This window comes from Mustelus asterias, chromosome 25 (assembly GCF_964213995.1).
Source record: "Mustelus asterias chromosome 25, sMusAst1.hap1.1, whole genome shotgun sequence".
In the NCBI taxonomy this organism is placed as follows: Eukaryota; Metazoa; Chordata; class Chondrichthyes; order Carcharhiniformes; family Triakidae; genus Mustelus; species Mustelus asterias.
In genome coordinates, this window is record NC_135825.1 from 21,603,242 (window position 1) to 21,747,420 (window position 144,179).

Below are 144,179 nucleotides of genomic sequence, written 5' to 3' on the forward strand. Positions count from 1 at the left end.
AATCAATTTAAATAATATATTCAGCCTTGCGCAGGATATCCGGTGCCGGTAAGATTGCGAGAGGTGAGGAATCGGGTGTGAATCTGATTTCTCAGCTCTCTCGTGATCTTACTGGCTTGTCCCACCCATCAACCGACAGGGCACATTGAAAGATTGCTCCCAAAGTGTGATTCTCGCCAGTAGAGGGTGTGGCCATCGGCTATTCACGCAGGGAAGCTGACTACTGACTGCAAGGGGGCATTATTGTACATGTGCCTGATCTCCCAATGCACTATGTACAATATTGAGAAATTGTCACTCTCCCACACCCTTGGACATTGCCTTCCCCACCTCCCTGCTTGCCCACCCCTGATCATGCCCCCTCTATGCCCCCCAGGCTAATTGCCACCCCTGCTCAGTCCCCTTGGTCGATCACCAACCTCGTTCAACCCCCAGCCGATTGCTGCCCTGTTCATTCCACCCCGCACCCCGGTCGATCTCCGCCTTGGCAATCCACAACTCGCAGAGTGCATAGCTCCCCACACACTGCCACTCCTTCAAGCTCCATCTCTCCCATTAGGCCCTGTTCCCTCCCCTTTACCCCCACCCCTTGGCACTGCCCACTGCCTGATGGGCAGTGGCAGGGTGCCATGCTGGCACTGTCAAGCTGGCGCTACCCAAGGGTCACTCCCTGCCCCCAACCAACCACTTCAATGACCTCCAGTCCCACCGATGAGATCACCACGTCTACCCCCTTTGCTGGAGGACCATATGTGATCCTCACCGGTGAGGACCTCCACCGGCAAGGCCGTTAAGACAGGTGAACCCAGACGATTACGTCCCGGGCTCACTGATAACTTTTAAATCAGATATGAATATTATAATCGGCCTGATGCCCTTCCCGGGTGCAAGGTTGATTATGCCGGCATTTCAATGCCGACATCATTGTGACACCTGGTGCAAGCCCAGTTTTTCACCTCTCTCGCATTCTTACCAGCTTGCCTCGCTGACTGATCAGTGTGATGAGCCGGTAAGATCACCCCCAGAGTGTTGGTTTGACTTCTCATGCAAAGACAACTTCACTGACAATGCAGCACTCTCTCAGTATTATCATAATGTTTCAGCCTAGATTTTTGCACTCAAGTCCATGAAACAGGACTTGAACATGCAACTTTCTGACTCAGGGGCAAGAGTGGTATCAAAACTACAGCTGACAAAAATACTAGTGCATCTGCCAGTGTTTTATTATTTTCCATGTGTGTTAATTTTCCTCTTTCCCCTCCTATAGGAAACAAATATGGATTGCTCATCATCCTACTTGTCATTGTGTTGCTGACCGTGTGCCATTGTGATTAAGACAGTGCAGCTGAACTGAGAAAATTCCTTTCTCTGGTGATTGTGATATAGTTTACAACTGTACAACACGCCCTCATATAAGCACAACGTGAACATACTGAATTTCCTATCTGCACTTTTTAAAATTCAAGTGCAAATCTTAAATGCTCAGTATTGTCGCACTACTCAAATGTGGAGTGATATTGGCAATTTTACAATCCTGAATGGAGAATTGTAGATGATCAAAGAACTTACAATCGCTGCAATTTCCTTGCCTATTCCTTTCAGTACCCTTGGGTGGCAACCACTAAGTGCTGGAGATTTGTCTAAGTTTATTAAGATTTGTTTTCCCAAGCTTGTTTTTCATGAACACTGGAGATGAAATGCAAGATCTGCTCCATAATGAAGGAAAATTGAAGCCACTGCAAATTTACCTAATTCTACAGTCTGAAAGGCAGTGGGGTCCTGCACTAATACTATAAGAAATCCACATAAAATACACACAAAAGTTTGAATTGTTTTAAAAATTTACCACAAAAATATATGGATTCAATTTCAAACCGTTTTTGTTAAATGTTCAAATTTTATGTAAAAGCTTCCAAAAACCAAGTGGTAGAAAACAATCCAAAACATGCCTAAAAGATTCTCTGTAAATTTTAAGTATAACTTGCTTTGTATTCAACACCAACTAACAATGTTACTCATATCTTTGTTAGCCCTTGTTAAAATGATGCTTCAGTAACTGTTTCAGTATATCAATAAAGACAATTAATCAAATTGGAAAATTATGATTTAGTTCTTAATTAGCATTTTCTTTATACCTTTAGCAGGTCAGTGCTATTCCCTGAAATTTTAATCATCTAATTTCCAACAACATGCTCATTTTTATAATTATTGTATTAGAAATACCTCCAATTGGGAGCTGATTATTTTGGTGTGGGAATAATATTGTTGGAGGATTTGAAGAACTGGTCATCATTTTCCTGTATTGGCTGTAAGAAATCAATTGAATATTGTTGGATGTCAGTTAAGGCAGCCACAGAATCCTTCCTCACTTTGCAGATCTTGATGTTGAGATGTTGCAAAAGGAAGCCAATCTGATGAGGAAGAGACACTTTGGAAAAGACAGAGACAGATTCCCAAGAGTGCTGCTCACTGTGTTCTCTCAGTAGATGGAAGTGAGTGGTGGTACAATCTTTCCATGCACGTATCCATATGGTGCTGGATAAGATTCAACAATGTCTGCCACTTCTTCCAAGAATGCACAAAATGAAAGCGATTTATTGCTTGCCTTCCCCCATGACATTGTGCACAAATGATTAAATAGCATGTTGTATCTACAGGCTTCATCTGGAAGGTTCCTTACTTCTTAAAGTCAATGCAAAAAGTATGGCACGAGGGAGAGATAAGCTAGAGGTGCCAGCCTCCCGAAGACAAGGGACAGAATTCACCCATCCCATCTGTGATGGGTTTGCTGGCAGGCGGGCATGGAGAATCTAGAGGGAGCCAAAAAGTCAGAAACTGTGATGACTTCAGCCAGGCTAATGAGGTTGGCTTGCTTGAGTATGAACTTCCTGATGAATCCTAAGGGAAGGAGGAGGACCTCCTCATGAACCTGCTCCTGGGTCTAGCAAGGTGTTCCATTGACAGGACCAGGCAGCGGGTGATCGAGTGGGTCATCCAACCTGACTGTCTGCCCCTCTACCGCGGCTATATTCACGGCTAGATGTCCCCGGAGAGGGAGCATGTGGTGTCCAAGGGCACAGTTGATGTTTACCATACCCGCTGGGCACCGCAGGGACTGGGGTGTATTATTGACCCCTTTAATCACATTTTAATTTGATGTTTTAAGTTTCCTTTCCGCTTTGTTTTTTTTTTGTTTCAGGCAGTTCCTCTCTTTTTAGGGAGCTGCCCTTTTTGAGTTGTCCTTAAGCTTCGTTGATTTTGTTTGTTTGGTTGAATGCAAAAAGATGTTCCTGATGAGTCCTAATTGATGGTCCAATCAGGGAGCATCATGCTCCCTATTTAAAGCAGGTGTGTCAGTCTCTCAGCCTGCCATAGCAGGAAGCTACCAAAAGTGCTAGCTCTGTGTATATATTATAGTTGTAAATAAAGTAGTTTGGTCACAGGACTTTCGCCTCCGTGGAGTTATTTCAGAAACCCACTTATTTGAGGAGTTGATAATGATGCTGAACATTGTGCAATCGTCAGTGAACATCACTACTTCCAACCGTATGAAGCAGCTGATTGTTGGGTCCACGATATTACATTGAGGAACTCCGGCAGTGCTGTTCCAGGACTTCTACCTGACGAAGGCAGCTGCTGGACGAGCACAGTCCCCTGTCCCTGAGCACTTGTACACCCTTTTTCTGGGGGCTGGTAGCTTACCATAACCATCTTCCTTTGTGCCAGGTATGACTCCAACTAATGGAAAGTTTCCCCCCTAATTCCTATTGACTCCTGTTTGCTACGATTCCTTGATGACACACTTGGTCAAATGCTGCCTTGATGTCAAGGGCGGTAACTTTCTCTGTAAGATCTTTGGATTCAGGTGCCACAGATATCTAAGGGAGGCAGCTGATTTTTCATAAGTAACTTTAAGATAGTTTATTAAGAAGCAGCAGTTTAGATATGAGGCATTAATTAATTGGACAAAACGTGACAGATGAGAGTGGTTTACTGATCCCAGGGGACAAATGGATTAACGCCACAGAGTTTGTTGATCACAATAGCTTGCTTTAGTAGCATTCTGCTTTCTAGTCAAAGTGTTTTGGAACTCTTCCCTCAGTCCTCCTCCTCCTCATTTTCTTCTTCCACCTGATAGATGAGCCCCCTGTCGCTGAGCACTTGTTTATCCTCTTTCTGAGGCTGGAAGCTTACTCAGTGTCAATCATCTATTCAAGTCCTTCTGACCAATGAAGACAGGACAAGTACCCAGATTATCAGGGTAATTACCACCTCCCCTGTTCATCACCCTGCTGCAGGTCAGCCTTTTTGGTTTACATCATGTTGAGTGTCATTTCTTGGTACTTTCTAAACATTTGCATAGATAAAGGAGAACACAAGATGCCATCCTACTGTTTAGAAATTGCCTTTCTGGGGAGAGAATCAATGCTGTTTATCTAATCTCGTGAAAATTCTTTACCATGCAGAAAATATCAGTTTTTTAAAGATCCCTATTTCTTACTTCATCTCACACCTTGAGTTCAGCTCTTTGCCCATATTCACATCAAGGCTATAATGAGGTCGGGAGCTCAGTGTCCCTGGCAGAAACCAAACTGAGCGTCAGTGAGCAGGTTATTGTTGAGTAAGTGCTGCTTGATGGCACCGTTAATGGGCTCTCCCTCCACTTTACTGATGATCAAGATTAGATCGATGGGGTGGTAATTGGCTGGGTTAGCTTTGTCTGTTGTAATAACTCAGGAGTCAGCTTTAAAGGAACAGTATTTTATTTCACAAAGCAGCAAGCCTGTGGTGAACATATACAAGTCCCATCTGGGAAGATAGAATAATGGACCCACTCAGGGGCGTACATTATAAAGGGCTTGGGATACGAGTTCCACCTGTTAAGGTAATTACCTATCACCACGGGAACTCGTATTCTACAAGTCCCACTTAGAGGTCAATCATGGATTCCCCAGGCAGGTACTGAGAGTTGCCCGAGTCCGAGGGTGCCTCCTTGCTCTTAAAGTGTTCAGACTGTTTTTGTCTTTTGGTCCTGGTTTCTTTCCATTTTGTACTCCGCCTGGCCAGATAGAGTATACCATGCCAGCGAGCGTCTCTTTCTGGATGACTGCCGAAGTATCACTGCAGGCAGTTCTTTCTCAACAATGACCTCTTGTTGAGATTCCACTGCCTCCGTTTCCATTTTGGAGGCGGAGTCCTCATAGGCTGTCTTTGAGCCTCCCTTTGGTTGAGTTCCTTTGTTGTCTATCAGTGTCCCTGATGCCCCAGGTGGCATGCTCATTGTGTTAGGTGCTTCTGTCGACAACTCCCGACAGCGTAGGTGGTCTCCATGTTTCCTTGGGAACAAAAGCAGAAAATGCTGGAGAAATTCAATAGGTCTAACAAGGGTCATCCTGACTCGAAACATTGACTCTATTCTCTCTCTCCACAGATGCTGTCAGACCTGCTGAGTTTCTCCAGCATTTTCTGTTTTTGTTTCAGATTCCAGCATCTGCAGTATTTTGCCTTTATCTTAATGTTTCTTTAGGATCTTGATCCCAACTTTTACCATATAAGCCACTGGCCCTGTCCTTGAATGAATCGTTCCTGGTGTCCATGGGGTTCTGTCTCCAAATTTCACACTTGGACAGTGTCTCCTGGTTAAAAAAAACTCTTATCAGCCTTTTGACCACCGTGCTCCCTTTTCTGGGCTCCTTGCTTTTCTTCAATTCTTCCACTTAGGTTCTGGAAGGTGAGGCTTAGCCTGGTCTGCAGGCATCTGCCCATGGGTAGTTTTTGGACTGCTCACTTCGCAAATCCATTTGATGAGGGATGATATGGAACTGTGCAGACATGTCTTACTTGATTTGCTTTCATGAATGTCCTAAATTCTTCACTGGTAAACAGGGTCCCATTGTCTGTCGCAAAGACTTCTGGTATCCCATGAGTACTGATAGACTGCCTAAGTTTTTGTGTAGTATTATATGACGTGGTGGATGCCATCTGGTGTACGTCAATCCACTTAGAATGGGCGTCAATTAGTATCAGAAACATTGAGCCCATCAATGGTGCTGCGAAATCCGCATGCACCTGTACCCATGGTTTTCCTGGCCATTCCCATGGGCATTCAAGAACAGCTTCTTCCCTACTGTCAACAGACTTTTGAATCAACCTACTTTACATTAAGTTGACCTTTCTCTACATCCTAGCTATGACTGTAACACTACATTCTGCCCCCTCTCCTTTCCTTCTCTCTATATATTCTATGAACGGTATGCTTTGTCTCTATAGCGTGCAAAGAACAATACTTCTCACTGTATACCAATACATGTGACAATAATAAATCAAATCAAAATCAAAAATCAGGGAAGCTACTGGTGGGGGTGGGGTCCTCTGATTATCTTGGCACATTCCACATGTTTTTACCATCTTCTCTATTTCCCCAATTATGCCAGGCCACCAGGCACAGCTTCTCACTAACATCTTCATTTTTGAGATCCCTGGATGGCTGTTATGAAGTTCTTGGAGGATAGACCTTTGGGTGGAAAGTGAGATAACTGCACGGGCTCCCCATGGGATAATGCTATCTTCAATACTTAATTCTGGGTACTTTGTCACATATGGCTTTAAGTCTTGTGTCGGATATTCTTGCATGCCACCACTCAATATGACGTGGCTTAATTTTGCCAATGTGGGATCGTTCGACGTCCAAGTCTTAATTTGTTTGGCTGAGATTGGTCAAGTATCCATAAAATTTTATGCCATTACAACTTTGTCCATTTTTAGTGGTGAGGGTAAGCTTGTGGGCAATGGTAGGTGCCTCAGGCATCAGTATCAGTGATCTTGTGTCCCTGATTTATGTTCCAAGGTGTACTCGTAGGTGCTTAACAATAGTGCCCACCGCTGTATTCGAGCTGAAGCTATGGGGGGAATTGTTTTGTGTGGAAAGAAAAAACCCAATAGAGGCTTGTGGTCTGTTATGATGTTAAAGTGTTGACCAGAAATGTATTGATGAAATTTCTTCGCTGTGAAGACCATTGCCTAACTCTCCTTTTTGATCTGTGCATATTTTCTTTCCACATTGGCTGATGTCCGTGAGATATACGCAATCAGACACTCCATCCTGGTGCTCCATCAATGTGACAGTACTGCACGTATTCCATAGAGGGAGGCATCACATGTTACAACCAATGGCCTTTGTGGGTTGAAGTGGGTCAATATGTTGTCTGGCTGTAATTGATGTTTGACTGTCACAAAAGTGTCCTTTTGTGGTTCTTGCCATGGTCAGTTCTGTTTTTTTTTAGCAGCATATGCAGGGGTGCCAGTAAGGTCGCTATATTTGGAATGAACTTCCTATAATAGTTTATGAGGCCGAGAAATGATTTTAATTCGGTCGCGATGCTTGGTGTTGGAGCCTCTTTTATGGGTCTTATCTTTTCCTCGACTGCGTATAGGCCATCTTTGTCAACCCTCTATCTAGATGTCTGCATGGGTGGCACAGTGGTTAGCCTCACCTTTCGATTCCCGATTTGGGTCACTGTTTGTGTGGAGTTTGCACATTCTCCCTGTGTCAGCATGGGTCACCCCTGGGCGCTCCGGTTTCCTCCCACATTCTGAAAGACGTGCTGGTTAGCTACATTGACCTGAGCAGGCGCCGGAGTGTGTCGACTCGGGGACTTTCACAATAACTTCATTGCAGTGTAAGCCTACTTGTGACTAAGTTTGAAACACAGTTTTCCCTTTTCAGTCTGACCCCAGCTTCTAAAAACCGTTGCAAGATTTTCTCTAAGTTTTTGTGGTGTTCCTTGACAGTGGCTCCTGTAATTAAAACGTCGTCTAGGTAAACCACCACTCTGGGTGTTTCCTGTAGTATACTTTCCATTACTCTTTGGAAAATGGCACAAGCTGATGTTACCCCAAAAGGTTGATGAGTGTATTAGTACAACCCCTTGTGCGTGTTTACTGTCGTGTATTTTCTTGATGATGCTTCCAATTCCATTTGGAGGTAAGTGTGGCTCATATCCAACTTTGTGAAGATCTGGCCTTTGGACAATTTTGCGTAGAGGTCCTCTATTCGTGGCATTGGATATTTGTCCAAATGAGACGGATGGATTCACTGTGATTTTACAGTCATCACAGAGATGGATTGTGTTGTCTGGTTTTAGTACTGGAACTATCGGTGCGGCCCCCTCGGAGAATTGCACAGGTTGAATAATGCCCAGTTCTTCTAATTGTTTCAGCTCGGTCTCTGCTTTTGCCCGCAGAGCGTATAGAGTTGGTCTCGCCTTAAAAAAATCTTGGTTGGATGTCCGGGTCTACAGAAATCTTTGCTTTAGCCCCTTTTATCTTTCCGAGGCCTGTCTGGAAAACTTCTGTGTACTTTCGTATTATTTCATATAAGTTAACAGTGCCCATCTTGAAAATTTGCCGCCAATCCAAGCGGATTTTTTGCAACCAGTCCCTTCCCAAAAGACTGGGTCCTGGTTCTTGCACCACCATCACGAGGAGCTGGACTGTTTGTTGCCCATATACCACTGGGGTCACAGTGGTCCTGATTATGCGTAATGGTTCTCCTGTATAAGTTGCCAATCTTGCTTTAGTGTCTCTCAACTTAAGTGATAAGATGCCCAAATGTAATCTTCTAAATTCTTGCTCCCCTACAATGGATATCGCTGCACCCGTGTCAACCTCCATGTTCAATGGGTGTCCGTTCACTTGGAGCTGGATCTGTACTGGAGCCACCTTTGGTGTGGTGATACAATTTAATTGTACTAGTTCCTCTTCAGTCTAACTTATCTGATACGTTCTGTTTTGGGGTGGCTTTGCCCTTCGATCTGGACGTTGCACGCTCTTTTTATTTTGGTAACCTTGCTCGGGGCAGGTCCCCTAGTTGTGTCCATAATGTTGTTGTGCTGGCCATTCTTTAAACTGTGGGGCTCTCTCTCATCTGGTGCCAGGATTTTCTGGCTTCCTTGTCTGTTTGTTTTTCCTCGCCCAAGACTGGGGGTCATGAGTGCATTCAGCTGGGGACCTGTGTGTGTGGTAGGAGGTTCATTCGAGTCTGAGAACATTGTCATCTATGGGTCCTTGCAGCTCTTGGACTCCCTTCTCTGCATTTTTGCAAGATAAAGCTAGTTCTATGGTTTTTTTTAGGTTTAGGTTTGGCTCTATCAAAAGTCTTCTTTGAGTTGATAGATCATTTATGCCACATACTTAACTATCTCTCAACATTTCAGGTAATGCTGGCCATACTCACAATTTTCCACCAATTTTCTCAATCATGTCAGGAATTTCGTCTCTGGTTCCCCTGCAAATCTAACATTTGTATTGAACCTGTACTGTTGCAAGATCACGGAAGGTTTAGGATCGTAATGATTTGCCACTATTTCCACTAATTCATCAAAGGTCTTGGGATCTGGTGTTACCAAATACATAAGACATTTTATAATTCTGAAAGTTGTAGCCCTACACGCGGTCATTAGAATGACCTTTTGTCGGTTATCACCTTCTATTCCGTTTGCCTGAAAGAAGCATTTTATTCTCTCAGCATATTGTGGTCAACGCTTGTGTCATATGGCTCCAACTTCCCGAAAAATTGCATTTTAAATCTTCACGCTGCAGGCTTACCAGAATCCACTGAGCAGGGTTACTGAAACATTCCTTTTGCCTCGTCACCAGTGTAATAACTCGAGTCAGCTGTAAAGGAATGTGTTTTATTTCACAAAGCAAAAGTAAAACCACAATCCTGTGGTGAAAATATACAAGTCCCATCTGGGACAATAGAATAATGGACCCACTCAGGGGCCTGCTTTATAAAGGGCTCAGGATACGAGTTCTACGTGTTAAGATAATTACCTATCACCACGGGAACTCGTATTCTACGAGTCCCACTGGGAGGTCAATCAGGGATTCCCCATGTAAGTCCTGGACGTTATCACATCTGTCTTTTTATTGACAGGAGATATCTGGGAGATTTTCCCCATTGCTGGGTAGATGTTAGTGTTGTATGTTGGCTAGAGGTGTGGTTAGTTTTGGAGCACAGGTCTTGACTATTACTGCTGGAATATTGTCAGGGCCCAAAGCTTTTGCAGTATCCAGTATCTTGAATCACATGGAGTGAATCGAATTGGCTGAAGTCTGGCATCTGTGATGCTGTGGACCTCTGGAGGAGGATGAGATGAACTTTTCACTTAACACTTCTGGCTGAAGATTGTTGCAAATGCTTCAGCCTTATCTTTTGCACTGATGTTCTGGGCTTCCCCATCATTGAGGATGGGGATATTTGTGGAGGGTCCTCTTTGAGTTAGTTGTTTGTTTTCCACCACCATTCATGACTGGATGTGGCAGGACTGCGGATCCAGTGGTTATGGGATTGCTTAGCTCTGTCTATTGCAGAGCTCCCAAACCATGTTCCACAAAACCTCAGGGTTCCATGGGACACCTGCAGGGGTTCCACTGTCACTCCGACTGGGAGCCGAGAGGAGCTGGAGGGTTGGGCCTGAGAGGAGCTGGGCTGAGAGAGCCCAAGAAAAGCTGGGGCCAGGTACAGGGCCGGGGGTGGGGGGAAGGGAACTCAAGAAGAGGAGGGTGAGTGGGTGTGAGTGAGAAGTAGGGTGAGGGTGTTTGAGGGTGAGAGTCAGTGATGGCAAGGGTGGGTGGGGGTAAAAGTGGGTGAAGGTGAAAATGGCTATGGGTGAAGGTATGTGTGTGAGTCGGTGCTCTCAATAAAAATGACAAAATAATGTAAGACTCGGAAGTATTGAGTAACAGAATTTTTTCTTCATAATAAATGTGTACATATAAGGCATTGAAACATCTTTTAAGTTGGGCAATGGTAATCATTTTTTATTGTGTAATTTTTCAATATAATAATGTTTCTCAGAGATGCCTTCAGTCTTCTTGGGAGGTCAAAATGGTTCCACGGCTGGAAAAGTTTGCAAAACTCTCATTTATCACATGCAGCTTATGCAAGTAGTCCTGTCTTGTAGCTTCACCTGGATGTCACCTCATTTTAAGGTATGCCTGGTGTTTCCCCTAACATGCCCTCATGCAGTCTTCATTAAACCAGGGTTGACCCCTGGCTTGGTGGTAATGGCAGAGTGGGGGATATGGCGGGTCATGAGATTACAGATTATGGTTGAATACAATTAATTCTGCTGCTGCTGATGGTCCATGCACCTAATGGACGCCTGGTTTTCAGTTGCTAGATCTGTTCAAAATCCCACTTTGCACAGTGGTAGTGCCACACAACACGATGGAATGCATTCTCACCCTGAAGGCAGGACTTCATCTCCACAAAGACTGTACAGTGGCCAATTAGTGAGGATTTTCCTCTTATTGGTTTCCTCACCACTTGTGGCAGACACAGTCTCGTAGCTATGTAGTTTAGTATTCAGTCATCTCAGTCAGTAGTGGTGCTACTGAGCCACTCTTGGAGAATGGATATCGAAATCCCCCCACTAAGAATACATTCTGTGCCATTGCCAACTGGAGTACTTACTTGACTGGTGTTCAATATGGAGGAGTACTAATTCATCAGCTGAAGGTGGTGGGGCGTGGGCACGAGCATTCGGGTGGCAATCAGCAGAAGATTTGCTTGCCATGTATGACCTGATACCATGAGAATTTATGGGGTCCAGAGTCAATATTGAGGCCTTCGAGAGCATCTCCCCCTGCCTGTACACAACTGTGCACCACCTCTAATATGCATGTCCGGTCAGTGGTACAAGGCATATTCAGGGAAGGTGATGGTGGTGTCTGAGACATTCTCTATAATATATGATTCCGTGAGCATGACTATTACTATTGCTTGACTAGTCTGGGACTTTTTTTCCAATTTTGGACAAACCCTCAGATGTTAGGAATGAGAACTTTGCAAACTGGTCAGGGCTGGGTGTGCAGTCAGGTCGTCCATCTAGTTTCATTCCTGTTAAAGGTGTACATTTGTGTATTGAGAAACATTGTGGAGCCTCTGCAGAGTAGTGCAGAATTTAAGGGAGTAGTGTCCACAGCATCAATGGGGTCAAAATGACAGATTGTTACTTTTACTTTTGGTATATTACAATGGGCATAGCTTTGTAATTGGGCAATCCTTTTGGGCTTCTTTGATCCTGTCATTGCTGTGTACGCTGTTCTTGAAGGTACTCCACCTGGTCCCCAGTTTTCCCAATGCACCACCTCTGCATCCCCCATACTCCAGTCTTACTAGTGCCCACCCCCCCCACCCCCCTTCGCTGTCTGGTCTTGCTAACATCCCCTGTTGAGTTGTCCCATGTTTCTTTCCCCTCAGTTGATCAACCTGGGAGAGGTCTGTCCAATAAATGTAGCACAAGAAAACCCAAAACAAAATAAGAAAGATTTCTCTGCCTTTCAAATGAAGGGAAAGCCAGGCATCGTCAATCAACGTCAACTTGTGTTGGCTTCTTGCAACTTTCAAATAAATTTTAACATTTCAAACACGATGTGAAATAATTCTGATAATGTGAATTTTACAGGATGCGAGGAACTATTGCTCACCACCTCTCTCCTATTAAAAAAGTCAATTGCAAATTCATAGAATCCTGACAGTGCAGAAGAGGCCCTTTGGCCCATCAAGTCTGCACCGACTCTGTGGCAGAGTATCTTACCCAGGCCCTGTCCCTCACCCTATCACTGTAACCTTACACATTTCCCATGGCTAATCCATCCAACCTACACGTCTTTGGACACCAAGGGGCAATTTAGCAAGGCCAATCCACGAACCTGCACATCTTTGAATTGTGGGAGGAAACCGGAACACCCAGAGGAAACCCCCACAGACACAGGGAGAACGTGCAAACTCCACACAGACAGTGACCCAAGGCTGGAATTGAACCCGGGTCCCTGGAGCTGTGAGGCAGCAGTTCTAACCACTGTGCCACCGTGCCGCCCCTCACTTAAATAAGGCCCCCCACAGTAATAGCATTTTGTGAAGAGCCTAAATAAGCAGAGAATGGGACTTCTGCCCCTGAATGAGAAGCAGTCCTGCCCTCAAGAACTGTCAGCCAATCTTCTGACAGCACAGTTCCAGTAACACCAGTGCTTTATAGTAGATGCTGCTGGGGCTACAAGCAGTCCAATGAAGATCCAGTGAACCCACACTCAGATAAGTCTGAGATTTATAGCGGGGCAGGATCGGGCACCCTAGGTGGGATGATGGCAAGTAACATAGAAACATAGAAAATAGAAGCAGGAGTAGGCCATTTGGCCCTTCGAGCCTGCTCCACCATTTATTATGATGATAGCTGATCATCAAATTCAATACCCTGTTCCATTCACATTCAAGGTCAAACAGTAACTGCTCAAATTCAGTTCAACTGGATGAGATGACATTGCAACTTGAGAGAAGTCATGTGACATATCTCCTCAATGTTGGACAGGTGGTATCTCCCCATGACTAGAATCTTGAGGTGTCTAATTGGAGTCAGGATTCCTTTGCTCTTGGAGTTTCAGGTTGGTAAACAGGTTCTCTTTTTAAAACCATTGCGTTAGGACTGTCCTCCCAGAATATTCCCACTGCTCCATTGGGAAGTCACACCAGTGCGAATCACTACTGGTTCCCTGAACTGTGGTTCATGGATCGCAAGAGCAAGCGATGAGGGAAGTACACTTAGCACTCACCTCCAGGGTACAAAAGGGCAAGTCAGCCACTGCCATGGGACGGGGTAGGGTGCTTCAGCCATTAGCACCATAAATGGGAGCTGAAGACCTGCTAAGATTTTCTCGTGTTCAAAGTCAGCTGGAAAAGACTCAGCATCCTCTTTGGCCATTGTTACTTTGAACCTGCTACAAGGCATCAGGTGACTGGTTGAACCATTTTGTCCACTCAGAGATTGTCTATTTTGAAAAAGCACTGGGTGGAATTTTCCTAAAAAAACAACTAAAGACGCGATCTTACGACCTCGTCCCATCTGACTTTCAGAGAGGCAAGCTGGTAAGATCGAGCAGGAGGTGAAAATCAGGTTCGTGCCTGGTTTTTCACCTCCCCCGATCATACCGGCATTGTTTAGCCTGTGAAATCGGCTTTGCATCCAGAAAAGGAGCAAAGCTGATTTAAATATTAATGAATGATTTGAATGTCATTAACAAGCCCAGGGTGCTATTGTCCATGCTCACTTACCTTAACCACCTCGCCGGCCGAAGTTCTCCCTGGCGAGAATCATGTATGGTCCCCACCAACGGTGACCCCCAACCTGAGGACCTCCACCCCAACCTGAGCACCCCCCCAAATCCCTGCACCCTTGAACACACCCCCCCCCCCCCCCCCGCCCCCCCACCCCACCACGTATCATGGCAGTGACTGACTTGCCCTTTTGTACCCTGGAGGTTTAGTGCTAAGTGGTACTTACCTCCTCGCTTGCCCTTGACCCCTGAACCACACTTCAAGGGACCAGTAGTGATTTGCACTCGTGTGACTTCCCACTGGAGAGGTGGGGAACATTCTGGGGGGGGGGAGCCGGTCGCGTGCCGAACTTGGCGATGAGATTGAAATCCGGTCAATCTCATGCTAATCAGCCTCGCGCTCTTTCTGGGTGCGATCTGGTTTGTGCCAGCATGAAGATACAGGGACAATCGCAAACAGTTTGGCACTGGGCACAAAACCAATTTTTAGGCCTGCACGTTATTTTCTGGGATCAACGCGATCTGCACCAGACACGCCAAGATCAGAAAATTCTCCCTACTTGATGTACATCTTTCACGTGTCAACCACAACATTGAAGAAAATGTTAACTTTCAAAGTGAAAAATAGTTTTGACATTCCATCACAGGATGTGTTATAGATGTTGGATTTCCTCCCATTAAGTCTCTGAAACACCCACAGGAACTTGTTTAACTGAACATATTACCCAATTGCCAATGAATCTAGTTTCAGCTAGCACTGAGCCAAAAGCATTACTCAAGTTTTCCAAAAATAATGCATTTGTAACACATACGTAAGCAAGCGTTACGTAAGGCAAATGAACAAATGTAAAGCAATACATGCCATTTGCTGCAATGGGTTAAACAGAACAGTGGATGGTACACACACTGAATCCAAACATAACACAGACTCATAACAAAGATTGTCTTTCACATATTTCTTTCATTCCACATCCTTATATCAGATCTGCTTTACAAAGCATTGCTGTGTAGCAGGAAGCTGTTTAGCTCATTGTATCCGAATTCCACAAACAAAGTGGTATGTGGGTAGTGTGAACTTATATTCCCACAACTCTCAAAACCACCCAGTCACATTGTTTATATTATTTTTAAAATAGTTTACTGTAAACATTGACTTATAAGTCGATTTTTGGAGCCGCGGAAAATCGCTACAAAAACAGGGCCCACTTATACACCAAGTATCAAACTGACCGGCTGGCTTAGGTCTGTCTGGTTGCCAGTTTGTCCTTCACGACACAGAGTCTGCTCTGTGTGTGCATGTCTTAAGCTCCCGCACATCTTTGCAATACAGCTCATACTGCCTGCTTGATCCCATGCACCAATTATATGGTACTGCTAAGTAAAATATCCATTTGTAGGGTGAAAAAGTGAGAATGGATACAAATATGAGTATGGCATGCCATAGCTGAAAAGTGGGGTTTGACTTACACACCAACTTAATGTGAAAACATGATATTTTTGTGACTGAAGATGGGTAAATTATTGATACCTTGTTATAAGTTTTCTAGTAATTTTTCACAGGGAATATAATGACATTTCTGAAACTAAACAAGAGTGGTATGTAGGTGAATGTGTGGAACTGTATTTTCTGCAGGACTGGGGGTGGCAACAGTAAATTGGTGAGTAGGAGCAACACTGATAGAGGAACAACCAATAGAGGAGTCGGAGAAACCTAGAGATCTTAAAGGGAACAACTGGTTTCACTGAGGAGCCGATGGGGAACTCGAGATGAAAACCAAGGGTACTCATTAAAGGAAGCATGGGGCAATAGAGGAGAAAGGACATTGTGGCACAGTGCTGCCTCACAGCGCCAGGGACCCAGGTTCAATTCCCGGCTTGGGTCAATGTCTGTGCAGAATCTACACATTCTCCCCATGTCTGCATGGTTTCCTCCGGGTGCTCCGGTTTCCTCCCATAGTCCGAAAGAAGTGCTGGTTAGGTGCATTGGCCATGCTAAATTCTCCCTCAGTGTACCCGAACAGGCGCTGGAGTGTGGCGACTAGGGGATTTTCACAGTAAGTTCATTGCAGTGTTAATATAAACCTACTTGTGACTAATAAATAAACTTTAACTTTAGAATTGAGGGTGATTGGACCATGGGATTCATCACCACCTGCAGCTATTCAGGAAGAAACTAAAACTTAATTTAGAAAGGGAAGGGGATAAATATTTGAAAAGGAGTAATAAGAACATAAGAACGAGGAGCAGGAGTAGGCCATCTGGCCCCTCGAGCCTGCTCCGCCATTCAATAAGATCATGGCTCATCTTTTCGTGGATTCAGCTCCACTTACCCATCCGCTCACCATAACCCTTAATTCCTTTACTGTTCAAAAATTTATCTATCGTTGCCTTAAAAACATTCAATGAGGTAGCCTCAACTGCTTCACTGGGCAGGAAATTCCACAGATTCACAACCCTTTGGACCCGATTTTACCGAAAACGGGCGCGAAATCGTGGTAAAGTTGGGCGTTGGGCCTAAAACGCGGTCCAGACCCGACCCAAGGCCAATCGCGGCTTTACCAACGGCCGATCTGGGTGCCGATCCGGTGCGCGCCCAAATCGGCCAGCGGGCCGATTTAAATGCATTTGCATGCATTTAAATTGGCATAATGAAGCCCGCGCCCAACTTACCCAAGGATTCCCACTTTACGAGGCTCCAATCCGATCGGCGCCCGCGCATTTACCGTGTTGCTGAATTCAAGTCCGATAGGGCTTCAACTCAGCAACTGAACCGCCGAATCGCCCCCAACCACCCTTCGCGGACTGCCCCCACGAACCACCCGGCAGCCCACCCCACCCCGCCCCCGATCGGACCACCTGGGGGGGGGGATGTGACATCTCTTCCCTGAGGAGGGGTTCTGGGGGGGGGATGTGACATCTCTTCCCTGAGGGGGGGGGGGTGGGGGGGATGTGACGTCTCTTCCCTGAGTGGGGGGGTAGGGGGGGATGTGATGTCTCTTCCTTGAGTGGGGGGATAGGGGGGGGATGTGATGTCTCTTCCCTGAGTGGGGGGGGTAGGGGGGGGATGTGATGTTTCTTCCCTGAGGGGGGTGTGGGGGGGGATGTGACATCTCTTCCCTGAGGGGGGTAGGGGGGGATATGACCCCTGTGGGGGGGGGGGGGGGGGTGCGGAGACGTCACATCCCCCCCACTCCCCTCCCCCCCTCAGGGAAGAGATGTCACATCCCCCCCCCCCCAGGGAAGAGACGTCACATCCCCCCCTACCACCCCCCCTCAGGGAAGAGATGTCACATCCCCCCCTTCCCCCCCCCCCTCAGGGAAGAGACGTCACATCCCCCCTTATCCTCCCCCCCCCCTCAGGGAAGAGACGTCACATCCCCCCCACCCCACCACCCCCCCATCTCAGGGAAGAGATGTCAGATCCCCCCCCCTATCCCCCCCCGCCCCTCAGGGAAGAGACGTCATATCCCCCCCCCCATGCAATAAAGGACAAAATTCCATTTGCCTTCTTAATTACCTGCTGCACCTGCAAACCAACTCCTTGAGATTCCAGCACAAGGACACCCAGGGGTCCCTCTGCATAGCATAGTTGTGGGAGATTTACCACCAGAGTCAGAATGGAGGTTCAACAATACAGTTTTATTTCGGACACGAAGCTTCGGGGAGAAAGCACTGGTACTCCGCAGTACTTGGCAGCTACCTTCTCAATCATACAATAGCAGTTGATCATTTTTATACCTTTTAGACAATGGGTAGTCCGGACATTAGCTGTTTCACATATCGTTATAGTTGAGTAGACAGATCATGGTGATCAATAGTTAACACATCGTTACAATCAGACAGGTACAGACATGGGCAGTTAACATCGCATTGTTCATAGAATGGATACATTTCCTCTCTCAATAACTGGTTTCGGTCTATTCATTCAGTGACTGGTTTTTGTTGCATTTATGTATTTATGTTCCCATCTATGGCTGATCTTATTATCAGATCTTATTGTCCTGGGTCTGTCCTTATCTTTAAAGTGCCTCAGGCTCTGACTAGCTTCCTGCAGTATTTTGGTTCCTGCATGTTTTAACTTTAAGTAGCTGTCTGTGCTGCATGTTTTAACTTTAAGTAGCTGTCTGTGCTAAAAGCCAGTACCTACTTAATGTCTCTTCCCAAGTAGCCATTTTGTATGCCAAACAACCATTTTGTGTGTCAGGTAACCATTTTTATAATTTTCCCCACTTCAGCAGCATGCTGCAATTTTTTACCATTTAAATAATAGTCCATTTTGCTGTTATTCCTACCAAAATGGATGATCTCACATTTACCAACATTCTACTCTATCTGCCAGACCCTCGCCTACTCATTTAGACTATGTATATATCTTTGCAGACTTTCAGCGTCCTCTGCACACTTTGCTCTGCCACTCATCTTCATGTCATCTGCGAATTTTGACACACTACACTTGGTCCCCAACTCCAAATCATCTATGTAAATCGTAAACAATTGCGGTCCCAACACTGATCCCTGAGGCACACCACTAGTCACTGATCGCCCCAACCAGAAAAACAACCATTTACCCCCACTCTTTGCTTTCTGTTAGTTAACCAATCCTCTATCCTTGCTTATCCATTACCCGTAATACTGTGCACCTTTATCTTATGTAGCAGTCTTTGGTGCGGCACCTTGTCAAATGCCTTCTGGAAATCCAGATACACCACATCCACAAGTTCTCCATTGTCCACTACACATGTAATGTTCTCAAAGAATTCCATCAAATTAGTCAAACATGACCTTCCCTTCATGAACCCAGGCTGTATCTTACCAATGGGACAATTTATATCCAGATGTCTCATTATTTCTTCCTTGATGATAGATTCAAGCATTGTCCCTGCTCAGAAATTAAGCTAACTGGCCTATAGTTACCAGCCTTTTGTCTACCTCCTTTTTTAAACAGTGGCGTCACATTTGCTGTTTTCCAATCTGCGGGAACCACCCCAGAGTCCAGCGAATTTTGGTAAATTACCACTCATGCATTTGCTATTTCTCCCACCATCTCTTTTAGTACCCTGGGATGTATTCCATCAGGACCAGGAGACTTGTCTACCTTTAGCCCCATTAACTTGCCCAACACTACCTCTTTCATGATAATGATAGTTTCTAGGTTCTCACCTGCCATAGCCTTCCTGTCATCAATTTTTGGCATGTTATTTGTGTCTTCCACTGTGAAGACCGACACAAAATACCTGTTCAAGCCTCAGCCATTTTCTCATTTCCAGTTATTACATCCCCCTTCTCATCCTCTATACATTACAAAAGGATTTGGTGGGAATGGGATTTAGAAGAAAATGTTAGCACCAGGGGTGAAACAGCCTCCTTCTCGGCTGTAATTTCTTTAGTTATGCTGCTCCACCATTCATTTTGATCATGGCTGATCATCAAATTCAATACCCTGATGTCGCCTTGACCCTTTTAGCCCCAAGAGCTATATCTAGCTCTTTCTTGAAATCACACATTTTGGCCTCAGCTGCTTTATGTGGTAGTGAATTCCACAGATTCACCAGTCTTTTGGGTAAAGAAATTTCTATTCACCTCAGTCCTAAAAGGTTTATCCCTTATCCTCAAACTATGACCCCTAGTTCTGGACTCCCCCACCATCGGGAACATTCTTTCTGAATCTACCCTGTCAAATCCCGTTAGAATTTTATAAGTTTCTATGAGATCCCTTGTCACTCTTCTAAACTCCAATGAATATAATCCTAACCTTAGTCTCTCCTCATATAACAGACCAGCCATCCCAGGAATCAGCCTGGTAAACCTTCACTGCACTACCTCTATAGCAAAGACATTCTTCCTCAGATAAAGACACCAAAACTGCACACAATGCTCCAGGTGTGGCCTCGCCAACGTCCCATACAATTGCAGTAAAAAGGTAGAGGTGACAGAGGGACTTCACTGGAGCATTCTGGGAGAAGCTGGCCCAGCAACATCTACTAAGAAGTAGGAAGCGGAAGATCTGGTATCAAATCAAATATTCAGGACAAAAGAGACCATTTGAGAAAAGAAAAGCAATAAGCAGATATATACTTCCCTCGTTAAGTGTCTAATAAAGCATGCAGCTTCAAAAGAGCTTCAAGTAACACTGGTCGAATATCAGGCCACACATACACCCCACAGGAAATCAAAAGTGCAGCCCTGCTAAAGATACCCAGCATAACGGAAGAGAAGAAAAATATTGCATTTTGACTAATGATGATAGAATGTGAAACAAATGTGAAAATTAATTCAAATTGTGAACACAACATAGGAAAACTTGTAAATCATATTATTTCATCAAGTGTCTTCAATACGACATAATACAAAGAAACATAATGTCACGGAAGGGGTTACAACCACAGTTGATGGGACGCACTCGTACCCACGACAGAAACAAATCATCAGCGGGTGTAAAAGCACCCCAGCCCATCAATAAGGAGGAATATTCATACCGAGGAAACTTTGGCATGGCTACAAGGAAATAGCTACAGATGAGGTTGAAATATATCTGGGTTACCAATGTTTAACATACTGTGCAGACCTCAGTGAGGCAGTCCAACTACAAAGTAAACTTGCTGGATTTGCCAAGCCCAGTGACTGTATTTATTTTATCCTTCCTGGTTGTCTGCCCGAGTCTATCTGTTGAGTATTCTTTTGAGGGTCTTAAGCATCAGAAGCTGATGGCTCCTGCATCCCGCTAAAGCAAATATAAAAGTAACTGAAGCCAAACAGCGTTTTCCCCGTAATACAATCTTATGAGGCATTGAAATGCTGGGAAATACCTTAACCCACAATGCAATGGATAAGAACAACTTACAATTAATGTGATGCTGCAAATCTGTGAAGATTTCTATTTACTAAATCTCCCTCCGGTACGACTGGGGTGGCTGGGTGGCACAGTGGTTAGACTGCTGTCTCACAGCGCCAGGGACCTGGGTTCAATTCCCAGCTTGGGTCACTGTGCGGAGTTTGCACATTCCCCCTGTGTTTGCGTGGGTTTTCTCCCGCCATCTGAAAAATGTGCTGGTTAGGTGCATTGGCCATGCTAAATTCTCCCTCAGTGTACCTGAACAGGCGCTGGAGTGTGGTGACTAGGGGATTTTCACAGCAACTTCATTACAGTGTTAATGTAAGCCTATTTGTGACACTAATAAATAAATACTGAATAAGAGAATGCAATGAATCACAGGCTTTGCGATTTTTGTGTTGTGTGATTAAGCAAGTTTTTCTAATCTTGTTATAATACTGCAACTGGACAGTGTGCCACTGTCCACCACTCATGTCTTCTCGGATGAAGGGGGTTATCATCGTTGTTGCCTGTTTTGAAACAAAAATGATCAATTTAGTGAGTTGGTTCCGGTCATGTGAAAAGGGGTGGACCATTCAGTCTCTCAAGCCTGTTGCGCCATTCACTGAGATCATAGCTGATCTCACTTATTGTATCAGACATCTTTTGAATTTCTGCTTTGATATCTTTTTCTGTAAAAGTTCCCCATTTTTTTTCCCACTCAAATCACTTCTGTTTTTTATGAAGGTGTTTGGTTCCCGAGGGGGTGATTTTGAGCCCACGCTCTCTGTCCAGAGGAATAGTGGCACACGCTCAAAATTCGGAGAGACTCGGAAACCATGATTTGCACCGGCGAGTTTTTGAGTTCCGATTTTCCAGCCCCCCCACCCCCTCTCCGGCAGTGTTGCGTGAAACACACTGCAGGACCCCAGGAAGCTTATTTTAATACATTAACATGGGTATTCAGCAGTGTGATGTCATGCCGGCTCCATCGACAACAGGTTTGAGGTCTCCCCAGGAGATGTAAAGATGAGGATAGCCCCTGGAATGGAGGGACATGGCCAAACAGTGGCCTAGCAATGCCCGCTGGCAAGACCCCTTGGCACAGGTTGGCACTGCCAGGTTCCGACCATCCCCCATGCCAACCCGGCAGTTCCAACCTGTGGCAGAGGAAGGGCTCCAGTCGGTGCTTCATGGGAGGGCAGGGGATTCATTTGGGTTCGGTTATGGGCCGAGAGCAGATGGAGGAGCTTGGGATGCCAGTGATGGCTGTTGTGGTGGAGGGGGGGGGGGGGGGGGAGGGGGGGAAGCAAGTGGTTGATGACTGGAATATCTCCAATTCGACCATTGGTCACGGACAGCAGAGTGTGACTGCAAATGAGGCAGGTAGAAGGATCCGAATTTCAGAAATGGAGGAGATTCAGTTCGTGACCTTGTCCAACAGGTATGAGGTACTTGCTCCCTATGTGGATGAGGAAAAGAACTGTAGGGAGGGTGAGCTAACTGACCACTGCACCGTGGTAAGGAGGCCATTCAAGAAGGGGGGAGCAGAAAGAAAAGTGGTAGGGGTAGGAGATTTCATAATTAGGGGGACAGATAGCAGGATAAAGAGTTCCGCATGGTATGTTGCCTACCCGGTGCCAGAGTAAAGGACATCTCTAACCGGCTTGAAAGAATATTGGAGTGGAAGAATCCAGCTGTTGTAGTCTATGTTGGGACAAACGACATAGGCAGGAATAGGCAGGAGGATCTGTTTAAGGAATATCAGGAACTAGGAACCAAATTAAAGAACAGGTCCTCAACGGTTAAAATCTCTGGATTATTACTCGAGCCACACGCGAATTGGCAAAGAGAGAGGAAGACTGGGGAGGTAAATACGTAGCTAAAAGAAAGGTGTGGCAAAGAGGGGTTCCATTTCGTGGGGCACTGGCATCAGTATTAGAACAGGAGAGAACTGCACCGATGGGACAGGCTCCACCTGAACCGATCTGGGACCAGGACCCCAGCGGAAAGGTTAAATAGGAAAGTCACAAGGACTTTAAACTAGTTAATGGGGGGCAGGGTAAAGTAGAAGTTAGGAAAGTTTCCAGAACTAGTCATAGAGTAGAGAGTATGGAAATTAACGGGAATAAAACTTCAGGCACAGCAGAAAAAGGGACAACTATGGGAAGAGGGGCAGTCAACACAGCACTGAGGGTGCTGTACCTAAATGCAGGCAGTAGACTGTTGTACCTGTTAATTCTCAGATACTTTCAACCAGTTTACTTACTCCAAGGTTTTACCCCGGTGCCCTTATTTGCAAGGTGGACAAAGGACAAACACAAGTAAAAATTCAACAAGTTTTTTAAATAACACTATTAACCCTTAAATTACCCACATAAAACAAGAGGATACCCCAGCAGATTCAAGTATACTACCCGTAAAGATGGCTTGGTTAAACTGCAGGCCCGATTCTCTGAGTCCCTCTGGTCTGTTGTCACGAAGGTGAGTCTCGATGGCCGCTTCTTCCTTCCTTCCTTGTCTGGTCAGTCTTCCAAATGGTCACGGCTGTCTCCCCTGTCGAGTCTTCCCTCCTGTGTGCCTCTGAGTGTGTCCCTTTATCCCCAGCCTGCTTGCCTTTCCAGAAACTTCTCTGGCTTCTGGCCAATGAGGTCCCAGGAGGGGGTTCCAATACCCAGTGGGTTTCTTGATGTCTGCCTGACAGGACACCAGGGTCCGCCCCCCAGGTGTCCATCTCCATGTTGTTAAACTTGTTATCAGGTAAGGTTTCTACAGGATCTCTTGGTGACAGAAAGTCTGGCCCGATCTGGGCTTCTAACAATAGACCGATGCATTTCAATGAGGTGCCATGATCTCCTGCTAAGTCTCAAGTAGAGTGTAATGACCTTTGATGGGTGGTTGATGGGTCAGGCCCAGACACATTTGTGTATTGTACAATTGGCCTGCCTGCGGTTTGACTGTGTTTGATTTCAATGTGCCTAATTCTTTAATTTAGGATATCCAATTTTATCAGCTTTAAAACTAGGCCCTGTTTATATCACCACATTCCCTCCTCTTGATCCAATGAGCGTCAGCGAACCGGATCACACAATTCTCACCAAACCATCTGAACAAGCAAGTACCCCGAATCTGGAGTTGACAGTATCATCCCTAACCCACAATAGTACTAACAAATTTAAATGAAATAAAATAATTTTAAAAAAACAATAAGCAATCGGGTATGTACAAAACAAAGCAATAAACAGTACAAAATGAAGTAAAATAATTAAAAAAAACAAGAAACAATACGTCAATTGGGTGTATCCAAAACAAAGCAATAGTAACACTGAGCGTAGTAGGTCAACTGGGCATCAACATAGTCATGCAGGCAACAAAGGTGATGAGCATATGTACTGCTAATTCTTTCAAGCAAAAGTCTTGTGATCTCTGCCTGGCGATCAAATTCACTTTGTGTAATTCTCATTTCCTGTTCTGCTGCTGAATGGGCCTCTGAGACCTTTGCCTTCTTCAGTCTTGTTTTTGCTGCATCTAAATCAAGTCTTTTATTCTGCAAGAGTTTACGTTCTTTAGATATTGTTCTGTAGTCCCCTTCCAGAAAGTTTCTAAGGGGTGCCAAAAGGTTGACGTCTGACGAGTGTACTTCCATCGGGCGTGGGGTGAACCACGTATATCCGGGGTATCGTAGGCTGATCTTCTGGTCTTTGGTTGGTGTGGTGTCTGTGGTTTGGTCTGCGACAAGGAGTCCCAGATAACAGGGAAGTATGTAGTTCATTCTGGGGAAGATCAAGGTAGCACCTGTTAATTCTTATTAATATCTGATTCTCTTTTCCTTTTCTTTACTAGAATGTCGTATGACTCCTCTTTTTTATAAAATAAAACCAAAGAAATAAGTAAAGGAATAATAAAGGCCCAATCGTGTCATACGAAGGGTAGTGGGGTAAGGAGTTTGCAGAGCGTGAAAATAAAATGTTGGGTATATGGCACGTGTCCTTGTTGTTGAAGGACTATGGCACGGTATAACAATAGATTCTTCATCTCACAACCAAACTGTGGTGTGTCGGAAGAATATGACGCAGTATAATGTGGGCAGATAAGAAACCCTTTTCAATTGGGTGATGCGTGGAGTGGACGGATAAAGCTATTTACAATTTGGACTGTGATGTCCTGAATCTTTCTTAGTGGAGAGAACCTATATGGGCGGGCTTTGGCTGCCAGGTACCCACTGCATTATCACCTCTGGTAGTGAGCGCCGGGTCAAACGGTTCTGGGAGTCCCGGTACCAGGGGCGCCATAGGGGGTAAGGTTTGTGGGTTCCCCATCCTTTCCGTCGGGGTCCCCTGGGCCGGGGTTTTATTCCTGAAGCCCTGTAAATTGGGGCGGGGTCCGAGGTTGCATGTGCTGTTCCTGGGGATACTGGGTGGGGGTTGATAACCTGGGGTACAGGTTGTGGACCGTGGTTTAGGTCAGGTGCTGTGGGGTGAGGGTTGGGACTTCCTTGTGACTCAAAGACTCCTTCCAGGGTGACATGGTATTGGTGAAAATTTTGCTGGGAGCAGAATGCCTTCATTTGGTTCACATGATACCACCCGGCTTTCTTGTGGTCTACCATGACCTTGTATACCGAGGGGCTGGCCTTGTCTACCACTGGATAGGGGCCGGCATATTTGGGGACAAGAACGTTCCTGGCTGGAAGACTCTGAGCATTATCTGTTGCCCAACCTCATATTCGATGGGTTTTACCTTGCCATCAAAATAGGCCTTACTTTGCTGCTTCCGTTTGCCTATCTTAACGGCTGCAGCCTGTTGTGCAGCCTGTATGTTTTCCAGGATGGCTCTCACGGCATTTTCGTGGGTGGGGGCCGTGACTTCGGGCACGGACAGATCCAGCCCGAGTAAAGGTTCAATTCCTCGCATAGGTCGCCCAGTCATGAGGACATGGGGAGTGAATCTGGTGGAACTAGATACGGAATTGCGCACTATCATTAACATGAAGGGAAGGACTTTGTTCCAGGAGTGATTGTTCTGCTGAACGGTCTTACGGATCATAGCTTTGAGGGTACGGTTCATCCTCTCTACTACACCGCTAGATTGGGGGTGGTAAGCAATGTGGAATTGTTGCTTTATCCCGAACAATTCCATTACGCGTTGCATTACCTGGGCAGTGAAGTGAGTGCCCTGGTCCGAGTCGATGCTGCGGGGAAGGCCCCACCTAGTGAATATATGCTGCACTAGGATGTCAGCTGTGACCTTGGCTGTGTTAGTGCGGGTTGGAAAAGCTTCCACCCATTTACTAAAAGTGTCTACGATGACCAGGATGTATTTGTAACCTCCCACTCCGGGCGGTAGGGGACCAATATAGTCAATCTGGAGATTTGTCCAGGGACCTTCCACAGGGCGAGTATGCCTCAGTTCCCCTTTGTGGGCATATTTATCAGGATTGTTCTGTGCACAGATGATACAATTATCAACGTAATGCCGCACATCCTGTTCTAGGTTTGGCCACCAACACAATCCTTTGATTCGCTCACTTGTAGTTCCTGCCCCTTGATGGCCCTGGACATCGTGGTTTTGGAAAATGATTTGGTTACGGTCCCTGGTTGGGACCACATATAGGCCGTCCTTAAGGACAAGCCCATCCTGTACCGATATTGCGGCCCGCCATTTTTCAAAGGAGGCGGGGTTTGCCCCTTCCTGAATTTGTTTCAGGTCCTGGTCACTGCTCTGGGCTTGTTTTAGGTCTTCAACCTTGGTCTGGCAACAGTCACAGCTTCAATTCGCTCTGTAACTATTGGTTGCCAAAATTTCCCCTCTCTCGCACCCTGTTTGGCTAATTCATCCGCCCTTATGTTCCCAAGTGGGGAGGTGCGGTGGCGGGCCTTTACTTTAATTATGCCATACTCCCGGTCTTGGGCAGTCTGGAAAATAAATCTTAACAGTGGGGCTGATGGTAGAGGTTTCCCATCTGCAGATATGAATCCCCTTGCTTCCCATAGGGGCATGAAGTCTGTTAAACTGTTGCAGACATACATACTATCGGAGTGTATGTCCGCGGGTGTGGGGAACAGGTCAGGGTGGCTGACTACGTATGCTATCGCTGCCAGTTCTGCAGCTTGTGCACTCATGTGTGCTGGAAGTTTTAAGGGTATCTCCCTCAGGGGCTCGCCTTCTTGGTCTTCCACGTATATCCCACATCCTGTCTTCCTGTTTCCCTCTTCCACCATGGATGACCCATCTACAAAAATTTTTAAACTGTCCTGAGCCTGGGTTTGGCTGATTCCCCTGGCTCCTCCCCCCTTTTGTTTTGGCAAAAATGGCCCCTTGGGGTCTTTTACTGCCGGAACCTGGCATTCATGGGGCTCCCCACCGTAGGTTAGGTTGTCTGCCAGAAATGTGGGGACCCGGGTGTGTTTGACCGCAATGTCTCGACCCTGTAACATGAGTGTCCACCGTGCAATACAGTTTTGACTAACCGTCCCATCTTTAATTCGGCCATTCAGCAGTAGTTGTATGGGGGTGTGTTCTGTAAGTATAGTGAGGGGGTTCAAGCTGACTATGTAGTTAAAGCGGTGCACTGCCCAGAAAACTGATAATAAGTGGGTTTCACACACCGAAAAACTTCGTTCCACCGGAGTTAGTATGCGGGAAGCGTAAGCAATTGGGCCGAGTCGTCCGTGTCGTTCTTGGAGGAGCACGGCAGCTAATGTGCTGTCAGTGGCCGCTACTTCAAGGGCAAAAGGGAGTTCCGGGTTGGGTACCTGTAAGGCAGGGGCTTGTGCAAGGGATTGTTTGAGGTCTGAGACTGCTTGTGTGTGTCGCGCAGTCCAGACCCACGGGGTGTTTTTCCGTAAAAGTTCGGACAGGGGAGCAGCTTTAGTGGCGAAGCCGTCTATGTGGTTGCGGCAGTACCTCACTAAGCCCAGAAAGGAGCGCAGGGAGCTCACGTCCTTTGGTAAGGGGAGGCGTGTTACAGATTCGATTCGCTTCCTTTCTATCTCATGCTTTCCCTCAGTCACTACTGTACCCAAGTAAGAGACCTGTCGTCTCATGATCTGGGCTTTTTTGGGATTTACCTTTAACCCTAATGTAGTGAGGAGGTTCAGCAGTTCATCCAATAACTTTAGATGTTCCCATCTTGTTTCAGTCTGTAAGAGGAGATCATCTACGTATTGTACCAAACATTCTGGTCTGGAGAATGCCTCCAAGCCTTTTGCTAAGCGCTGGTGAAATATGGAGGGGGAGTTATGAAAACCTTGTGGTAAACACGTCCAGGTGTACTGTTGTCCCTGGAACGTGAAGGCAAATTTGTATTGACAGTGGTGATCTAAGGGAATTGACCAGAAGCCATTACTGATGTCCAACACTGTGAAAAGTTTTGCGTGTGGGGCTTGTTTCATCATGGCTTCTGGGCTAGTCGCCACTGTGGGAGCTGTGATGGGGGTGGTCTGATTTAGGGCTCGATAATCGATTGTGAGCCTCCAGGAACCGTCCGGTTTCCTTACCGGCCATATGGGGGAGTTGTTAGTGGAAGCAACAGGGCGCAGGACTCCTTGTTTTAATAAACTGCTAATCACCTTGGCCACTTCCCTTTCGGCTTGCTTAGGGAAGCCGTACTGTCTTTGGGTTTAGGGTCGGGACCTTCTATGATTACCTCCCCTGTTATTCGGCCGCAGTCATGCTTGTGACTGGTGAATGCCTGTGTGTGTTTGGCTAATATACCCTGTGCTTCAGGGTCTTCCGTCATTTCCGTGGGCCTGATCCACAATTCTCCAAAGGTAGATATTCGGTCTACGTATCTGCCGGTGGCTACCTCGACTGGGGATTGGCAGGTGGTTGGCATTTGCCAAATGCAACAGTTAGCAGGGTCAAACGACAGGTTGCATTTCCTCATCAGATCGGAGCCTAAAATGTGCTCTGCCTCTGGGTGGAGTTTAACCAAGATAGCTGGGTGATGACATATTATATTACCCAGTCGAAATTCTAATGGGTCTGTTTCCAAGCCTTCCTGTGAATGTCCCGTAAAGCCACTTAACATTATTGTTTTCCTAGTAGGCCAAGTGCAGTGGAGGTCACGGGATGTGTTAAGAGTGGTACGGGATCCCCCTGTGTCCCATAGGAACTCGATGGGGTGGCCTCCTACTTTGCCTTTTACAAGGGGTCTCCCTACACTATCCCATTCAGTGTTGCAGACCCAAGTTGGGGAGGTGTGACACAGTCATGCTTCCAGTCCGCCGTCTAATTGGGGGTAGAGGCTGAAAGGGGTGTCGGAGGTATCCACCGGGGTTGTGATGCATTGTCTGGCAGGTCCTTCTAATGACATAGGTCGGGGTTCTCCTCTGTGAAATCGTTGGGGCGGTCGTGGGGTCTGGCTGGGCGGGGCTCTACATTCCCTGGCGAAATGGCCGATCTGGCCACAGTTGTAACACTGCACTTGTGGGGGTGGATATCTGGACGTGGCTTTGTCTTGTTCCCTGTACCTGGGGTTGGGGATATATCGGGGTTCTGGGCGGGGCTGCGGTTTTCTGTACCGATGATTGGCAGGGGTATATGGGGGTGAGTTTCCCAGTCCCCTGTTTCCACCTCCCCCTTCGTTACGCCAAACCGGGGCCAGGTCTGTGTGGATCGGGTTCATCTTTCCGTGTTTTGTGGGCTTGGGGGTGTCTGTTTGTCTGACTTCCCGTTCCCACACACGAGTCATTTTGCGGATGGCCCAGGCTTCTGTGTGTGTATTATCATCAGGGTCAAAATTCTCACAGGCTTTCCGACTCCCCTCGGTGGCGTGTGCTATCAGGGTCCGGATCCATGTGGGCCGGTGGTGTGCATTTAATTGGACTCGATTTAATTGGCCAAAAACCGCAACAAATTGGTTCCATAGTCGGCCAGCATAGGCTGTCGGGTGCTCCCCTCTCTTTTGTTGGCAGTTGTTTAAGCCTTGTACCGGGTCATCCCTATTGTAGCCTATGGCAGCCAGAACGGCCGCCTTCATTTCTGGTAGGGTTCCCCCGGCCACGTTCTGGGGATCGGGTAGGGCGGAACGGATGGCAGGACTTAAACATAACAGAATGAGTTTAACCTCTTCTGCCTCATCTAGACCGTTTAAAACACGATATTGGGTAACCTGGTCAAAGAGAGCATGTGGATCCCCGGAGGGTTCAAATATTCCAATCACTTTAGCGATGTCAGTAAGCTGTGTCATGGTGTATGGAGTTACATAAGTCACATTGTGGTTCTGTCCGTCCTGTCGTTGGGTGGTGACCGGATTCATCGGTACAGGAACCGGATTAGTGACTGGGCTTTTTGGGATGGTACAAGGACTAGGAGCTGAGACTGAGTTTCCCCAGATGGGAGCCGGATTAGGTGGTGCCGTTGGTTCCACTCCCGGGAAGGGAGGTGGGGGTCCCCTGTCGGCAGTGACGCTAGCTGTTGCATAATGGCAGGCATCCTCTTCTAAATCCCCCCACTCTACCCCTGGGTCACTATCCCCTGTTTCAGTCGTGTATGCACACATTACACCCCTTTTTATGGCTAGTTGTGCTTTTAAATCTTCAATCTCGCGCAGGCATTTGGAGTGGTCTGTTGCGCGGGCTGTATTTACTTTTCCTGCTTGGTGCAAAACTTTTACTGCAGCCTGTAGGTCGCTGCATTTACGTTTAACTTCCTCTACCTGTTGCAGCGCAGCCTCTCTCTCACGGACAGCACGCTGTGCCTTTAGGTAGGCTTTATCACATTGAGCCTGGAATTGGCTCATGTGTATCATATTGATTTGATTCCTTTCCTCTCGTGTGTTTACCTCCGCTTCCAATTGTTGTATGCGCGCGGTCTTCCATCGGGCGCACTTAAATGTGAGGATGGTTAGGTACACTATCATAAGTAGGATTCCTATTACGGCCAGTTGTGACAGAATGCGGACCCATGGGTGGATTTGGACATTTGAACCCCAATCCCAGAGGTCCTCCCATGCAGCATGACTGGCCATGATTATTTCCTTTTAGGATTCGTCACTTGAGTATAGGTAAGGTACTAAATTCCCTCCCGTAGATTTTACCCAAATTCCCTAGACTGTTCTAGTTCTGACTACACAGTTTGTCCACCTTGTGTTACAGACACCGGGTTTATGGCCCAATTTACTGGTTGAATCTGTATTAGTCCTTCACTCACTTAAGACTGGCCGTCACGTGGGGCATCTGCCCTCTTAATTCAGGCTCAGACGGAGTGTTGGAGAATACCGGGTTGAAGGTTCGACTTCGGAGCAACGTATTACTTCTTATCGACGTCCCATCTGGGTCGCCACTGTTGTACCTGTTAATTCTCAGATACTTTCAACCAGTTTACTTACTCCAAGGTTTTACCCCGGTGCCCTTATTTGAAAGGTGGACAAAGGACAAACACAAGTAAAAGTTCAACAAGTTTATTAAATAACACTATTAACCCTTAAATTACCCACATAAAACAAGAGGATACCCCAGCAGATTCAAGTATACTACCCGTAAAGATGGCTTGGTTAAACTGCAGGCCCGATTCTCTGAGTCCCTCTGGTCTGTTGTCACGAAGGTGAGTCTCGATGGCCGCTTCTTCCTTCCTTCCTTGTCTGGTCAGTCTTCCAAATGGTCACGGCTGTCTCCCCTGTCGAGTCTTCCCTCCTGTGTGCCTCTGAGTGTGTCCCTTTATCCCCAGCCTGCTTGCCTTTCCAGAAACTTCTCTGGCTTCTGGCCAATGAGGTCCCAGGAGGGGGTTCCAATACCCAGTGGGTTTCTTGATGTCTGCCTGACAGGACACCAGGGTCCGCCCCCCAGGTGTCCATCTCCATGTTGTTAAACTTGTTATCAGGTAAGGTTTCTACAGGATCTCTTGGTGACAGAAAGTCTGGCCCGATCTGGGCTTCTAACAATAGACCGATGCATTTCAATGAGGTGCCATGATCTCCTGCTAAGTCTCAAGTAGAGTGTAACGACCTTTGATGGGTGGTTGATGGGTCAGGCCCAGACACATTTGTGTATTGTACAATTGGCCTGCCTGAGGTGTGACTGTGTTTGATTTCAATGTGCCTAATTCTTTAATTTAGGATATCCAATTTTATCAGCTTTAAAACTAGGCCCTGTTTATATCACCACAAGACGGAACAAGGTAAATGAGCTGGAAGCACACATTGTAACTGGAGGGTACGATGTTGTGGGCATCACAGAGACGTGGCTACAAGGGGATCAGAGGTGGGATCCGAATATCCAAGGATTAGTGTCCTATCGAAAATACAGGCAGATGGGTAGAGCAGGCGGGATTGCCTTGTTGGTAAGAAACAAAATTAAATAATTAGCAAGAAGTGATATAGGGTCGGATGGCATAGAATTTGTGTGAGTAAAGTTGAGGAATCGCAAAGGGAAAAAGACCCTGGTGGGAATTATGTACAGGGCCCCTAGCAGTCGTCAGGATGTCGGACAGAAAATAAATCAGGAGATAGAAAAGGCAGGTAAGAAAGGCAATATTACAGTAATTATGGGAAACTTCAATATGCAGGTGGACTGGGAAAATCAAGTTGGTAGCGGATCCCAAGATAAAGAATTTGTGGAAATTCTACAGGATATTTTTTAGGAGCAGCTTGTGCTAGAGCCCACTAGGGAACAGGCACTTCTGGATCTGATGATGTGTAATGATGATGTGGAGATGCCGACGTTGGACTGGGGTAAACACAGTAAGAAGTTTAACAACACCAGGTTAAAGTCCAGGTTGGACTTTAACCTGGTGTTGTTAAACTTCTTGATGTGTAATGAGGCAGACTTGATCAGGAAACATAAGGTGAAGGGATCCTTAGAAGGGGCAGTAACCACAATATGATAGAATTCACCTTGCAGTTTGAGAGGGAGACGTTGGAATCAGATATAACAGTGCTACAATTGAATAAAGGAAACTACAGGGCCATGAGGGAGGAGCTGGCCAGATTTGATTGGAAAGGGAGCCTAGCAGGAAAGACTGTGGAACAACAGTGGCAGGAGTTTTTTGGGGATAATTCAGAAGGCACAACATAAATTCATTCCAAGGAAGAGGGGACATGTTAAGGGGAGGACGAGGCAACCATGGCTGACAAGGGAAGTCAGAGATAGCATAAAAGCAAAGGAAAGAGCATACCGTGAGGCGAGGGATAATGGGGAGCGAGAGGATTGGGGAGGCTTTAAAAGCAAGCAGAGGACAACTAAAAAAAACAATAAAGGCGGGGAAGATGAAATATGAGTGTAAGCGAGCTAGTAATATAAAAGAAGGTTGCAAGAGGTTTTTTTTAGATATATAAAATGTACGAGAGAGGCAAGAATGGACATTGGACCTCTGGAAAATGAGGCTGGAGAAGTAGTAATGGGGAACAAAGAAATGGCAGAGGAACTGAATAGGTACTTTGTATCAGTCTTCATGGTGGAAGACACCAATAACACGCCAGAACTTCAAGAGAGTCAGGGGGCAGACATAAATGTAGTGGCCATCACTGAGGAGAAGGTGCTAGGGAAGCTGAAAGATCTGAAGGTGGATAAATCGTCCGGACCGGATGGACTACACCCCAGAGTTCTGAAGGAGATAGCTGTGGAGATTGTGGAGGCATTGGTGGTGATCTTTCAGGAATCACTGGAGTCAGGGAAGGTCCCAGAGGACTGGAAAAAGGCTAATGTAACACCCCTGTTTACGAAGGGAGGGAGGCAGAAGATGGGAAATTATAGACCAGTTAGCCTGACCTCGGTTGTGGGTAAGATCTTGGAATCCATTGTTAAGGATGAAATTGTGCAATACTTGGAAATTTATGGTAAAATAGAGCTGAGTCAGCACGGCTTTGTCAAAGGGAGGTCATGTCTGACAAATCTGTTAGAATTCTTTGAGGAGGTAACGAATAAGTTAGACAAAGGAGAGCCAGTGGACATGATTTATTTGGATTTCCAGAAAGCCTTTGACAAGGTGCCTTACAGGAGGCTGCTAAATAAGCTAAGAGCCAATGTATTAGAGGAAAGGTACTGGCATGGGTAGAAAATTGGCTGACAGACAGAATGTGGAGATGCCGACGTTGGACTGGGGTAAACACAGAAAGAAGTTTAACAACACCAGGTTAAAGTCCAACAGGTTTATTTGGTAGCAAAAGCCACACAAGCTTTCGGAGCTCCAAGCCCCTTCTTCAGGTGAGTGGGAATTTTGTTCACGTTGTTTGTATCTTAAAGACTTGATTAGCTGTAAGTATTCGCATTTCAACCATTATTCATGTAAGTTGAGTCTGTGTCTTTATATGCCCTGTTTGTGAACAAAATTCCCACCCACCTGAAGAAGGGGCTTGGATCTCCGAAAGCTTGTGTGGCTTTTGCTACCAAATAAACCTGTTGGACTTTAACCTGGTGACAGACAGAAGGCAGAGAGTGGGGATAAGGGGGTCCTTTTCAGGCTGGCAATTGGTGACTAGTGGTGTTCCACAGGGGTCAGTGTTGCGACCACAACTTTTAATGATCTGGAGGATGGAACGGAGGGCATGGTTGCTAAATTTATGGATGATACAAAGATATGTAGAGGGATAGGTGGTGTTGAGCAAGTGGGGAGACTGCAGAATGATGAATAGGAGAGTGGGCAAAGAAGTGGCAGATGGAATACAATATGGGAAAGTGTGAGGTTATATACTTTGGTAGAATGAATAGAGGTGCAGACTATTTTCTAAATGGGGAAAGGCTTTGGAAATCTGAAGCACAGAGGGACTTGGGAGTCCTGGTTCAGGACTCCATTAAGATTAACATGCAGGGTCAGTTGGCAGTTAGGAAGGCAAATTCAACGTTAGCATTCATTTCTACAGGGCTGGAATTCAAGAGCAGGGATGTACTGCTGAGGCTGTATAAGGCTCTGGTCAGACCCCATTTGAAATATTGTGAGCAGTTTTGGGCCCCAAACCTGAAGAAGGGTGTGCTGGCCTTGGAGGGGATCCAGAGGAGGTTCACAAGAATGATCCCAGGAATTAAGAGTTTGTCATATGAGGAGCGGTTGAGGAGTCTGGGTTTATACTCGATGGAGTTTAGAAGGATGTGCGGGGATCTAATTGAAACTTACAGAATACTGAGAGGCCGAGAAAGAGTGGACGTGGAGAGGATGTTTCCACTCGTGGGAGAGTCTAGAACTCGAGAGCACAACCTCAGAGTGAAGGGACACTCCTTTAAAACTGAGATGAGGAGGAATTTCTATGGAATCTATGGAACTCATTGCCACAGAGGGCTGTTGAGGCCACGTCATTGAATGTCTTTAAGACAGAGATAGATAAGTTCTTGATCAATAGGGGATCAAGGGTTACAAGGAGAAGGCAGGAGAATAGGGATGAGAATCATATCAGCCATGATTGAATGGCAGAGCAGACTCGATGGGCCGAATGGCCTAATTCTGCTCCTATATCTTTTGGTCTTATGGTCAAAAACATACCTATTCCTATACTCAAATCCTCTCACTATGAAGGCCAACATGCCAGTTGTCTTCTTTACTGCCTGCTGTACCTACGTGTTTACTTTCAGCAACTGATGTACGAGGACACCAAGGTCTCACTGAGTATCCGCCTCTCTCAGTTTACACCCATTCAAATAATAATCTATCTTCCTATTTTTGCTACCGAAGTGGATAACCTTACATTTATCCGCATTATACTGTATCTGCCATGCATATATACACTCACTCAGCCTGTCCAAATTACACTGAAGCATCTCTGCATCCTCCTCCCACCCAACTTTGTATCATTTGCAAATTTAGAGATAATACATTTAGTTCCCTCTTCCAAATCATTAATATATAATATAATATATATAGTTCTTTGAATACTCTTCTTTATTGAGGCCAAACATAGCAAATGGTACAGCTTTGGTTCAAACATGGACAATAGAGCTGAATTCCAGAGGTGAGGAAAGACTGATTCCCTTGACATCAAGGCAGCATTTGACCAAGTGTGGTATGAAGGAGCCCTAGCAAAACTGGAGTCAATGGGAATGGGGGGAAAACCCTCCATTGGTTGGAGTCATACCTGGCACAAAGGAAGATGGTTGTGGTAATTGGAGGTCAATTCTAACAGTTCCAGGACATAACTGCAAGAGTTCCTCAGGATAGTGTCCCATGTCCAGCTGCTTCATCAATGACCTTCCTTCCAGCATAAGGTCAGAAGTGGGAATATTCACCGATGATTGCACAATATTAAACACCATTTGCAACTCCTCAGATTTTGAAGCAGTCTATATCCAAGTGCAGTCAAGAATGGAGAATATCCCGGCTTAAGCTGACAAGTGGCAAGGACATTCACGCCACATAAGTGCCCAGGTAATGGCCATCTCCAACAAGAGAAAATCTAACCATCACCTATTGACATTTATGGTATTACCATTGCAGAATACTCCACTATCAGTATCCTAGACAGAACCTACCAGTGGACAGAAACTGAAGTGGACTAGCCATGTAAATATTTTTGCTACACAAACAAGTCAGAGACTAGGCATCCTGTGTGGACTAATTCAGCTCCTATCTCCCCAAAGCCAATCCACTATCTACAAGGGACAAATCAGGAGTGTGATGGAATGCTCTCGACTTGCCTGGATGAGTACAGCTCCAAAAGCACAGAAAAAGCTCAGCACCATTCATGACAAAGTAGCCCGCTTGATTGCTACCCCTTCCAGAAACATTGATTCCCTCCACCACCACCAAACTGTAGCAGCAGTGTGTACCATCTACAAGATGCACAGCAGGAATTCACCAAGGATCCTTAAGCAGTGACTTCAAACTCATGACCACTACCATCTAGAAGGATAGGGCAGCAGGTGCCTGGGAAGACCACCACCTGGACGTTGCCCCCAAGTCACTCACCATCATGATTTGGAAATATCAGTTTTTACCATTGAGCTAGTCCCAATTGCTTACATTTGGCCCATATCCCTCTATACCCACCTTACCCATGTAACTGTCGCTGGGTTGAAATCCTGGAACTTTCCCCCAAACAGTACTGTCTGAGCACCTACGTCTTGGGAACTGCAGTGGTTCAAGAAGGCAGCTCACCACCACCTTCTGAAGGGCAACTAGGGGTGGACAATAAATCCTGGCCGACAATTGAATTTTAAAAAGTTGTGATATGGAGATGCCGGCGTTGGACTGGGGTGGGCACAGTAAAAAGTCTCACAACATCAGGTTAAAGTCCAACAAGTTTATTTGGTATCACAAGCTTTCGGAGCGCTGTTCCTTCATCAGGCGAGTGGAGTTTAAAAAGTTGGACTGAGCATTATATAGTGTTACAATTGAAATGGGAGGCTTGTGACAGAACTGTAAAGTTTATATTTGAACAAGATAGTAACTAGATTTATATATTTAGAGATTGGGCAGGATTTGACCCCTCGCTCGTCCCAAAACCATAAAATCCCACCCAAGACCTTTCCATTGTCCACCCCTTGCCCGCTCCTTTTCCCGTGGCGGGTGGGGCAGTAAATCTCCGGCCATTGTCTCTTGATTTATAAAGTTGCTATGACTGGAATTACTAATTCCACCAGAATTGGCAACTCTTACTCATAGGTCTGACACATTCCAGTGCTTTGTATTCGTTTGTCAATTCCCAAGTGGGTGGAGAGTCAATGATAAATTTAAAAAAAGACATATTTGTAAAATAGGGTTCATCATGTTATAGTCTCGTATTTAGGGCATCGCCTGAAGCCCACCCGGGGCTGCCTGAAATTTGAACGTAACTTGTCCACTTGCACACAGCAGAAAGTTCAGCAAACTTTGGACGAATGCCAGGAAGAAAGATGGCTTCAGCCAAATCGTCACAGTGACGTTAGAGACTTGCTGCAGCCTGTTCCGGAAGTTGGGCGTGAGTTTCCTTCCGGTTTGAGGGGGAAGGTTAGGGTGGGGGAGACGGTTATTTGTGAGCACAGGAGGCAGCGGGAGAAGTAGCGCAGTGTTATCGTGCCGCGGGAGGGAACCTGCTCCATTTTTCTTCACATTCCCGGCCCCGGCGGAGGGGAAAGTTTTCCCGAAGATGAGAGATCGAGAGAATTGGGGAATGTCGGAGAGCCTGATCCTCGCTCTAATGGCCATCTGGGTGGCCCGGGTCACGGGTAAGCGGCGCCCCCGCCCTTCATTGCTGCTTCTCAGCCCTTTGCTTCCACACCGCTCGCCGGGGAGAACAACCCAGAGCCACGTTAGGCCCCGGAGGCCGGGAGGGAGGAGGAGGAGGAGGGGGTGGGGAGCAGAGGCAGGCAGAGAGGAAGAGGAGGTTGTGTGGATGGTTATTCCCAAGGCACAGGATCTTGGCGTTCAATTCAAAGTTTATTTATTAGTGTCACGAGGAGGCTTAGACTAATTAAGTTACTGTAAAATTCCCAGTTGGGGTACATTGAGGGTAGGTTTAACATGGCCAATGCACCCAACCAATACGTCTTTCGGATTGTGGGAGGAAACCCAGGCAGACATGGGGCGAACGTGCAAACTCCACACAGACAGTGACCCAAGCCGGGCATTGAACATCTTCATGCATCTCTGGCGCATGAAGATAGCAGTGCTAACCACCGTGTTACTCTGGTGTGGTGAGGGAAGGGAACCTGTGAGCTGGGTGGAGTACATTACACATTGTGCGAACAACAAGCAAGTGGTTGTAGTGTGGGGCTTTGAGAGTGGGATGGTGAAATGCTGTCCATTAGAGAGCTGAATGCCTCGCAAGGATGTCGACTTTAAAATTCAGTGTGTTGTTTGAGTGAGAGCCAGTGTACGCTAGTGAGCAGGGATGATGGGTAAATGGGATGCAGTTCAAATTGGAGTGTGGGCAGCAGAGTTTTGAATGACCCCAAATTTGCAGGGGGTGAAATGTGGGAGGCCAGCCAAATGTATATTGGAATAAGAATGATTAGAAATAACACAGGTGTGAATGGTGGTTTAAGTAACTAATGAGATGAGTGCATCATGGTTTTGTTATGAAAGTAGAAATAAGTGGAGAAGTGTGTATAATGTGGTTGGAAGCTCATCTCAGGATCAGATATGACAACAAGGTTGCAAACAGTCTGGTTCAGCTCGCCATGAGCAGCATTGGAATATGACATTTTGAATGAGTACCGGCGACAAAGGTTTCTGGTTCCTCGATACTAGAAATTTCTGCTCTTGTATTGGGCAATGAAGGGGTTCCACAGAGGTGGCGGCAGGGTAAAAATTGCATGTTGCAAGTGTACATATGGAAACTGATGCCATGTTTTAGATGTTGCTGACTAACGGCAGCTAAGAATCCATCCTTGAGGGAACCAGAGGCAACAGTACAAAGTTGATGTGAGAAAGCATTGCAAATGATTCTCTGGGTGTGACTGAATAAGAATAAAACCAGGCAAATGTAACAATGGGGGTAGTGGAAGCCATGGGAAGAAAACAATGTGAATGTGGGATGAAGAGTATATATGGAGAGGGAGATTTGGGAAGGAAAGAAGGCAATACAATTGATAAGAATCATGGAGCTTATGAAATCATTCAATGCAGTGAGAGATATTTGAGAAATTGAGTGATATTTGGGTGTACTGTACAGAACAAAGATTTCAAATGATGTGAAAAGGGTGAAGTAAGATGAGTTTTCTAAAGGAGATCCATGATGGGGCTGATGTACATTGTGCTCAAATTGTACTGTGTCCCTAGTCGATGTGCGCCATTGCTATGCACTCTCTGGATATTGTAGGGTTTGGTGTTCAAGGCAGTGGAGAAACAAAAATGGAGAAAACCTCTGAGCTCTTTATTGGCGAATTATTTAGCTAAGAATGGCTGTGAATCATAGTTGGTTTCAGAAGACTTGTACTTCAGAACCATGCCCTGCTGTTCCAGCAATAACCTGCTCGCCACTCCTCAGCCAGGGCTACTTGGCTCCAGACTTCATTAAAGCTTTGTTCCAAAGACAAAAGAACTAAATTGCAGAATTAGTGAGTGACTGATGTCAATTTTGTCAAAGGTAATGATCAAGGAAAATTGCTACCAAGATGGTGGCATAGTGGACAGAGAAGAAGATTATCTCGGATTGCACCGGAATCTTGATCAATTGGGCCAATGGGCTGACGAATGGCAGATGGAGTTTAATTTGGATAAATGCAAGGTGATGCATTTTGGAAGATTGAACCAGGGCAGGACTTACTCAGTTAATGGTAGGGTGTTGGGGAGAGTTATAGAACAAAGAGATCAGGGGGCTACAAGTTCATAGCTCCTTGAAAGTGGAGTCACAGGTGGACAGTGGTGAAGAAGGCATTTGGCATGCTTGGTTCCATTTTGGTCAGAACATTGAATACAGGAGTTGGGACATCTTGTTGAAGTTGTACAAGACATTGGTAAGGCCACACTTGGAATACTGTGTGCAGTTCTGGTCACCCTATTATAGAAAGGATATTATTAAACTAGAAAGAGTACAAAAAAGAATTGCTAGGATGCTACTGGGACTTGATGGTTTGAATTATAAGAGGCTGGATAGACTGGGACTTTGTTTTCTGGAGCATAGGAGGCTCTGGGGTGATTTTATAGAGTTATTTTATATAATATGGGGCATTGATCAGCAAAATAGTCAAATATCTTTTCCAAAAGGAAAGGGAGTCTAAAACTATAGGGCAGAGGTTTAAGGCGAGAGATACAAAAGGGTCCAGAGGGCAATTGTTTCTCTCTCAAGATGGTGAGTGTCTGCAACAAGCTGCCAGAGGCGGGTACAATTTTGTCTTTTTAAAAAGCGTTTAGACAGCTGTAGAGGGATATGGGCCAAACATAGGCAATTGGGACTAGCTTAGTGGGTTTTTTTTAAAAAAAGGGGCGGCATGGACAAGTTGGGCTGAAGGGCCTATTTCTATGCTGTAAATCTCTGACTCTATGACTTGCAAGTTCCCTTCTAAACCACGTACCACCTTAACTTGGAATTCTTTTACTGCTGTCAGGCCAAATCTGAAACTCCTTTGCTCTAGGCATACCTACGCCAGAAGGATTACAGTGGTTCAGAAAGACAGCTTATGCCAGTTTCAGAATTTGGGATAGGTGATAAATTCTGGCGTTGATGACAATTCTTTATTCTCATGAATTTAAAAAAAGGATCATTTTATTATGAACGATGTTTTGTATGCTACCATTTTTTATGGTGGGGGTGTTCATTGGGTTGAAGTGAGAGTCACTAGTTGGTTAACAGGTTGTCATTTTGGGTGTTATACTAGTTGCTAAAGAGAAGGTTCTGTGTGTGATTTGATAAACATTTTATTTTTACTGCTCTTTTCCTTGCCATTTGACTGTGAAAAGGCCATTTCAACAGCCGTTTTTGTGTGAACAGTTTTAATCCATTTTGCTGTCATTTGTCTAATGTTGCTAAGTCACTTTGCCAGTATTTGAGAGGTGACTTTAGATTTTTGATTTGATTTTGATGAATGCTATGTTTCTTCTCATCGTGTGTGTAGTGGTATTAATCTCCCTTGTATATAGGACAACATTCATTTCAAAACACAATTGCTTTTTCTCATTTTGTTTCAATGTAAGGCATTTTAACTTTCAATAATTTCAGATTTGTAGATGTATTTCAGGATGTTTTGACTGATTTCGGAGCAAGTTTTGACTTTTTTATAAAGGCAAGTGCATTTGTATAGCTTTGCCCACAGTGAGTTTGCAATGTTCTGTTTATTTTCTAAATTTATGCCAATACTCTTCCCTGCTGTTGGGCTCTGAGGTTTAAGGGTTATAAACTGACTGTGATGGGTTTACTGCTATCTGACATCTGTTACTTACAATGTGCAAGCACTATATGTACACCTCAATATTCACATGAAATTTGAAGGCCTATTAATGGGCATATTATTTTCTCATTTTGGATTATGAAGATTTGCTGTACCAGAATTGCTGAGCACTTTCTTTAGAACATAGAACAGTACAGCACAGAACAGGCCCTTCGGCCCACGATGTTGTACCGAGCTTTATCTGAAATCAAGATCAAGCTATCCCACTCCCTATCATCCTGGTGTGCTCCATGTGCCTATCCAATAACCGCTTAAATGTTCCAAAAGTGTCTGACTCCACTATCACTGCAGGCAGTCCATTCCACACCCCAACCACTCTCTGCGTAAAGAACCTACCTCTGATATCCTTCCTGTATCTCCCACCATGAACCCTATAGTTATGCCCCCTTGTAATAGCTCCAGCCACCCGAGGAAATAGTCTTTGAACGTTCACTCTATCTATCCCCTTCATCATTTTATAAACCTCTATTAAGTCTCCCCTCAGCCTCCTCCGCTCCAGAGAGAACAGCCCTAGCTCCCTCAACCTTTCCTCATAAGACCTACCCTCCAAACCAGGCAGCATCCTGGTAAATCTCCTCTGCACTCTTTCCAGTGTTTCCACATCCTTCTTATAGTGAGGTGACCAGAACTGCACACACTATTCCAAATGTGGTCTCACCAAGGTCCTGTACAGTTGCAGCATAACCCCACGGCTCTTAAACTTTCTTGTATCCGCAGTATTTTTGCCTCTTTGGTAATAAATCTGACTTGTTTCTTGGTTGCCAAGCATGTCTAGGAAAGTTGGAACATGCTCGACTTCTACTTTGATCTGTGGGTGTATGTGCAAATGATGTTTCATCTTTACGACGCCTGCTTTTGTTGATTTTCATAATCACCTCAAGATGTCAGTTTAGTATTGTAGAACATTTTAAGATTTTGCATATTTGCTTTCTTAACCTGGTTGTTTGATTAACTGAATCCTGCTGCCTAGTTTGAGCCTGGGTAATCTGAACCCGTACCCTTCTGTTGAAGGTTATTTTTACTTAACCAAGGTTCAGATGCAGTACACTGCAGTTTAAATAGCTATAACCATGCAGATTAGCCAACTATGCTCCTGTTGAGTTAGGGCGACCCAGCCCATCAAGGCATTTTCAAGCAGGCATGACACAAGTATATTACACCATTTTTCTCATATCCTGGACAAACTTAATTCCTCATCCAATACTGTCAAAAAGGATTGATTGAACATGCAGATTGCCAATTTACATAAACTAAGGCATTATGCAGGTGAACACAATTGCCCCACAAAATCAGGATATAAAAACTACTACTTACAATTTAGTTTTCTCTTTAGATAATATCCAACTCCGTGCTAGGCATTAGACTTGCTCATGAGACTTGACTATGGACCAGAAGAAACCCTTTTGTCACCTGCCTACGAAGCACGAATCATGAAGGAGAACTGTTAGAATGCAAGTCTTAAGCTGTGAGTTTGATAAGTATAACTTGGAATTATTTTTTGTAATTGAAAGAGTAAAATCTTCTTGGTCCTTTCTGCACTTTGGAAGGACCATATTGTTATGATGTGACAGGTGGTAATTGCCATGTCAACCAAGTCCCAAAGGAAAACTTGGTGAGTTACAATTAGACTGTCAAGTCAAAAAATCCAATAACATTTTTGGAGATTTTAAATAGTAAATTAAAACATTCATTAACAAAAGAGAACTTATTTAAACACACGAGATTACATTTACACAGTTAAACTCTTCTTACAAACATGTCCCCAGAAGATTTTCACTTTGTTAAACTCAAACATCCCTTTAGGCAACAGTCCCTATAAAGTAGTAAATTATAAAACTCCCAGTAAATTTACCACAATATACCCACTGTTGCTACAGGGAAGATACATCACAGGACTTCTCACTTTGTCCAGTGGAGGATTCCAAGAGCTTCAGAATTAACAGCTGGCTTTCTGCAACAAACATACTGTACTTTGGGGTGGCTGCAGGCTGCTTCACTTTGCTTCTTTCACAGTTCTGTCCCAGCACAGCTCTTTTTCAGAATCTTGCATGGCTTCCAACCTTGTTTTAAATATATTTTCTCTCTTTCACCTTTACTTAATTATCCTTGCCTTTTGTTGTGGACCCTGTGTATGGTTTGCTTCGTTTATGCAAAGACTTCATTTTAAGATATTTCTGTCTATGCAGTTGACTTTAAAAGCTTAGCATTTAAATGTAACTTGGCCACGTTTTGAACTTGGCAGGCATGCTGGGGTTAGCTTGAGAAATTGACTGCACTCCTTGAAATTACAATGCTAGCAGAAGCGGGCCTTTTTCATAAGCCAAAACAAAGTTTTCATGGCCACACCTGCAAATTGTTTATGAAAGTTAGAGACAGCCTGTACCAAGCAATTTCATAACTACAGATAATGGAAAAGTTGTAATTCTGTATACAGCCATATGTGTTCAGTGAGGTTTGGGTCAAGTCTAGCTTTTGCTAGTACCTCTCTCCCCCAGTTTTTTCACACTCTGTAATGTGTTAATTTTAAATTCTGATCAATAAAAGAAATTCAACATACCAGTGCTGTCTTCGTCTATTCTGAGGCATGAATGGACCCTTCACCTTCTTTGAAATTTACCTTCCCAGGATGTAAAAACCTTTCACATTCTCCTTATGGCCACTATTTTCAGGTCAAATAAAATATAACTTCACCTTATTTTATTATCTTTGTTCAGCTGTAAATTACTACTTACCTCCCTTTGGAATTCAACAGCTAAATATCCAATTTTTTTCCTATCTCCAATTGCAAATTTCTGTGTTTACTTGTAGAACATCTAACTTTGGTTATCTCTACCTGAAATGCCTGCTTTTCACACCTAGTTCTTTTGATGCTTTAAACCTTGCAGCCCAACTGCCTTCAGGTTAATTAAATTAGCCACGTACACAACCATCCACAACCCTGCTTCACAGGATACCACAGTGATATAGAACATTACAGCGCAGTACAGGCCCTTCGGCCCTCTGGTTCCACTGGTCGGCGCAACAATCTAAAGCCCCTCTAATCTACACTATTCCAATATCATCCATATGTTTATCCAATAAACATTTGAATGCTCTTAATGTTGACTAGTCCACTACTGCTGCAGGCAGGGCATTCCATGCCCTTACTACTCTCTGAGTAAAGAACCTACCTCTAACATCTGTCCTATATCTCTCACCCCTCAGTGGTGATATCAAAATATTTTCACTGTCCAGTGAGCTGAATAGCCACGAGGCCCTCAAATTCCAATGCAAATAAACAATTGCATTTTGAAGAACAAAGAAAAGTACAGCCCTCCAAGCTTGTGCGGATATGAAACTACTTTGCCATTCACATTCATTTTCTGCAGCCCTAGGTTCTTTTGCAAAGTAAGTGCTGCTTAGAGCAACTTATTTCTGCATGTCCTTATTCAAATGCCATCTTTACAAGCTAGCATCCAAAAATGTAACAAACTGAAATCTTGTATTTGAAGATTTGGGGCATAAGATACATGTGCAGCAAGTCTTGAGATCGTGTTTCTAATGTAACTTAATTTATTTTCTGTCTGAAATTCCGCAGCATTCACAAATGGAAGATTGTTTCAAGGGAACCATTTGTTAAATCCGGCTCTTTGAAAACTGGACATATTTAGAATGTGCCATGCACAAGTAAAATTTTTTTTTAAAATTGGGCATTGGCTAGACTTGGTGCAGTGCCTGACTAGTTATCTACTTTGCTATTTGTGCACTGGTCTATTCTGGCACTCTAACCCATGATCCCACCAAATCAACACCAGATGTTTCCTTTCTATCCCTGACTGTTGGTATTGATTCAGTGTCATTTTTAAAAAATGTTTACTTTTTCAGTCCTGTGTATTTATTATTTCACTATCCAATAGTACATTTTTGTGTTGTGATTGTGAACTTTGAGCCCATTAGGTGCAAGTTTGACATCTACATGAAATATATTTCTAAATTGAATGTCAAAACACATCAGGTTGGACTTGGGCAGGAAGTTACGAATTAGGAACAAGAGTAGGCCAGTCAACCCTTTGAGCCTGCTCCGACATTCAAGTAGATCGTGTTTGATCTGATTGTAACCTCAATCCCACATTCCTAACCTTTCACCCACTTGTTAATTAAGAATCTATCTGCTTCTACTGTATTTTGAGGAAACGAGTTCCAAAGACACTTGACTTAGAAGAAAAATATTCTTCTAATCTCTGCCTTAAATCAGTGTCCCCTTCATTTCAAACAGTGACCTCTTGTTCTAGGTTCTCCCACAAGAGGAAACTTCCTCTCTGCATTCACCCTGTCAAGACACCCAGGATCTTGTGTTTCAATCAAGTTGTCTCACTCTTCAAAACTCCAGTGGATACAAGTCAAACTGTCCAATCTTTCCTCATGACTTGATATTAATCGAGTAAACCTTCTCCAAACTGCTTCTAACAAATTTGTCTTTCCTTAAATAAGGAGACCCAATATTGTATAAGATACTTCTGATGTGGCCTTGCCAATGCCCTGTACTATTGAAGCATAATATTTCTCTTAATCAATTCCCCTCTCAATAAATGATCTATTATCTTTCCTAATTACTTTTTGTACCTGTTTACCAGCCTTTTGTGATTATCACAATCTCTCTCCATTTAGAAAGATCAGTTTATTTTTCCTGTCAAAATGGACAATTTTCATGGTTACCCATGTTATAATTCATTTGCCAGATCTTTGTCACTCACTTAGTTCCTTTGCAGCCTCCTTTCATCTGTTCCCAATTCACTGTCTTTGTGTTGTCACCAAATTGTGCAATCGCACCTTCAGTCCCATCCAAGTCATTTATATAAATAGTAAAAGGTTGAGGCCCAGCCTTGATCCCTGCGGTACACTGCTCGCTGCAGTGTAAAACACATTCCTGTTAACTGTTTTTCTGTTAGCTAGCCAATCATCTATCCATGCCAGTATGTTTGTCTCTACACCATGAGCTTTATTTTCTGCAATATCCGTTGATGTAGCACCTTATTAAATGTCTTCTGGAACCCAATGAATAGTACATCATCTTCCCCAGTATTCAGCACATGACTCCTTTCAAGAACTCCAATAAATTGGTTAAGCATTGACCCCCCCAAGATGCACTTTCAATAGGACCAATGCTCATGACTCTTGATTCAATATCCATAGAAACTCTATACATAGTTTCTTTATATTATTGGCTAGCTTTCTCTCCTACTTTAACTTTTCCCACATTAATCCTTGTCATTCTTCGCTGTTTTATTCATTCCAATTTTTGTGTAATTGTATGTTAACTTTCAGTTAATCATGGAGGGTTCTTGGAGTGTTTTCTGTTGACCTATTCTTAACAACATTTGCCAGCTCACTTCAGCAACCTCTACATTCATGTCCTCATATTGTCCTTATTTAAGTTTAAAGTACTAGTCTTGAGTGCACTTTTTGCTCTCTCAAACTGAATGTAAAATTCAATCATAGTGATTGCTGCTGCCTTTACTAAGGATTAATTGATGAACTCAACCTTGCGGCACCACGCCAGGTCTATACCATGCTCCCTGGTTGGCTCCAGAACATGCTGTTCTAAGAAACTATCCCAAAAGCATTCTATGAATTTATCTACACTGCCTTTGCCCATTTGATTTTTCTAGTCCATACTTGGATTAAAATCCCCCAAGATTGTCTGACAATCTCCTTTATACTCAGTTCTACCATACAATTCGGGGCCTGTATACCACTCCCATAAGTGACTTTTGCCTTTATCCTTCTTGACTCAAACCACTTCTATATCCTGGGTTCCTGAACATGGGTCGTCTATTTCCAATATGTCAATACCATCATTAACAGCCACCCCTCCACATTTCCCTCACATCCTGTCCTTCCTAAGTTTCTCATACCCTTGATATTTGGGTCCCTTTCAATTTTCAGATCCCAATCTCTCTCATCCTGTAGATGTATTTCTGAAACAGCTATCATACTTATTAATTTCTATTTGTGCTTTCAGTTAATCTTTTGTTTTGAATGCCATGTACATTTGATACACAGCCTTTAAATTTGTCCTTTTATTTTTTATAGTGTCTAGTCTCATCTGCTGATTTACTTAGATTTGTACTCTCTGTCTCTTACTCTCTCTTCCTGTCAGTGTCTGTTTATCCTTTTCCATATTGATACCTTTCACTCATGCCTTGCTGTTTAGCCGGACCGGTATCAGGTTCGTGGAGGTGGTCTGAGAGAAAGAATTCACACTACACCAGTATTGCTAGAATAAAATGTGTCTCTTTATTCCCCACAATACATGGACAAGTTCTACAAGTATCATTCAATGGGCTAAGCCTTATATAGTTTAACTATCCTGACACGTGGACTGGAGAGCCGTCAGTCCAGGTAGAGTGGCTTACCTCCCTCTGGGCGTCCGTACGTAACCCACGGCAGACTCTGCTGTAGTAGGGACTTTCCCGCATATTTATAGAGAAAAGCCTCTCTTTGTTCTGGACATCTGAATATGAGTATTCGGCCCAGTACGTGATGTTTAGAGCAGTCTTGTGCAATACAAGTTCTATTGTTCGCAGCTCAAGAAAACAAGTTTAATGGTTAATCATTCACGCTATGTCTTGGGCACGGATCTAATTTAATTATGTTTTGACATGGTTATCCTTCCATGTGGACAGGCTGTCTCCATTGTCCGTAGCAGTTGTCAGCATACGAGATTTTGCTGACAGGGTTGAAATCGGGACATTAACTCTTTATTCTCCTAACATTCCACCTGTTGGACCGATTTCAATCACCATTTACCTCAACGCAGTGTGATACAGGGTGCTTTCCAAACCCTGTTTCACACGCCTGACATATACACAGGTAAGTACATTACAACAAGTTAAAACAGCAACAATCACAAATATCAATATCAGAGGAGGCAAAACATATCGCCGGGCCGTTTGTGATATCCCGGTTAGCAAGTCCCACCAATGATGGGCTGATTCATTCTCTATCATTCGCGCAGCATGTACTACCTGTTCTCCGGCTATAAAGGTAGAGACCATGACACGGGACACGTTAGACTTATGAGAGTCAATTATATGTTTTAGCTCCATCGACTGATTCAATGCGCATTTGAACCTGTCGAGAGAGACTCGCCATGGCATATGGAGAACTTTCCACTGAGCCGTACTCAAGCGAGATTCAGTGCTATAATTAGTCAATTTGTAAGTCTTGTTCGCCCAATGCCAAATGTACACCCCCTTCAAACACCCAGAGAACGGTATCTGCGGCAATAATGGGTGGCGGTGTATGGTGGCCACACATACAGCGTGGGGCCCAATCTGCCACGAGATATCTCGTGGTTTCTCTACTCGCCAATCACATAATGCCGTGTCATCAGTTAAACATAGATCGCGATATCTTGTCATAGTTAAACATGCCAATCCTCTGTCAGTGTCTTCACATGTTGACAAATCATAAGTCCAATTGTTTTTAGGACTAAACCAGTTACCATTAGTTCTCAGAAAGTAAAACCCATGCAGGGTAATTACAGGCAGTACATGGTATTTACATACAGATATTACATCTGCCACATTCATCAAGGTGTAATGTCCAGTACATGCTGTTTTGTTACAAACAGTTTTATCTGAGCGGGCTTGCACCCACAAAGTGTCCGATATGTTCCAGAGTTCTCGCAGTTCATGAGAGTTACCCGTAGTAACTATTCGGATAAACCTCTCTTGTTGCACTCGCATGTGCACTCCTTGGATGTTGCAGATAGTCATATTAAGTGCCGCCGTGATGTTATGCATAAGTTCCTGTGTCGCATTCCACATTCGCTTCTCCCAGTCCAGAGTTCGTAGCAGAATCCGTGCTGTTTCCACTTGCGTTTTCACAACCGTGGGCATCCATATTCCGACAGTATGGAGCCCGTGTGATGTCGAATATCCAGTGTCCGATAACATAGTTCTGGTAACTTCATTGTCAGCCGCATTAGAGATACCTAGTACTGTACCAGTCCCACCCAACAGCGTATCATACCATGCTCGCCGCCTGCGGGCGCCAGAGCAGGTAGGTAGCGAGGGCAGAATGACAGTCCAGTGTACCTCAGTGTGCGTGAGCTGATTCGCCATCTTTCGACAAGTATGTAGGACTGGGGCGAATTGTGTTTGTTCTATTATAGGCTTGTTTGGTAGGAACATTATTGCATATAGGAATGTATTGCGGCCTTTTATTTCTGTACTGTTCTGGAACCATACCAATCGAGGCCTCTCACCTGTCACAGCAATATTCCAGGTGGTGCCATTTTCCTTACTGGACATACAGGTTCTATTCCTTCTTGTTTGTATCTGGCAAAGTGGAGCTCCTGCCGTTATGGTAACCGTACAATTCATAGCAGTTGTGGGGAGAGCTTTGTTGTTGTCCAAGCATTTTTCACAACGATATAGCTTACACACACTCGTTATATTCGCGATTCCGCACATTCGATTCGCGCCACAAGTGAACTCCCCTTGAGTTTTATTATGGGTGGAGTTCTTCCATGCGAGGTGAAAACCGCCAAGCTTTTCGGTCAATTGATGACCAGGGGTCCCCTCAACCCATATCCACGAGATCAAGAGTATTCCTGCTATCAGTATCAACGTCAATCGTTCCATGCTGTTTTATTCCTGTAAAAGAGATCAATCTTCAAGACATAGTTAATCTTCTCGTAGATAACATTTCTTAGCAGGGACATTAACCCATTTGGGCTCACCAGGGTACATTACCGTTACGGTTCCATCACTGCCTTGAGCAATGATTTCAGCAGCTCTGGGTGGGCCAGTTTCCTGTTTCACCCAGACTTTAGCTCCAGGTTTATCTGTTGAGCCAAAACCACCAGTTCCTCTTTCAGTCACCACCTGTGGGATACCAACTTCAACGGCCGGTGCCATCTCACAGGGTTTAATCACCAGTTGGGCGATTTTATCATTTGCAGTCACAGTATAGGGATCAGGTTTAATATTACACAGAACCACCCCAATTTCTCCTTGATAATCTGAATCAATGACTCCTGCCATAACAGTTATCCCCTTCAGGGACAATCCAGAACGGGGAAGGATGTGCCCATAAGTTCCCTTAGGGCACTGCAATCCCAATCCGGTTTTAATAACAGTAGGTGTATCTTGTGGCAGGGTCACTGTTTCTAAGGTTCTTAGATCTAAACCGGCCGAGCCAGGCGTGGCTCGCCGCGGTAATTCTGCTTTATCATCCAATTTCCACATTTTGATTGATTCTCCTTGTGGGGTTTCACATACATGGACCATTCGGTTCAAAGGCGTGACTCCCCCACCTAGCGGTCGATTATTAATTTGCTTCAATACTTGATTTAATTTCACCTTCCAATTAGACAAATCATCAGAAGTACTAGCCTTTCGCAATGAGGTTTTCAGTATTCCATTCATTCTTTCAATTAATCCTGCTGCTTGGGGATAGTACGGAATATGGTATATCCACTCCACATGATTGTCAGTGGCCCATTGTCGGACCAGGTTTCCCGTAAAGTGGGAACCATTGTCACTATCACTCCAAATGTTTCCATCCCACGTATCGGGATTCCAGCCGCTCCCGTCCCCCAATCTAGCTACAAATGCTTTAATTTTCACCATTTCCAATTCTCTAGGTTTTTTACGCTTCTTCCTCCGATTTATTCTGGATACATAACCCACTGCCTGGCCAGCCAGGGTTTGAAGGGCTTCTAATTCTGTTTCTAACTTTATTATTTTTTGCTTTAACAACGAATTATTACATTCCTGTTCTCCCAATTGCTGTTTCAGTTTAAGAGCATTCTGCTCGGCTTCCTGTCGTTGTTTAAACTGATTCTTCCACGCTGTTGCACATACCCACAGTCTCCGCTGAATTCCCTCCACGGGGGTCTTCAGAGGGACGGGTATTTTTAACAGAGTAGATAATACTTCTCCGGGAGATCCATCTCGGGTCTCCTCTCCCCAGTTTTCAGCGCGACCCCCTCCGTCTCGGAGGCACGCTGCAACCGGTCTCCACGATCCTTCCCATCCCGGAATGATCGCTTCCTCTCCCTTTTCCTCCTCCTGTAACTTCTTAGTTTTGCGAAACATCTTTCTCCAAGAACCCCCCACCGCCAATTATCACCGTATCCTGCTGATTACGCCAAAATGTTTAGCCGGACCGGTATCAGGTTCGTGGAGGTGGTCTGAGAGAAAGAATTCACACTACACCAGTATTGCTAGAATAAAATGTGTCTCTTTATTCCCCACAATACATGGACAAGTTCTACAAGTATCATTCAATGGGCTAAGCCTTATATAGTTTAACTACCCTGACACGTGGACTGGAGAGCCGTCAGTCCAGGTAGAGTGGCTTACCTCCCTCCGGGCGTCCGTACGTAACCCACGGCAGACTCTGCTGTAGTAGGGACTTTCCCGCATATTTATAGAGAAAAGCCTCTCTTTGTTCTGGACATCTGAATATGAGTATTCGGCCCAGTACGTGATGTTTAGAGCAGTCTTGTGCAATACAAGTTCTATTGTTCGCAGCTCAAGAAAACAAGTTTAATGGTTAATCATTCACGCTATGTCTTGGGCACGGATCTAATTTAATTATGTTTTGACATGGTTATCCTTCCATGTGGACAGGCTGTCTCCATTGTCCGTAGCAGTTGTCAGCATACGAGATTTTGCTGACAGGGTTGAAATCGGGACATTAACTCTTTATTCTCCTAACACTTGCTTTGACTCTTTGGTTTACCACATCTTACCAAATTTGATCCCTTGTTCCCACTATTTAGTTTAAAACCCTCTCTGCTTCCCTAGTTATGCAACTCACTAAAACATTAGTGCAGTGTGGTTCAGATGAAGGCTGTACCAACAGTACAGATTCCACTTTCCCCAATACTGGTGTTCGTGAACCAGAACCCACTCCAACACCAGTCTTTGAGCCAAGCATTCATTTCTCTAATCTTGCATGTGGTTCAGGTAATCCAGAAATTACCTCTTGAGGTTCTGCTAAATTTAGTGCCTAGCTCCTCATACTAACAATGCAAAACCTCCTTCCTTGTCCTGTCTTGCTATGCATGTCAACGATGTTTTGCAATTTTTTGGAAGTTTTTTTGTCTGCATATTGTACTGTTTCATAAGGGAAAAGCTGAACATCTTTCTGTCACTATAATTGTGGATGTCCTTCCTGGAGTTTGTTGCTGTTCCCCAGGTGTCTTCACAGGAATGTAAGAGAGTGGGCCTGAGAGAGGACAGTGCCAAAGAGCCACAGTTAAAAACAGCAATCAGGAATCTGAGTAAAATTGATAGAAAAGGAAAAATATTACCATTACCCACAAATGCCTGTTACCCCAAATACAGGTCCAGTTGTACTGCAGGTAGAGAAATGCATTTCCCAGAACAGCTCCCATAGGTATTTCTTTGAACTAGCTCTCTAGCCCCTTTCTTTAACTTGTATTTCCAGGTGTGCGTTTAGGGTTTTTTTTGTGTCTTTCGGACGATTGTGTTCACCACCACCCCTTCTCTCAATCTGCTTTTGGGCTTGTACACCAGGTTGAATTTTTGTTGTGCTATTCTGTCTTCTGATTTCTTTTATACTACAGGCAATGCTTCATACAGGCCTCATTCCCAGTTCTCTGTTATCTTTCCAGTTCTTTTGCATGCTCAGCCCCTCTCCTCAGTCTTGAATCTAATATGGTTAATCGACCATGGACTATTCTCTCATCCCTCCCTATCTCTGTAACCTTCTCCAGCCCTCAGAAACCTGCAATTTTCCAGGTCTGATGTAAGAAATGGGACCTTTTTTAATAAATGATACTTTGTCAGAATAAATATATAATTCCTATTGTCATAGCATAAGGACATGAGAAATTTTCATGTTCTCTGAATAAACACAAGCAATCCAGATCTTGTGCTTCATTCAGCCTTCCATGTTGACATTCATAGGTCGATGAGGTGAGGGCTAGAAATGGCCCTCAGCATGAGCTACCTTTAAGTGGTAGCATTTGCAATAAAGTGGATGAATTATTTGCACAAATAGACATAAATGGGTATGATATAGTCAGGATTATGGAGGCATGGCTGCAGGGTGAGAACTGAATATCCAGAGGTATTTAGGAAGGACCAACAAAAAGCGGTGGAATTGCATTGTTGGTTAGAGGAAATTTAACACCATAGCAAGCAAGGATATTAGTTCTGATGTGGAATTTGTATGGGTAGAGCTGAGAAACATCAAGGAGTAAAAATATGTATAGACCTCCAAACTCTGATGTTGGGAATGGCATTAAACAGGAAATTAGAAATGCATGCAACAAAGGAACATTTGTAATTACATAGAATCCCTACAGTATAGAAGGAGGCCATGCGGCCCATTGAGTCTGCACCGACCACAATCCCACCCAACTTGTAGCCCCACATATTTACTCTGCTAGTTCCCCTGACACTAGTGGCAATTTAGCATGGCCCATCAACTTAACCTGCACATCTTTGGACTGTGGTAGGAAACCGGAGCACCCAAAGGAAACCCACGCAGACACAGGGAGAATGTGCAAACTCCACACAGACAATGACCCAAGCCAGGAATCAAACCTGGCTCCCTGCCTCTGAGGGAGCACTGCTAACCACCGTGCCGGGTGACTTTAATCTGCATATAGATTGAGTAAATCAAATTAGTGACAATACCGTAGAGAGGGAAATCCCTGGAGTGAAGCACAAGTTGGTTATGATGGATTGGGGAAGGTTACTTAAAGGGATAATGGTGGATAGGTAATGGCAAACATTCAAAGAGAAAATGGGTGAACTGCAACAAATGTTCATCCCTGTCTGGTTCAAAATTAAAATTGAAAAGATGGCCAAAGCATGGCTTACAAGGGAGATTACAGATAGTATTAGCTCCAAGGAAGTGGCATACAAACTGGCCAGCAACAAGAGCCCTGAGGATTGGTAGCAGTTTACAGCTCAGCAAAGGAAGACGAGGGGTTTTGAGCAGGCTTGCGGGGTACAAAAACGTCTATAGGTATGTGAAGAAAAAAAGATTGAAGACAAATTTAAATCCCTTGTAGTCAAAAACAAGGGAATGGATAATGCAGAACAAAGAAATGGTGACCAACCAAATATCTACTTTGGTTCTGTCTTTACAAAGGAGGACACAAATAACATACTGGAGATGTTGGGGAGCACGGAGTTTAGTGAGAGGGAGGAACTGAAGGAAAGCCAGTATTAGTAGAGAATTGGTGTTGGGGGAAATTGGGATTGAAGACTGTTTAATTCCCAGGGCCTGATGATGCACACCCCAGAGTACTTAAGGAAGTGGCCCTCAGTAGTGGTCATCTTCCAAGATTCTGTAGACTCTACATTGGCTCCTCTCCAATCTGCAGGAACTAATGTAACCTCACTATTTAAAAAGGGAGGTAATGAGAAAATAAGGCATTATAGACATGCTGTGTGGAAAATGCCAGACTCCGTATAAAAAAGATTTAATAGCAAAGCACTTGGAAAACAGTGGCAAGACAGTGGATTTACGAAAGGGAAATTGTGCTTGACAAATCTACTGGAATTCTTCAAGAACATAACTCGTAGGTAGAGGGGAGCCAGTGGATCTGGTTTGTTTAGACTTTCAAAGCTTTCGACAAGTCCCACAAGAGGTTAGCAGTGTATTGGATTGAGGGTAGCGCATTGATATGGATAGAAAACTGCTTGGGCAGACTGGAAACAGTAGGGATAAATGGGTCTTTTTTCTGAATGACAGTTTATTTATTGTCGCAAGTAGGCTTACATTAACACTTCAATGAAGTTGCTGTAAAAATCCCGTGGTCACCACACTCCGGCGCCTTTTCAGGTGCACTGGATGTCCAGATGTTTTTCAAGATAAATGCTGAGTAAACACAACAAAAAGTCAACTAAAAATGAACTTTATTAATGGTTGTACGCTATCTTATCCAGTTCCAAGTCCCTCTATTTTTTTAACCTCAGAGCTAAACCTCCCCAGGCACCATTCTAAAGTTTTTAAAGCTATAAGCGAAATCCAACATATCTTTTGGGGTTGCTTCCAATTTAGGATAGAGACAACTGGCTTCTTAAACAGGCTTTCTCCAGGCACAGCTTACAGGGAGTTAATGCAGCTTGCAACTTTTGGCTGCAGTCTGAAAACATGTCCCTTGCATAGGGTTAACTTGCCTCTGATATACTGCTTTTCTTCCCTATCTGAATTCACTACTTCAGAAGTAACTCTTAATTACCCTTTGTATGAATTCACCGTTAAGATTATGAATTTCACCCATCTTCTCTTTTCAACTTTTACCATCTTTAAATTAACCTTTTTAACTCTCTCCCCCATTGTTACCAACTTCCCTCGGGCAAGTGTTTGTTCAGTGTTGCTAGGCTCATCGACATATCAAAACCCTAGTAACACCAACCCAGTCAACCTTTCTACAATTTCCATTTTAAAATGGTTTGTTTTTCTTGAAGTATACAACCATGAGAACACATTTCCCAATTATTGGATCTCTTGTTTTTTTTTTCCCCATTTTATCACAATTTCCTAACAGATGGAAAATGAAACAGGAAAGAATGGAGAAGAATTCCCGAACACTTTGGTTAGATTGTGGAGTGCTGCAATCTCAAACTGAGATAACACACTGCTAACCATCTGCTCATCCTTTGAGTTTTGTGACCCATTCTAACTTTGGTGTCAAAGTTTGTATTTTATTTACAACGGTCCTTTTGACTGAAAGAAACAACTTCAGGTTCTTAGAAAAAGGTTTGTGACTTTAAGTACTCAGTGCCATCTTGAGTTGCTAAGAATATGGAAGTTCTTTGAAAGCAGAAAGGAAAAAGCAGAACCATCAAAAGATTTCGGCAGGAGAGCAGTACAGGCAAGTTCAGGAGAGGATTTATTGTCGGACAGCTGAAAAGAAAACTTGAAGGCTGGATGTAACAGCATTAATATAAAGTTTCTGCGGCTGCTTCAGTTTTTGGAGGGGCCGGTTAATCTGAGTCAGCCATGCAGTGCATTGCGGTATTACTGAGTATCAGGTAAAAATTACAGGCCATGCCAAGACTGTTGTGAGCTGAGGTTGAAGTTCTGCCAAGATGCGCATTTTTGGTAATGGTCACTTCAGCGGAACACTGATGGAGTAAAGCTGCTGTCAGCATCGACTAGTTCACCTAATCTTTGAAGGCTGAGGAATTCAAGACTTGAGATCTATCTTCGTCGTGGTTATCTAGTGTGTAACAGTTTCTATTGGATGCAATTTGCCTATTAATTTGTTTCATTTATTTTGATTTGATAAATAAGTTATACAAAATGAATTCTTGTCCATGGTTTCTTCCACTGAGGTCATTTGGTATGCTTGATTTTTTTTTGAGTTCTTTATAAGAAAGGATCCTGCTAGTATAAGGAAGAGCCACAATCAAGCAGAAATAGGTAAGCAAATCAAAAATTGCCAGCACTGTAAAGATACCAACGAGATTAAATGAAAACGGATTAAGGGAGATATCATCCAGATTGAATTTAGTGCACTAGTTGTTTTAAACGAATACTTGGTGAAAGTTGAAACTTTTTGTTGGAAGTTAAAACTTTGAAACCTTTTTTCAAAGGTGACTGTGGCAAACCTCCGCAGCTAGAAAATGGCGATCTATCTAACGATTTCCGTTCTGTGACTTCATTTCCTGTCGGTACCAGAGTCTCTTACACCTGTTATGTGGGTTACGTGTTCAGAGAAGGAACTTCAAAATTCCTTACCTGCGGGCATGATTCAGTTTGGGGGCCACTCCGTGCCGTTTGTGAACGTAAGTAATCAAAATTTTATTCTCTTCCTCCCCAGTTATTTCACTGCTCTGTCCTACCCAGGAATAATCAACTTGGCTGGAATGTTGTTCCTTGGATACAAATAGTTTGTCGTTCGATATTACCTAATTTTTCTTTTTTAAATTCAATTATGGGATGTGGGCATCGCTAGCTAGGCCAGCATTTATTGTCCATCCCTTGTTGCCGTTCAGAAGGTGGTGGTGAGTTGCCTCTTGAACTGTTGCAGTCCCTGAGGTGTAGGTTCACACATAGTGCTGAAAGCAAGGGAAAGTTCCAGGATTTTGACCCAGCGATAGTGAAGGAACGGTGATATATTTTCAACTCAGGATGCTGAGTAACTTGGAGGAGAGCTTTCAGGTGGCGATGTTCCCATGTATCTGCTGCTCTTGTCCTTGTAGATAATAGTGGTTGTGGGTTTGGAAGGTGTTGCCTAAGGAACAATGATGAGTTCTTGCAGTGCATCTTGTAAATGGTACACACTATTGCCATGTCATCCATGGTGGAAGAATTTAATATTTTTTTGTGGAAGGAATCAAGTGGGCTGCTTTATCCTGGACAGCGTTGAGCTTCTCGGTGTTGTTGCAGCTGCACTCATCCAGACAAGTGGAGAGTATTCTTCCACTCTTAACTTATGCCTTGTGGATGATGGACGGGCTTTTGAGAGTTGAGTAACTCACCGCAGGATTAACAGCTCTTGATCGGCTCCTATAGGCACAGTATTGTATGGCTAGTCAAGTTCAGTAACCCCCAGGATGTCCCCAAATCTTCTGGAAAGATTACTGAAATTAGGCTTGTCCTTGTCTTTCTAGTAATAAAATGAATTGCATCCATGGCTAGTATTTTACTAGAGTCAGATCTCACTATTTATGATGGCTGTTGAAAATAATTCTGAATCCATGTGGTAGGTTTTTAAAGTGCTGACTAAAGCAGTGCCCTATATTATGGAATTTTTATCTTGCTCTTTATTTGCTTGAGCATCAGACAAACTGTGATGGGCCGATATTTTGAAAAATTGAGCATCAATTTATTTGAAATTTGTGCTGGAAAGGCCTGCTGGAGATTTGTAAAGTTGCTAGTGTTTGTATTTTTTTTCTTCTGTAGCACGAAGTTGTGGTAATCCAGGGGAGATTTCAAATGGATATTATGAAGCAGGTGAAACTACTTTTGGACATAAAGCTATATTTCATTGTGAAGCAGGGTGAGTATTCAGTAGGCAAACAGCTAAATTTGATTTTAGTGATGACTTGCGTTCCTTTTAATTCAATTATTAATAGTATGGTCTGGCATTTCCATGCCGATACAGCAGTGCATGTTAACATCAATCTAAGAAGGTGGCTGGCAACTTGTTCTTTCAAATCTAGTTACTTATATTGTAAATTTCATATTGGGTGGCACAGTGATTAGCATTGCCGCCTCAAGCATTAGGGTCTTGGGTTTGATTCTGGTCTTGGGTGACTGTGTGGAGTTTCCTCCAGGTGCTTCACTTTTCTCCCACCGTCCAAAGATGTGTAGGTTAGGTGGATTGGTCATGGCAAATGCCCAGGATTATGGGGATGGGGCAGAGGGGAGGGCCTGGGTGGGATGCTCTTTTGGAGAGTCGATGCAAAATCAATGGGCCAGATGATCTCATTCTGCACTGTAGGAATTCTATGATTCTAACTTGCATTAAGCAATGGATCCACGGATTCCTGAATGAAGGTGATATTGGTGGTACTGGAAAGTTATTATTTTTTTTGTAATGGAGGCTGTCACACTACCTCTAGTCTGGTCCAAAAACACTTTTTTAAAATATTTCTCATCACTTCTATCATGCCTCCAATTTGGGCATCAAACTTAATGCTGAACTCTCAGCAATTTTGTGGATTTATTCCCACAAGTTAAATTCGTTGTCTAAATGCTTAATTATCATTCTGTAGATTGTACAATGAAGTTAGTGGTTGAAGAGAATACAGAAGTGCCACAAGATTTCATGCTCTCTGCTTAGGAATGCCTACAGTGTCACTTGGCCTCTAGATGACCCTCTTAGGACATAATTCTCTTTGGCCAGAATCTTTGTTTCACCATGTCTCTGGTTGTTCAGAGCTGTTTGGGTCTTTTGCTGAGGGAAACTGCCCATTTCTGCTAATTCTATACAAATTAAATAATCTGAAAAGTGCCATCCTTTGCTGGGACTCCACATGAGAAGGAAATATACCCTTACTGGCATCCAAGCTAACCTTATTTCTGAACAACTAACTTGATTTCTTAGTTTCTTGCTTACTATTGTAGAGGACAATAATGAATATCAAGAACTGAGTCAGTAACTTCAACCAAGCGTTTGACTGTACAGACCAACACATACCAAGCACACTGTCCTAATTTCTGGATATTCTGTCACGTGTCTTTATTGTGTTGCACCATTTTAACTAGATATTTTCCATTATCCCGGTTCAATTGAGGTTTTAAGGAGAGTTTGGAAAATCAGTTGGTGGGTCCAGCCTTTAAACTTTTGTTTTACATGGACATATTGACAATTATGACATTGTGTGGTGATGGGGAACTGGTCACGGCTACATTATCACATCAATCAGTTTGAAATAGAAAGTCAACTCAAATGGAAAATAAGTTGTCCCATGGTTCGTTGTCCTGACATTGATTGTAATACAATATATTTCCAAATTAAGATATACATACTTTGTGCTTTTTTTCCTCCCACTGAAGGACACTTGTGTCACAAGTGGATGATTCCGGATTCCTAATATCACAGCAGTATAAATAAATGTCGTCTCTGCCAGAGCTCTTGGTGTCCATGTTATCTTTAGTTGATTCTGGTTGATCAAGGTTGGGCAGGAGGATACATATGCATGGGTACCTTGGTCTATAGTCCCTATGAACTCCATGTTGACAATTGCCATTCGTCATCTGCCCAGAGGTGAGGAAACATATGAATGCCAGCGTCATATTTCACTGGCCCAGGTTCCCCTTCATTAAGTAGGATGCCCATGCTGTTTGATTCCCTTCACCTCCTAACCCATGCAACTTTTGCTAATCATGATATCATTTACAAAGGATAGAATCCACTTGATCTGTCATTAAATCCAATCATGATTTAATTACGCATGTACCTCCCAAACAAGGAGCAGGCAATGGCTTTGGATCTATTTTTAACCTCAGAGTCCTGCAGAGTTGTCCTTGCAAATACTTGTTAAAATCTGAGCTGCCCTGCAGACTCGTCCAGATGTGGAGATGCCGGCGTTGGACTGGGGCGAACACAGTAAGAGTTTTAACAACAGGTTAAAGTCCAACAGGTTTATTTGGTAGCAAATACCATTAGCTTTCGGAGCGCTGCTCCTTCGCCAGATGGAGTGGAAATGTGCTCTCAAACAGGGCACAGACACAAAATCAAGTTACAGAATACTGATTAGAATGCGAATCCCTACAGCCAACCAGATCTTAAAGATACAGACAATGTGGGTGGAGGGAGCATTAAGCACAGGTTAAAGAGATGAGTATTGTCTCCAAACAGGATAGCCCGCAAGTCCAGGAGGCAAGCTGTGGGGGGTTACTGATAATGTGACATAAATCCAACATCCCGGTTTAGGCCGTCCTCATGTGTGCGGAACTTGGCTATCAGTTTCTGCTCAGCGACTCTGCGCTGTCGTGTGTCGTGAAGGCCGCCTTGGAGAACGCTTACCTGAAGATCAGAGGCTGAATGCCCGTGACTGCTGAAGTGCTCCCCCACAGGAAGAGAACAGTCTTGCCTGGTGATTGTCGAGCAGTGTTCATTCATCCGTTGTCGTAGCGTCTGCATGGTTTCCCCAATGTACCATGCCTTGGGACATCCTTTTCTGCAGCGTATCAGGTAGACAACATTGGCCGAGTTGCAAGAGTAGGTACCGTGTACCTGGTAGATGGTGTTCTCACGTGAGATGATGGCATCCGTGTCGATGATCTGGCTCATCTTGCAGAGGTTGCTGTGGCAGGGTTGTGTGGTGTTGTGTTCACTGTTCTCCTGAAGGCTGGGTAGTTTGCTGCGGACAATGGTCTGTTTGAGGTTGCACAGTTGTTTGAAGGCAAGAAGTGGGGGTGTGGGGATGGCCTTGGCGAGATGTTCGTCTTCATCAATGACATGTTGAAGGCTCCGGAGGAGATGCCGTAGCTTCTCCGCTCCGGGGAAGTACTGGACGACGAAGGGTACTCTGTCCACCGTGTCCCGTGTTTGTCTTCTGAGGAGGTCGGTGCGGTTTCTCGCTGTGGCGTGTCGGAACTGTTGATCGATGAGTCGAGCGCCATATCCTGTTCTTATGAGGGCATCTTTCAGCGTCTGGAGGTGTCTGTTGTGAACCTCCTCATCCGCGCAGATCCTGTGTATACGGAGGGCTTGTCCGTAGGGGATGGCTTCTTTAACGTGTTTAGGGTGGAAGCTGGAGAAGTGGAGCATCGTGAGGTTATCCGTGGGCTTGCGGTACAGTGAGGTGCTGAGGTGACCGTCCTTAATGGAGATGTGTGTGTCCAAGAATGCAACCGATTCCGGAGAGTAGTCCATGGTGAGTCTGATGGTGGGATGGAACTTGTTGATGTCACCATATAGTTGTTTCAGTGATTGCTCACCATGACTCCAAAGGAAGAAAATGTCATCGATGTATCTAGTGTATAGCATCGGTTGAAGGTCGTGCGGTGAAGAAGTCTTGTTCGAACCTGTGCATGAAGATGTTGGCATATTGAGGTGCAAATTTGGTCCCCATGGCTGTTCCGTGTGTCTGGATGAAGAACTGGTTGTTGAAGGTGAAGACATTGTGGTCCAGGATGAAGTGGATGAGTTGTAAAATTGCATCTGGAAACTGGCAGTTGACGGCGTTGAGTACTGAGGCCGTTGCAGCAATGCCATCATCGTGGGGGATGCTGATGTAGAGTGCCGAGACATCCATTGTGACTAGCCCAGAACCAGCCTGAATTAGTCATGCTCACTGAATAATGTCTTTCAGTTGATGTCAGGACTCCACCATCTCGGTATTCACTGTCTCAGCAGGATACATTCACCACAAAGTACACAATTGGAAGAATATGGCATTGACTCAAGTCTAAGAAGTCTCATTGCATTCGATCAAACAAGGCAAGCCATCTACAGCCCTCTTTCAGTTGATGAATCCGTACTCTTCTAAGTCAAATACCACTTGGAAGGAGTACTGATGGTGGAAAAAACAATGTACTCGGGTGGGGAACTTCAATGACCATCACTAGCACAACTGCTGACCAAATCCTGAAGGACATAGCTGCCAGACTGATCCTGCAGCAATTGGTGGGAGAAGTAACATGAGGGAGAAACCTTGGTCTTGTCCATACCAATTTACCTGCCATAGATGCATCTGTTATTGAGGAGTGACCAATGCACCATATTTATTTGGATGGAGTGCCATCTTGAGGACTGTCTTCATTGTGTTGTGTAAAACTATCACCATGCTAAATGGGAGAGATTAATTACAAATGTAGCAACTAATACTGGGCATCTATTAGGCACTGTAGGCCATCAGCAGTCGAATTGTATTCCATTACAATCTGTATCCTCATGACTGAGCATATCTCTTATTCTTATCAACCCTGGTTCAAAGAGGAGAGTAAGAAAGGATACCAGGAGCAGCACTAGGCAGCCTGATAAATGAGCTCCCAGCCTAATGAAACTACATGTCAGGAATGTATGCATATTGAACAGCAAAAGCAGCATGCTACAGCAGATTAGATCAAAGCCCTGTGATTCTGCTGTGTCCTTTCGTGAATGGCTGCTTATAATTAAACAATTGCTGGTTGGAGGAGTCACAATGGACACCATCCACAGTGATGGAGGAGCCCAGAACATTGGTGGAAGCATAATCAGCCAGCAATACTAAATACTCCATCTTTGCTTTTCCTGTGTTCAACCAGTTTGTTATATCAAGAATAGGCCGAGCACACTCCATACCCAAGAGCTATTGGGTGCAAACGACATACAACTGTAATGCTGAAGATGTTCTCCAAAAATCACTCTGCTCCATACTGAGCTGTTCAGTGCATTTACACTGACAATCTGGCACATTGTCCTTTCCACAAAATGTAGGGCAAATCTAATTTGATCAATTATTGCACAATCAGTCCACTCAATCATCAAAGAAACTGAAGGTGCTATCATGAAGTACTTGTCATCAGTGAGATTGTTGCTAACTCCAGATTTGGTTCTGTAGGACCCTCTACTCCAGACCTCATTACAGTCTTGGTTCAAAGACCAAAATTTCAACAGTGAAGTGAGAGTTACTGATCTTGACATGAAGGCAGTGGAGTTTATCAGCTGCAGTCATATCTAACAACAAACTGAAGTCAATGATCTCTGTTTCACCACTGCAAGAATTCCTCAGGGTAGTATCCTTGACCAGACCATCAGTGATCCTCCAGCCATCATAAGATTAGAAATGGGGATCTTTGCTGATGGTATTTTCAAATCTGTGCTTGCATAGCACACAACCAGGGCAACATTTCGGACCAGCGCAGAAAATTGACAAGTAACACTTTTACTGCATAAATGCCAACAATTGTCTCCAACATGAGTGAATCTAACTCTCTCAATGCCATTAACATCATTGAATCCCCACTATCAACATCCTGGCATCAATATTGATCAGAAAGCTTAATGGACCAGCAAATACTAGCTACAAGTGCAAGTTGGAGGCTGGCAATTCTTTAGCAAGCTAATCACCTCCTGACTCACCAAACCCTATTTATTGTTGCCACGCACAAGTAAGGAATGTGATGAAACACAGCCAGGAAGGTCGGGTATATAGTTCCAAAGACTAAGTTTCATGCCATTTAGGACAAAGCAGCTCCACTTCTAGTGCATAGTTGGAGTAGAGTGTGCCATCTACAAAATGCGCTGCAACAAATTGGCAACCCTTTTTCTTAGTCTGTAATCTCCTCTACCAAGTCACGCACCATCCTGACTTGGAAGTAATTGCCCTTCTTTCACAGTTGAGTGAAAATCCATGAATTCCACCTGCCCCCCCCCCCCCCCCCCCCCCCCCCCCACATCCCCATCCAACACTTTGGGTCCATCTACGCACCTGCATACTCTGTAGTAATTCAAAAAGCAGCTTATCATTGCCGTCACCTTGAGGATAATTCAATATTGTTTTGCTTTCTAATTCTTAACCATCATCCCTGATCACTTTGTTGTAACAGTCTATTTAGTTTTAAACATGGTGTGATGAATAACTTTTTTTATTTTGACTTTATAGTTATAGGCTTGTCGGTAGACATTATCGCATGTGTCAAGCTGATGGGTGGGATGGCCAGGTCCCGACATGTGAGAGTAAGTTAAAGTTCTATGTTTCTAAAAAGTTTGAATTGTTTTGATGCATAACCTCAAAGTACATCAATAATGGTAAATTCAAGGACTTTTTGGGGTATCTCCTCTCTTCTGGTCATCTCTCCTTTGCCTTCACTGTATTCTTAAATTTTTATTCTCAAAGGTTGTTTCTTGTCTTTTCTCTCAGCATTTTAAGTGTGACTTTATTAAGTTGTGTGTCAGGAAAGATAGTATTCTTTGGCAGTAGGAGAAACTCGGCTGATTGCTCCCCAGCAAGCTTTGGTTGACTTTTGTGCTGCACAAAGGCAGGAGGAAGGATCCAGGTTGCAAACATTTGGTTTGATAGCAAAAGCAGGGTGATGGGTGGATGGTGGGGTAAGGCACAGGTTCTTGGTGTTTAAGGGGTCTTATTGCCATTTCTCTTCTATTGCTTTCTATCCCAAGTGTGAAGAGGTGTCCAGCAAGAAGCATTCATAGAACATAGAAAAGCTACAGCACAAACCGGCCCTTCGGCCCACAAGAAGCGCCGAACATGTCCCTACCTACTAGGTTTACCTATAACCCTCTATCTTACTAACTTTCATGAACTTATCCAAAAGTCTCTAAAAAGACCCTATCGAATCCACCACCACCACCACTACTGGCAGTCGATTCCACACACCCACCACCCTCTGAGTGAAAAACTTACCCCTAACATCTCCTCTGTACCTACTCCCCAGCACCCTAAACCTGTGACCTCTTGTGACAACCATTCCAGCCCTGGGTAAAAGCCTCTGAGAATCCACTCTATCAATACCTCTCAACATCTTATACACCTCTATCAGGTCACCTCTCATCCTTCGCCCCTCCAAGGAGAAAAGACCTAGCTCTCTCAACCTATCCTCATAAGGCATGCCATCTAATCCGGGCAACATTCTTGAAAATCTCCTCTGCACCCGTTCTATGGTTTCCACAACCTTTCTGTAATGAGGCGACCAGAACTGGGCACAGTACTCCAGGTGGGGTCTGTCCAGGGTCCTATACAGCTGCAGCATTATCTCCTGATTTCTAAACTCAATTCCTCTATTGATGAAGGCCAGTATTCCATACGCCCTCTTAATTACAGCCTCTACCTGTGACGCTGCTTTGAGTGTCCTATGAACACGGACCCCAAGATCCTTCTGATCTTCCACACTGCCAAGTCTCTTACCCTTAATATTATATTCTTTCATCCTATTCGACCTGCCAAGATGAACCACCACACATTTATCTGGGTTGAAGTCCATCTGCCACTTCTCCACCCAGTCTTGCATCTTATCTATGTCTCGTTGCAACTGCTGACATCCCTCTACACTATCCACAACCCCACCAACCTTTGTGTCATCAGCAAACTTGCCAACCCATCCTTCCACTTCCTCATCCAGGTCATTTATAAAAATCACAAAGAGCAAGGGTCCCAGAACAGAACAGATCTCTGGGTGACCGACCTCCAGTCTGAAAAAGACCCATCTACAACCACTCTTTGCCTTCTGTGGGCAAGCCAGTTCTGAATCCACAAAGCAATGTCTCCTTGTATCCCATGCACCTTCACTTTCTCAATAAGCCTTGCATGGGGCACCTTATCAAACGCCTTGCTGAAATCCATATAAACTACATCTACCGCTCTTCCCTTGTCTGTGTCTAGTTACATCTTCAAAAAATTCAATTAGGCTCGTAAGGCATGATCTGCCTTGGACAAAGCCGTGCTGGCTATTTCTGATCATACTATTCCTCTCCAGATGTTCATAAATCCTGCCCCTCAGGATCTTCTCCATCAACTTACCAACCACCTGAGGTTAGACTCACTGGTCTTTAATTTCCTGGGCTATCCCTTCCTTTCTTGAATAACGGAACCACGTCCGCAATCCTCCGGAACCCCTCGTGCCTCCATTGATGACGCAAAGATCATCGCCAGAGGCTCAGCAATCTCTTCCCTCGCCTCCCACAGTAACCTGGGGTACATGCCATCTGGTCCTGGTGATTTATCTAACTTAATGCTTTTCAAAAGCTCCAACACATCCTCTTTCCTAATGTCCTCATGCTCAATCTTCTCAGTCCACTGCAAGTCTGTACTGCAACTACGAAGAGCCTTTTCCACTGAATACTGAAGCAAAGTATTCATTGAGCACCTCTGCTATTTCTACCGGTTCTATACACACTTTCCCACCGTCACATTTGATAGGTCCTACTCCTTCACATCTTATCATCTTGCTCTTAACATACTTGTAGAATGCCTTGGGGTTTTCCTTTATCCTGTCTGCCAAGGCCTTCTCATGACCCTTTCTTGCTCTTCTAATTTCCCTCTTAAGTTCCTTCCTACTAGTCGTATACTCTTCTAAATTACTAACATTACCTGGCTCCCTGAACCTTTTGTGGGCTTTTCTTTTCTTGACTAAATTCGTTACAGCTTTCATGCACCATGGTTCATGTAACCTACCATAACTCCCCTGTCTCATTGGACTGTTGCTGTGCAGAGCTCCAGACAAATGTTCCTTGAAAATTTGCCACATTTCTTCTGTACATTTCCCTGAGAGAACCTCCTTCCAATTTATGCCTCTAATTTCCTGCCTGATAGCCTCATAATTGCCCTTACTCCAAATAAACACTTTCCTAGCTTGACTGATCCTATCTCTCTCCAATGCTGATGTAAAGGAGATAGAGTTGTGATCACTATCCCCAAAATGCTCCCCCACTGAGAGATCTGACATCTGCCCAGGTTCATTCCCTAATACCAAATCAGCCTCTGCTCTTGTAGGCTTATCCACATACTGTATCAGGAAGCCCCCCTGAACACACCTAACAAACTCCTCCCCATCTAAACCCCTTACCTGAGGGATATTCCAATCTATATTTGGGAAATTAAAATCTCTCATCACGACCACTCTATTATTATCACATATCTGTCCAGGATCTGCTTCCCAATCTGCTCCTCCACATCCCTGCTACTATTGGGTGGCCTATAGAAAACACCCAGTAAAGTTATTGACCCCTTCCTGTTGCAAACCTCCACCCACAGAGATTCCGTAGACAATCCCTCTGGCATCCATCTTTTCTGCAGCCGTGACACTATCCCTGATCAGCAATGCCACTCCCCCACCCCTTTTGCCTCCTTCCCTGTCCCTCCTGAAACCCGGCACATGAAGTATCCAGCCCTGCCCCGAGATAACCAAGTCTCTGTAATGGCCACCACATCACACTTCCAAGTAGTGATTCATGCTCTAAGCTCATCCATTTTGTTCACTACACTCCTTGCATTAAAATACACACCTCTCAACCCTTCAGTCTGACCGCTCCCCTTCTCCGTCACCTGCCTATCCTCCCTCTGACACCGTCTACAAGCCCCTTTTATTAAGCTAACCTCCTCTCTCCCAGTTACCTCGTTTTGATTCCCACCCCCCAACCATTCTAGTTTAAACACTCCCCGGTAGCCTGAGCAAACCTTCCCGCCAGGATATTGGTCCCCCTGGGATTTAAGTGAAACCCGTCCTTTTTGTACAGGTCGCACCTGCCCCTAAAGAGGTCCCAATGATCCAGGAACCTGAATCCCTGACCCCTGCTCCAATCCCTCAGCCACGCATTTATCCTCCACCTTTTCCGTTCCTTCCCTCACTGTCTCGTGGCACAGGCAGCAATCCCGAGATTACTACCTTTTGCGTTCCTACTTCTTAACTCCCTACCTAACTTCATATATTCTCTTTTCATAACCCCTTCCCCTTTCCTGCCTATGTCAGTGGTAAGGAGTCTAACAACACCAGGTTAAAGTCCAACAGATTTATTTGGTAGCAAATGCCACTAGCTTTCGGAGCGCTGCTCCTTCGTCAGATGAGTGGTAGATCTGCTCATAAACAGCAAACAGGGCATATAAAGACACACACTCAATTTACTGAATAATGATTGGAATGCGAGTCTTTACAGCTAATCAAATCTTAAAGGTACAGACAATGTGAGCGGAGAGAGCGTTCGCACAAGTTAAAGAGATGTGCATTGTCTCCAGACAGGACAGCCAGTGAGACTTTGCAAGTCCAGGCAAGTTGTACTCCCACAACTTGCCTGGACTTGCAAAATCTCACTGGCTGTCCTGTCTGGAGACAATGCACATCTCTTTAACCTGTGCTAATGCTCTCTCCGCTCACATTGTCTGTACCTTTAAGATTTGATTAGCTGTAAAGACTCGCATTCCAATCATTATTCAGTAAATTGAGTGTGTGTCTTTATATGCCCTGTTTGCTGTTTATAAGCAGATCTTCCACTCACCTGACGAAGGAGCAGCACTCCGAAAGCGAGTGGCGTTTGCTATGAAATAAACCTGTTGGACTTTAACCTGGTGGTGTTAGACTCCTTACTGTGTTTACCCCAGTCCAACGCTGGCATCTCCACATTGTCAGTGGTACCAGTGTGCACCACGACCTCTGGCTCCTCTCCCTCCCACTTCAGGATTTCTTGGATACAGTCAGAAACATCCCTGATCCCAGCACCAGGAGGCAAACCACCATCCGCGTTTCTCGACTTCCTCCACAAACCGCCTGTCTGACCCCCTCACTGTAGAGTCCCCTATCACCACTGCCTTCCTCCTCCTTTCCTTACCCTTCTGGGCTACAAGGCCGGACTCCGTGCCAGAGGCACAACCACTGCTGCTTCCACCAGGTGGGCTGTCCACCCCAACAGTACTCAAACAAGAGTACTTATTTTTAGGGGGCACAACCACTGGGGTACTCTCTACCATCTGACTTTTCCCTTTCCTGACTGTGACCCACTTGCCTGCTTCTTGTGGCCCCGGTGTGACCACCTGCCTGTAACTCCTATCTATCACCTCCTCATTTTCCCTGACCAGACGAATGTCCTCGAGCTGGAGCTCCAGTTCCCTAACTCGGTCCCTTAGGAGCCACAGTTCAACGCACCCAGCGCAGATATGCACTTCTGGGAGGCTAGGAGGCTCCACGACCGCCCACATCCGGCACTGAGAACAACAAACTGGCTTCACATTCATAATGCCTCTTTTCCTCAGATTCCACAGGGAGAGAACTAAGATTTAAAAGTTGAGAAACCTGCCCTCCCTCGCCTGTTTCCTCCTAAGCCTGTTGAGCCAAAGCCCTTCAGCTCTCATTCTGCTACCTGCTCACTCTGCTACCCGCTACAACGCTGCTCGCTGAATAGTGCGTTCTCCTCTTGAACCCTCACTCGAACTACCGACTGACTCCAGGCACATGCGCACAAAACATTTTTTAAAACGCTCTGTTTCCCTGCTGTTTAAAAAGTGTCCGTTCTGCGTTCCTTCTCTGTCGACTGTCTCCACTCCGTGTTCCTTCTCCTTTAAATTGGAGAAAACATTCTGCAGAGACTTGTAGGGCATAGTGTCACCAATGTCTTTTGGGCTGCTTTCACAGCTGGCATTTTAGACCAACGGTAATATCTTTTGCAGGAAACTGAAATATTGTTTGAAGAGTGGTGCAAAGTGAGCCATACTTATTTTATTTAGGAAATGCAAAGTCCATAGGGCAAGCAGCATCTTCTGGTTCTGTGTTTCAAGTGCGGATAGTCCGCCACTGACTCTATGGATTGGACAGTGTTTCATGATGCAGTGCACACTTTGCTCTCTCCAACAGGAACATAGGGGACTGCACTAATGTCCTAATCTGTGGAGGTTGACCAAGCATTCACGCCATGCTCCCCCATCAATTGCCCATGCTTGTCTGGGGAAGCTAATGATCCTTCCAGCAGACTAAATTTCAAAGGAAGTTTCATGGGAAGAGTTCACGCAAGAAACCGAAAGCAAATGAGCCAGGGTTCTGTTGGTAATGTTTTTGTTTGAGTCAAAGGATGTGTGGTACAAGACCCACTTAACACAAAACCCTCCAGTGTCCTACTGAAGGAGCACTGTCTGAGATGTCGTCATTCAGATGTAGCATTACACTGTGGCCCTATCTGTCCTCAGATGTGTGAAAGGTCCCAAGGCGTTACAAATAAGTTTCCTGTGCAGTATTGATCCCTCAACCAACATCTCTAAAACAGATTATCTATATTAGTGAATGGGCAAAGATCTGGCAAATGAAGCACTGTGGGCAAATGTAAAAATGTTCACTTTTTGGCAGGGAGAATAGAAAATATTTTACCCGAATGGTGAAGGATTGCAGAGCTCTGATGCAGAGGAATCTGGGTGTCCCAGTGCATGAATCTCAAAAGGTTAGTATGCAGGCAGAGCAAGTAATTAGGTAAGCTAATAGAATAATGTTTTAGTGCGAGGGAATGCAGTACAAAAGGAGGGAGGCTGTGCTCTCTTTCCTCCCTCTGCGCCCTTGCCAGATTCTGTTACAATTTGTGATGGGGTCTTTGCTGTGGGTACGGTTAGGGGTACAAATATCAGGGGATGGTAATTTTTCCAGAGAACATTGGACCTTGGGACCTTGGGAATAGTCTGCAGACTTGTGTTGTGGATGCTGATTTGCTAAATTTCTTCAAACAAGAGCAAGATGCATTTCGGATTAGGGTGGTCATCCCCTCTTGCACAAGGTGATACTTGCAATTCAGGGCGTGTGCTGTTCTGAACTAGTTTTAACCAGAGATGTGATGGAGAGGGATTTCCCCCTTTTTTGTTTTTTTTGGTCCTCACTGGAGATAACGGTTTTGGTTAAGTTGGAGAATATACATTGTGTGTTACAATATCTCAGTCTGGAACAGGCTGGATGGATTTAATTGCTCATCGTTGAACACATACAGGAGAGAATTGAAAATGTCCTACATTGTGTGGCAGTGCATTCGTTCACAAGTATACTGTCACTGAATTTGACAGATTTTAATCCCTCAGTGAAGTTTTGATCTGACAGTCAGAATATTAACTGACTTTCATTTTTATCTCCAGTTGTCACATGTGATGATCCTGAACCCATCAGTAATGGGAAAATTTCATCGCCCAGCGGAGATACATGGCAATATGGAATGATAGCAACATATTCGTGTCTTGATGAGTACACATTGATTGGTGAACAAGATATTTCTTGCACTTCTTCTGGGAAGTGGAACAAGGTGCCACCGTTATGCAAAGGTATTTAAGTACATAATCAGAATTGGTTTCAATTGCTTTTTTCACCTAGTTACAAAGGTTGTTACTTGATGTTTTAGCATTTCCATACATTTTTGTAGTCAACTGAGAGGACTGATTATGATCATGAATGTTTTTATTATTATGTAGGAAATTGGGGACAATCTAAACCTGTGGCTCTGCTGTAATCATTGTCTCCTATAAATTTGCTTGTATGTAATGTCCTGACATACCAAGTCTCTCTCCAAGCTGTGATCCATAGCTCTTCCAGTTCTTAGGATGCAAAAGCAGACTAATATTTAATACTCTTGCCTTCAAGTACTAGTTGTAAACTGAAACAGAAAGCAATAAAAATACCTAGTGACTAATTTATTAGTGCTTTTCGAGGAAGTCTTCAAGCAGAGTGGATCGAGAGGAACTAGTAGATGTGTTGTATTTGGACTTCCAGAAGGCATTCAACAAGGTACCTCACAAAAGGTTAAATAAGATCAGAGCCCATGGTGTGAGAGGTTGTATATTGGCATGGATAGCGAATTGAATGATGGGTAGGAAACAGCGAGTGGGGATAAAGGGGTTCTTAGGTTGGCAACCTGTAACCAGCAGGATTCCACAAGGATCAATGCTGGGACTGCAACTGTTTACAATATATACTAATGACTCGGAGGAAGGAAGCGAATGTACTATAGCCAAATTTGAGATGAGATAAAGGTGGAAAGGCAAGTTGAGAGGGATACAAACAGTTTATAAAGAAGTGTTGATGGGTTAAGTAAGTGGACAAAATGGCAAATGGAGACTAATGTGGGAAAATGTGAAGTTCATTTTGGATGGGAGAACAAAACCATATTATTTAAATGGAGGAAAGCTGCAACACAAAGGGAACTTGGGAGTACTTGTGCACGAAACACAAAGCTGGCATACAGGTGCAGCAGATAATCAGGAAGGCTAATGGATTGTTGGCCCTTATTTCAAGGTTGTTGGAGTATCTAAGTGCAGGGAAGTCTTGCTGCAATGTACAAAGTACTAGGGAGACCACATCTGGAGTACTGTGAGCAGTTTTAGTTCCCTTATTTAAGGAAAGATATTTAATTGGCGGCAGTTCAGAGGGTTCACTAGAATGATTCCCTGTGCGGAGGGATTGTCTTAATGAGGAAAGGTTAAATAGGTTTGGGCTCTACTCATGCTATGACAACGGATGAATGAAATCACCAGGCAGGAGTGTGGTCTTCCTGTTGGGAACATTTCAGCAGTCACCGGGCATTCAGCCTCTGATCTTCGGGTAAGCATTCTCCAAGGCGGCCTTCATGACACAACAATGCAGAATTGCTGAGCAGAAACTGATAGCCAAGTTCCGCACACATGAGGACGGCCTCAACCGGGATCTTGGCTTCATGCCACACTATCTGTGACCCCCACGACTTGCCTGGATTTGCAAAATCTCACTCTGTCCTGGCTAGAGACAATATACATCTCTTTAACCTGTGCTTAACCTTCTCTCCCCTCACATTGCCTGTACCTTTAAGACTTGATTACCTGTAAAGACTCGCATTCCAACCATTATTTTGTAACTTGAGTTTGTCTATATATGCCCTGTTTGTGAACACAGCTCCCACTCACCTGATGAAGGGGCAGTGCTCCCAAAGCTTGTGGCTTGTGCTACCAAATAAACCTGTTGGACTTTAACCTGGTGTTGAAATTTCTTACTGTGCTTGCCCCAGCCCAACGCTGGCATCTCCACTTCTTGAAGGACACCAGATGTAACGGTGGGCAAGTTGGAAGCAAAGTTATTGCAAGTGCTACTCTGGTAATAACTGTATAGATAAGAATGAAACCAGGCATTTGCAGTGCAGTCCCACCCAGCTAGATGCCAATGAAGAGGCATTGGAGGAGGGTGGTGTAAGTGTTAGAGAAACTTAAATTCTGTAGTTTAGATTGTAGTGGGGAAATTACAGAAATGGGTACCTGGCACACAATGGTTACCTGGGAAAGAGACATTAAACAGGCACTGGCTTTTAGCACAGACAGCTACTTAAAAAGTTAAAACATGCAGTAACTGAAATTCTGCAGGAAGCTAGTTAGAGCTTGAGGCACTTTAAAGATAAGGGCAGACCCGGAACAATAAAGTCATAGATCAGCCATAGATGGAAACATAAATGTAACAAATACCAATCACTGAATGTATAGACCGAAACCAGTCATTGATAGAGGAAATGTATCCATTATATGAACAATGCGATGTTAACTGCCCATATCTGTACCTGTCTGATTGTAACGATGTATTAACTATCGATCACCATGATCTGTCTACTCAACTATAATATGTTAAACAGCTAATGTCCGGACTACCTATTGTATGAAAGGTAAAAAATTAATGAACTGCTGTTGAGAAGGTAGCTGCCAAGTACTGCGGAGTACCAGCGCTTTCTCCCGAAGCTTCGTATCTGAAATAAAACTCTATTGTTGAACCTCCAGTCTGACTCTGGTGGTAAATTTCCCACAACAAGATAAAACATGCTTGGGGATACCTTAGTAAGGTTTATGTGAACTGTTTCATGTTATGGATGTGGTCAGTTCCAATTATTGTCTCAAACCTCAAGGATGAAAAGTCAAAAATTGCAGCAAGTATAAATAATTGCTCATCTTGTAAAAAGAGAGCTTTTTGGACTAATCTGCTCAGTAAAGTTGAGGGTGGTTCAAATACTGGATGATCTTATTTGGCATTTTATTGAATTTAAAAGTTTTTGGTTATGTCGCACTGTTCATACTTCAAAAGGAGGTGCTTGTGGCCTTCAGAATGAACTTGGTTTTTATTTTCTGGTTATTAGGAGTTCATAATATTCAATTGTGCTGTCTTTAAGCTGTCTAATGCTGTTCTTTTATCAGTTGTTAGCTGTCAGCGTCCTCCACGGTCTGAAAACATCGATATCGTGTCTGGATTTGGACCAACATACAAATATCGGGACACCATCACTTACCGTTGTGCACGAGGTTATGTAATGGTTGGCAGTAGGATTATTGAATGCAGTGCGGATAACACATTTGTACCATCGCCACCTATTTGCAAATTACGTGAGTAACCATCTCTTAAATTTGAGTGAATTAATTCTGAATTGAATTCTATAAAGTCTGTTTAAACAATGGGCCAGGTTCTTTGGCAGGGGTGGGAGGCAGATTATTAGTGAGCTTGCTTCAGTGTTCACTCTCGCTCTGAGGCTGACCAGCAGGTTCAGGTTAATGTGCAAATCCTGAAGTTGTGGTCTTTCACTTGTAGGCTACACTGTGGCTCCTCCTAAATACTGAAATCAATCAGAATTTCAACTTTCCTTCCTCCACATGCTGTTTCAAACACAATCAAGATGTTATGTCAGGTGTAAACTGGGTTTTTAATAGCAAAGTGATCAATAGAGTTTGAAAAAAATTATAATTTTGGGAGTGCTTTAAATAGATTTTCAAGCTAATGTTTTTTGGCTTTTATTTTCATCCCATGTAATGTCCCAACTTAAAATTACTCCCTGTAAATATAAATACAAGTTTTATTTTCTCTTAGCTGCTTGTTTGTGTGAGGGAGGGGGTGGTCCGTGAAAATGCTTTCATGTGGTTGGCTGTTTGGACAGCCTGATGACATCACTCCAGTTCCACACTGGACATGACAATCTGTTGCAGTATCCACACAGGTGAAATTATCACCAGGTTATTGTTGACCCTGCAACAAGCCTTGCTACGTGGCACACATGCTTGTTTCATCACTGACTGCAAAATCCTGGCCCCACACCTTCCTGACTTGGAAATGCATCGACTTACCTTTATTGTCACTGGTTCAAAATCATGGAATTCCCTTCCTAAAAGCACTGTGTACCCACTCCTCAGGGACTGCAGCAGTACAAGAAGGCAGCTTCCACCTCCCTTGGGATGCTTGTTGATCCCTTGGTCAGTACATGGGACCGAAGGACAGCTGGAGTGAGTTCCAGAAGCCTCACTGTCATCTGGTGCTTCCAGTCCTGGAAGTCCACTGTTGGCTACACCATGGTGCTGATGCCCTCAATCACTCCTAAGAGACTGGCACATATGCTTCTATGTGGGCCATGCAGTCAATAACAAAGAACAATACAGCACAGGAACAGGCCCTTTGGCCCTCCAAGCCCGCGCCGCTCCCTGGTCCAAACTAGACCACTCTTTTGTATCCCTCCATTCCCACTCTGTTCATATGGCTGTCTAGATAAGTCTTAAACGTTCCCAGTGTGTCCGCCTCCACCACCTTGCCTGGCAGCGCATTCCAGGCCCCCACCATCCTCTGTAAAATATGTCCGTCTGATATCTGTGTTAAACCTCCCCCCCCCCTTCACCTTGAACCTATGACCCCTCCTGAACGTCACCACTGACCTGGGGAAAAGCTTCCCACCGTTCACCCTATCTATGTCTTTCATAATTTTATACACCTCTATTAAGTCTCCCCTCATCCTCCGTCTTTCCAGGGAGAACAACCCCAGTTTACCCAATCTCTCCTCATAACTAAGCCCCTCCATACCAGGTAATATCCTGGTAAACCTCCTCTGTACTCTCTCCAAAGCCTCCACGTCCTTCTGGTAGTGTGGCGACCAGAACTGGACGCAGTATTCCAGATGCGGCCGAACCAACGTTCTATACATCTGCAACATCAGACCCCAACTTTTATACTCTATGCCCTGTCCTATAAAGGGAAGCATGCCATATGCCTTCTTCACCACCTTCTCCACCTGTGACGTCACTTTCAAGGATCTGTGGACTTGCACACCCAGGTCCCTCTGCGTCTCTACACCCTTTATGGTTCTGCCATTTATCGTATAGCTCCTCCATACATTATTTCTACCAAAATGCATCACTTCGCATTTATCAGGATTGAACTCCATCTGCCATTTCTTTGCCCAAATTTCCAGCCTCTCTATATCCTTCTGTAGCCTCTGACAATGCTCCTCACTATCTGCAAGTCCTGCCAATTTTGTGTCGTCCGCAAACTTACTGATCACCCCAGTTACACCTTCCAGATCATTTATATAAATCACAAACAGCAGAGGTCCCAATACAGAGCCCTGCGGTACACCACTAGTCACAGGCCTCCAGCCGGAAAAAGACCCTTCCACTACCACCCTCTGTCTTCTGTGACCGAGCCAGTTCTCCACCCATCTAGCCACCTCCCCCTTTATCCCATGAGATCCAACCTTTTTCACCAGCCTACCATGAGGGACTTTGTCAAACGCTTTACTAAAGTCCATATAGACGACATCCACGGCCCTTCCCTCGTCAACCATTTTGGTCACTTCTTCAAAACCCTCAGCTATTTTCCTGTGTGATGGAGCCAGGGTTTGGTGAGCCTTCGCAAGGCCCCTCAATGCCTACAACATTTATGAGAGAGATTGGGCCCTGGTGTGTAAGACTTCCGCTACAGACATCATGAGTGGGCTAAGCCTTGGTAGTTGTCAGTTGTGGACAGACATCTTGGCCCAGGCTTTCCACTGCCGATGCTACCCAATGCAGGGTTAGCCTCGTTACCAAGCAATGCCAGTACTATCGCCAGCAAGAGAAAGCTTCCAGATTCTTCCAGTTGTACCTGCATTTGGACGGTCGCTGACATCCCTCTAAAGCCAGGCTCTGCTTCTGCATCTTAACCAGTGCAGGGCTTGCACACTTGCTTTCTTTGCTGGCTATCTTGGTCTATGGGGATGTACAAGGACAGTGTGAGAAGGTGGCCTGACCGGATGGGTTGTTAACTGGCACCTATGGGCAGGGGCCCTTGCCATACAGTGGATATAATGGAGATTTGCTGGAGGGCAGAGTGGGGGGGGGGGTCTATGTTGTGGGTGACAATGTTAGAAGGTAGTGCAATGGGATAAAAGGGGCTAAAGGTGAGATGCCAGAGGTTGTAGATAGATATTAGGGACTGGGAAGTGGGCACTCACCGTTGCAGCGCTGAGAAGGTCGTTCATCTTTTTGCAGCATTGTATGCCTGTCCTGCTGGTGAGATGTGGAGCTGAAGCACTCTGCCACTGTATCCCAAGCTTCTGATACTTCTATTAATTGCAGTGTCCTGCCTACTCTTGGGAAAGGGGTCCCCCTCACTTCAATAGCTTCCTGTCCACATCTGCATCTAAAAATCTCAGCATCGACCTCCTCCCTGCCATGTTGCTGGCTGAACTGACGGTGGGTGCTGCTGGCAGTACTTAATGCTGCACCCACTTGTAAAGGGCTAACAGCTTATTCCTGACTGCAGTGAATCAGCTGCCTAGTGAGTCAGGGAATCAGTGTAAAATGAGCTGGCCTATTAGCCCAGGCTGAATGGGGCATGCTGATCACTGCTAACGCCAGCAGGAAGCAGTTGGAGTGTGATCAGGAGGATATTAATGTGCAGGGTTACTGTTATCCTGCATCTTACCAATAAAGGGCAGTGATAGAGTCTTTAATTTAGCCATGTCAGGGCAATAGGCATAACACCTGTGCTGACAAAGATTAATTCGCTGGGAAGATCTACATTCATGACGAGCAGATTTTGAAGGATAATTGGAGTCTGGTATTTTAGGCATAAAATTTTATGAGGCTTTTTTGAGCAACTGTTCTGAAAAGTATGATCAAAACAAACCTCACTATTACACCCCATTAAATGTGAATACTGGCACCTGTATCTGAGAGAATGCATAAGCAATGCTACGTCATGTATTACTGAACTACTTCGCTAATATTCCATTTTTTTAAGTAATAGTTGATCACTTAAATATAGTAACAGTAAATTTAATGGCGTACTTCAGAGTCAAATTCTAGAATGTCTTTCCCTTGTATATAAATTGCATACTTGGAGAAGCATTTTTTAATGATAACACTGCTTAATGTTTTTTTCTGTCCAATATATAGCAACTACCACAGCTAATAAGTATGTTACATTGAATTAATAGTGCACTTAAAACTGTTCTTTCCTTTTTTATATATTTTAAGTGTTATTTTATGGTAACGCTGCTAAATGTGTTTTTTCCATTCCAATATTTAGCAACTTCATCCACAACACCATCTGGTAAGATTATGACATTGAATTAATAGTGCACTTAAAACTGTTCTTTCCTTTTTTATATATTTTCAGTGTTATTTTATGATAACACTGCTAAATGTGTTTTTTCCATTCCAATATTTAGCAACTTCATCCACAACACCATCTGGTAAGATTATGACATTGAATTAATAGTGCACTTAAAACTGTTCTTTCCTTTTTTATATATTTTCAGTGTTATTTTATGATAACACTGCTAAATATGTTTTTTCCATTCCAATATTTAGCAACTTCATCCACAACATCACCTGGTAAGGTTATGACATTGAATTAATAGTGTAATTAGACTGTTCTTTCTTTCTTATATATTTTATGAAGTGTTGCTTTATGGTAACACTGTCCACATGATTAATTTTACTTTCTCTTCCTTGTTCCCTGTACAGAATCTGCTGTTACAAAACCTGGTGAGTTCATTGCATTAACCAGGGGTCCCAAACTGGAGTTCCACAGACTCCAGGGGCCAACAGCAGGACTTGTACAATTTGGACAAGTATCTCTGCAGTATTTTTCAATCAGTGACTGGTTTCTAGAAGAAGCTAGCCTCTGATTGGACAAGCTAGGAAGAGCGCAAAACTGAAATTCCAGGATGAATGTGTTCAGCAGAGTAATGGGAAGAGCCTCAGAGAGAGGAGGGGTGAGTGTGTGCATGTGAGAGGGAGTTGGAGTGGTGAGTGTGCACATGCGGGAGTCAGTGGTGAGTGAGGGGGAGGGATGTGTGGGTTTGTGCTTGCGAGAGAAATGGAGACACTTGGTAAGTCAAAAAATTGTATAGAATCAGGCAGTTAAGTCCAACGTGTGCGTGCTGCTACTGGACATCTTTCAGTGTTCTCAATGGGCTGTTTCCTCTGACACACTAGTTTGCTCCTGAATTGTCACCCAACACCTTTTTCCCCTTTATCTTCCCATAACACCTTTCCATGCAAGTTCATGAGGTGAATCGCCTGTTCTTTTACCTCCTCTCCTCCACTGTGCAAGGGTGTAACAGTAATTTTGTGTGAACCTCTCGATGTAGTCTACTGTATTTGGAAAGACCAAAAGCAGAGTGACCACTTCTATAATGCCTCCTTTCAGTCAGCAAATGTGACCCTGATCTTGCTGCCTGTCATTTTAATTCTCTATCTTGTCCTCAGCCTCTTTCTGAAGCTGTGTAAGTTCAAAAAATAACTGCTTTCTATTAAGCATTTTGCAGTCTTCCAGACGCAACGTTGAGTTCAACAATTTCGGACTGTAATCTCCTCCCCATGTTGTCACCCTTTTCCTTTTGCAGGCTTTCGTTTTTCCCTTGTTTTTGCTTTTGGGTGGCAGATGTTCATCATTCTACCATTTGCACCTTCTCTGGATACAATGCTGCTTTGCTTGTCCCATTACAGCTCACTTTGGTTATACACCAACTTTTTTTATTTAATCACTTCTATCTTCGATTTTCACAGCCCTTCCTCCCCTTGTTTTCCACCTCCCATGCCTTTTTACTTGAGAAACTATTACATTTCTAACTATTCCCATCGGTGGTGATAGGTGATCAACCTGAAAGGTAATTGTATTTATGCAAAAGATACTTGATCAGCCTTTGGAGTAATTGTTTTCATTATTTCTGGTCCTTGGATGTGGCTACTGACATTGCAAATCCACCAGTGGAGGTTATCTGAGAACACACGAGTAATGCTAAGTAGTGTATTGTTGAACGACTTAGCAATTTTTTTTCCTGACAATTTGAATATGGCAACAGTAAACAAATTTAATGACGTTCGAGAATGCCCTTTTGCTTTATGCACATCACATTCTTTTGAGAAACACTGTTTGTTACTCACATTGCTTATAAGTTTTCTCTCCATTTTATAGGAACCGCAGTTACTACAGCTGGTAAGTATGTTGATGTATTGAGTTAATGATGTACATGTTTTAAGAGGCATTATTTTATGGTAACACTGTCCACATGATTCATTTTGTTTCTTCTTTGTTCCCCTTTATAGTTACTCCTATACCAAAGGGTGAGTGCATTGCATTGACCTAATGGGGTTGTCTTGACCGTCACAGAATTGCATAAAGCAGGCAATTTAGTCCAATAAAACCATTAATTTTAATCCTTCATGTGAGAAGTAGTGTTAGCCCTATATTACCTGATTTTTTTTTTTCCATATTGCTTTATCTCTGCTTCAGTTGCTAACTCCAAGAGCACATTAGCCATATGTGTGCATGTGCCTGTTGTCCCTGCTCTATTTCTTGAAATGTACATTTGTATCTTTGTCCGTTCGTTTTAGACCACCCAACCATATGAAACCAGATGGTTTGTTTCTAACGTTCTACAGCTTCCAACCCCATCTGCATCCAAACCCACTCGTATCTCCTCCAAGTCTCTTCTAAACAATGTTTACATTTTGCATCTTTTTAATAATAATCTGCTTTTATGTTAATACTAATGTAAGTAACCTCAGTTCTTCCATCTTATGCTGCATCTGCCATGTTATTGTCAACTCAGTTAACCTGTCTAAACCACAACCTCTTTGGGTCGTCCTCTGCTTATGCCCCCAATAAGCTTTGTATTGTCAGTGAACCTGGATACGTTGCTCTTGGTTTTTTTATCTAAATCATTTTTTTAAAAATCCATGGGATGTGTGTCACTGGCCAGCATTTGTTGGTCATTCCTAAATGCACTTGAAAAGGTGGTGTTAAGCTACCTTCGTCAACTGCTTAAACTAGTGTAGATACACTGTCGATTATACTTCCAAATCATGGTGTGTTTGCAGCTGTAAGTACTCTCCAAGGGTGGTGACAATCTGTTGACAAGGGTTTTGTTCCTGACCTTGTGCTCAGTTTATTTCGAAGAGCAAATTTCTTCAGGAATAAAAATTGATACATTGGGAGGCCTGGTGGGAAAATAATTGACCTATTTTTACCAATTGGTTTTTTGCACCATGTTTACACGGTATCACCCACCATTCTGAATATAGTCTCTTGGCATTTAGTAGACCTTTGGTCCATGACCAACCTCCTATAATCCTTTTACACCAAAAATGCTGTGTTTCTTTCAATTGGTCTCTTTCAATAGATCAATAAAGGTGAAGTCTGAACAAATTTGGATGTTGCTCCATTGCCCTAGCTTGCCAGAATGCATATTCTAACCCTCTGGCAGCCATTCAGCACTGTTTCACTTCTGCACCTCGACTCTTTACGAAAACTGCCAACCACAAACTAAATAAAGCAAAGTTGTTCAGTTAACATCCCCTATGTCACTAGATTACTCCAGAAAACTTCCGTGAGTAATCGGACCGCTGTCCTGAAGACCTTCCTCCTTTTACAGCACTTCCCAGAGCATTCCACGTATCTAAGTATATTGTCATGTAGAGGTTTCCCCTTTCCTTTTTCATGTGCTGCATTGCCATACTTATCATTAATTGAATCATTAATAAGCAGGGATTATTGCATCCAGGACATGTGATCTAGGATCATATATTTATTTGTCTTGCTCGGTAACAATTTATTTTGTAACTGGGAACAAAATTAACATCTGTGGTATTCGGTGATGGCTCAGGGAATAGTATAGCAACAGCTCCCAGCTTCTGGAAAAAAGGCAGTTGTTTGTGACGTTTGCTAACAGGGAACTTTGATTGAAGCATCTATCTATTTAATACTACATGCCTTGAGTAACTGGGATTTATTTTTATGGCTAACTTAATGTTCCTTTTTTTCAAATCCTTCTGATGAAGCTGACGGTCAAATAGCAAAAATTCTTGGTAAGTGAGTGGGTTAAGTAATGTAGTTAGATTTACAAACTTTTTAAATACATACTGACAGTTTAAATACTTAATATATTGTAACTGAAAATTGAACATAAGTGAAATTCCAAACATTGGAACTAACAACACATTTGTAACGTACTACAGCAGCTAGAAATCTAAAAGAGAAAATGCTGGAAACACTGAACAGGGGCACTGTGCATTGTGTAGAATGCACTGCCTGGAAGGATGGAGGAAGTAGATTAAATAACTTTCAAAAGGGAATTTGATAAATACTTGGGCAGAGGAGTGTATTTAATTGGATAGCTTTGTCAAAATAGCGGACGCAGTCACAATGTTACTAAATGTCTCTTGTTCTTATGACAAAACAACATAAGAGCATAAGAAATAGGAGCAGGAGTAGGCCATTTAGCCCCTCGAGCCTGCCCCGCCATTCAACAAGATCATGGCTGCTCCCCATATCCCTTAATTCCCTTATCGATCAGAAATCTATCTACCCTTGATTTAAACATATTCAACGAGGTAGCCTCCACCATTTCAATGGGCAGAGAATTCCAGAGATTCACTACCCTCTGAGAGAAGAAGTTCCCCCTGAACCGGCCCCCAATTATTTTGAGACTGTGCCCTCTAGTTCTGGTTTCCCTTCTAAGTGGAAAGAATCTCTCTACCTCTACCCTATCCAGCCCCTTCATTATCTTATGTCTCTATAAGATCACCCCTCAGCCTTCTAAACTCCAAGTACAGACCCAATCTGTTCAATCTCTCCTCATAAGCTGCACCCCTCATCTCCGGTATCAACCTGGTGAACCTTCTCTGCACTCCCTCCAAGGCCAATATATCCTTTCGCAAATAAGGGGACCAAAACTGCACCCAGTACTCCAGTTGCGGCCTCACTAGTGCCTTGTATAGTTGCAGCAAGACCTCCCTGCTTTTATATTCTGTCCCCCTCACGATAAAGGCCACCATTCCATTTGCCACCTTGATCACCTGCAGACTGAGTTTTTGCGATTCGTGCACAAGGACCCCCAGGTCCCTCTGCACAGTAGCATGATGTAATTTTTCTCCATTTAAATATTCCAATTTACTATTATTTCTTCCAAAGTGGATAACCTCACATTTGCCAATGTTATATTCCATCTGCCAGATCCTCGCCCACTCGCTCAGCCTATCCAAATCTCTCTGCAGACTTTCCGCGTGCTCCACGCAATTCGCTTTCCCACTCATCTTCTTTTCATCAGCAAACTTTGATACCCTACACTCAGTCCCCTCCTCCAGATCATCTATGTAAGTGGTAAACAGTTGAGACCCCAGCACCGATCCCTGCGGCACGCCACTGGTCACCAACTGCCAACCAGAAAAGCACCCATTTATTTCAACTCTCTGCATCCTGTTAGATAGCCAATCCCCAATCCACCGCCAACACCTTACCCCCAACTCTGTGTACCCCAATCTTCTGCAGCAACCTTTTGTGAGGCACCTTATCGAATGCCTTCTGGAAATCTAAAAACACCACATCCACCGGTTCCCCTCTGTCAACCGCACTAGTCACATCTTCATAAAAATCCAGCAAATTCGTCAAACACTACTTTCCCTTCATGAATCCATGATGCGTCTGCTTGATCAAACCATTCTTATCCAGGTGCTCTGCTATTTCCACTTTAATGATGGACTCCAGCATCTTTCCAACTACGGACGTTAAGCTAACTGGCCTGTAGTTACCTGCCTTTTGTCTATTTCCTTTTTTAAACAGCGGCGTAACAGTAGCTGTTTTCCAATCAGCCGGCACTACCCCAGATTCCAGCAAATTTTGATAAATAACTACTAACGCATCTGCTATTACCTCAGCCATTTCTTTCAGTACCCTGGGATGCATTCCATCTGGGCCCGGGGACTTGTCTACCTTCAGTCCCATTAGTCTACCAAGCACTACCACTTTAGTAACAGTAATTGTATTAAGGACCTCACCTCCCACCAACTCTCGATCTCAACTATTCGGTAAACTATTTGTGTCTTCCACCATGATGACTGACACACACAACTTATTTAAAGTCTCAGCCATTTCCTTGTTTTCCCCCCTCCCGTCCTCCAAGGGTCCAACATTCACTCTGGCCACTCTATTCCTTTTATATATTTGTAAAAACTTTTACTATCATTTTTTATATTTTGAGCTAGTTTAGTTTCATAATCAATCTTTCCTTTCTTAATCGCTTTCTTAGTCGTTCTTTGTTTTTTTAAAGCTTTCCCAATCCACTAATTCTCCTCTCTTTTTGGCCACTCTCTATGCATCTGTTTTTATTTTAATACTCTCCTTTATTTCCTTTGTTACCCACGTCTGGTTATCCCTTTTCTTACAGTCCTTTATTACCGGAATATATTTTTGCTGAGTACTTTAAAAAATCTCCTTAAAAATCCTCCACTGTTCCTCAGCTGTCCTACCTGACAAAGGACTGAAGGATATTTTATATGCTCATTCACATAGCGAATAGTGCAAGGATGTGGAAATAATGCCCATTTTCCCATCTTTGTATAATGCATTTTAGGTTGTGCTTCACTAGGAATGAACCAAAATTGATGAATTCATTTTAAAATTTGAACTGCTTCAGGTTCTAAAGTATTGCAAGTTGGTGAAATGTCACTCACTATACATCAAGTAGTTCTTCTCTAGTTGTTTGCATTTTATTTGTAATGGAATTGCTTTTATTTCAAGCATTGCATATCTTGTGTATTTTTAAGGACCTATTGGTGGATGTGTTGCCGTTTGTATCATCGCGTGTGTAATATGGTATTTATTGATGAAGAAGAAGAAGAAGAAAAAGTAAGAAATTCATCATTGAATTACTCTTTGGAGTGAATGGGTCATAAGCATACTGCACGATGTCTACTTTTTGCCCCTCTCCATCATTCTTGACAGATTTACATTTTTGTGGAAAAAATTCTCCATTGAGAATGCCAATGAAGCAAAATCTCAGAATATCAATCCTTCCATTTTATCTTCATCTCTGACTGATCCGTGCCTCACAGCATTGATAAATTCTAGATTACACCATCACTCTTTTCACAACAAAAGAAAACATCAATTGAGAATTTCTATTCCCAATTCAGGGATTTTATTTTGCAGTCCAACAGTAGGTCTCCTTGATTGGCTGTAGAATTATTTTGGGTGTACTGGGATGTGAAAGGCAATATATAAATGCAAGCATTTTTATTGTCTGTCCTGTTCTGCAATCATCATTCTTGCATTTATCCAAGGCTTCTGATGTATCAAATGAATTGTAAAAGGAAGGTGCATTCAATAGTCTGTATGGAGCTTAAAAAAAACAGACTTTCTGTATCTCACTTAGATGTGAAATGGGGACTATTTTGGTTGTAATGCATGTAGCTATTTCATTTATGAATATGCAAGTGAACCTTTAATGTTGGTGCTTAACTGGCTACAATTAACAAATGCGTTTGTCCATGGATTTTTTTATTTTGAATTTGATTTTTGTTAAAGTATTAACGTGTTTATGAAACCATTGTTTTTTATCCCATTATTATCGAATTGTCATTTGTGCTTGTCACATGTTACCTTTCCAGACGGCATACCACTTTTGAGAAAGTTGCCATGAACACTGAAACTGAACAAATCCAAGTGAAGTCCAATGTTGCTGATAATTAAGTTTAAAAAAAAATAAAAGGTATATTACTTTGCAAGTCTTATCAGACTATTTAATCTCTTTTAGTATTGTGCAGTATTTGGGTCTGGATATGCTCAGATGTCTGGTAGGTAGTGCGTAGGTTGGAGTTAGCATGTGAATTCCTGAAATAACTACCATAAAAACTCAATGTAATTTGTAGGAACGATAGAACCTTGCTGAGCAAATGAAAGGTGAAACGACAGTATCTAGAGATAGCCAACAAGGATTTTTAAAAAGGTCATTGTTTATTCATACTTAAATCAGTAAGCTATGTATAGACTTCGAGAAGTCTTTTGACATTGCACCACATAAGACAGAATAGAAAAGATCAGGACGTGTCATAGTCCAGATAGCAGATTTCAGAACATAGGGTATAGAAGTTAAGGGAAGTTTCTTGGACTTATCATCATTTCACATCATTTTAAAAACTTCTATTTTATCTCAATCTGGGGGGGGGCGGAGGGGGTTGGCGGTTGAGATTGTGGGTATGGTGAATCAGGAACATGATCACTACACCATGAGTAAAGTCACCTTGTGGCGCTCATGTTGATGGAATTGGTGACTGGAGAGCAGTTTTTGATATTGCTACTGTTTATCTCAAAGTTGCTGTTCATCCCGTAATCAGTCGGGAATACATGGGAAGTGGAGCAGTCGAATGGTGGTGATGCAGAGGGTCAATAGGACAAGTGTGACAGCTGTCAGTCTGAAATTGCCAAATGACAGGTTGTAGATGAGGAAGTGCAAGGATAGACTTGGGCACTTGTGGCGGTGGGGTGGAATGGTGCAGGGGCAGATAAGGAAGCTGTTGCTGAAGGTGCTGTAGCTATGCTTGGGCAGGCAGAACACGAGGTAAGACGCATGAGTCAAAGACTGCAGAAAGGGTCAAGGGATAAACCACCACAGTCCTAGAGGATGTAATTTGTAACTAGGTCGGCAGAGGTTCAAAAATGGAGTTGTGAAAAAGAAAAAATTGGGAGGCAACAACATGTTGAAGTTCTTTAATGAGGAAAGGAATTCCTTATTGTGTGCCAGTTGAAAAGGACAACAGGTTTGAGGGTGTTTTTAGACAGTACTGTAGAAGTGGAAACCATTTATAATACCAGCTGGTTTGCAGCCAGGAAGGCAATTTGGGTAGGAGCGGTTTAAAGGAGTAGGACATCAATGATGTGGGCCAAGTGAACTTGAAGAGAGCATCGAGGGAGATGGGAGAGAAACTGGACTAAGACATTGGTTCAGGTACAGGGCCTGGCTATCTGGGAGGAGCAGTGGTTTGGATTGCTGAGGGGAATGTAAAAAGGACAACTAAATGAATGGTCTCAATCTTGCTGGAAAAGTGCACATGCCTATTGTTGATGAGCATTGAGGAGATGTTAAGACTTTTAAAGAGGTGGTTGACAGTGGAGAAAAACTAGTTTTTTTTTTGCTGTTCAAAATAATCCTGAAGTTGAATGGTTTTGGCAGAGGTGGCGAGTGAAAATTAATGGTCAACCGGATCTGCTGATGGATAGTTAGACCAGTTAAGTAAAATCCACAGAGCAGGAAAGATGAGATTGTAGGTAGGTTACTAAGATAAAAGCAAATTGGGTTATTTAGATGTTTGGAAGTAGATCACCAGGAAACCATATGGCTCTTACAAGGAAAACTCCACCCAGAATTGCCCTTTCAGCTCTCATTCACAGGTTTTAAAATGTACTGCATTTCCTTGCTTCTCCATTGCAGAAATATTAAGTTCAGTTCCTTTCCAAACCTGTGAGTTTTCCTGTGTTGGTTTGTATATTTACTGACTCTTGCCATGTTGTCGCTTTTAAGATTCCACAAAAGATTTTACCGGAAAGTGATGTAGAATTAACATGCTCTGCAGCTTGCTTTTTCCATTTGGGGATAAAGCAGAGTTTTAGTAGAGAAACCAAGATTCCGAAATGTCTGTGGTCTCCTGGTATAGAGTCAGAGGTTTACAGCATGGAAACAGCCCTTCGGTCCAACTTGTCCATGCTGCCCAGTTTTTACCATTGAGCTTGTCCCAATTGCCTGCATTTGGCCTATATCTCTCTAGCCATCTTACCCAAGTAACTCTCTCGATGCTTTTTAAAAGACAAAATTGGACTTGCTCCTACTACTAGCTCTGGCAGCTGGTTCCAGACACTCACCACCTCTGAAAAAACTGCCCCTCTGGACCCTTTTGTGTATCTTCTCTCCCACCTTTAAACCTATGCCCTCTGGTTTTACACTCCCCTCCCATTGGGAAAAGATATTGATTATCTTATATATGCCCCTCATTATTTTATAGACCTCTATACGATCACCTCTAAGCCTCCTACGCTCCAGAGAGAAAAAATCCCAGATATCCAGCCTGTCCTTATAACTCAAACCATCAAGTCCTGGTAGCATCCTAGTAAATATTTTCTGCACTCTTTCTAGTTTAATATCCTTTCAATAATAACCAGAACTGTACACAGTATTCCAAGTGTGGCCTTACCAATGTCTTGTACATCTTCAAGAAATCCCAACTCTGTATTCAGCGTTTGACCAATGAAACCAAACATGCCGAATGTCGCTTTTACCATTCTGTCCACCTGTGACTCCACTTTCAAGGAGCTATGAACCTGTACCCCTAGATCTTTGTTCTGTAACTCTCCCCAACACCCTTACCATTAACTGAGTAAGTCCTGCCTTGGTTCGATCTACCACAATGCATCACCTCGGCATTTACCTAAATTAAACTCCATCTGCCATTCGTCAATCCACTGGCCCAGTTGATCAAGATCCCGTTGCAATCCTAGATAACCTTGTTTATTGTCTGCTATGCCACCAATCTTGGTGTCATCTGCAAACGTATTAACCATGCCTCCTAAACTCTCATCCAAATCATTAATCTAAATGGCAAATAACAGTGGACCCAGCACCGATCCCTGAGGCACACTGTTGGTCACAGGCCTCCAGTTTGAAAACTCTCTACAACTATCATCAATCCAATTTTGTATCCATTTGGCACTATCACCCTGGATCCCGTGAGATTTAACCTTATGCAACCATGCAGCATCTTGTCAAAGGCCTTGCTAAAGTCCATGTAAACAACATCAATTGCACTGCCCTCATTTACCTTAGTTATCCTTTCAAAATACTCACAGATCATCTTGAGATGTGTGCTGGAATTTTGCCGCTGTGCAGCTCACAGAACGTAATTCTCCGTTGGCCTCGGGCAGGATTTTACAAGCCTCGCCCGAGCAAGGTCGTAAAATACCGGCCATGATCTTCCACACTCAAAGCCATGCTGACTGTCCCTACTCAGTCTTTGCCTTTCTAAATGACTAAGTCCTGTCTCTCAGAATACCTTCTAACAACTTGCCTACTACAGATTATAGGCTCATCGGCCTGTAGTCCCCATGCTTTTCCTTGTAGCCCTTCTTAAACAGAGGCATAACATTTGCCACCCTCCAATCTTCAGGCACCTCACCTGTGGTTGTCGATGATTCTAATATCTCTGTTAAGGGACTCACAATTTCCTCCCTAGCCTCCCACAACATCCTGGGATACACTTCAGCTCCTGAGGATTTATCTACCTTGATGCGCTTTAAGACTTCCAGCACCACTACATCTGTAATATGTAGTAGTAATTGGGGATAGTGTAGTTAAGGGCATAGACACTGTTCTCTGTGACCAGGAGAAGCAATACCATAGGTTGTGTTGCCTGCCTGGTGCTCGGGTCCAGGATGTATCATCTGGGCTGCAGAGGAATCTGGAGTGGGAGGGTGAAAATCCAGTTGTCGTGGTCCATGTAGGTGCCAATGACATAGACAAAACAGGAACTAAGGATCTACAGAGGGAGTACGAAGAGCTGGGGAACAAATTAAAAAGCAGAACCAACAAGGTGGTAATCTCTGGATTACTACCTGAGCCACGCGCAAATTGGCGCAGGGTTAATAGGATTAAGGAGATGAATGCATGGCTCAAGGATTGGTGTGGGAGGAATGGGTTTGAATTCATGGGGCATTGGCACCAGTATTTGGGCAGATGGGATGGTCTCCGTTTGAACCGTGCTGGGTCCAGAGTCCTAGCGAATCGTATCACTAGGGCTGTAGATAGGGCTTTAAACTAATTTATGGGGGGGGGGGGGGAGGGTGCAGAGGTAAGAGGAATTACGAAATCAATGGTAGAGGAGAGGGAGTGAGTGCAAGTGAATGAGGGCATTCAAGTAGTTAAAGGAGTAGAGGGCGAGGGAGAGGTTGATAGCGTTTCATCAAATCGGGTCCAGATAAAAGCTGGAAGAAAGACACTTTGCCTGAATGCACGAAACATTCGGAACAAAGTTAATGAGTTGATGGTGCAAATCAGCACAAATGGGTATGATCTAGTGGCCATTACAGAAACGTGGCTGCATGGAGACCAGGACTGGGAGATGAATATCCAGGGGTATCAGGCATTTAGGAAGAATAGACAGGAAGGAAAAGGTGGTGGGGTAGCTCTGTTAATAAAAGATAATATCAGGTTAGGAGTGAGGGATGACATAGGCTCTCAGGAACAAAACGTGGAATCGTTATGGGTAGAGATAAGGAATAGTAGGGGGAGAAAGACACTAGTAGGAGTGGTCTATAGGCCCCCCAAATGTTGAGGTGGGGATGGCTATAAATAAGCAAATGGATGCGTGCAAAAACGGAACGGCAATAATCATGGGGGACTTCAACCTGCATATTGATTGGCTGACTCAAGTTGGAAGGGATGGGATGGAGGAAGAGTTCTTAGAATGCTGTCGGGATAGTTACCTTGAACAGTATGTTACAGAACCGACGAGGGAACGAGTTATCTTAGATCTGGTAATGTGTAACGAGGTAGGTAGAATTAAGGATGTTCTTGTGAAGGACCCTCTTGGGTCAAGTGATCACAATATGGTCGAATTTCTGATACAAATGGAAGAGGAGAAAGTAGGGTCCCATACCAGTGTCCTCTGTTTGAACAGAGGGAAGTACGATAGGATGAGGGCTGAATTGGCTACGGTGGACTGGGAGAGCAGACTGGTAGGTAGGACAGCTGAGGAACAGTGGAGGATTTTTAAGGAGATCCTTTTCAGTACTCGGCAACAATATATTCCGGTGATGAAGGGCTGTAAGAAAAGGGATAGCCAGCCGAGGATAACGAAGGAAATTGAGGAGAGTATTAAATTAAAGACCGATGCGTACAGAGTGACCAAAAATAGTGGCGAATGGGAAGATTGGGAAAACTTTAAGAAACAACAAAGAACGACTAAGAAAGCGATAAAGAAAGGAAAGATCGGTTATGAAGCTAGGCTAGCTCTAAATATAAAAAATGATAGTAAAAGCTTTTACAAATATATAAAAAGGAATAGAGTGGCAAGAGTGAATGTTGGACCCTTGGAGGACGAGAGGGGGGATTTAATAGTGGGAAATGAGGAAATGGCTGAAACTTTCAATAAGTTTTTGTGTCGGTCTTCACAGTAGAAGACACAAATAGTTTACCAAATATTAACAATAGAGGGTTGGTAGGAGGAGAGGTACTCAATACAATTAATGTTACCAGGGAGGCAGTGCTTGGTAGACTAACGGGACTGAAGGTGGATAAGTCCCCGGGTCCGGATGGAATGCATCCCAGGGTACTGAAAGAAATGTCAGAGGTAATAGCGTATGCGTTAGTGGTTATTTATCAAAATTCATTGGATTCTGGGGTAGTGCCGGCGGATTGGAAAACGGCTAATGTTACGCCGCTGTTTAAAAAAGGAAATAGACAAAAGGCGGGTAACTACAGGCAGGTTAGCTTAACGTCTGTAGTTGGAAAAATGCTGGAATCCATCATTAAAGAAGAAATAGCAGGCCATCTGGATAAGAATGGTTCGATTAAGCAGATGCAGCATGGATTCATGAGGGGAAAGTCGTGCTTGACGGACTTGTTGGATTTTTATGAAGATGTGACTAGTGCGGTTGACGGAGGGGAACCGGTTGATGCGGTGTTTTTGGATTTCCAAAAGGCGTTTGATAAGGTGCCTCACAAAAGGTTGCTGAAGAAGATTGGGTCACAGGGAGTTGGGGGTAGGGTGTTAGCGTGGATTGGCTATCCGACAGGAAGCAGAGAGTCGGAACAAATGGGTGCTTTTCTGGTTGGTAGATGGTAACTAGTGGCATGCCGCAGGGATCGGTACTGGGGCCTCAACTATTTACCATTTTTATATAGACGATCTGGAGGAGGGTACTGAGTTTAGGGTAACAAAGTTTGCAGACGACACCAAGATAAGTGGAAAAGTGAATCGTATGGAGGGTGTAGAAGGTCTGCAGAGAGATTTGGACAGGCTGAGTGAGTGGGCGAGGATCTGGCAGATGGAGTATAACGTTAACAAATGTGAGGTTATTCACTTTAGAAGAAATAATAGCAAATTGGATTATTATCTGAATAGAAAGAAATTACAACATGCTGCTGTGCAGAGGGACCTGGGGGTCCTTGTGCATGAGACGCAAAAACCCAGTCTGCAGGTGCAACAGGTGATCAAGAAGGCAAATGGGATGTTGGCCGATATCGCAAGGGGGATAGAATTTAAAAGCAGAGATGTCTTGCTGCATCTGTACAGGGCATTGGTGAGGCCGCAGCTGGAATACTGTGTGCAGTATTGGTCCCCTTATTTGCAGAAGGATTTTTTGGCTTTGGAGGGAGTGCAGAGAAGGTTCACCAGGTTGATACCAGAGATGAGGGGTGTTGATTATGAGGAGAGACTGAGCAGATTGGGTTTGTATTCGTGGAATTTAGAAGGCTGAGGGGGGGAATCTTAGAGAGACCGATAAGATAATGAAGGGGCTGGATAGGGTAGAGATGGAGAGATTCTTTCCACTTAGAAAGGAAACTAGAACTAGAGGGCACAGCCTCAGAATAAAGGGGGGTTGGTTTAGGACAGAGTTGAGGAGGAACAACTTCTCTCAGAGGGTGGTGAATCTCTGGAATTCTCTGCCCACTGAAGTGGTGGAGGCTACCTCGTTGAATATGTTTAAATCACGGATAGATGGATTCCTGATCGGTAAGGGAATTAGGGGTTTATAGGGATCAGGCGGGTAAGTGGAACTGATCCACTACAGATCAGCCATGATCTTATTGAATGGCGGGGCAGGCTCGAAGGGCTAGATGGCCTACTCCTGCTCCTATTTCTTATGTTCTTACGTACACTATGTCCAAGGTTGGAGAAAAGATTGCACTTGTTGAGAACCTTTCATGACCACATTATCCCAAACTGCTTTACAGCCAATGAAGTACTTCTCTTGTAACCTCGGAAACACGACATCCAATTCATGTAGAGCAATCTCCGACAAATAATATAATCTGATCATTTTTTAATAATAGAGTATAAATGGTGCTCTCAACTCTGCTGATAATTCCCCTGCTGTTCCATTCTGACTACATGCTGATCTTCTATTATCTCACCTGAATTAGTACATTTACTGAATAGATAAATTTAAAATTCTGCTACCTGTGTTCCTTTTCATAAAATCTAATGGATGAAATCTCAAAGCATCTAACCTGCAGCTACCTTATTTGTTTTGATTATATCAAATGTCAAAATCTCTGATGCAACTTTGAATACTGAAAATTACATTCCTACTTTGTTCCTTAGATGAACTCGTCAATTATTTTAATGAGGCTTTTTGCATATATTTAATGAGCTGAAAATGCCAAATGTTACTGCTGCTTGGGTCATTTTAAAAGTAAGTTAAATGGCTCAACAATGGTTACCCCACAAAGAATTTGATTCTTGTATTTTAGGCTGTTAAAAGATACTTCCATATTTGTGTAGTTACCCGTTTGACCATCTTGTCATGTGTACTACATTTAGATGTTTTACTAATTCTGAATTTTTCCTCCTTCCCCTCAGGTCAATAATTTGAACTCATGTTGGGTGTAACTACTTACAACTGTCCTAATTTGATTTATCTTCGCTATGGAACTACTGAACCTAAAACGACTTATTTCTTTGATGTATAATTTGCAGCTGGCACTGTTTCCGCATGTACTGAATTTCCATGTTTTTTTAACAGCCAATTTAAAATAAAGAAACATGCATTGTAAGCTTTTAGCATGAACAATGTGGCTACAGAGCAGCAATACAAATCGAAACATGTTCCATGCTTGTTACAAGAAAAATTCCCCCACAATATTCCTCAAATTGGGCTAAAGTTTTGCAGCATTCTCTTTTTAATCACTTCTTTGTACTTGCTCTGCACTTTAATGAAAGCATTTGATGCTGATCGAGCTTTTTAGAAACCGAGTCACTGCACACACGTTTGTTAGAGGTATATGTTTTATTTGAGCTTTTTTATAATATTGCTAAATTTTTTTTATACACATGAAGGCACCCACAAAACATTTGCAATCAAATCTGTATCTTGACTGCATTGGTGATTTGTTAAATACAGGATTTCTCATTATTATTTCACCAAAATGTTTAATGGAATCAAAATGACTCCATGCTGTCTGCATAAAAAGGTTTAGAAATATAAATACAAATTTTGTTTCTGGCTTTGCAGAACTTGTTTGTTGTCATTGAATGAATGTGAAAAGTTTAACTGCAAAATGTTTTCTCAAGTTGAAAAGGCAGGTTTACATCTGATGAACTCAATTTTATTTGAGGAACACAATTTCAGCATCTATCTGGGTCAAAATCCTGCACTCCCTAACAGCACCTTGGGTGTACCTTCAACACATGGACTGCAGTATTGAAGCAGGCAGGCCAGTTAGGGATGGGGCAATAAATGCTGGCCTAGCTAGCGCAGCCCACATTTACAAAGTCTTTGTTCAATATTATACATTGCACAAGCTTAGATTCAAGGAAGCAATGAAATGCCAATGGAGTTGAAGATGACAAGGTTATTCCAGGGTCAGTTTCTCTCATTCATTTGGATCCAGTATGCAGATGTTAATTTTGATACATACTTGGATGAGTTTATTAAGCTGAATCAACATTTTTGAGGTTTTGTTTCCCTGAGCATTATGAAATCAGTGATTTCTTTTACAGAATTTAATTCCGTTTGGTTTCTATTCTGTTAGGAATTTGAAGATATATTTTTGTGTGAAACTTAAGAATAGTGGAAGCGTTTGTATATCCTGAGGGAGTTGCATATCTTAATGTTAGAGCCTATAATATTTCCATTATCAAAGTATATTATAAAACACACCAAAATTAACACTTTATTTCCATAAATGGCTTGCTTTTTAAAACTTTGCCCTGGAATTATCTTACTAACTTCAGCGTAGTTGCGACACGAGAGAAAAATTGTTCCTTTTCCTGAGATTTGCACAAAATTGATTTGCATCAGTTTTCTGTTGAAAAATCACTGCATTAATTTCTGTGGGTTTTTTTGCAACATCCATTGGCGATGCAGCTGACAAAATCCTCCTCTGCTTATTTGGAAAAAATTGCATCATGGAAATGACCAGCTTATGTGCATTTCTTGGATTTGTGTGTATAATATGCTTGTGTAGATTTATGGCCAATAATTAGGCGTTGCATTGCTGAAGACGCACAAGATTTTTCTGGAGTTGGATTACAATTTGATCTTTTTAAATTGCAGTGCAATTTAATGCATCTGAAATTGCTGCCTATTCTCTAAAGCATTCAGAAGGACTAAACACCCAAATAGCCTTCGTAATAGGCACAATGAAAGGTAAACATTAACAGAGGCAAGAGTCTCCAAGAATGTGTGATTACATATGAGAGAAGGCTGCTTGCTTAATATTGCTGCTACATTTACACTTGTGCTCATATTTAGTTTTGGTATAAGCAAATGAAACACCAATTTGGACATAAATTCCATAGAGCAAGATTGCTATAAATACTAGTGTAAGTTCTGGTGCGAAATGTGACCTTTATCTCCACTCACCATAACATAAGCAGCTGAACATAAAATAAAGCTAAAAGCCTGCTTGAACTTGATGTGATCTTTGCCTATGTATTGTCCAATAACATTGTTTAAAATAATCTTCTAGGTGTTTGTAGTACAGGTTAAATGCAAAACTTGTACAGAAGCCAAAGTGGCAGCCTGACTTTAGAACAAAACATTTTAAAACCTGTCTTGTGCAGCAGCATAGCTATAAATGTGACCTAATGTGAATTTTCCACAGTACCAAGAGCTACCAAGAGGGACACCTAGTGGCATATCAAAATGGTGTTGCCCAAATAAACATGATGTGAAATAAAAAACATTTTATTATATATAGAATGTAAAAATATACATGATATTCCGGTAGATTAAACCATTCACACCAATACCATTTTTCCTATTTCTCATCTACATGCTGCCCTTAGTGGCATCATCTGAACACAAAAAGCTGACAGCATAGAAAATACCCAACTCAACCTGACCACCATCCTCTTGATCCTTCTGCTGTTTCTTAGTTGCCAGATAGCTGGTCTGACATACGGTACTAGACGAGAGAAAATATATTTCAACTGAATATTGGAAAAACCAAAGCTATGGTTCGCACCACAAACTCTGCTTTGTCGCCTTTGACTCTGTCCTTTTCCTGGCTAATGCGAGCCAGACTGTTTGTAGCCTTTATTACTGTATTTGACCCCTAAATAAGCTTCCAATCTCACGCACCCCATCAGTAACACCTTTGTCCACCTTTGTGAGATTACTCAACTACCTGCTTCTGCTGTTCATGTATTGCAGATACATTCTTTCTCGCCACTAGATTTGACAGTTCCAAAGTATTTCTGGATGGCCTCCACATTGCGCTGTCTGTAAACATGACCTCGTCCAAAAGTCTGTTTCCCATGTCTGAACCTGCACTTGCACTAAGTCCTGTTCACCTGTGCTCACTGGTCTGCATTGATGATCTGTTGAGGAAAACATAGAATTTTAAAATTCTCATCCTTGTTTTTAAATCCCTCCATAGCCTAGCCCCTCATCTCTGTAATCAGTGTCACAACCCTCAGGCATGTGTGCTCTTCCAATTCTAGCCTGGCGTTGCCCATTTTAATTTCTGCATCGGTAGAAGCCATTATTCAGTAGCTATGACCCTGAGCTTTGGAATTCCCTCCCTAAATCTGTTTTTCTTCCCCTCAAATTCTTAAAATTCCACCTGTTTGACCATTTGCCCAAATATCTCGTGGCTCATTGTCAAATGTTTACATTTCTGCGAATCACCTTGGTGTTTTACTACATTAGAGATACCATATAAATGTGGAGTGTATGTGGGACTGGTCTTTGATTTAGGGTCTAGCTAGTAATTGTTATCATCTGGATAATGTATATGATGCATTTGTGTGTCATGTGGAAATTGCAACGGCTGCATTGGAAACGTTCTTGTAACTAGCAGATTAGTTTTTCTGCTCTCAAAACTAAATATTAAATGGCAGAGGATATTTGCATTGCGTTCAAAACAGATTGGAAACGTTAGATAAGAACGCAGACTTCAAATTTTAACCATTAGAAAGTGCCATGTTCACGGTAGTCATTTTGTTCATTAAATCAAAAGGCAAAATTTATCACATTTGTAGACTATACATGTGTATATTTTGCAAGTTCTTGGACAGGATTGCTTTTTTTTTGTTCAAGCAGGCCTCCTATCCTGAATGTGGAAGTCACTGAGTGTCACTCAACACTCTAAAACCCAATTTAACAAGTTTTTGATGAGGAACAGAGCACGGAGCTCTTGATGATCTGTTTTTGTATATGTTACAAAATTTGTTTCACTGTTTCAAGGGAATGTTTTATTTATAAAAATGCCTTAAAATTAAAGTAGAAGTAAAACAAAATTACTGAATAAAATGAAGGTTCATTTTTGTTGAATGGCAGATTGACCAAAGTCTTCTGTGCTTAAATAAGCTGATACCCATGTAAATTGACTAAGATTTTATAAATGCAGTTTTAAACCATTGATATTGCAATTACTGATAATAAATGTGAAAAACATTTTTTTGTCTGTTTATTTTCTTCCATCTTTATCCTGCTTAGTGCTGTCATTGTCTTAACTTTCAATGCTCTAATATATAATAAATGGTAAAACTCTGCTCTTCCTCTTGTATCTCCAGATTGCTCCAGTGTTCTTGCATTAAAATACACCAGAAGTAGAAGCTGGAGTAGGCTACTAGACCCTTCAAGCCTGCCCTGCCGCTCAATATGATCATGGCTAATCTATGCCAACCTCAACTTATTTTTCTGTCATTTCCCTATGACCCTCTATTCCTTGATCTATCAATTATTTATCCACCTCCACTTTAAATACTTCCAATGATCCAACCTCCACTACCCTTTTGGGGTGGAGAATTTCAGAGATCCACCAGCTTTATGAGAAGAAATTTCTACACACACGTATTCAAACTAAAATTTTGAGATTTTTATCTTACTCAGTTTCTTTCAAGAAGAAATTTGCAGCTTAGGTAGAGAGAGGTTGTTTTGCACCACTATAGAAATGGATTTTGTAAAAGTGGGTAGCTGTAGTTGAGTCTTAAGGTATTTGTAGTCTTGGGTAATTCAAGTGTTTACCTACTAAGATGCTGTAGACATGCTTGTACACATGATTCTGTCCAACAGTACACTAACCTCTACCTACAGGTCATGTGGTCTCTTCATGAGCCCGATTTTACTATCGCATTGTGCCTGAAAACAGGCACAATCTAGGTAAAGATCAGCATGGTGGCCATTTAAATGCATTTAAATTGACTTAATGGGCTGCATGCCCAACTTTACCAGCACTTCCCCCTTTACTCATCCAGAACCAGCACGAAACAGACATGCTCCTTAGAAGTCTGATTTCAGGTGCTCCAGTTAGTGAGGAGGTAGGTGCCTAGTGTCCGACAGCTCTCTGCTTGAGATTGGTTGGGGTGGGGGGGGAAGGTAGGTCCATTGCCACTCTGCCTGAGATTAGTGGAGGGAAAGGGATGTCCACTGCTACTGCCTGAGATCGATGAGGGGCAAGAGAGAGGGGGAGGGCCTGCAATCCATCTGGGTGGGGGGGGGGGGGGGGGACAAAGGGGTCAGTGATGTTGTGGGGATGGGGAAATGCCTGTAGGGGTCAGGGAGAGGCATTATCTGGCCCAGGAGGGATGTGGCAGGGGAGCAGCATTCTATCTTTTTTCTGCACTGGCACCTCCAACTGTGCATATCAACTGCAGGATTTTGGGCATGTTAAACCCCGACCACAGGTTTCTACAGCACAATTTGGCAATCGCTGATATTTTTGCAGGCAATCTGTGTATGAGGGCGCCTCAGAACAGGTCTAAAATTCGGATCTGAAACACCCCAGTTTCAAGTCCACCCAGGACTTCGAATCAAAATGGTAAAATAGGGCCCCATGTGTTGAGGCATCCACTCAGGAATTGTATCTCCTGGACTGTGATTTTAAACAGCAATTTCTGACCACTACAGCATTTAACTTTTTTCAGGACTTGTGTTGTCCAGGAATGTTAAATTTTTAGCTCACCCTTGCTGATTCTGCTAAATCTAAGGGGAGGTGATGGCCGAGTGGTATTATTGCTAGATTATTAATCCAGAAACTCCATTAATGTTCTGGAGACCTGGGTTCAAACCCCACCACTGCAAACGGTGGAATTTGAATTTTTTTTAAATTCCAGAATTAAGAATTTACTGATGCCCATGAAACCATTATTGAACCAGATGGGTTTTTCCAAAAATCAACAATGTCCCTCAGGAAAGGAACCTGCTGTCCTTACCTGGTCTGGCCTACATGTGACTCCAGAGCCACAGCAATGTGGTTGACTCTCAACTGCGTTCGTGCAGCTAGGGATAGGCAATAAATGCTGGCCAGCCCAGTGACACCCACATCCCATGAATTTTTTAAAAAACTGGGCATTGATGTGAACTTCCACAGGAATCAATGGAAGAATTCAGCGAGGAATTAATTTCTGCCTTCAGCTACCGTGTCTTTAATTGGGGATTTTCTTTGTCAATTTCCTTCTGCAACTTTTGTTTCTTGAGCATTTTCTTCAGGTCAGAATGCTGCTTTCTCTTTTAGTTTCCCAGGATTTTAATTTTCTTTTGCAGTTGCCTGAGATTTTGAGTTCCATTCACTGGTGTTTTACATTCTTAGACCTTAAGGTATTTGTAGTCTTGCGTAGTTGAATGGTAAGAATTTATTAACAACTAGAAACTTCATGCATAGATACAGTAAGTTCAAGCTCGGAGCTGTTTCCATGCCTGCTTCTACACATAGCTCTGATTATATGACACTGACTTCCAGATGCAGGTCATGTAGTTTGTTACATTTCTGTAGGCCGTACTTTATCCAGTCCCACTTTAGCCCAGTAGACCCAGTTACCACAGGTTTAGTGCACCACGTATTATTTTAATCAGTTAACCAGTTAGATATTGTTTGACATGTTGAACTGTTCATACAATCAAAACCGCATTACTGCTGGAGTTGTACACCCCTCTTGCTTCACCTTTTCATGTGGTGAAGGACCAGCTTTCATTTTATTTCTCTCCTCGACCATAGACCATACGACATAGGAGCAGAAATGCCCACTTGGCCCATCGAGTCTGCTCTGCCATTCAATCATGGCTGATATTTTTCTCATCCCCATACTCCTGCCTTTTCCCCATAGCCCTGATCCCCTTACTAATCAAGAACCTATCCATCTCTGTCTTAAAGACACTCTGACCTGGCCTCCACAGTCTTCTGCGGCAAAATGTTCCACAGATTCATTACTCTGGCTGAAGAAATTCCTCCTCCTCCTCTGTTTTAAGGGATTGACCCTTTAGCCTGAGGTTGTGCCCTCTGGTTCTAGTTTTCCCTACTAGTGGAAACATCCTTTTCACATCCACCCAATCCAGGCCTCACAGTATTCTGTAAGTTTGAATAAGATTCCCCCTCATCCTTCTAAACTCCCGAGTACAGATCCAGAGTCCTCAACCATTCCTCATATGACAAGCTCTTCATTCCAGGGATCATGCTTGTGAACTTCCAAGGCCAGCACATCCTTCCTTAGATATGGCGCCCAAAACTACTCTCAATGCTCCAAATGGGGTCTGACAAGAGCCTTATACAGTCTCAGAAGTATATCCCTGCTCTTGTATATCCTCTCGACATGAATGCTAACATTGCATTTGCCTTCCTAACTGCCGACTGAACCTGTACATTTAACCTGAAAAGAATCTTGAACAAGGACTCCCAAGTCCCTTTGTGTTTCTGATTTCCTAAGCATTTTCCCGTTTAGAAAATAGTCTATACCTCCATTCCTCCTTCCAAACTGCATAACCTCGTACTTTTCCACATTATATTCCATCTTCCACTTTTTTGCCCACTCTCCTAATCTGTCCAAGTCCTTCTGCAGCCCCCCTGCTTCCTCAATACTACCTGTCCTGTCCCTCTATATATGTGTATCATCTGCAAACTTAGCAACAATGCCTTCAGTTCCTCCTTCCAAATCGTTAATATATATTATGAAAAGGCCTGTTGGTGCTGTGCATAATTCAAAGCTCTGCTTATATTTGTAACTCCACATTTAGCTCAGCTTGCAAATGGTTTGAAAGCCTTAAGCTTTGTTTCAATCTTATTTCTGACACCTGATAGTACTCCATTTTCTCAGCCGTTAGTAGATTAACTATATGTTGCAAAGGTGGGGATAACTTTAATCATCAGAAAGTGGCAGTATTGGATCGGATGACATCCTGCTTGATTTTTCTCCTGTTGCATTTGGTTATCATTTGTGATGTGAAATATTCTTCAAACATGTCCATAACTTGTTCTAGTTTCCAGTTATCCCCTCCCTTGCCATAGACGCATGTATTAATAAGCAGTGGCGACCCAACTATCAGTTTACGGGGCAGAAAATGATGGTTGGGTCACCACCGGCTATTATACAAGTTCTACCCCACACTTTGTGTTATATCACCCTTATCTTTGATCACTAGGTGGCTCTAGATAACCGCAGTGAAACCTGTAAAGTTCAGATACTTAGGGGCCAGTAGCATTCATTCCGCTGGCCCCCGATCAGGGGAGAAGGGGCGGGTTTGGTGAGGGGGCGGGTTAAAAGCAGCTGACCAGGAGTGTGGCGGAATAAAGGCATCACCAAGGATTACCTGGCGCCCCATTGTATTGAGCAGAACGCACTGAGTGTGACCGTCCGTCCAATCTTCAGTGAGAGATCAGCACAGGACTGGGATCCTGACAATTTCTCCAGTCTAAAGATTCTGATACTGACAAAGTTGGACATGAGACGGAAACTGCTGTTCGCTTTGATGGCCACCTGTACGGTTTGGGTGGTCAGAGGAACAGGTGAGATTTACAGCAAGCGGGAACAATTCGATCGTATAATCAGCCAAATTAGATGGCATTTGGAAGACATTACATGGCTAAGTTAAACCTTCCCTCCTTTATTTAAAATATAAATTAGTAAATTGCAAGCTCTCTGCTGGTAGATAAAACGTGAACAGTACTTAGCACGGTTTTTGACGTTGGATATTGGTGAAAAACGCGAAAAATTCTAAAGACCATCAAATGTTGTAATGATGATTGTAGTTATATAAATGTCATTCATTGAAAATGTTTATCCAAGTACCATTTCAATGATCAATGCTGGAAAAAGGCTCGCAGATTCGAACTTGTAAAGGACAAGCTTGGGAAACATTTCTCCATGCAAAGGATAACTGAGATCACGTGAAATGTTGTCCGGGCAATTAAGGCGAAAACCTTACGGTACTTAAAGCTATTTTTTAAATCTTATTTGTTCATGGGATGAGGATGTCACAGGAAAGGCCAGCATTTATTGCCCAATGCTAATTGAGAAGGTGGTGGTAAGTCGCCTTGTTGAAATCCTGCAGTCCATTTGGTGTAGGTACGTGCTGTTAGGAAGGGTGGCACAGTGGTTAGCATTGCTGCCTCACAGCACCAGGTACCCTGGTTCGATTCCTGGCTTGGGTCACTGTCTGTGTGGAGTTTGCACATTCTCCCCGTGTCTGCGTGGGTTTCCTCCGGATGCTTTGGTTTCCACCCACATTCCAAAGATGTGCAGGTTAAGTTGATTGGCCATGCTAAATTGACCCTAGTGTCAGGGCGATTAGCAGGATAAATATGTGGGGTTACAGGAATAGGGCCTGGGTGGGGATTGTGGTCGGTGCAGACTCAATGGGCTGAATGGCCTCATTCTGCACTGTAGGGATTCTATGGTTCTATGGAGTTTATGACCCAATGATAAAGAACATAGATTTCCAAGTTTGAGTGGTGTGTGACTTGTTCCAGTTGGTGGGGGTCTTGGGTTTGGAAGATGCAGTCACTTTTTCTACTTGCTGACGCTCTGGTTGTAGATGTTGCACATTATAGCCCTGGATTATCAACAGTGCAGGGAGTGAATTTTTAAAGTGGTGAATGGGAAGAAAATCAAGTGGTCTGCTTGATTAAAACTTCTTAATTATGCCCTCTATCTGTAGAATAAAGCTGTATCTCCAAACAAAGAAAACAAATTTATATATTCTTCTCAATTGCACCACTACCATCACACCATTGACCAGAATCTTAACTGGATTAGCCACTTTAGTACAGTGTTAAAAAACCCACTTGGAGGTGAGGAACTTCCCGCGCAGGCTAGCAGCTGGCAACAGATGTGTAGTTAATCATCTTCACGTTCTTTGGGTCCGGGATAGGCCCTGCGTGCCTGAAAAAAAAAGAGGGTGCAAAACTCCAGGTGACCAGATGGGGAGCACCAAAATCAGCAAGTTTGGGGGAGAGGGAATGGTCCCAAAACGTGTCCTGGAGAGGTCCCAAGAAGAGTTCCAGGTGAGGGGAAAAAGACAGGGGACATAAATAGGCCCCAGATAAGACAAGGGAAAGAGAAGGGCAGAGAAACTGGTTCCAATCAGAAACAAATAGGGCTGCAGAAAGCAGACTTTAACTGAAGTAGGCGTGGGAGAATTCCTTCTTAATTGCATCTCCACATTGTCATTAAGACAGCCGACTTCACCCACATAACAATGCTCACTCTGCCCTGGATTCAGCTCATCAACTGCTGAAACCCTCACGCATGCTCCCTCGGGTCATCCTAAACTCTGCTATCTGTACCCTTACTCACACAAGACCCATTTAACCTTTATCCCTGTGCTCATTGACTACAGGAAAAGCAATACCTTAATTTTAGCATTGTCATCCTTGCTTTCAAATTCGTCAGTGGTCTTTTCTCTCTCTGTCTATGTGATCTCCTCCAGCTCCACAAATCTCTGAGGTAGCTACACTTATCCAGTTCTGAGCATCCCCTATTTTAATTGTTCCACTATTGATGGCCATGCCTTCATTTGGCTCGCCTCCTAAGCTCTGGAATCCCCTTCCTAAACCTCTCTGCCTTGCTTTCTTTAAGATACTCTTTAAAACTCACCACTTTGACCAAGTTTTTGGTGAGTTGCCTAACGGCCACCTTAAGTGGTTCAGTGTCAAATTTTGCTTTCTCATTTATGGTTTGCAGTGAATACTTTGAGCCTGTCCTTATAAAAGAGAGTGACAATACAGACATTATAATGAAGGAAGGAAATGTAACAAAAACATATGGAGAGAGGAAATATTAAGGGGATTAGAATTGTAGAAAGTCAATAAATTGCCAGGCCCAGATGAAAAGTATCCCAGGCTGCTAACAAGGTTGGTGCCAGAATATTGAAGGGCTGTTAACATTGTACCATTGTTTACAAAGGGAGAAAGAGATCAATTTCAGTAATTATAGCCCACCTCAGTGATGGGCAAGTTTTTGGAATAACTTGAATAGCAGTACTAATCAGTATTTGGAGATAGCCATGATGTGGAGATGCCGGCATTGGACTGGGGTGGGCACAGTCAGAAGTATCACAACACCAGGTTAAAGTCCAACGGGTTTATTTGGAATCACGAGGTGAATCAGGTGACTCACCTGATGAAGGAGCGACACTCCGAAGACTTGTGATTCCAAATAAACCTGTTGGACTTTAACCTGGTATTGTGAGACTTCTTACAGTATTTGGAGAAGTATGGATTAATCAAGGACAGAGTAGATTTGTTCAGGGAAGATCATGTCTGACTAACGTGATTGAATATTTAGAGGTTGTAATAGGGAAGGTTGATGTGGGTAGTGAGTTTTTATGTTCTTTATGCAGATTTTCTTAAGGCTTCTTACAAAGTCCCACAATGCAGATTAGTCAGAAAATTAAAAGCACAAAAGATTCAAAATTAGCTCAGTGGCATGAAGCAAAGGATAGGGGTAGATTTATGCTCTTGTGACTGGAAGGCTTTCCCCCTGGGGTTTGGCAGAAGTTTTAAATGAATCAACTACATTCAATAGTGGGGAAGAAGGATGAAGGCTGCAGGGAGCTATCAATAGATTTGTCAGTTGGGCTGAAAAGTGGTAAATGAAATTCAATCCAGAGAAATGTGAGGCACAATTCATTTGAAAAGATGAAATATGGCAAGAGAATATACAAACTGAGAAGTGTAGAGATGCAAAGAAACTTTGCATGTCCACAGATCCCTGAAGGTAGCAAGTCAGGTAAGCAGTTGAGAAGGTGTTCAGGACACCATGAGAGCAAGAAAGCTTTGCTGGAATTTCATAAAACATTAGTTTTGCTGCAGAATACTTGACCCTGCCAAACCCCATTGGAAACAGCCTTCCAGTCACAAGAACACAAATCTACCCCTATTCTTTGCTTCCTGCCACTTGGCTAAATTTGAATCCAATGGGTTTTTATATCTCTTATCAATCTGCCTTATGGAACCTTGTCCAAATCCTTGATAAAATCTGTGTAAAGAACATAATCACCACATTAAAGAAAGAACGTGATCACTTATGAGAGGGTACAAAGGAGGTTTATAAGGATGGATTGCAAAGACTGGAAAAGCTTAGCTATGATCATAGATTGGATAAATTGTTTTCTTTCCCCTTGGAACAGAAAAGGTTGAGGGGAAATTTAATTGAGGTTTACAAAACTTTGAGAGGCCTCAGTAAAGTGGATAGGAAGGATTAATTTTCATTAAAAGAGAGTAACTGGAGCGTAGATTTAAAGTTATTGCTGACCAGATTAAGGGGAGTTGAGAAGATATTTTTCGCCCAGAGCTATGGAACTTGCTGCCTAAAAAGTGGTAGGGGCACAAACCCCCTAGAGATCAATTAATCCCTACAGTGCAGAAGGAGGCCATTTGGCCCTTGAGTCTGCACCGACCACAATCCCATCCAGACCCTATCCCCGCAACCCCACGTATTTACCCTGCTGGTTCCCCCTGACACTAAGGTGCAATTTAGCATGGACAATCAACCTAACCTGAGCATTTTTGGACTGTGGGAGGAAACCGGAGCACCCGGGAGAATGTGCAAACTCCACACAGACCGTGACCCGAGGCTGGAATTGAACCCGGGTCCCTGGCACTGTGAGGCAGCAGTGCTAACCACTGTGCCACCAAGCTTAGTTAACTTAGTTATTGCATCATTCGCTTAACATAGAAACTAGAAGCAGGAGTAGGCCATTGGGCCCTTAGAGCCTGTTCCACCATTCACTTTGACCATGGCTGATCATCGAATTCAATATCCTGATTTCCCCCCTTCCTCCCATACCCCTTGATCCCTTTAGCCCCAAGTGCTATATCTAATTTCTTTTTGAAATCAGACAATGTTTGGCCTCAACTACTTTCTGTGGTAGTGAATTCCACAGATTCACCACTCTCTGGGTGAAGAAATTTCTCCTCACCTCAGTTCTAAAAGGTTTACCCTTATCCTCAAACTATGACCCCTAGTTCTGGACTCCCCCACCATTGGTAACATTATTTCTGAATCTACGCTATCTAACCCTGTTAGAATTTTATAAGTTTCTATGGGATCCCCCCCTCACACTTCTAAACTGAAGTTCTGGAATCAACAATGAGATTTTCTCTGTACACCTTCCAGTAACTGAAAATCTTTTTTGAAATAGCAGAACAAAAATTGCACAGAAGTTTTCAGATCTCACTCCCTCTTTAGAGTCGAAAGATTATAAGTTTAAGTCCTACTGCAGAGAGTTAAGTGCAACATCTAGGATGAGATAGTGCTAGACAATTTGGAGGCTATGTGACTAAATTGATGCCCTATCTTCCCTCACAGGTAGATAGAGAAGATCCCCTATAATACACTATATTAATAGCTGGAGAATAAGAGTAATTGGTTAGCTTTTCACAGAGCCACGCAGGCATGATGGGCCAAAATGGCTTCCTTCCCTGCCTTTATTATTCTTTTTTAAAAAAGTTTATTTATTAGTCACCAGTAAGGCTTACATTAACACTGCAATGAAGTTACTGCAAAATTCCCCTCGGTGCCACACTCCAGTGCCTGTTCGGGTCAATGCACCTAACCAGCACATCTTTCAGACTGTGGGAGGAAACCGGAGCACCCGGAGGAAACCCACGCAGACATGGGGGAACATGCAAACTCCACACAGACCCAAGCTGGGAATCGAACCCAAGTCCCTTGCGCTGTGAGGCAGCAGTGCTAACCACTGTGCCACCGTGCCGCCCTATTCTTCATTCTGAAATCTGGTTATTACCTCACTGGTGTTTATGACGTTTGTCAGATTGGCTGCCATGTATCCTACATCACAGTAATTCCTACATGCCAAAGAGTTTATTTCCTTAGTTGTGACACATTTTAGAATGTTTTGACATTGTGAAAAGTGGTATCCTCTTCTTTCACCAGTTGGGTACATGTTGCATTCAAATATTATGTTTGTATTTTAACATCATGTAAACATTGTGCTAAGGATTTAGTGACCTGCCTACTAAAATGCCAAGATCTCTCTTCTGCCCAATTCTTAAATAATCCATACCTTCCCTATGCCAAATCTGTAACCTAACATTTTTTTTCCTAAATGGCATTTAATATTGATTAACCGTACCAAGATTTTTCTGAATTTGTGTGCATTGATCATTTTCTGCTACTCTCAGTTTGATGCCATCGGCAAATTTGGACGCTTTTGACACAATTTCTTCCTCGGTGATTTCTAACAGTTGTGAGCAATCGCAGTTCAAACACTGAACCTTGAGGATTCCACTGGTAACTGTCTGCAAACTGACACCAGCCTCCAGACAACTCATTCTGTCTGTGAGCCAATGATTTGTCAATCTATTTTAACACAATCCTTTTTATTCCGTGGCCTTTGGCCAAATGTCATGGCTCATGCTGTGGGACAGTGTCAAATGCCTTCCTGAAATCCAGGTAGATGAGTCCTAATTCGGATCATTATCTGCAAGATCCTCAAAGAAATCTTGATATATAAGTCAAACATGACCTCCCATTCCTGCTTGCAGTTGTGGATTAGTTCTTGCTTCTCAAGAGGCTCCCTTGTATTGTCCCACATAATATTTTCTAACATGCTCCCGCTAATCTTTTTGAAGATTGTAGTCACATTTGCTAGTTTATAGCCCTCTGGTATTTGACCTGAGCTCAGTGAATTTTGTGAGTCCCCTTGCAGATATTTTTCAATCAAGCGATCTAATTTGTTCTGAATCCTGCCTGCCAAAAAGCCAAGAACCTAATATATTATGAGCTTCGACATCTCACTGATTTATCCTCCACGATGTTGTGCCGAGCTTTATCTGAAACCAAGATCAAGCTATCTCACTCCCTATCATCCTGGTGTGCTCCATGTGCCTATCCAATAACCGCTTAAATGTTCCTAAAGTGTCTGACTCCACTATCACTGCAGGCAGCCCATTCCACACCCCAACCACTCTCTGCGTAAAGAACCTACCTCTGATATCCAGTTGAAATTGGACAGTGTAGTTTGTTGGAGAAGGATTAGTTGCAAAGGAGATGAATGCTGAAAAGGGTGCATGGAATTAAAGAACGGTAAAGGGAAAAATAATAATCGGAAAACACTATAGATTACCAGACAACCAAGGGTACTGATGCAGGTTTTTTGGGAGATGATAAGGCTGATGATTACCACGGCTGAAGGGCCTGTTCTGTGCTGTACTGTTCTATGTCTATGTTCTTAAATGATAACCTAACCTGGAGCCAGGCATTAATAAGCTTAAGCTGATCTTGCTCAACTTGCCCAGCACGACACAGAAAGTAATCCTGACATTGCCAACATTAGTTGAGACCACACTTGAGTAGTGTTTCTGGTTTCCATTTTAGAAAAATGACATGGAGGCACTGGAGGAGGTGCAAAAAAGACTTACTTGAATTATACCAGAACTGAGAGGTTATACTTAGCAGAAATGACTGAAGAGGCAAAGGCACTTTTTTTTTTCTAGAAGAAAAGTCTGTGGAGCGACCTGATGGAACTTTAAGATTATGAAAGGTTTTGATCGGGCCGACATGGAGAAGGCTGCGATGGGGGTGGGGGATGGGGGGGCGGGGGGGGGGGGGGGGTGGCATGATTGAGGTTTTTTAAGTTTATTTATTAGTGTCACAACTAGGCTTACATTAACACTGCATTGAAGTTACTGTGAAGATCCCTTAGTCGCAACACTGCGGCATCTGTTCAGATACACTGAGGGAGAATTTAGCATGGCCAATGCATCTAACTTGCACATCTTTCGGACTGTGGGAGGAAACCGGAGGAAACCCACGCAGACACAGGGAGAATTTGCTCGTGACAGCAATCCAAGCCTGGAATCGAACCCGGATCCCTGGCGCTGTGAGGCAGCAGTGCTAACCACTGTGGTGTATGCGATTATGAGGGGAATGGACAAGGTAAGAAGGGAGTAGCTGTTCCCCTTGGTTGAGGGTCAATCACAAGGGGGCATAGTTTTAGGGTAAGGGGCAGGAGATTCAGAGGGGATTTGAGAAAACATTTTTTTTCACTCAGAGGGTGGTGGGAATCTGGAATGCGCTGCTTGGGAAGGTGGTGGAGGCCGGAAACCTGACAAACTTTAAAAAATATTTGGATGAGCACTTGAAGCATCATAACATTCAAGGATATGGGACAAGTGCTGGAAAATGGGATTAGTGTGACTTTAGTGGTTGTTAATGTCGGTGCAGGCTCAATGAGCCGAAGGGCATTTTTTTGTGCTGTACAATTCTCTGGGTGGGATTTTATGGCCTCGCTCATCCCAAAACCGTAAAATCCTGCACAAGGTCAATGGACTTTTTCAGGATCTGTCCCTTGCCCGCTCTGATTCCCGTGACGGGCAGGGTGGCAAAATTCCGGCGTGTGATTCGATGTGCAAGTAAGACCTGATCTGGGGGCCATAAATTTAAAAATCCAATTGGGAATTTAGGAGACATTAGAATGGGTAGAGTATGGAGCTCACTATCACAAGGAGGTGAATAACATTAATGCATTTAAGGGGAAACTAGACAAGTGTATTTACTGTTCCCTCATTTACTCAGAACCAGAGATAAGGATCTATGGTAGACGACCTTCCAAGCCCCAGGGACCAGTCTTCCTGACACATTAGGCATTTACTGATTAGCAAGACAGAGTAATAAATTGCATTTTTTTGCGTGTGTTTGAGGATCCAGCTTCAAGCATGGCTTATTAATATTGTTTATTCCAGGAATGTACACTACCATAAAAACCCAACATTTCAATGTAGCTTATTTCCAAATACTTCATATCAAACATGCTCAGGGAAAAAAATGCAAATGGCGACTGTGCATCACATGACGGGGCGATTTTATCCCAGATCGCTGTATTGCTTTAGCAGCGCAACGGGCCGAGAGACATCAGCGGAGACTGTTTAGTGGGTTCCCGCTGGGCGTCACGGCCTCCGTGCATCTCCAACTAGAAGATTTTTGGAGTAATCAGCTAGCATGGAGTAATTTAAATAATGAAATTAACATTTGTCTATCATTAATGGGCCTGGGACTGACGTCTCCCCCTGCCTTTAGGAGTGGTTTCCTCCAACAGCTCCCCACTAATGGGGAACAGGCATCCGCACCCGCTGGAGGGAGTAGAGGCTGCTGAGGCCCCCCAGGAGGTGGAGGGTAAGGGGGTTGGCCTCTGGGCAGTGCCTGACAGAGCCAGCCTGGCCCCCTGGCACTGCCCAAGGGGCAAACTGGCAATGCCCAAGGGGCATCTTGGCATTGCCCACTGGGCATCAGGCAGTGACCCAGGGGGCAGGGCCTGTTGAGGAGGCAGTTGGGTGGGGGAGGGTCACACTGCCAATTGGCCAGAGGATCGCAGGCAGAGAGAGAGAGGGAGGTCGGTGATGGGGCTGGCCTGAAGAGATCTAGGAGGCCAGTGATCGGGGAGGTGGGGGGAGGATCGGAGGGGCAGTGATGCAGGGTCACTGGGCTGGCCAGCGATTGAGCTGGCTAGCAATCGGGAGGCTGGCAGTGCGGGGCCATTGCTCATGCACCAATCCCGCATTGACAGATCGGCACATGCGCAGTGGCCTGCTTAGCGCTATGCTGCTGGCCTCTCGGGTGGGAATAGCTCCCCCCCCCCCCCTCTCCCCCCACACACACACACCCCCCCCCCCCCCACCCCCGCCACTCCCCCGATTTCAGAGTGAATCAGGAGATGCTCTCTGCAGTGCTCAGTGTGGGAGATTTATTCTGAAAATCCCGCTAAGACAATCAGCGGGAATTACTCCAATTTTCAGACGGATTTGGCACCTGGAATATTTATGGGAGAATCGCCCCTGACATGTTTTATCACGAATCCAGACTGCACACTTCATCTTCACACCCTGTGAAAAGTTTAGAATAGGGATTAATTCATTTTTAAACTCCTTACCAATACTTGATCACAATTCAACATTTTGTACAAGCAGCAACAGCAGTATGGGAGAAACACATGAGTAATTTTGATCAAGAGACCCAAAATGTTACTGTAAGAAAGAAGAAGTAAACAAGAATCAGGTTTCAGGTTCTTGTGTTTCCTGTGTTCGCTGGAATTTTAAACATCTCAGTAACCTCCACCTGAAGTACATGGCAACCTTTAACAGCGATTTTACAATGTCAACTGTAAGTATTAAAAAAAACCATCTATTTACTTTGACAATTCAACAGAGCCAAGAACTCAAATATTAAACATGCCTATCATTCTGACAACACCCACAATGAGTTAATTACAGACACAGCTCTGAAGAAGAGGCATATGGACTTGAAACATTAACTCTGTTTCTCTCTCCACAGATGCTGCCAGACCTGCTGAGTTTTTCCAGCATTTTCTGTTTTTATTTCAGGGTTCCAGCATCCGCAGTATTTTGCTTTTTGTTTTATTTTATGAGAACATTACTACTCATGGGGCTGCACGGTGACACAGTGGTTAACACTGCTGACTCACAGCGCCAGGGTCCCGGGTTCGAATCCTGGCTTCGGTCACTGTCTGTGTGGAGTTTGCACATTCTCTCCGTGTCTGCGTGGGATTCCTCTGGGTGCTCTGGTTTCCTCCCACAGTCCGAAGATGTATGGGTTAGGTGGATTGCCCCTTAGTGTCAAGAGGACTAGCTAGGGTAACTGCATGGGGTTATGGGGATAGGGCCTGGGGGGAGGCGGATTGTGGTCAGTTCAGACTTGATGGGCCGAATGGCCTCCTTCTGCACTGTAGGATTCTATGATTATACTCCATTTTGAAGTAACAAGTGGGAGGAAAAAGGTGGAGGTGGAAACTGGCGCTGAACGTTAAGACTTAATTAAGAAATGGTGGACAGTTGGGCTCTGTGAACCAGCTCTGTCATTCAGTCATATCACGGTTTATCTTCTACCTCAGCTACACCCTCATGCACTATCCCCACATCCCTCCAGTATGTAAAAATCTATTGCTATCTGACTTTAATGTACTCAATTCACACTCAACACATCCGCAGCTCCCAGGGGTAGAGAATTCCAAAGTTTCACAACCCTTTTCAGTGAAGTAATTTCTCCTTGCCCTTGTGCTAAATAGCTGCCCCCTTTTATTCCAAGACTGTGATACTGGGAAGTAACTTGCTAAGTACTAGCAGTGAAGAAGCAGTCAGGACACAGCAAAGTCCCACAAAAGCAATGACATACATAACCAGAAAATGTGTTTCCTGGACTTGTTACTTGAAGAATAAATATTGGTCAAGTGTTCCCCTGCTCATCTTCAAATGATGTCATGTGATCTTTTAATCCTCCTGAGAGGTTAGCTGAGGCCTATCTCACCCAAAATATTGCACTTTTTATGGTATTGTTCTCCATCAGTACTTCCATGAAGTGTCAACTTGGATTACAAACTTAAATCTTGGAGTAGGACTTGAACCCATGACCTTCTGATATAATGATGTGGAGATGCCAGTGTTGGACTGGGGTGGGCACAGTAAGAAGTCTCACAATACCAGGTTATAGTCCAACAGGTTTATTTGGAATCACGAGCTTTCGGAGCGCTGCTCCTTCATCATGTGAGTAGAGAGGTAGGTTTCACAAGCACGTCATATATAGACAAAGACACAATTGCAGGATCATGGTTGGAATGTGGGTCTTTTCAGGTAATCAAGTCTTTGGTACAGACAGTGCAAGTGGAGAGAGGGATAATCACAGGTTAAAGAGGTGTGTATTTTCTCCAGCCAGGACAGTTAGTAGGATTTTGCAATCCCAGGCCAAATGGTGGAGGTTACATGTAATGTGACATGAACCCAAGATCCGGGTTGAGGCCGTTCCAGTGCAGAACTTGGCTATCAGTTTCTGCTTGGCAATTCTGCATTGTTGTGTGTCTTGAAGGCCGCCTCGGAGAACACTCACCCGAAGATCGGAGCCTGAGTGCCCTTGATTGCTGAAGTGTTTCCCGACTCCTGCTCATGATTCCAAATAAACCTGTTGGACTTTAACCTGGTGTTGTGAGGCTACTTCTGATATGAGAGGCAATCGGACTACCAATAAACCAGGGTTGATGCCTGAACCTGAGAGATTATCTACAGGAGGCAGAAATTTGAGATGTATGTGTGGACTATAAGATACTTATTGCCTCATGTTTTTCTCTTTCCATTTTGTGTGGATTCTTTGGCGAGCATTTAATTTTTAAATGCTGATTCTTGACCTCAAAACAATAAATGATAATCCTGGAGGCTGTTAATTGTCAGCTGAGGAGATCATCAGTAGTAATCTTCCAACAATCTTTAAATTCTGGAAAAGTCCCAGAGGATTGAAGGAACTGCCAACGCAACACCTGTATTCAAATAAGGAGGGAGACAAAAACAAGTAACTATAGGCTTAACTTCTGTCATTAAGAAAATGTTAAAGTCCATTATAAGGGTTGTAATAGCAAAGCATTTAGAAAAGCAGAATATAATCAAGCAGAGTCAGCGTGGCTTGATAAATGGGAAATCATGTTGACAAATTTATTAGAATTCTCTGAGGTGGTAATGAGCAGGATAGATAAAAGGGGAATCAGTAGATGTAATATACTTGGATTTCCAAAAGGTGTTCAATGAGGTGCTGCATAAAAGGCTACTTAAGATAAGAGTCCATGGCATTGAGGGTAGTATGTTAGCATGGATAGAGGATTAGCTAACTGATAGAAGACAGGGAGTTGGAATAAGAGGTGCATTTTCAGGATGCCAACTTGTCACGAGTGGAGTGCCACGAGCATCTGTGCTGGGACCATAATTTACAAAATGTATTAATGACTTGGACGAGGGAAGTGAATGTACTATTGCTACGTTTGCGGATGCACAAAAATAGGTGGGAAGACAAATGGTGAGGATGACACAGAGTCCACAGAGGCATATAGACAGGTTAAGTGAGTAAGCACAAACTTGCCAGATGGATTATAATGCGGAAAAATGTGAAGTTAGGCACATTGGTAGGAAGTAAAACTGATCTGAGTATTATTTAAATGGAGATATAAAACTAAAATTTTATAACGTTTTAAGCATATATAAAATCATATCAAATCCTAACAGGATTAGATAGGATAGATTCCGAAATAATGACTAGAACCCGACCACCTCGCCCACCACGGAATCGGCGTGGGCGCGGACCAACAACAGAAATCTCTGTTGACCTCGGGCTGGAATTTCTGGTTTCACCCGAGCAAGGCCGTAAAATTCGCCCACTGTTCCTGATGTGGGAGAGTCCAGAACTAGGGGTCTTAGTTTGAGGATAAGCGGTAAACCTTTTAGGACTGAGGTGAGGAGAAATTTCTTCACCCAGAGGGTGGCGAAGGTCTGGAATTCACTACCACAGAAAATAGTTGAGGCCAAAATATTGTGTGATTTCAAGAAAGAACTAGATAAAGCTCTAGGGGCTAAAGGGGCCAAGAGATATGGGGGGGAAGGGGGGATCAGGGTATCGAATTTGATGATCAACCATGATGATAATGAATGACGGAGCTGGCTCGAAGGGCTGAATGGCCTACTCTTGCTTCTATTTTCTATATATGAGAAAGACTGCAGCACAGATGGGTTTGGGGGTACTTGTGCATAAATCACAAAGAGCTAGCATGCAAGTTCAGCATGTAATTGGGAAGGCAGTAAGAATGTTGGCATCTATTTCAAAGGGAATGAAGTATTAAAGTAGAGAAGTCTTCCTGAAACTATACAAGTTACTCGTTAGACCACACTTAGATAAGGGAATCAGAACTGTTCATAGTATTCCAAGGAAAGATATACAGGCATTAGAAGCAGCCCAGAGAAATTTCACTAGGTTGATCCGGGTATGGAGGAATTTTCTCATGAGGAGAGGTTAAGTAGGTTGGGCCTATACTCATTGGAGTTTAGAAGAATGAGAGGCAAACTTATTGAGATATATGGAATTCTCAGAGAGCTTGACAGGGTAATTGCTAAGAGGATGTTTCTTCTTGTGGTAGAGCCTATGACCAGTGGGCATAATTTCAGAATAAGGGGTCACTCATTTCAAACAGAGATGAGGAGGAATTACCTCACTCAGAGGGTAAGGAATCTGTGGAACTCGTTGCCACGGAGAGCTGTAGAGGCTGGTTCATTCAGTATGTTCAAGGCTGAGATAGACAGGGTGCAGAATGTAATGTTACAATAAGGGAATCAAAGGTTATGGGGATAAGGCGGGAAAGTGGATTTCAGGATTTTATCAAATCAGCCACGATCTCATTGAATGGCAGAGCAGACTCAATAGGCCAAATGGCCTACATAGAAAACTACAGCACAAAACAGGCCCTTCGGCCCTACAAGTTGTGCTGAACATATCCCTACCTTTTGGGCGGCACGGTAGCACAGTGGTTAGCACTGCTGCTTCACAGCTCCAGGGTCCCGGGTTCGATTCCCGGCTTGGGTCACTGTCTGTGTGGAGTTTGCACATTCTCCTCGTGTCTGCGTGGGTTTACTCCGGGTGCTCCGGTTTCCTCCCACAGTCCAAAGATGTGCGGGTTAGGTTGATTGGCCAGGTTAAAAATTGCCCCTTAGAGTCCTGGGATGCGTTGGTTAGAGGGATTAGCGGGTAAATATGTGGGGGTAGGGCCTGGGTGGGATTGTGGTCGGTGCAGACTCGATGGGCCGAATGGCCTCCTTCTGCACTGTAGGGTTTCTATGATTCTATGATACCTTTTAGGCCTACCTATAACCCCCCATCCTATTAAGTCCCATGTACTCATCCAGGAGTCTCTTAAAAGACCCTATTGAGTTTGCCTCCACTTCTGTTCCTACATCCTACAGTCTCATGAACTTAATTGGTTAATCCTGTTATTGGACTGTAACTATCTATGGACAATAGGTTGTGATTGAATATGTTCTTAAAACATTGGCTACTTCAGATCCTGTGTTTGATCCATCAGATATTCAGCCTACAATGTATATGCCTGTGAACTGTCCACTTTATGACTTCCCCGATTTGACTTCTCATTTTTGACAGTAAATCCCCCTGTTCCTCAGGATATGGCAGGCATGGTTTGCTTAATTCTGTAGTTTCCATGTGTTTCCACTGAGGGCTATTGCGTTGGAGCCCTGACTACCGCCGGCTCGATTTCATATGACCTTTTTATTTATTCTGTTAAACTCTGTTTGGATTTTAAAATACTTTTAATAATTCCTCCTGTTCCTCTAAGATGGAGAAAAGGATGGACATGTTACAACTGGCACATGTCAGATGATGAAATCTGTGAAGATTGGGTAATTAAAGGTCAGATCCCACTGATTAATCAACGTTTTGAGTTAGTTGCACTGTCCTGGATTTTCAGCGAGTCAGGATGATTTGGAAGTCCTTTTAAAATAGTAGGCAGGTTTGAATTCTGGAATTCCCAACCCCATTCCTGCCTAGTTAGAATTTTGGGAGTACGCCTTTAAAAAGTAGATTGAACCAGGGCAGGACTTACTCAGTTAATGGTAGGGCGTTGGGGAGAGTTACAGAACAAAGAGATCTAAGAGTACATGTTCATAGCTCCTTGAAAGTGGAGTCACAGGTGGACAGAGTGGTGAAGAAGGCATTCGGCATGCTTGGTTTCATTGTTCAGAACATTGAATACAGGAGTTGGAATGTCGTGTTGACTGGGACATTTTTCTCTTAAGCGTAGGAGGCTGAGGGGTGATCTAACAGAGGTCTATAAAATAATGAGGGGCATAGATCAGCTAGATAGTCAATATATTTTCCCAAAGGTAGGGGAGTCTAAAACTAGAAGGCGTAGGTTTAAGGTAAGAGGGGAAAGAAACAAAAGTGTCCAGAGGGGCAATTTCGTCACACAGAGGGTGGTGAGTGTCTGGAACAAGCTGCTGGAGGTAGTAGTAGAGGCGGGTACAATTTTGTCTTTTAAAAAGCATTTAGATAGTTAATGGGTACGATGGGTATAGAGGGATATGGGCCAAATGCGGACCATTGAAATTAGCTTAGGGGTTTAAAAAAAACGGGCAGCATGGACAAGTTGGGCCGAAGGGCCTGTTTCCATGCTGTAAATCTCTATGACTCTAGTGATGGCTTGAGGAGTGTACATATTACAGAGAAGGAGGTGCTAGAAGTCTTAAAGCGCATCAAGGTAGATAGATCCCCGGGACCTGATGAAGTGTATCCCAGGACATTGTGGGAGGCGAGGGAGGAAATTGCGGGTCCCCTAGCCGAGATATTTGAATCATCGATTGTCACGGGTGAGGTGCCTGAAGATTGGAGAGTGGCAAATGTTGTGCCTTTGTTTAAAAAGGGCTGCAGGGAAAAGCCTGGGAACTACAGGCCAGTGAGCCTCACATCTGTGGTGGGTAAATTGTTGGAAGGTATTTTGAGAGACAGGATCTACAGGCATTGAAAGATGCAAGTACTGATTCGGGACAGTCAGCATGGCTTTGTGAGTGGAAAATCATGTCTCACAAATTTGACTGAGTTTTTTGAAGTGATAACCAAGAAGGTAGATGAGGGCAGTGCAATTGATGTTGTCTACATGGACTTTAGCAATGCCTTTGACATGGTACCGCATGGTAGGTTGTTGCATGAGGTTAAATCTCATGGGATTCAGGGTGAGGTATTTAAATGGATACAAAATTGGCTTCTTGACAGAAGCAAGAGGGTGGTTGTAGAGAATTGTTTTTCAAACTGGAGGCCTGTGACCAGCGGTGCGCCTCAGGGATCAATGCTGTGTCCACTGTTATTTGTCATTCATGTTAATGATTTGGATGAGAATATAGGGGGCATGGTTAGTAAGTTTGCAGATGACACTAAGATTGGTGGCATAGTGGACAGTGAAGAAAGTTATCTCCAATTGCAACGGGATCTTGATCTCCGTCTCCCAATGGTGGGGGAATCCAAAACCAGTAGGAGGCTGAGGGGTGATCTTATAGAAGTCCATAAAATAATGAGGGGCACAGATCAGCTAGATAGTCAATATATTTTCCCAAAGGTAAGGGAGTCTAAAACTAGAGGGCATAGGTTTAAGGTGAGAGGGGAGAGATACAAAAGTGTCCAGAGGGGCAATTTTTTCACACATAGATTGGTGAGTGTCTGGAACAAGCTGCCAGAGGTAGTAGTAGAGGCGGGTACAATTTTGTCTTCTAAAAAGCATTTAGATAGTTACATGTGTACGATGGGTATAGAGGGACATGGGCCAAATGCGGGCAATTGGGATTAGCTTAGGGTTTATTTTTTAAAAAAGGCATCATGGACAAGTTGGGCTGAAGGGCCTGTTTCCATGTTGTAAACCTCTATGACTCTGAGTGCGGGCTGGGTCAAGTCAAGACCTTGGAGCCTGCGTTCCTGACCTGGCCGGTTCCATTGTGGGCATAGACATTTCCTATAGTGCAGAAGAGGCCATTCGACCCATCCCACCCGCCACGGGAATTGTAGCGGGTGGGGGTGGACCATGCAAAGGTCTATTGACCTCTGGCAGGAATCTCTGGCCTTGGGGTGAGCGCGACCGGAAAATCTTGCCCATCAAGTCTGCACCGACCCCTGACAGAGTTTCCCACCCAGTCCCTCTCCCTGGAACCCCCACACACTTCCCCATAGCTGATGCCCCTAACCTACACATTTTGGGAAACTAAGGGGCAATTTAGCATGGCCAATCCACCTAACCTGCACATCTTTAGACTGTGGGAGGAAACCAGAGCACTCAGAGGAAACCCATGCAGACATGGGAAGAACGTACAAACTCCACACAGTCACCCAAGGCCAGAATTGAACCTGGTCCTTGGAGCTGTGAGGCAGCAGTGCTAATCACTGTGCCACTGTGCTGCCCCCTCTGCAAAATTTATGAAGTTGGACCAGCTTTTCAAAGAGCTGTGGTTCATGGCACCTCGGAGGAATCTTGTCTGCAGGAGAGGACCTTTTGAAAGTCATTTTCATACTCACACTTGGGACATGGGTGTTGCTGGCAAGGACAACATTAATTGATTATTATTATTGTGGTAATGAGCTGCCTTCTAGAACCGCTGCAGTCCTTGTGAAGTTCATCAGGATCTGGGGATTTGTTAGCTTGCAGCTCCAAAAGTTTTCCCCTTTCTATCATTTTGCCAATGATCAAGAATAGACTGATGGGATGGTAGTTGAATGAGTTGGATTTGTCCTGATATTTGTGTACAGGCCATACCTGGGCAATTTTCCACGTTGCAGGTCGATGTCAGAGCTATAGCTGTATCAGAATAGTTTGGCTAAAAGTGCGGCAAGTTCTGGAGCGCAGGTCTTCATAACTATTCCTGGAAGTTGTCAGGGCTCAAAGCTTTTGCAGTATCCAGAGGTGTTTCTTGATATCACTTGGAGTGAATCGATTTGGCTAAAGACCAATATCTGTGATGCGGGGAACCACTGGAGGAGGCTGAGATGGATTATTCACTCAGCACTTCTGGTTGATGATGATCATACAAGCTTCTTTTCACTGATTTGCTAGGCTCCTTCATCATTGAGGATGGGTATATATTTTTGGAGCTTCCTCCTCCAGTAAGTTGATTAATTGTCCATCACAATTGGATATGGTAGGAATTATTTGATTTGATTTATTATTGTCACATGTATTAGTATACAGTGAAAGGTATTGTTTCTTGTGCGCTTAGAGAAGGAAAGGAGAGGGTGCAGAATGTAGTGTCACAGTCATAACTAGGGTGGAGAGAAAGATCAACTTAATATGTGGTAGGTCCATTCAAACATCTGATGGCAGCAGGGAAGAAGCTGTTCTTGAGTCGGTTGGTATGTGACCTCAGACTTTTGTATCTTTTTCTCGACAGAAGAAGGTGGAAGAGAGTATGCCTGGGATGCGTGGGGTCCTTGATATGCTGGCTGCTTTTCCGAGGTAGCGGGAAGTGTACACAGAGTCGATGGATGGGAAGCTGGTTTGCGTAGTGGACTGGGCTTCGTTCACGACCCTTTGTACTTTCTTGCAGTCTTGGGCAGAGCAGGAGCTATACCAAGCTGTGATGTAACCAGAAAGAATGCATTCTATGATGCATCTGTAGACGTTGGTGAAAGTTGTAGCGGACATGCCAAATTTCCTTAGCCTCCTGAGAATGTAGAGGCATTGGTGGGTTATCTTAACTATAGCATCAGCATGGAAGGACCAGGACAGATGATCGGGGCACCATGAAATTTGAAGCTCTCGACGATACCCACTTCATCCTAGTTGATATAGACAGGGGCATGTCCTCCACTACGCTTCCTGAAGTCGATGACTATCTCCTTCGTTTTTCTGACACTGAGGGAGAGATTATTGTCATCACACCAGTTCACCAGATTTTCTGTCTCTTTCCTGTATTCCATCTCATCATTGTTTGAGATCCGACGCACTAGGGTGGTGTTATCAGCAAACTTGAAAATTGAGCAGGAGGGGAATTTGGCCACACTGTCATAGTTGTATAAGGAATATAGTTAGGGGCTGAGGACACAGCCTTGTGGGGCACCAGTATTGAGGATGATCATGTTGTTGCCTATCCTTACTGATTACGGTCTGTGGGTTAGGAAGTCTAGGATCTAATCTCAGAGGAAGGAATCGAGCTCTAGGCCATGGAGTTAGGAGATGAGTTTTGTAGGAATAATGGCATTGAGGGCTGAGCTGTAGTCAATAAATAGGAGTCTGACATCTTTGTTATCCAGGTGTTCCAGGGTTGAGTGCAGGGCCAGGGAAATGGCGTCAGCTGTGGACCTGTTGCGGTGATAGGCAAACTGTAATGGATCCAGGCAATCTGGGAGGCCAGAATTGCTTTGTGCCATGACTAACCTTTCAAAGAACTTCATAATGATGGATGTCAGAGCCACCGGATGATAATCATTAAGGCACGCTGGCTGGCCTTTTGGTACATGGATGATGGTCGTCTTCTTGAAGCTGATAGGGATCTCAGATTGGTGTAAAGAGAGGTTAAAGTTACCCCCACCAGCTAGTCTGCACAGGATCTGAGTGCTCGTCTGGGTACCCCATCCGGACCAGTCACTTTCCATGGGTTGACCTTCAAGAAGGCTGATCTGATGTCTGCATGGTGACCTTGGATACCAGTTTGGCCGAGGCTTCCGAGGCGGAAGGTGTGCTCTCGATGGCCACTTGCTCAAAACGGGCATAGAATGCGTTGAGCTCACCGGGGAGGGGTGTGTTGGTGCCGATGATTGTACATGCCTTCATCTTGTAGAATGAGGGCTTAAATCTGAATCATTGGTTGTGGGATCACTTAATACTATCTATTGTAGCTGCTTCCGCATGGCTGGCACACAAGTGGTCCTATTCTGTCACTTCACCAGGTTGAGAACTCATTTTTAGTGATGCCTGATGCTTCTCCTGGTATGCCCTCCTGTACTCTTCATTGAACCAAGGTTGATCTCCTAGCTTGGTAGTCATGGTAGAGTGGGGACATACCTCCACCACGAGGACATAATTTATAATTGCATACAATTCTGCTGCTGATGGCCTACGGAGTCTCATGAATGCCCAGTTTTGAGTTGCTAGATCTTCAAAAATCTATCTAATGCAGCACAGTGATAAGTTGACACAACTCGATGGAGGTTAGCCTCAATGTGAAGACAGGACTTTGTCTTCACAAGCACTGTGTAGTGATCACTCCTACAAATAGCATGTGGACAGATCCATCTTCAGCAAGAAGGTTGCTGACGATGAGGTCAAGTAGGTTTCTCCCTCTTGTTTGGTTCATTCCACCTTCTGCAGACCCTGTCCAGTAGCTATGTCCTTTTGAACACAGTCAGCTCGGTCAGTAGTCGTGCTACCAACCCACCTTTGGTAATGGACTTTGAAGCTCCCTATTGTTCATCTATGCCCTTGCCACCCTCAGTGCTTCCCCCAAGTGGTGTACAACATGGAGGAGTAGTGATTTTCCAGCTGAGGGGAACAGTATGTGGCAAACAGTAACCAGTACCTTGCCCACGGTTGACCTGATGCCATGAGACATCATGGGGTCCAGAGTTGATATTGAGGACTCCTAAGGCAACTCCCTCCCAACTGTACATCACTGTACTGCCACCTCTGCTGTATCTGTTGGTGGGCCAGGACGTACCCAGAGATGGCGATGGTGGTGTTTGGAACATTGTCATAGAGCCATCGGATCGTAGAATCCCCACAGTGCAGAAGGAGGCCATTCGGCCCATTGAGCTTGCACTGTCAACAATGCCACCCAGGCCCTATCCCCATAACTTCATGTATTTACCCTGCTAATCCCCCTGACACTAAGGGACAATTTAACATGGCCAATCAACCTAAGCTACACATTTTATCAGGAGAATAGCAGAGGACTTTATGCAGACATTGATGATCAATAACAGCCACCGTAAGGAAGAAGCCAAGAGCATGCTTCTATTCTGACTTTTATACAATTAGTCTGATTGTCCAAGCATTGAAGGTTGTGTTGAGAATTGTAACAAACAGAGTGGGTGGTACATCGGAGATGACCAGATAAGATTCCACCAGTAGTGGCAGGGACAAGGGGAGATGACAAGAGAAGCAATTTTCATTCGAAGATAAGTGAATTAACACAGTTTAGAGTTTGGACTAAAATATGTTTATTTTGTAGATTTTGAAATAGCATTAGATTGGGTTACCTGGATTAAGTTTTTGACAGTGCTTAAAGATATTTGAGTAGACTGGAGAGACGGACTCATAAAAAATCTATACACAGAACAAACTGCAATAGAGAGGGTAACCAATGGGAAGTTAAAACCATGGGCAAAATGTGAGAGAGAGAAAGAGAAGAGGACCCACATTAGTACCTGGATTACTTTATCCCTCTAATCAATCCTTCCATCCTGCCTATCCTTTAGACGTAGAATATGTCTTCTTTCCCTGCCCCACCGTCTGACTGTGCCCCACTGTCCCACCGTCTGACTGTGCCCCACTGTCCCACCGTCTGACTGTGCCCCACTGTCCCACCGTCTGACTGTGCCCCACTGTCCCACCGTCTGACTGTGCCCCACTGTCCCACCGTCTGACTGTGCCCCACTGTCCCACCGTCTGACTGTGCCCCACTGTCCCACCGTCTGACTGTGCCCCACTGTCCCACCGTCTGACTGTGCCCCACTGTCCCACCGTCTGACTGTGCCCCACTGTCCCACCGTCTGACTGTGTCCCACCGTCTGACTGTGCCCCACTGTCCCACCGTCTGACTGTGCCCCACTGTCCCACCGCTTAAGTTCCTGACATTCTCTTCTGAACTGAATTCCAGTGCTTCTCACTGTCCCCTCCACACCCCACCTTCCCCCTCCCCTCCCCATTGAGTTCCACGCTTTTTCTCCACCACCCATTGAATTCCAAACCTTCTCCCTCCCTCCCCACCACGTCTTCATTTCCAGAAATGGGACCCATTTACTCTGCAGATTATGTCAGTCTTTCAGTTCCTTAATTTCCATTAAATATTTTTCTGGTCAGTTCCAATATGACCTTTCCACTAACTCTGGTCTCTCCTTTTATCAGGCCCACTTAAAGTGTTTTCCTTGTTTTCACTCCACAAAATAATTACACTTAGACCGAGGAAACGCTTAATCATTTATATATTAATAGAACTATTTTAAGTTTCAAATTGTAAAAAGAAAATAAATATTTGTACTTGCCTTGAAGTATAAAAGTAATATAAAAATCACAACCTTCCACATCCATTCATGTCTTTTGATGGTCTCCCGCAATAGGATAATTTTGCTAACTGCACTTTGCATACTTAGGATTTGCGGGTTCTGCTAATTGAAACGTAGTAGCACTTTGATTCGACGCAGAGGTAGCACACAGCTCTCAGTCAATGTATGCAATCAGCATGTACTTCATTTCATATGCATATCACTTTTGTAATACTGGTAGGAAGAAAACATCACATGCACAGAACCAGCAGAGTTTGGCAACCCTGTGTATGGGTAACGGTCACAAAAATGTCTCGTGGTCCACACTCAGAACCATGATAAGCCAAATCTGGCACATGGGCAGCAGGTTGCCAACCACTGCCTTGAGTGGTCGATAACTGGTCACTGAAATCGAACTAAGTCAATCCCCATCCCCAACACTCCTTTTCCCATCGACTCTTCCCTGTCTCCATCATCCCTTTTCCCATGAACTCTCCCCCGTCTCCATCACCTCTTTTCCCATGAACTCTTCCCCTGTCTCCATCACCCCTTTTCCCATGAACTCTCCCCCATCTCCATCACCCCTTTTCACATGAACTCTCCCCCGTCTCCATCACCCCTTTTCACATGAACTCTCCCCCGTCTCCATCACCCCTTTTCCCATGAACTCTCCCCCATCTCCATCACCCCTTTTCACATGGATTCTTCTCTGTCTCCATCATCCCTTTTCCCATCAACTCTCCCCCGTCTCCATCATCTCTTTTCTCATCGACTCTTCCCCATATCCATCATCCCTTTTCCCATCGACTTTCCACACTTCCATCATCCCTTCCACATTGAATCTCCCCTGTCTCCATCATCCCTATTTCCATTGAATTTTGTCTCCCACTTTTTCTCTCGGTTTCCCATTCCTCCCCTTTTCAAGCCTCTGTACATTCTTCAACTCCAAACACTCTCACTTTTCAATTTCTGATCAAAATATCCCCTCCCTGAACCATTAAGCCTGATTCTCGTTCCACAAAAGTTTTCAACCAACATTTTCTTGGTTGAATTCTGTCTCAATGGCTGCCTAGTCTATGGGACAGCTTTCACAAATTTGGCACAAACCCCCAGATGTTAAGGACTTTGCAGGGCCAACAAGCCTGAGTTGCCATAATTGTTTCCAATGCCCTGATTCATGCCAAGTGATCTGCTTGGTTTCATTCCTAGTGTTTAGATATAACTGGGTAGCTTGTTAGACCATTTTCGAATCAAGAGTCAACCACGTTATTGTGGGTTTGGAATTACACGTAGACCAGACCAGGTAGGGAAGGCAGATTGCTTCCCCTGAAAGAGATTAGAGGTGGGTAAGACAATGATGGATAAGTTTCAATTTCAAATTTATTCATTGAATTTAAATTCCACCATCTGCCATGGTGAGATGTGAACCCATGTTCCCAGAGCATTAGAATCATAGAATCCCGACAATGTAGAAGGAGGCCATTCAGCCCATCGAGTCTGTACCAATACTCTGACAGAATATCTTACCCAGGCCCATCATCCTGCTCTATCTCATGGCTAATCCGTCTCACCTACACATCTTGGGAAAGTAAAGGGCAATTTACCATGCTCAATTGACCTAACCTGCACATCTTTGGCACATTAGGCTGTGCCTCGGGATTACTCATCCAGTGACATCATCACTGAACAACTAGCTCCCTGTTTAAAAGGTCCTCCTCATACTCCCACCCACCCCCGATGGCCCATCATGCCGCCATGCCAAAGTAAGGCCTCTTTTCCAAAACTCAACCCCTCTGGCTCCTCATTCCCTCCATGCCAAGCCATGGCTCCTTCATGCTTATGTACCCACTGTACACTTTTCAGAGGCAAGACGGATGTGTAAAAAACGTAACTTTAAAATGTCATTCACTGATAATTTTTCACTTTCCTAAAAACACTCCTTTTTACTGCAAGACAATAAAAGTGTAGATCAACCAAACCTTTTAAAGTTTCAAAAGTTAAAACTGCCAGCACCTGAAAACCCTTAATCTTATGTAAATAGCAATTGTGAAATCAACGGAAGAGATAAGAAAGCCAAGGCTGCCAGTCAAACAATGTTTTCTCTGAGGTTCTGGTGTTTAAGAAGTCTAATGGATTCCTGGGCTCTCAGCCAAGCCTCATTAGCTACGCTGGCTGAGAGTGCAGACATGTCATGACAGGAATATATTACATACATTTTCAACTATGCTATTCCAAAGTTATGAGCAGCGCTGCTCTTGTATATCAAATACTGAAGAATAAATTTGATTTTATATAGGACCAGCACCATAAAAAGTGGTTTCATAAGATAAGTCACTCTAGACTAAATGAGGAAGTACTCCTGCACCACAAGCTGTATGAAAAAGCACAGAATGTGTCTCGTGCAGAAAGGACCGTTTGTGATTTATGCATGCAGGAAATAGATAAATAGATAGAGGTGCTGAACTAGTATTTTTGATTTGAGAAAAATTAAAAGTACATGCTTGGCAAGAGATCACAAACAACTGAAGTCATTCCAAGAAGTAAAATCACAAAGGTTCAGAAAATGATGTAAGATCTTCAGAGATACAAGTTTAATGCTGTTTACAAAATAATAATGAAATGCTTCTTGCTGACATGCTAAGCAAATGATAGGATGTTGACCTCATTTGACCAAAAAAACTGACAAATAGAAAGTTGTTTCCAATTTGGACAATTACAGTAAATTAAAAAAATGCAAGCTATCAATTTGTTGAAATACTTAGCTCCTGCTCAGATGAAGAATCCACAATTAAACACATGAAGCAATTTGAGTTATAGAATAGAATCATAGAATCCCTACAGTGCAGAAGGAGGCCATTTGGCCCATCAAGTTTGCACCGACAACAATCCCACCCAGGCCCGATCCCCGCAACCCCACATATTTACCCCACTAGTCCCACTGATACCCAGAGACAATTTAGCAATCAAACTAACCCACACATCTTTGGAGATTAGGTCTGACCTGAAATTGTTGAGGATAACGGCATGGGAATTGCCACCTTAAGCTGCTGCTATGTGTTTTAACATTAAACACGGACGGGCTCTGTACGTAAGAGGGACAAATATACGAGGGACAGGGGACATTATCATTTTGGTTCTCATTCTGTTCTCACCTATTCAAAATGAGGTGGAGTGAAGTGCTCATTTCATTTACAACACAATTCTCTTTGGAAAGTTGAGAAGCAATTTAATCATTTTTGATAGATCGTTTTAGTCTTTTTAGGACCAGTGAGGTGGCTCAGCTGTAATTATGAATGGAGTACATTATCCAAAACCCAGTCCCACCTTATTCAACGGCGTGTGACTTTTTGTAACTTTTTTTATTGATTGCAGGGCTCTTCAATGGTGCACCCTATGGGGAAGCATAAAATTACTCACAGCAATTTCTAGATTACTCATTGTAACAACATGTGTGGCCTCCAGAAGTTACTGTGAATTTCAAAAGAGTAATGATGATGACAGCTTCTCCTCATTACTAGCACAGTATCCAGGACAGAAGCTTGGTATCATAATAAGGAGTGTTAAACAGTATAAGATGTTAACTTTGTTTAAACTATTCATATTGCTACTGCCAAACTATACGTTTAGCAGTGTATAACTGCAGCTGATGAAACATTTCTGGTAAAATGCTGATGTCCTTTTGAGAAAGGAGAGATTTCCATATTCTATTCATCTGGAATACAGGAAGGACCCTGAAAGCAATTACTGTGATTCATAATTACTTGTCGTTTAACAGCTCATCAGTAAATAGCTCCGAAGTTTTAGATAGATAGATACCCTACAGTGCAGAAAGAGGCCCTTCGGCCCATCGAGTCTGCACCGACCACAATCCCACCCAGGCCCTATCCCCATATCCCACCCACTAATCCCTCTAACCTGGACATCTCAGGACTCGAAGGAGCAATTTTAGCATGGCCAATCAACCTAACCTGCACATTTTTGGATGGTGGGAGGAAACCGGAGCACCCGGAGGAAACCCACGCAGACACGAGGAGAATGTGCAAACTCCACACAGACAGTGACCCAAGCCAGGAATCGAACCCAGATCCCTGGAGCTGTGAAGCAGCAGTGCTAACCACTGTGCTACCGTGCCGCCCTGGTTTGTTATCCCATTGACATTGCCCCAATCCCTGTACCATGTACAGGAGGTCTTGTGGCGCAGTGGGTAGTGTCCCTGCCTCTAAGCTCCAGATTGGAGTTCCACCCCAGGACTTGATGGCATTGGAAGGTACGTTTATAAAGCGGCCAAACACACCAATGTCAGGCGGTAAGAGCAAGAGAGATTCCTGGTCAGCCATGCCTGATGTGAAGTGGTGCTCCTCAAAATATAAGCCTCTGGAAACAGGCTAGTGACCTGCTGCAGGAAAAAGATGAAAGTCTGCCATGTGCACCACTAAGTGCAGGAAGAGAAATGACAAGAACAACACTGTGTGCAGAGGGCAGAGCTGCTCTGTCCCATTGACACTAACACCAAACCCTGCACTGGGTACAGAGGGCAGAGCTGTTCTGTCCCATTGACATTAACACCAAACCCTACACTGGGTACAGAGGGCAGAGCTGCTCTGTCCCATTGACATTACACGAAACCCTACACTGGGTACAGAGGGCAGAGCTGCTCTGTCCCATTGACATTAACACCAAACCCTACACTGGGTACAGAGGGCAGAGCTGCTCTGTCCCATTGACACTAACATCAAACCCTGCACTGGGTACAGAGGGCAGAGCTGCTCTGTCCCATTGACATTAACACCAAACCCTACACTGGGCACAGAGGGCAGAGCTGCTCTGTCCCATCCAGTAAATCTGCCCCATCACTGATCTGAAAACATGGCTGAGAAGCAGCAATGAAGAGCGGGGGCGCCGCTTACCCGTGACCCGGGCCACCCAGATGGCCATTAGAGCGAGGATCAGTCTCTCCGACATTCCCCAATTCTCTCGATCTCTCATCTTCGGGAAAATTTTCCCTCGGCCGGAGCTGGGAATTTGAAGAAAAATCTAGAATGTTCCCTCCCGTCCGTCTTCAATTCGGGGTGGAATTCTGTGCCCGTTTTGCGGGAAAATGTCGTAAAATCAGGTGTAAAGTGGTTGGCGGGAATGGCACCCATTTTCGCACCTGTCGCAATTTTACCACACCTGGATTTCTGGCGCAGTGAGCCTCTCGCCAGAAATGAGCGAGGGGCAGATTAATTTATTTTAATGGTGTTTTACATCTGTTTAGCGAGCTCGGCGCTCAATTGTCTGGGCTCACTTGCCTTGGGAAAAGTCCTCTCGGGCGAGGAAAACACCTGCTCCCCATGAACGGAGAACAGTTGTGTTAGCCTTGTCAGTGGAACCAGAGGCCATTGAGGCCCCCGGGGAGGCCAGTGCAAGGTGGAGTGCCCATTGGGCAGTGCCAGACTGGCACCTGGGCAATGCCCACTGGGCAGTGCTGGGGGTGGGACCTGTGGGGCAGTGCCGGAGCGGGGCCAATGGGGAGGTTTGCCAAGGGGGTGGAGCAAATGAGATGTGCTAGGGGCGGCGCCAATGGGAGGTTGGGGACTGAGGGTGGGCCAATGGGGGGGCGCGGGGAGGCGCGTTGCCACTCTGCCTGTGATTGGTAGGGGGAGAGAGGGGGGGCCGCAGTGCCTCTCTGCCTGCGATCGGTGAGAGAGGGGGTTAGGGCCGCAATCGGTCTGGGTGGTGGGGGCGCAGTGTGGGGAGCTGGTTGAGACTGCCTGCAGTAGCAGGGGCCTGACAGCTCTCTCTCTGTCTGTCAGACCCCTGCTACTGCTAATGCGCATGTGCAGCATCAGAAGTCTGCACATGCACACTACCTCCCTCTGTTAAGCCCCGCCCACATCCTCCCTGGCTGGAAACTGACGAGCCCATCTTTTCAGAGACAGAGTGCATAAGACTGGGCATGAAAACCCACCCGTAAAATGGATCTGGAACTCTCCCATTTTCAGACTAGCTGGAAACTTCAAAACAATCTCGTAAAATTCCATCTTTGGTTTGTTTGTCTTCTCCGAAAGTGGCGAGGCTCCAGCATCCATCAATGTGCTGATGTTTTATTGATTGCTCGGTTTCTCTGTGCTTCGCGGGCCCGTTAATTTTCCGTTCGATTTTCACTCCCCTTGTGCCGGGAACTTCCCACCATTTTCCCAGCAGTTGCCGCGCATGCGCTGTCCCGCAGTCAGTGCTGGGCAAGGTTAGAAAAAACCTTCACCCAAACCATTCACTGGGAAGTGGAACATATTCCCACTGTGGACACTGTCTTGGACCGTATTCAAGTATGACATTATTTTTTAAAGAAAGATTGGTTCTCATTCTTGTCATCATTGGCAAAACCCATATTTATTGACCATCCCTCCTTGTGAGTGACTGATCAGACCCAGCATTACATGTTGGTCAGGTTTAACTGCATGTGGACATAGACTGCCTCATTATCAGAGGCTTTATAAATATCTTTACCAGCAGTAAGGGCATAAGAGAACAGCAATTGTTACCAAGCAGCCCCATTTCTTATTTTATAGAAACTAGAAGCAGGAGTAGGCCATTCGACCCTTCAAGACTGCTCCGCCATTCATTTTGATCATGGCTGATCATCGAATTCGATATCTTGACCCCCCCCCCCATATCTCTTGACCCCTTTAGCCCCAAGAGCTATATCCAATTCCTTCTTGAAATCGGACAACATTTTGACCTCCATCACTTTCTGTGGTAGTGAATTCCACACATTCACCACCCTCTGGGTGAAGACATTTCTCCTCACCTTAGCTCTAAAAGATTTACCTCTTATCCTCAAACTATGACCCCAATTCTGGACTCCCCCATCATCGGGAACATTCTTTCTGAATCTACCCTATCCAACCCTGTTAGAATTTTATAAGTTTCTATGAGATCCCCTCTCACTCTTCTAAACCCCAGTGTGTATAATCCTAACTGACTTAGTCCCTCTTTATGATTGAGAGAAGGTCATCAATTAATCAACTGAAAGCAATTGGGACCAGGATGTTTGTCTAAGGGTCCTCTGCAGTAATGTCTTAGGGCTGAGATGATTGGCTTCTATCCATTTGTGCTAGGTATGACTCCAGTCATGTGAGAGCTTTCCCTTAAGTCCATTGATTTCACTGGGTGCTGCATAGTAAAAGTGAAATGTTGAGGGGAATCACTCTCACCTTGCAAAGCTGTAAAAAGATCTGGAACCAGATTATTCTGACTCACTCAGGGCAGTACTGAAAGAGAATGAACAGTCACAGGGTTTGTACTGAAAAGAAGGCACACGAGGAACCTACACTGAGACTAAAAAAACACAGAGGATCTTTCCTGAGATGTGGAGGTGTCTGTGGAGTAGTTAGTGGTACTGAATGAGAAAGAGGTTGTGGTGGTGAGATGGAAAGTGATGGCTGAGTGATGGGAACTGCTGAAAATTTTGAGAACCTATTTTGTGGTGAGTTATGAGCAGAAGAAGAGATTGGTGATTAGGAAAGACGGAGGATGAGGGGCGACCTACTAGAGGTATATAAAATTATGAAGGGCATAGATAGGGTGAACAGTGGGAAGCTTTTTCCCAGGTCGGAGGTGACGAACACAAGGGGTCATGGGTTCAAGGTGAGGGGGGCAAGGTTCAACACAGATGTCAGGGGGATGTATTTTACACAGAGGGTGGTGGGGGCCTGGAATGCACTGCCAAGCAAGGTGATTGAGGCAGACACGCTGGGATCGTTTAAGACTTATCTAGATAGCCACATGAACAGACTGGGAATAGAGGGATACAAAGGAATGGTCTAGTTGGGCACATGAGCGGCGCAGGCTTGGAGGGCCGAAGGGCCTGTTCCTGTGCTGTATTGTTCTTTGTTCTTTATTAGTGGAATGTGGTATCAGGAATGCACAGTTGAAATTGAGTAGTTGAATGGTTTTACGTGAGCCAGCACTGTGATAAAGAGTAGAGAACAATAAAAACTTTAGCCAATAACTTTGTACAGGACATTGACTGCTGGGAGATTCTGAATGGCTTTGAATATTCTCGCACATGTTCCTCTTAAGATGAAGGGAGATTTGCAATCTTGTTTGCAGAGCTATGAAGTTACGACAGAGCTAAGCAAGAAACTTGAACAAATAAAAGTAGCAACTCTGTTATCAATGCTGGGGAAGAGTTGCTACGAGCCGTTTCATATCCGAGACCTCACTGAAGAGTATGGAAGACAGTCCTATGATATCTTGAACCCTTCATTATGAATGCCACATGTTCAACACCAGTGTCTTGCTCTTGGTTTCAGTTTCACAATCCTGACACGCGGCGGCCTAAATGGCCTCTGCCCAAAGTCTTTGTTTTAATCCAGATGACCTCAGATCACAGGGTCCACGTTTATAAAGGAAAAGGCAGGTACATTTCCGGAGCACCTTTCACAGCCACTGGGTATCGCAAAGCATTTTATAGCCAATAATATTTTTTAAGGTAGTCACAGTTCTAATGTAGGAAACACATCAGCCAATCCGTGAACAGCAAACTCCCAACACACCAATGTGAGCCAATAGTCTTGCTCTGGGATGTTGATTTGGGGATAAGTATTGGACAGAGCTCCATACCATTATTCTAAATAATGGCATGGGATCTTTTACGTCCATCAAGCATGGTCTCAGTTTAACATCCCATCCAGAAGGTAACACCTCTAACATGGCAGCTTTCTCTCAGTACTGTACTGAAGTGCCAATCTTGATTTTTTTGGTGCTAAAATCCTAGAGCGGGACATAAATCCAGAACCTTATGATTCAGAGACAAGATTTTGATTTGATTTATTTTTGTCACATGCATTAGCATACAGTGAAAAGTATTATTATTATTACGACTGACTGATCCAAAGTAAATGATTATTTTGTGCATTGCCCATATTAACTTGCCATGATGGGCCATCCAAATACTGGGTACTCACACATCACCAGAAATCTACTCAAAAAAATACCCTTCTTCACCTTTCCTTCCGTTACTGAAATTTCAAGTGTCCAAAATAAGGATTTAAGCAAAATTTTTAAGAAATCAAAATGTGATTATAGCTTCCTTCGGTTGTGAAACTGGGGAGTCCCTATCGTCTTTCCTCATTGTGATTGAGGTTGTTCTACAGAAAAAGGTAGTTCAGTTATAGAATCACAGAATACTACAGTGCAGAAGAGGTCCTTTGGCCCATCGATTCTGCACCGACGCCTGAAAGGTCCTGACCTGTCCACCTAATCCCACTTACCGGCACTTGGCTCATAGCCTTCAATGTTATAACATGCCAAGTGCTCATCCAGGTACTTTTTAAAGGATGTGAGGCATCCCGCCTCCACCGCCCTCCCAGGCAGTGCAATTAGCTTCCAATTATCCCACCTGAACATCAACTGATTAATTTTGTGAATCAAATTACTATTTGTTGTTTTTGTTTGTCAAGATGTTTTAATTCCTATCGCAGTGAGTGTGTGTTTTCAGTTAGGAATGACCTGGCCCTTCATTCACAGCCAATAAACACCAATGCTCCACTGGTGAGGCAAATCTCACATTCAACTTCCAGTTATGACAAACCTCAGGTCTATCTTTCATAGTCCTGCTGAACCATAGGTCCTCCTTCCACACCAGGCCAGCTGAAAGGATGCAACATAGTGCAATGTACCAGTAGCCCCACTGCAGTACAGACAAATTCTGGGGACCCCCACCCTGGTATTGCCAAGCCACACTTTTCTGCTGTTGCAAGGAGACACAATTGCCTCTTTTGCTTCTCAAGCCCACAGTACCACCAAAAAGTAGATAAGTATTTCTATCTCCCAAAATTCCAAGACAACATTAAGTAGGTAGGTAACTGAATACATATGAAAAAAGAACGTACATTTGCAGTTTTCACAGAGTTGTGGAATTCGATCCACAAGACACTAATTCAAGGCTAGCTGGGTTGGCCATGCTAAATTGGCCTTTAGTGTCACAAGATGTGTAGGTTAGATGGGAAATGAGTAGGGTTGCAGGGATAGGGCGAGGAGCAGGGCATGGGTAAAATACTCTGTTAGAGAGTCAGTGTGGACTTGATGGGCCGAATGGCCTCTTCTGCACTGTAGGGATTCTATGATTCAAAGAACAAAGAACAGTACAGCACAGGAAACAGGCCCTTCGGCCCTCCAAGCCTGTGCCGCTCATTGGTCCAACTAGACCATTCGTTTGTATCCCTCCATTCCCAGGCTGCTCATGTGACTATCCAGGTAAGACTTAAACGATGCCAGAGTGTCTGCCTCCACCACCCTACTTGGCAGCGCATTCCAGGCCCCCACCACTCTGTGTAAAAAATGTCCCTCTGATATCTGAGTTATACCTTGCCCCTCTCACCTTGAGCCCGTGACCCCTCGTGATCGTCACCTTCGACCTGGGAAAAAGCTTCCCACTGTTCACCCTATCTATGCCCTTCATAATTTTGTACACCTCTATTAGGTCGCCCCTCATTCTTCGTCTTTCCAGGGAGAACAAGGCCAGTTTACCCAATCTCTCCTCATAGCTAAGACCCTCCATACCAGGCAACATCCTGGTAAACCTTCTCTGCACTCTCTCTAAAGCCTCCACGTCCTTCTGGTAGTGCGGTGACCAGAACTGGACGCAGTACTCCAAATGTGGCCTAACCAGCGTTCTATACAGCTGCAACATCAGACTCCAGCTTTTATACTCTATACCCCGTCCTGTAAAGGCAAGCATACCATATGCCTTCTTCACCACCTTCTCCACCTGTGCTGCCACCTTCAAGGATTTGTGGACTTGCACACCTGGGTCCCTCTGCGTTTCTATACTCTTGATGGCTCTGCCACTTATTGTATAACTCCCCCCTACATTAGTTCTTCCAAAATGCATCACTTCGCATTTATTCGATGAAATGCCAAAATGCCATTTATTAAAATTCAAAGTTGGCTTCTTCAAACATTGTGAATAATAATGTAGACTGGGAAAATATAATGGGTGAGAATAAGGAAGGAGAAGAACTTCTGTTATGTGCAGGAGAACCTTTTCAATCACTATGTCTCCTATCCAACAAAGAAGGAAGCAGCGTTGAGTTCTGGAAAGTGACTTGGGGCTTGTGGAGTGTGTTACAGTAAGAGGTTATCTCGCTTACAGTAATCATGTCAGTGACTTTAAAATAATTATGGAAAGAGACAAATATCTGGGGAACAGCTAATGCAGTGATTCAAGAATGGATCTAGCAAGGCAGATTGAGAAATGCGATTGCAGATAAAGCAGTAACAATAGAGGGAACCCATGACATTAAGGGAGAAAATAGTGGTTTATTACAAAATGTGTTCAGTGACAAGAAACGTGGATATGCAGAGACTTTGGATCCCAAATATATATAAATTCTTAAAGTGTGGCAGAGAAAACTGATAATGTAATTCAAATAGCACGTGGGGGTTTTATAAATACAGGATTAGATTATAAAAATATAGCAATTATGCGGGAACTTTATAAATCCCTCATTAGGGCCCAGAAGGAGTATTGTCGACAATTCTGTCCCCGTTCCCCAGCCCCACTTCTTTCAAGAAAGATGTAAAGGGATAGAAAGGGTAAAGATGTTTATTGAAATGTTATAATGTGGAGATGCCGGCTTTGGACTGGGGTAAGTACAGTAAGACTATTGAAATATTATCAGGGCTGAGGGACTTGAGGAGAGGTTGGAAAAATTGGACTGTTCTTGAAATAAGGAAAATAATGTCGTGGCTGAATAGAAATTTCCAAGAGGTTGAGAGATTTTAATAGAGTAAATAGAAAAACAGATTCCCTCTGTTCAATAGCTAGAGGCGATAGATTCAAAATCACTGGGAAAAGATCTGGGGGGGCGATGAGGAAAATTGTTTTCATTTTGAGTTGCCGGGATCTGGAACACTCTCCTTGAGAAAGTGGTGGAAGCTGATTCCATGAATCATGTTAAAAGGGAATTGAAATAATTAAAAGGGAGTGTGGGAGGCTGAGGGGTGATCTTATAGGGGGTCTATGAAATAATGAGGGGCAAAGGTCAGCTAGTCAACATCTTTTCCCAAAGGTACCACCAATGCCTCTACTTTCTCAGAAGACTAAGGAAATTTGGCATGTCAGCTACGATTCTCACCAATGTTTACAGATGCACCATAGAAAACATTCTTTCTGGTTGTATCACAGCTTGGTATGGCTCCTGTTCTGCCCAAGACTGCAAGGAACTACAAAAGGTCGTGAATGTAGCCCAATCCATCACGCAAACCAGCCTCCCATCCATTGCCTCTGTCTACACTTCCCACTGCCTCAGCAAAGCAGCCAGCATAATTAAGGACCGCACGCACCCCAGACATTCTCTCTTCCACCTTCTACCATCGAGAAAAAGATACAAAAGTCTGAGGTCACGTACCAACCGACTCAAGAACAGCTTCTGCTGCTGTCAGACTTTTGAATGGACTTACCTTGCATTAAGTTGATCTCTCTCTACACCCTAACTATGACTGTAACAATACATTCTGCACTCTCTCGTTTCTTTCTCTATGAACAGTATGCTTTGTCTGTATAGCGTGCAAGAAACAATTCTTTTCACTCTACGTTAATGTGACAATAATAAATCAAATCAAAAAGGTAGAGGAGTCTTAAACTAGAGGGCATAGGTTTAAGGTGAGAAGGGAGTGATATAAAAGGGTCCAGAGGGGCAATTTTTTCACACGGAGGGTGGTGAGTGTCTGGAACAAGCTGCCAGAGGTAGGAGTAGAGGCGGGTACGATTTTATCTTTTAAAAAGCATTTAGACAGTTACATAGGTGAGATGGGTTTAGAAGGATATGGGCCAAACGCGGGCAATTGGCACTAGCTTAGTCATTAACAAAAGGGGCGACGTGGACAAGTTGGGCCGAGGGGCCTGCTTCCATGCTGTAATCCTCTATGACTCCATGAATAGGAGCTTGATGGTGGGGAATGTACATTGCAGACAAAACGCAGGGGCGTGGAATCAGCTATTGCACTCTTTCAAAGAAACTGCACTAATATGGAAGGCTGAATAGTCTCCTTTTATGCTGTAAGTTTCTAAGATGGTGTATAAATCAGTGACTAGAAACCATTCCCCACAAAGCATAAATAGTCTCCAAATTCTAAAGCAGCAAGTTCTCTGATTAACCATGATCAATTCTACGTAAGATCTGTTAGCTGTGTATTAACCAACTTGCAATGAACAATATAACCATGAATTTTAAAATCTGTTTTTTTTTAAGGTGGCTGTGGTAAACTTCCCATTTTGGAAAATGGCTTACCAAGAGGTGTGCCTACTTTTCAAACCTCATTTCATGTGGGTCGCAAGGTTTTTTACAGATGTCATCCAGGTTATGTGTATAAGGAAGGAAGTTCGCGACTTGTTACCTGCAGAGCAAATTCAACTTGGTCACCATTACAGGCTGTTTGTGAACGTAAGTAATGAGTTATTTTCTCACCACACCCATGCTGTTTCTTATTGTTCATGCTAGACCACGGTCTGTGGATGCAAGCAGCAATCCAGTGTTCCATCCATGTAGTTAACTCTTCTCAAGGGACAGACCGGTCAAATGAGTGCTGGCCACTGACTGTACATAGTTGCATTACAACTGAGTCTTGAGCTAGAATCTTCCATTATGCAATCTAAGTCCAGTGGTAAGCGTGGAAGTGGGAGTGGTTTCTGCTGGGGGATGGGGCAACTGACCCTGTGATCCTGCGCAGTTCAGCTCATTATGTCTGCATCCAGGAGGAGCTTGGTGACTCTCAGGATAGTGTCAGGCAGGCAGGAAGTCCCTGTCCCTGCCGTTACCTGGTGGGGTTCAAAGCCCAGGTGCCATATTTAAAGGGCACCAGGACAGCCTGCACTAACCCTTCCACCTTTCCCATCCACTGCCCCAGCCTCCTCCACTAACCCATTCTCCCTTCCTTGGTCATCCTGCACACAAATTGCACCCAACCTCTAGCATAGACTGGCATTTAGAATGCTCCCCAAAGAGGGCAAAGTAGTGGCAACTCACCGTGAATCATGAAAGAAGTCAACCTCGTCAGGTGCACACCGCTTATGTGCAGCCATAAGAGTGAGCATCCTAATTTCTTGCTGGCGGGGAACATAATTTGGAAAGGGAACTTAATACCAGTGCTGGCCTTTTAATGAGCATGCACGATATGTTAATGTATGCAAAAGGACTCCCGACATTGTTCGTCAGGAAGATCAAGCTGCCTTCTAAGTACCAAGAACATAATTGTTAAAGTTTATTCCGCTGTCGGAAACTTTTGGCCACATGTCCAGTTACCTTCTCCTGACCTGCCAAGCTTCCCACTGCTGGAAGCACCGGAAGATGCCTTGATTATTTCCTCACCCAGCATATAAAAATGAAGAAAGATTTCCCAAGGAAGGTGAAGAGGAAAAATTATCTTCCTACAAATTGGTCTCCTTTCATTCACCTTCACCTTCAACCCACCACCTCCCTCCCCAGATCCTGCTAGCGTTCAACACCTCTGATACTGAGATTTTAGTGAAGTAGTCTGTACTTCCAGGACAGAAGGAACTTTTTTTTCTGTTGAATTTGTTAATATTAAGTATGGGGGTTTTTTTTCGGTGCTTTTACTGAATTCTTGTCGCTATCAAGGTGCGGGACATCAACAAAGGGGAAGGAAACACTTCTTCAAATTGGGTCAGCTACAAACCACGTATCCTCTATTCTGCCCCAACATCTGAAAAATATCCCAACACTGTGAAATGTTGCACTTCTCACACCAACTTTCCTCAATGTAATTGTAATTGCCAATGTTTTAAGTAAAAGTCTTGTGTCTATTGAACCATTTGCCTCTTGGAGCTTAATTTGAAACAGACATGGTCATTGCCATGCAAACATTAAACTGGAAGTTCAACATACGTGGTTGGGTTCTGTTTTTCTGGAAAACGTTACCTTTTTAGGTCAGAAAGTAGTTTCACTTTTCTTCTGCCTTTGTAAACCACGCATGCCCTTTTTACTGCAGTCTTCCCTGATCTTCATTTGATTCCTGTTCCCTGAATGTGCTGATTTCACACTATCTTCCCATGTTCACAAATCCATCCAGTCATTTCCTATTTCTTGTCAATTCCTTCAGCTTCATATCTCAGTGCCTTGACCCTCTGACCTCTTTATTCAGTTGCCAAGTGGTTAGCCCAGAGTCCATAAGACCATAAGATGTAGGAACAGAAGTAGGCTATTTGGCCCATCATGTCTGCTCTCGGGAAGTCACTCTCAAAACCTTTGCATCTGATGCTACTCCAAACCTTTCTTTTTTGAACATATAGTTCACCGCATCTGCTAACATCTACACCTGATTAGAGTTGTTGTAGGCAACTTGGATGGTTCATTAAAGTAAAGGCATTCTCTGGTGGAAGTGATTTTCAGAGTTGATACAAGCCTCTACGTACAATGGGTTCTATTTCTTGTTACAAAACATTGTTTCTAATTTAAAATAATTGAGCTATTTTATTTGGGGTTTTTTGTTGTACAGTATTATGTTGCTTTCTACTGCAACTCTGGATGTTGGAATCTTTATGTGGCTGTGTGCACAAACATGTGGAGCTATAAGGAAAATTGTAATACTGCTGGCACCACAGATTGCACCTCCCAATTAATCCAAATATTCCTACATTCCAAACCACTTCCTCCACTTTGACAATTTGACAAAGATCCCTGTACTATATGAACATTAACTTAATTTATTTTTGTTCTCTGCTTTAGATCTGCAATCCAAAATGTATTTTTTAATGGCCTAATCTATTTTTGCTGCAACATTTAATAACCTATATATTTATTTCATTTAAATTTGCTCTTTAAGGATATATTTTCTTTCCTTAATCTTACTTCCAAACATGTTAATGTTCTTCCATACTGAGCTGCTTGTGTCTCATTTTTGCCCATTCTGCCAGTCCAGCTATTTCCTTCTGCAGCCTTTTGCTGTCCCCTCTGTAATCCAACATGACTCCAATTTGCTTCCATTGGCAAATTAAAGTCTTGTTCCCTCAATTTCTAACCAAGGTCATTTATCTATAGAAATGCAGCCCCAACAGAGATCCTGTGGAACATCATTTACATCACTTTTCCAATCTGGGAAATACCCTTTTACCTTACCTCCAGGTCTCTGTTTTCTAACCGTTTTCATCTATACACCTATAATCCCCCCCCCCTCCCCCAACCCTTCAATTGGTCTGTTATTTTATGTATTAGCATCTTTATCTTTTGAAAATCCAAACTAACTTCATCCATGCACTGCATTTCCTTCACCTGTTCTCTAATCTCTTTCAAAGAATGCTGAAACGTTTGTGGAGCAGTGTCTAGTTTGTACCAGTTCATACTGACTGGCTCTGATTTAGTTAATGTTTAAGAACATGAGAACTAGAAGCAGGAGTAGGCCATCTGGCCCCTCGAGCCTGCTCCGCCATTCAATAAGATCATGGCTCATCTTTTCGTGGACTCAGCTCCACTTACACACCTGCTCACCATAACCCTTAATTCCTTTACTGTTCAAAAATGTATCTATCCTTGCCTTAAAATCATTCAATGAGGTAGCCTCAACTGCTTCACTGGGCAGGGAATTCCACAGATTCACAACCCTTTGTGCGAAGAAGTTCCTCCTCAACTCAGTCCTTAATCTGCTCCCCATTATTTTGAGGTCATGCCCCCTCGTTCTAGTTTCACCTGCCAGTGGAAACAATCTCCCTGCTTCTATCTTATCTATTCCCTTCATAATCTATTATGTTTCTATAAAACTTCCCCTCACTCTTCTGAATTCCAAGAGTATAGTCCCAGTTTACTCAGTCTCTCCTCATAAGCCAACTCAACTCCGGAATCAACCTAGTGAATCTCCTCTGCACCCCTTCCAGTGCCAGTATATCCTTTCTCAAGTAAGGATACCAGAACTGTACACAGTACTCCAGGTGTGGCCTCACCTGCATCTTATAAGCTGCAACATAACCTCCCTGTTTTTAAACTCCATCCCTCTAGCAATGAAGGACAAAATTCCATTTGCCTTCTTAATTACTTGCTGCACCTGCAAACCAACTTTTTGCGATTCATGCACAAGGACGCCCAGGTTCCTCTGCACAGCAGCATGCTGCAATTTTTTACCACTTAAATAATAGTCCATTTTGCTGTTATTCCTACCAAAATGGATGACCTCACATTTGTACTCCATCCCTTGCCCACTCACTTAGACCATCTATCCCTTTGCAGACCTTCTCTGAATGCTGGACTCTTATTTAGAATCTGATGATATGCATCCCTTCTGGTTCACTCCTGCTCAACGCACTGTTCTGATTGCGATTTTTGCTGGGACTTGGATACGACGGGACTCGGCATTTTATGACAGTTTATATGTTTAATTTTGTTTGATGGCCCCAAGCAAGGCTCGTGTAGGAAGAGCCATGGCTAAGGTCAGAGTTTTACCAAAATGAAATCCTCATCTCCAGCCCGACATGATATTGCTGGACTGGTGCCTCAAGAACACGCTGGAGTTCTGATACAAAATGCAGACGTTTTCTGAAATTTTAACTTTTTTTCTCAGCTCTTTTATAAAGGACAATAATGGCACAATACAATTGGGTAGGGGGTGGGGGAAGTACATTGAAAAAACCTATTGGAAATCTTTGAGTTCTGTAACATCTCTACCTCTTCCCATTTTATTTTATGCGTAGCAAGGAGCTGTGGCAATCCAGGTGAAATTCTGAATGGATACTATACAGCAACAGATATCACATTTGGAAGTAATGTTACTTTTTATTGTAACTCAGGGTGAGTGCTCATTGACTGAATGAAGTGGAATTAATTTCATTGAATGTTTATCGTGTTTTCAATATTGTGATTAACATCACAGTTTGCCAGTGCAACAGCAAACCTCAACTCCAAAGTAAGTAGGAACGCATTCTTCAATTTCCAATGACAGCCATCCATAAAATCTCTGAATAAAGGTTTCCATTAATTTTACCAACTATGGAAATTTTGAGGGTTTTACAATTTGCTTGCGAGTGTCAAAACTCCTGTTCCATGTGTCCCTTCAGAATATTGCAAAAAATTGAGGTTTGAATTCTTAATTGATCCCCATAACCAAGTTTTGGGCTCAGTATTGAAGCTTGTGATGGCTAACTGCTAAAAATACTCTATTTATATTGTGAGTGAACTCTTTTGGTCTCGATATACTTATATAATTCCTTCAAACATTTGACCAGAAGTACACAAGAAAAATGCCACCATTTAACTTTATTGCGCACCTCAGTTAATGCACTGCTGTACTTTGTTTGCCAGGGATTGTGCATTGAAATCTAGGCCGACACTGAAGCACGGTATTGCGCTGTCAGAGCTGTTGTATTTTGAATTAGATGTTTAACCGAGACCCTGTCTGCTGTCCTGGGTGGACATCCATATGAACATATGAAATAGGAGCAGAGGTAGGCCATTCAGTCCCTTGGGCCTGCTCCACAATTTGCTAAGACCACGGCTGATCTATTTGTGTTTCAAGTTCTACGTTCGCATCTACCCCCGGCGACATTTGATTCCCTCGCCTAACAAGAATCTATCTCCGCCTTAGAAATATTCAATGAGCCCACCTCCACTACCTTCTGAGGCAGAGAGTTCCGAAGTTCCACAACCCTGTGAGAGAAAAAAGGGCATAAAAGATCCCATGGCATTATTTTAAAGAAGAGCCGCAGGAGCTTTGGAGCATTGGTGGAGGTTCTGGTGCTTGCGGTTATCCTTGGTATCAATATTTATCCCTTAATTAGCATAAAAAAGATTCTCCAGTCATTATTACCTTGGTGTCTGTGGGGCTTCCTGTGTGTAAATTGATGACCATGTTTCTTGCATTACAACAGTGGTGATACGTTAAAAGTACATAATTTTCTGCAAAGCACTTTGATGGTGACCAGAGAGGTGCTAAATATATTTGCCTTTAATGTACAAGAGTGGTCTGTTATTTTAGTGGATTTATCAGTTGTAACCTTTTGGGGTCGTTTTTTGATGAGCAACTTTCACTTTAGCTTTTAGTTCACTGCTTATTCATGGATCATTTTTATTTTATGTTCTATTGTGACTTGTTTTTCTTTCAATAGGTATAGGATTGTTGGTAGAGACTACCGGATTTGTAACGTGAATGGTTGGGATGGCCAGGTCCCAACATGTGAATGTAAGTTAGTGCTCCATATCGTGCAGAATATTTTGCTATCTTTTCGTACCAAGCACTTGAGTCACTTTAAAGAAATTAGCATTTCTAGTGTGGTGGTTTCGTATCTCTGATTTTTCCTTATAGTTTTTTTTAACCTCTCCTAGGTAACAATATTGACTCTTTGGTAGTTATTTCTAGATTTGGAACATAAAGCACAGAATGGGAAATAGCCATTTGGATATTCAATCCTGATTCTTCCATAGATCACAAAAAAACAATTCCTCAGTTATATTTTTATCAGGGCTTGATATATTGTAATAACATTTTATGATGAACATTTTGGCGCTCACTGATGCAACTTGTTCTGTTTGATGTCTTGGAGGCAGTAGGAGTTTAAAATAAAAGGGGATTGTTAGAAAACCATTGCTATGATCCCCGCTGATGATCAATGTGAGGGCATCCCAAATGCCAGATGGGAAA

General features: G+C 43.7%; 2 protein-coding genes across 15 annotated transcripts; one reads left to right on the forward strand and one right to left on the reverse strand.

Annotated features, from left to right (window-relative positions):
• The first annotated feature begins 37,740 nt into the window (after positions 1-37,740).
• LOC144511854 (C4b-binding protein alpha chain-like) lies at positions 37,741-98,199 on the forward strand. Of its 14 annotated transcripts, XM_078242236.1 has the most exons (16): positions 37,741-38,001; positions 57,246-57,437; positions 58,558-58,654; positions 64,695-64,768; positions 71,640-71,822; positions 74,700-74,885; positions 78,829-78,852; positions 78,971-78,994; positions 79,113-79,136; positions 79,269-79,289; positions 80,725-80,745; positions 80,856-80,873; positions 82,590-82,616; positions 85,353-85,434; positions 86,196-86,296; positions 94,158-98,199. In XM_078242236.1, exons 1-15 carry the CDS (start codon positions 37,923-37,925, stop codon positions 86,275-86,277), a joined length of 1,134 nt encoding a protein of 377 aa, XP_078098362.1. In that variant the 5' UTR covers positions 37,741-37,922; the 3' UTR covers positions 86,278-86,296; positions 94,158-98,199. The 14 variants fall into 14 exon arrangements, with proteins under 14 accessions (XP_078098362.1, XP_078098369.1, XP_078098361.1 ...); XM_078242243.1 differs by lacking the exon at positions 86,196-86,296 and having other exon boundaries at positions 37,763-38,001; XM_078242235.1 differs by lacking the exon at positions 79,269-79,289 and having other exon boundaries at positions 37,763-38,001.
• Positions 48,087-52,392, reverse strand: LOC144511851 (uncharacterized). Its single transcript, XM_078242225.1, has 2 exons — positions 52,020-52,392; positions 48,087-50,306 (listed from the first exon to the last, which is right to left on the reverse strand). The coding sequence occupies exon 2, from the start codon at positions 50,292-50,294 to the stop codon at positions 48,450-48,452; it is 1,845 nt and encodes a 614-aa protein (XP_078098351.1). The 5' UTR covers positions 50,295-50,306; positions 52,020-52,392; the 3' UTR covers positions 48,087-48,449.
• Positions 98,200-144,179: the final 45,980 nt, after the last annotated feature.

What these genes read in the sequence shown, in the direction of transcription:
- LOC144511854 (XM_078242236.1), top strand. Translation starts at nt 37,923, where the DNA reads ATGAGAGATCGAGAGAATTGGGGAATGTCGGAGAGCCTGATCCTCGCT. An exon ending in TTCATCCACAACATCACCTG is followed by an intron (nt 79,137 to 79,268) that starts GTAAGGTTATGA and finishes TTCCCTGTACAG; the next exon opens with AATCTGCTGTTACAAAACCT. An exon ending in AAGAAGAAGAAGAAGAAAAA is followed by an intron (nt 85,435 to 86,195) that starts GTAAGAAATTCA and finishes TTACCTTTCCAG; the next exon opens with ACGGCATACCACTTTTGAGA.
- LOC144511851 (XM_078242225.1), bottom strand. Translation starts at nt 50,294, where the DNA reads ATGGAACGATTGACGTTGATACTGATAGCAGGAATACTCTTGATCTCG.